Source organism: Canis aureus, chromosome 9 (assembly GCF_053574225.1).
Source record: "Canis aureus isolate CA01 chromosome 9, VMU_Caureus_v.1.0, whole genome shotgun sequence".
Classification (NCBI taxonomy): Eukaryota; Metazoa; Chordata; class Mammalia; order Carnivora; family Canidae; genus Canis; species Canis aureus.
Window position 1 is genome coordinate 58,129,101 of NC_135619.1, and position 144,179 is coordinate 58,273,279.

A 144,179-nucleotide genomic window follows, 5' to 3' on the forward strand; every position below is an offset into this window, starting at 1 on the left:
GAATTGTATATTCTGCATCTATTACAATGGCAGACACTTTGTAGTCACTCAAAAGACGTGTTAATAAATACTTCAGGCATGGATATGTTTATGAGATACATAGTAGGCTATAGTCACAAATTTTGTGTTGGACTAGATGTGAGGCATGAACATGAAGAAGAAAGTTTTAAGGATCTGCTTTATGGTTCTGGCATATTCAGTTAGCTAAATCATGGTACTATTCCGTAAGGAATGAACCTCTGTTTGAAACAAAGTATTTACAGGAAAAATACAAGTTCAGTTTTGGACTGGTTGAGGTTGAGCTCTTTAGAACACCTATGTGAAGACATCAAGCCCTGAATACCCTGAATAAAATCTGCACAGGTCCCATTCAAGATACTCAAATTCAAAAATTTAGGTTCAGTATGTCATTTTTATCTTATATTTTTTCTCTCCCATATCTTTTTCCTATACAACTTTTTTCTTGAGTCACAAATCTAAGAATATAGATTATCCTCTCTTCCACATATCCTGAAATAGGAGATTATACTTTCTCATTATAGAAGCCACATAAGATCATATTTTTAAAAATTTAGGAAGAGGTTAAATTTCCCACAAGTTCCCTGACAACACATATTGGAATCTACAATATTATTGTCAGAGAGAGATTTGACTTTTTTTTAAACTCAGAAATTAGATGGGGCAGATATGGGATAATTCAGAGTCAGAAACTTCTCAATCTATTGATATGAATATCACTGAGTGAAGTCAGTGCTGTGACAGGGACTGAAGTCCTCAGCTTCCTGGCCAGAGGGGTCCTGCAGGGGGATTGTGAATGAGTCAAGCAGTGGCAGCCTTGAGTATAATAAGCCAAGAGTCCTTCAAGCCCAACCAATGCCTCTCAAGCTATACCTCCCTCTTGCTCTCAGCTTCCTTTTAATTAAACACTAAACACAACAAAACAATACAAAGAAATGGTTTTACTGAGAAGGACTTGAGGCAACATTCCCTGAATGTCCAATAATAGTAGTTACACATTATAGGAAAAATATAATTTTGGTTAAAAGGATTTAAAATTGTAGAGTTAAATAGAGGTTGACTTCTCTAAGATCTTTCAGTATTTGATAATGTGCATTTTATGTCTCTAGAAAATTATCTAGCATTCAGATGATCCAAAGCCTTTCTGACAATGATTTTTTTTTTTTTTAACCAGGAAACATCTCAGAAAATGATTCTTGAGACCTACTGAGACATGCTGGCATGGATTGTTTTCTGATGGCTGTTATATTAGAAATTACATTTTTGAAAATAGATATGTCACTAAGAAAGACCCAGATTGTGGCAGGGAAAGAATCAAGATCTATTTCTCATTCTCATAAGTTTCAGTCACCATAGGTTAGAGAATTAAAAAGAATATTATATTCTGCAGCATCGGAGTTTTTTTGTTTTTTTTTTAAGATTTTATTTATTTATTCATGAGAGACACACACACACAAAGAAAGGCGGAGACACAGACAGAGGGAGAAGCAGGCTCCATGCAGGGAACCTGACGTGGGACTTGATCCCGATTCTCCAGGATCACACCCTGGGCCCAAGGCAGCTGACCACCGGGGCTGCCCCATCACAGAGCTTTTATGGGTCTGAGAACATCTGAATTTTGAGGATCTTCTTTTTCACTTAAATTTTATCCCATGTCCTCTTATTCACCTCTTTTTCTAACATTTAAACACTGCAGAGTGACTGCTTTTCTTGCTTAGTGAAGGAATTATTACTAATGGACTTCTTCAGTTCTCACAATTGAGATAGAAATCAAAGACTTTCTGTATTGTTTTTAAGCTTCAAACATGGCTTCTAAGATCAAGGTTCAAGTCTTGAGTTTCTATGTATAGCTAGAAGTTTAATGGCTTTGCTGAGGGCAAATTTTCTTTATTTCAATCAAGGTAGACTCTTGCCACCAAAGCCATACATTCAGAGGATAGATAAATAAATGATTATATATATATATTTATAATATATATAATTATCCCATATATATATATATATATATAATCACCTGCATGTTTGCACAACATGTTGGATGGCTAGGTCCAAAAGTGCATTTTAGAGACAGAAAGGATCTGGTTGCAGAAGAAAGGTGACGTCATAGGATTCTGAAGGATTCTGTTGTTGTTATAGTTACAACTTAACAGTGTAAGGATAACAGACTAAATATATCCATTATAAGAGTACTTGGTTTATTTTAGCCTGGGGAGGTTGAGGGTAGAGAAATACATTTTACACCACTTGTCACTTGTCACAAGAGGCATGTTTGCATTTATAATTGAAGAAAAAAATAAAGAAGGAATATTAATACATTTCCCTTTTTTAACCCAAATTATAAAATCCCTGAAATGTAGGTGTCTGATGGCGGCTTCTTAATTTTGTATTGCTAGATTTAAAGCAACTGACAGCTTTTCAAAATAAATTTTTTAAGTAAACCTGAACAAAGAGGATAATGGGGAAATACAGTGTCTTTTTTTTTTTTTAAAGGTGAAAGTTGTGTTATGATGGTGGCTGATGAGATGTGCAGCTTATGGAGCAGGTAAGCAGATATCATTGTTGCAATATTTTAAGAGCTACGATGATGGTTTATGTGCTGTAAATACTATAGCATATTAAAAATAGTCATTTTTTAGCATACTAAATCCTAAGTTAGTTGCTCTGTAGGAATTACCCTACTGAGAAAAAAAGAATCTTTGACAATTGATGTATGTATATCCAACCATACCACACAATGCTAAACAGAGACAGAAGTCTGGAAATAGGCAACATTCCACTTGAGTTTTCAGCTGATACTGATCAATACTTGCATGTGAGAAAATTACACCAGGCTGAGAAAAGAGCCACCTGGAAGTCTTAGCAGGAAAAAAATGCCTAGCTTTCACATAATTCCTGGAATACTATTAATTTCACCAGCTGGACTAGAAGACCTCATGATTCATGGGGCACTGGATAGAACCCACATATTCTTTTTGTCTCAGTCCTGGGGGAAAATAGTCTTAGAGTGATGATAACTCTAGTCCCTCTTAACAAACGTTAAGAGTAAGACCATCTTTTCTAGCCAGATCAAACTACTTCCATGTAACATAACTATACCTCAGAACAAAACTCAAGTATACTAATAAGAATTTTAAAAAATCTAGTTCCTAAGAGGATAAGATATAAAATGTGTAATATCCAATTAAAAGTAACAGAGGGGTGGTCCAAGATGGTGGTGTGGGAAATTCTAAAGTCAATTCATTCCATGAACACATCACATCTATAGCTACATATGAAAAATTAATTCCCTCTGAAAAATGACTTGAAAATGAGCTAAACAGCTCCTTCAAAACAAACAGAAAAAAAAAGAGCCACATTGAGATGGTAGGAGAGGCAGAGGTTCAGTCTCACTACAAAGACCACTCTGGCATGACAACCTACGATCAGTAAGGATCTCAAAAATCCACAGCTTCTCTCTGAGGAGCAAGGAGTCTGTGCTCCACATCATGCACCCCAACTCTTTGAGGCCTTCGATGAGAAATAAGTCCCAAAATGTCTGGTTTTAAAAAACAATGGAACTCACGTCTAGGCAAAACAAAGGGCTGCAGGGAACCTAGATACTTTTCCTTAAAGGAGCCTCGCACAAACTCACTCACCATGGGGGCCAATACAAAGATAGGACTTTGAAAAGCACCCATAGAGTACGTGGAGATACATCTGATAACCTCAAAGCATCTGCTGGAGGAACAGGGACCTGTTGAAACTCTAAGGATGCAGATGCTGGTAGACAACATTTTTGTGTTCTCCCTCAACCTTAATAGTACCAGCAAATGTACCCTGGTCTTGCACACTCCAATGACTCTGCTAAAGATGGCAAGTGTGCCCTAGCCCTGTGCTCTCCCACTATCTCTCTAAAGCAGCAGGCACATAAAGTCTACACAGAGGATGCTTCTTGATCACTGGCTCTGTGGCTAAGAGGACTTGCATTCATGGGTCCCAGGGGGACTGTAACAATCAGAGAGATAATTCTTGGCAGTCTACCACCCACTGGGCATGACACAGTAGACTGACACATATCCCAAGTCTTTCTGTGTAAAAGGACAATTAGTTTTTCCTGGAACTGTAACGTGGGAGGCAGACTTCAGATTTTCCACATAGCTAAAGATTAAAGAGTTGTTCTCTGGGATTGTAAGCTGGAAAATACCATCTTTGTGCTCTCCCTTAGCTTCAGTACAACTCACCAGTACCTCCCAGTAAACAGTTCATACATTTGTCTGAAGCCCCAACTATTGCTACTGCTGCTCAGGAGACATCTTCTGACCACCTGGTCTCAAGGCGAGCAGGGTTTTAAATTGCAGTTCCATGGGACTGCGTTTATTTGCATAATTTAAAAAGACTGCCTGAGAGTCTTGACTTCATATCACCCTGAAACTAGGTGCTGACTGAGACTCCTTTGGAATCCTGGCAATCTTGGCATACCCTCAATACCTGCAACCTATCAAAAAATCAACCTGCTTAAATAACAAAGGTACAAGAGACAACCATGAGCTAGGGCAGTTTATCTCCTACATAAGGTCACTCCTTCAGGACTCAGAGAAGTGATTATTTCATCTAACAGAAAGAAGCATACAGAGAGTCAAGCAAAATGAGAAAACAGTGGAATATATTCCAAATGAAAGAAAAAATATAAACTCTCAAGAAAAAAAAAATCTTAATGAACTAGAAATAAGTAATTTACCTAATAAATAGTTCAGAGTAATAGTCATAAACATGCTCACCAAACTTAAGAAAAGAAAGGATGAACACCATGAGAACATCAATAAAAAAGAAAATATAAGAAAATACCAAACAGAAGTCATGGAGCTGGAGAATACAATAACTGCGCCCAAAAATACATTAGAGTTGTTCAAATGCATATTAGATGAAACAGAAGAAAGGATCAGTGAGTTACAAGACAGGGCAGTGAAACTCACCCAACAGACCAGAAAAATTTAAAAATATATATTTTTTAAAGTGAAGATAGCTTAAGGATCTATTGGATAACATCAAGTAGAATGACATTCCTATTATAGGGGTCCCAGAAAGAGCAGAGAGAGAGAAAGTTAAAAATATATATATTTGAAGAAATAAAATATCACTAACCTGGAGAAGGAAACAGGCATCCAAAGCCAGGAATCCCAGAGAGTTTCAAATAAAGAACCCAAAAGATTCACATCAACACACATTATAATTAAAATGTCAAAAGTTAAAGATAGTACCTGAAAAACAAGAGAAGAATAAATTGTTATATACAGAAGAATCCTCATAAAACTATCTGCATATTTTTCTGTGAAAAAATTGTAAGCTATAAGGGAGTAGCTCAATACAGTCAAAGGACAGAAAATAAAGAAAAAACTCCCAACCAAGTTTATTCTATCCAGGCAGATTATCATTCACAACTGAACAGTGATGTAATTTTCCAGTTAAGAAAAAACTAAAGAAGGAGATCCCTGGGTGGCTCAGCGGTTTAGCACCTGCCTTCAGCCCAGGGCATGATCCTGGAGACTGGGGATCAAGTCCCACATCAGGCTCCCTGCATGGAGCCTGCTTCTCCCTCTGCCTGTGTCTCTGCCTCTCTGTGTGTGTTTCTCTCATGAATAAATAAATAAAATCTTTTAAAAAATAATACCAAAAAACTAAAGGAGTTCATCTTCTCTAAATTGGCCTTATGAGAAACATTAAAGTTTTACGATGAAAAGAAAGGGCATTAATTAATAACAAGAAATTATATAATAATATAAATCTCACCGATAAAAGTAAATGCACAGTAAAGGTAGATAAATTACTTATAAAGCTAATACAAAGGTTAAAAAACAAAAATAGTAAAAATAACTAATTGTAATAATCAATTAAGGAACACACAAAAAGAGGTCAACGGTGACATCAAAAACAATAAAACATAAGAGGAGATTAAAATGTAATTTTAGGGGTGCCTGGGTGGCTCAGTCAATTAAGTATCTGCCTTCAGCTCAGGTCATGATCTCCAAGTCCTGGGATCAAGCCCTGAATCAGGCTTCCTGCTTTCCTGCCTCTGCTCATGTTTTCTCTCACACTCTCTCACTTGCTCTCTCTCTCTCTCTCTCTCTCTCAAATAAAGAAATAAATCTAAAAAAAAAAAATAAATTAATTAAATAACTGCTTCGGAATTGGGATGCCCAGTTGCAAACTCGGACCTTCACCTTCATATGAGTTGAATATTTTTTTAAATGAATAAATCTTTGAATTTTATTTTTAGCAAATCAAAAATACTAGGTCTTATAATAATTACCAGTCCTGACAAGCAATAAAATTTATATCCCCATTTTCTAAAAAGAGTCACTGGCATCTCATAAATAGTATTCTAGACCAGGAAGTCAAGAGCATTTAACTTCTTCACAATTCTATTTTTAAGAATTGAATTTTAAATAAGGGTCTGCCAATATATTTACCATTGGATATTATCTGACTTTTTTTTCCCTTTTAGTAGAATTTTATTTTAATACAGAGTGGAAAAACAACAATGACAAAAAAAAAAAAAAAAGAAAGAAATCCTAATAGGTTAAAACAAGCCAACCACTCGACACAAATAAAACGTTCACAAAAGTCAACTGAATTAATCCAGAGCTAAAGCTGAATTGTGCAGATTTTTGAAGTCTCCAGTCATGTAACACAAACAAAAGTCAACTATTTACACACTAGGCAAGCCCTCTAAGGAATGTGCCCCAAGAAGCATTCACTTTTATTTCTTTGTATGACATCCTGAAGACTTGCACATTTTTTCAGATAATTTAACCTTTTTAATAGAACGTGATCTCTACCATGTGGTAACTGCTCATCCTAAAACTTGACATTTCCCCAGAGGAGCTTGCATTCTTCTTTAGAAGTTTCAATATAGATTAAAAGCTTTTATCAAATATCAATGTGGAGAGAGGTGACATGGGATGCAACACATATATAGTCAGGTTACCTCTCTGTAGATTTAGAGACTACCCCTTCATGGTATTTGCACCAGAGTTTAGTCCGTCCTGCCTTGTATTCAGTAGTATATAGTATATAGGTTTGAATCATCAGAACTTTGGCAAGACCTTATTTTTTCAGAATTATTAACAACTACCTCTAGGGGAAAGTCCATGTTACTGAGTCACGACAAATTTATTGTCATGAAGGAAAACAAGTATACCCAGCCAGCTTAAAAAAATGCCCCAACCACTGCTTCTCACTATAGAAAGACTAAAACTACATATGTTTATCATACAACAAATCCCATCTCTGTTCCCTGAAATTCCCCTAGTTTCATTCATTAGAAGGGGATTAGAAAAAAAAAAAGACTTATAAAGCACATTAGAGCAGAATTCAGCTTTCCTGTGAAACATTCAGTATCTTAAATATTATGTACATTTCTTTTTTTCTTCTAGTAAGTTAGACACTGGCTTCAGAGTTTGTGGAACTGGAGGAGAAAAAACCCCATTCAAAACTCTTCTAGAAATTGTCTTTTGGCAGAATAGCAGGTATGCAAGTTAAAAATAGGAGGGTTTTGTTGCTTTGGTTTTTTTCCAAAATTTAAATCATTTTTGTGCCCTTTCTACCTAAACTTCAGTCACCACTCCTGAGTGGAGATGGGCAAAGGCTCTGGCCCCTGCTCCTCCCGTTTCTCAGCAGCTGCTTTCTCTTATTGCTGCAGCCAAGCTTGAATAGATGTGTGTCAATGAGGACTTTCCCCAGATGGCCTTTATAGATAATCCCACAACACATTTTCTGTCTGTTCTAGTATGTGAGATCTAAAAAGGGAAAAACTGGCATTGTGTTAGAGCCAGAGGCCATCTGTGTCTGAGCCATCATCTCACTGGTTACTCCAACAAGGAGATTGAGCTGAGGAGGCCCTTGAGGTGGTACTATGAGCATCAGCATTGTGACACTTAAATTCCTTCTGTAGTTTACTGATCTGGTGAGTTTTTATTCTGTTTCCAGAAAGAGTTTTCACTTTCTTTGGTTTCAGTGTAGTCTTCAGACTGGGTCCTGCCCTTGCAGGACCACGTGGTCCTACCACGTGATTCCAGTTTTCTTTCTTTCCTTCTCTCTTTCTCTCTTTCCCTCTTTCTCTCTTTCTCTCTCTCTTTCTTTCTTTCTTTCTTTTTTTCTTTCTTTTTTTCTTTCTTTCTTTCTTTCTTTCTTTCTTTCTTTCTTTCTTTCTTTTCTTTCTTTCTTTCTTTCTTCTTTCTTTTTTTCTTTCTTTCTTTTCTTTCTCTTCTTTCTTTCTTCTTTCTTTCTTTCTTTCTTTCTTTCTTTCTTTCTTTCTTTCTTTCTTTCTTTCCCTTTCTTTTTTTCTTTCTATCCTGCTGACAATTTCTTCCATCTTTTCACAAGCAGGACATGGGCATTACAAGTGTCTCCTGAATGAATCTCATGCAACCCAAAACAGCTCTGGAAGTCCTTTTCATAGCATTTACTGTCAGTGAATCTAGAACTGGAAGACTTAGCTCTGCAAATACAGCAGCCCTCTATACTCCGGTACATCTTTGGCTTATGAAAACCAAACATCTTTTCTTCTGGGCAATAGTTTTCCACAGGAAGCCGTTCCATGCACAATAACATTCCCAAAGTGCACCGTGCATGCCAAACCAACCCCCCTTCTAATCACTCCCTTCTTCTCAACTGCCTTGTCTAGAAAGATTGTCTCCTGCATTTCTGCAGTAGCATGCTACCACTGGCCGGGAAGGCTGTAGATTCTGCTTTCCTATCTGACTCGTTTGTAGCAAAAAGGGGAGGAGGAGGTGGAGGGGGTAAGGAGGAGAAGGAGGAGAAAAGAAAACTTTATTCCAGCTAGATATTTTCTCCAATCCTTCAGTTTTCTTAAGGCACCAGAAGTCTGTTGAGATAAGACTCATGAAGTTATCACTACAATTTTGGTCATTTTAAGCTAACATTAAAATTATTAAAATGTTGGACTTCCCTTCATTAATGAGTAATTTATTGGCTGTATTTCAACCAAGCAAAGGTAAAAGAGATGACTTCTTTGTGTAAATACTTGTAGGATGCATTGGGGGAAATATTTTGTCATAACTAAATGGGTCTCCACTGACAGTTACACATTAAGATTTCATTCCACCATCAAGAACAACTAATAAGCATTTCTCTCATTTCTAATATAAATAGTCTGAGGAGTCCATATCTCTTCAGATGTCAGAGAAATAGTTTTAATTTTTTGTTAATTAGAGAGTGTGTGGTTTATTTGAATTTAGTTGCTCTTTGATGGAACAAGCACCATATTTTGACTTGGAATTAACATTTAGTCCTGTTGCCTAAATTTTTGCCCTAGAGGAATTTTTATAAGGATTTGGAAACTCTCAACTCCTCTCCAGGTGCCATAGGAATAAGTGCTTTTTTTAAGGAAGTGAAATAATGGCTCAGAAATCTACAAAAGACACTATTCAAAAGACTATTCAACTAATTAATCCTTTATTATATGACTAAAATAACAGTTAATAATTAGTTATTACCTATAATTGTTTTTAGCAAATCTTTAAATCGGTTACCTTTCCTTGAACTATTTCAAAGACCTGAACAGAACCAGAATTCCCCTGACCATTTTATCTACCCATCATCTTTGAGCAGGTGGACTAAGAGAGGACCATTCATCATTTAACCCTATAGATACAATCTCATCACTATCCTTCTTTTTTTTTTCTTTTTTTAGAAAAAAGAAGGATATATATATATATATATATATAACTGAAATCATATCATGCTTTCCCTCCTCATCTTTTGTAAATGATAAACAATATCTCACAGTAAAATAGATTAAGCCTTACGGTATCATGCTCTCCTAGTGACAGTATATCAAATCTGATTTCTCATAAATGAAGCAAACATTGCCAAAAGGAAAATACCTAAGGGCTATCACTATAGGCTGATGCAGCACTGCTCGAGGTCCCCTGGCATATTCCATCATCTGAAACAAAACTAATGATGTTTTAAATATTAAATGAGTTTACTTATGCCAGGCTTTCAGAATAGAACCTGACGTATAGAATACATGTCATATAATTCAATATCTTAGTTGCTGGTATTGGAAATCTTCACATTTGTGCATTATCCAAGGCAACATGAAAGAAAGAGGTCTTTGTCTTTCCGCCTTTTCAACAGTGCAGGATCAGTAAAATAATGTCACTGGTACAATATCAACACGAGTTCAAAAATGGCTGGTATGGATTATTTTTACCCCTAGCAGATTCAGAGCATTTTAAATTCTTATTAATTTGGGTAATATGCTTGCTTTGGAATTCATTTTATGAGTTTAATTTCCAACTTTATGGACTCTTCATTTTGTATTAGCTTCCTATATAATGCAGATAAATATATTTCATTTAGATTCAACCGGATTAAGATGATTTACAAACTAGGATTGTTTCCAATTCTCCAGGGCACCACTATATTAAACCTGGCCCATATTCAGTGATACAAACACTGTGTACTCCTGAGCTGTCCGTTTCTCCCCATTTAAAGAGAAAGCCTGGTGATTATAGATTCCCAACCTTTGTAGGCTCAGGTCTTTATGCAGACTTTAAAGGTAATCTTAATCTTATTAATTACATCCTAATTCTCTAGTCCAGTGTTGGATTGTCTGTTCTTTTCCTAACATTAAAAATAAATCCACTATGTAAAATATGTTTCCTTAATATTTATTTCAGTCCAGTGCCTGATTTCTTCAGTACAACAACTTTATCCTTCCTAGAGTTGAGTGAACTCTTTTTTTTCTTTTTAAGATTTTATTTATTTATTCATGAGAGACACAGAGAGAGGCAGAGACATAGGCAGAGGGAGAAGCTGGCTCCCTATTTAGGAGCCTGATGCGGTACTCCATCTCAGGACCCTGGGATCACAGCCTGAGCCAAAGGCAGATACCCAAACACTGAGCCACTCAGGTACCCCTGAACTTGTCTTATATACTCTCATTTTAACCTTCAGAAACTTCTCAAATTTATGAATGGATATTGTTCACAATAATTGAGTTTAACTGTAGAAGAGGTATAACAGTCAATGCTTGGCAAATAGGAAGTAGTAAGGAACTATTGGTTGTTAAAATTGCTAAGGATTGGGATTTGGGGATAGCCCCTTACTCTGGCATGGGCTGCTGTTACAGGTCCAGTTCTCACAAGCAGATACACTGGAGGGATCTTGTGTGTTGCTTCCCACTAGAAGAAGCAGACTTTGTGTAGGGGACCACATATTGGAAAAATCAAATATGTCAGCTAAAGATTTTTTTTTAATTAATATGATTATAAAGTCTTAAATTATATCTTTTATGCCCTCATTAAGCTATATAATCAGTATTTCCTGGATTCTCAGCTGCTACATTCACTTCTGTGGTTTGATTCCCTGGTTGTTAATCCTAACAATTTGCATTTGGCTAAAGGGAGTGTTAGTTTTATTTTATTGGCCAAAGAGTGTACCATGTTTATGCAAACCAAATTGTTCTAAGGTCCCTGACACAAGTGGTAAGAATAACAACGTTGCAATTGTAGCAATGTTTTCCTTACCTGAATATGAGTTTACTTTAGAACGAGGATTGTTGTAAGTAAGCTTCCTAGCTTGCAACTCATAAATATGTGGCTTTCCAGACTTCATAGAAAAAGAAAATTGAGTTAGTACTTCATAGGGTATGGATTGATGCTTCCTTCGCCCAGTATGACTTACAGAAGTCACATAGTCTGGAAGCTACCTTAGGCGGGAACAGGAGGGCCTAACATTTATCAATAAGCTGTAAAAGGCAAGGACTATAGCACTGAAAATCACAGAGCTGAAAGCTGAAGCAACAAATGTGTTCATGTTCACACATTTGGGAGAGTTACCCTGACTGTCCCGTATATAAACCCATGACTAGCTGCTAGCAGGACATATGTGTGCCACACCCCCAGTTAGTGCTCACCTCCCTGTGAGGATGGAGGGAAGCTCTGGCTAGAGCTCCTTATGTAGGTCTCTATGTGGATATCGCTAAGAGTAAGTCAGAGAGATCCACACAGGAAGCAGCTCAGTGTGTTCCCTGTGGTTGGATGCACCAGAATAAGGCAAGGCCTGGGGATTTTTTTCATTCTTATCAACAGAAGAAAAGGAAAAAAAATTCTGATTTGAGACTGTTCTGGCCTAGGAAAGTGTGGCTATGTGACGATGTATGGTATACAAAAATACTCTTAGACCTAATCAAATCATGTGTCTTTCTAAATTTTACTGATTGCTCCCTTCTTCAAACTCTTTCCAAATATCCTATCTATATTTCTTATGTGAGCACTTAAAAATGAGTCTTTATGAATCTCCTTCGTATTTTTTTCTTAGGGGTTGAGTCCAAAAGCTCCTTAGGGGTTCAGAAAAAAACATGGTTGCTACTCATTTCTTCCAATATTCAGTTGAACGCAAAGTTGGTGACTCATTTAGTTTTTGCAATAGTTTGAATTGTTTCCTCTGAAAGGCCTGGATTTTGGTTCCTCCTTCTTATTTTCCCGCAGTAAACTAGGGGCAATTTCTTCTTCATCAATCCTGTTTAATATCCTCTCACTGTTCCTAGGTCAAATGGAGAAGACAAATGCACCTACTTTAGATTTGTGTTTAAGAAATTAACATGCTATGACACAAGTCAGCTGTAGAAGCCAGGGATGAAATTTGAAAGGCTGAAGAGGTAGTGATGAGCAGCCAGGCTAGAAGTTTTTAGGTCAGTGAGGAGCAGTGTGGGAAAATGGATTTGTACTCTACTCCCGTTCTTCCTGTCAGCAATTATGCCATTTAGGGCAAGCATTAAAAATAAAGGAAACAATATAATACTTTGAAAAATCATAAATTGCAAACAAAAAGATAATACTGGCAAGGAGATACACAAATTACAGGAACACCATGTTACGGCTCCTAATTTTGTATCCAAGTAAACCACATTATTGCAGCATTATTTCTAAAGGCACAATTAGTATTCCCAAGTGTGGATAGCACTAAGAGATACTTTGTATATAAATTTTACCATTACAACATTCTCTCCCAACACAATATATCATCTAAAAGTCAGGCTTCATTCCATCTGCATATGATATAACTACTCAGAAATATATATGGTTATAGACAAAAATCCACATAGTTTCATGGTAACCAAGCAATTACAATGTATACATCTATAAGAAGGTTATTAAATTTGATGTGAGAAAACAAATTAGTCTAACTGTATATATATATACATATATATATATATGGCATTCATTTTTATTGTAGTATTAAGTCCACAAATATAAGTTGTATTTTACTTCTTAATGTAATTCTAACCAAAAAAAAAAAAAAAAGGAATTTGAAGCAACTGTGATGTATCTAGAGGAGTACTGAACATAAAAGGTAAAAACATAAAACTTAAAATACGGAGGTCCAGACTTGTCTATTTTTTTAAAGGTTTTATTTATTTATTCACTAGAGACACAGAGAGAGAGAGGCAGGGACCTAGAAAGAGGGAGAAACAGGCTCCTATGGGACCTGATCCCAGGACCCCAAGATCATGACCTGAGCCACAGACAGAAGCTCAACCACTGAGCCACCCAGGTGCCCTCCAGACTCAAGTTTTATTTCTGCAATTTATTCACAGTGTAATATAGAGAAAACCATTTAACTTTGTGAACCTGAGTATTTTCATCCATAAAAGAGAAGGAATATTTTGCAGTGTAAGGCAAGTGGCTACTCAGCACTTAGGAAGACTGATCTCGATGTTGTACAGATGGATGGACACAAAATCTAAAAGAACCATGACATTCCTCCTTCAAGCCCAGCATTCGGCAGATATACTGAGGACCTCCTGTGCTGAACACAAGCAGTAAAAGGGTGACTATGCCATACATCGTAGTACATATTTATTTTGATTTGTATAAAAATATATACACAAATACACAGACACAAACACTCACACACAGGTGAAACACCCCAAAATGTTAATAGTTGTTAACTGTAGATCATGATGTTAAATTCCTTGGTTAAGGTGTTTTCTATTTCTTAGATTATATATAGAATACATTTTTTAAGCCTTGGAGTCACACAGCAAAATCATTGTGATTTATTAATCACTTTATAGGACAATTTTGTTATTCAGAAATTTGCATGTTTCATTCAGAAATGAGCATGTTTGGGCTCATTTTATAACAGCAATTTCTAAGAAGACCCTTGCTTCCTTCCTTCCTTCCTTCCTTCCTTCCTTCCTTCCTTCCTTCCTTCGACAAGCAAGTCTTAATATCCCCATTTCCTCATCTCTAAAATTAAAATAATGAAAATACCTCTTAGGGTCACTTAAGCTTAGAATATGTAATTTTAGAAAGGTCTATGCAAGTGTTCTTGCATTTTCACTGTTACAATCTTTGGGAGAATGAGAATGACTTCACTGCTTCTAGGAGAAAAGGAGCAAAATATTTTAAGAAATGAGATTAGTATCCCCCACACCCATGCCTTCACCAGAAGTCTTAATCTTAGTTTACACAGCAGCAATGGCACACACCTGAGGGCAGAGATGACCCACTTTAAGGACAGGTTAACTCAATGTTAAGCAACTTCTATTGTTAAAAGCCAAATTTACTTGTATTAGCAAAATGTAAATAAATAATTTGGAACTCTAATTGGCTCAGATTTTCTGAAAGACAGTATGAAAAAAATTATACATAGATACATTCATCTTCTTAAAATCTTAAAATAACTGAACTTGGACCTAGTATTTTTTACTTCTAGGTAATTTCCACTAAGAAAATCATTAGTTGCTTGTGTAAAATTAACACATTTTACATTACTTATAATATTCAAAAAGTAACCACCTATACTGATGATTCTTAACAGGGTAATATTGGCATTTGTGGATACATTTTATTTATGTGCCTGGCTTGTGCATTGCAGGAGATTTAATACTGATTTCCTTCATCCATTAAATGTCAGAAATGCCCCCACACTAACCCCACAGAATGATACACACACAGTCATATATACACACATATACATATATATACACATATATACATACATACATTATATATACATATATATATTTAATACATATATAAAGAGAGATTTTATATATGTAAAATCTCCCAGGTGAATAACATTGCTGCTCTTTGAGATGTGGAAGTCTAAACATTTGCCAGAGAGCACTGGTTAAATAAATGTTGGTATATCCATTTATGAATCTTTGTGCTACGTTTTAAAAAATTATTCCTTGACTTGGGAGTAGAGTTTGCATTATAATTTATTATGCACACACAAGCACATATCTCCACATACACAAACATATTCAGTTTATATTTATATACCTCTAATACTCAGTGGCATACACAATCGGGGGCGGGGGAGGTATTTTTCTCATGTGTCAAAAGGTTTGTGGTTAGCAGTCCAGGTAGTTTTTCTTAACCAACAATATCCTATGATTTCTTTCTCAACATCACAAGATAATTTTTTTGAATCCTATGAATCATGTCCTTAACGCAGGGAAGAAAAAATGAGAATAGTAAAAGGTAAAGTGTCAAAGGGGTTTGCCTTTGTTAACATCCCATTGGTCAGAACTGAGGCCTATGTCTACCATAGCTTCAGGGAAGTCTCAGAAGTTGAATCCTTGTGAAGGACCCATTGCTCAAACAAAATTGTTATTTCATTATATCAGAAGAAAAGGATCCTTGAAGGCAGATAACCTACCATCATTCTTCCACTTAAAGAAACACACAAAGATGTTTCCTCTTATCATCAATTGTCTTTTTCTATCTTTTTCATTTTTTTTCATGATTATAAAGCATATTATGCATTGTAGTTCCTCCGTAATATCTATTCTTCCTCTCCCAATCGGGTACACAGAGCAAGGGTCTTGGACCAAAAGAAGTCATTTGCTTCATTAATAGGAAATTGAATTCAAGCAGGAAGAAAGATGGGAGAACATGGGAAAATCATGATCTTAAGAAAGAAAGCAGCCCATCTCAACTAATACTAAGAAGCAAGTACACTGGGGGTAGGAGTGAGAATTGAGAAGATGCTATGAAGGTGCGGGAACACTTCTCAGGCAAGAATCAATTGCTAACATCCAAGGTGGAGAAATACTGAAAGCCTCAAAAGGAAGAAAAAGCTGATAAGATGTCACCAAGTCCTTGGGCTTCCTATGCAACACCATTTCAATAGTCGGAGAGCTGGGTGCAAAAGCAAAGCCTGAGAGAGCAGTGTTGGGGAGGCTGATGACCTTGGACTTTCTGAAACACATTTCCTAATTATAATTTAATCTTGTTAGCCAAATTCAGTTCTCATTTGTTCCCCTTTTCCCCTCAAGAGGCTTCTTCATAAGCAGTACTTACAGAGATGTGAAGAGACAAATTTCTGTTTTGAGAATTTGGGGAAAGAAGAAAAATATTTGCCTTTGATAACTTCTTTTCAAAATCATCTCAGAGATATTTTCAGGCTTGGAAAGTACAAGCCAATGAATTAATGCATTTTAAGGAATTTTTTTTAAAAAATGCATGTCTTCCTGTCCTTTCAAAAAAGCCACAGTGTACATGAAGACTGAATGATAAGAAAATAAACTTAACCTCTTTGATTAAGCTCATTTGCAAAGAGCCTTAATTAAGCTCTTTACATTCTTATTCTTTTTTCCCCCACTAATCTCCAAAGAGGCAAAGAAAGGTTAAACCTATACAAAAGAATGGAAAATTATGAGAAATGGAGGTATTAAGCATATTGTTCTTGATTAGAAAGTCCTTTCGTAAAGGACTTCCTTTGGTTATTTACCCTTTCTTTTTGTTTTATTGGAGCAGCCATTTACCTTGTTCCTTCATGAACCAAACTCTTCAAAAGAGCCTTATAACGATCATTCTAGCAATTTGCCTTGTGAATTCCAGGATCATTTATTTCAGTCTAACATTGCTATTTCTTCCAGTGTATTTTTGAAATTGTGTTTCATATTTTTTGTTTTTAATTCAAGATGATCTAGGAATTCTTCCCCCTACTCTCTCTTTTCCTCCTTTACTCTCTCCTCTGGGAGTCACAGTTTCACATTCAGTAATATATTTATAGGACTCTTTTGATTGCAAGTGACAGGAAACCCAACCCAGACTAGCTTAACCAGATTCAAACACAGAACCTGTTCTTGTTATTTTGCCTCTGTTTCTCTCTGTGTTGGCATAATCCTCACTCAGGTTCTCTACCATTTCATAATGGTAAGAGAATGAATAACTCCAAGCTGACTTCCATTAGGATTTTAAGTCCATTGGGTAAGAAAACGTACCATTATTGTTCACTCTAGCTACCAAAATCATGGACCAATTGCTCAGTTGGGAATGCATAACAATAGTTTAGCAAGATCAAGGTCACATCTATACCTTTGCAATAGGGTGAGGTCAGCCTTTCCCAAAACAATGTGGTTCAAGTCCAGTAGTGGTAATAAAAGGTGATTTCAGATACTGGTATAAGGTAAAGGATCTATATTCTGACAAGATGAAAACAATCAGGAACATATACAGTGGAATTACTTAAAGTTCTAGTTTGAAGGACTAAGGAAGTCTCTTACATCTGTTTAGAGCAAGATTAGGTTACAAAATATTCTCCTGTCACTATCTATGGAACTTGAACTAGTGTTTATATCATAATAAATCAGGAACCTAACTGCATATATGGGAAAAGAAGAAATGGGGAATTCCACGCTTTCTCTAGTAGATCCTGGCAGTTTCACAGTGATTGCAGTCCCACAAATGGCAGAATTGACCATTTAGAGTCTGAATGTACACATAGCTTATATGTAAGCAATTGCCTTTCTACGTTCAAGTTCCTGTATATAGGCTGAATCTGATTGAAGACTTATATGAAGGCAACCTATGTTTCCCTCAGGAGACTTAAGAACTTTCATGGAATACTAGTGTCATTCTGTGCCACATACAGAAAATCTAGAAATACAAAATTTGTATTACGTTGTAGTGTTCCTCTGATATTCCTTTCTACCCTCCCTCAATTTTTCTTCTTAAACCTAAGTCATGTTTATTATAATGTGTTCTTCTGAAGGATGAAGTCAGACTTAGGAGCCAAGAGATCTTGGTTTTAGGACTGACTTGGATACTTGCTGTTTGGACAATTCTGGTCAAGGTCTCTTTCTCATCTTCTTGCTTATCTTCAAATGTAGCACTTTGGAGTAAATAGTCAAAAATCTTCCTTGAAAATTATGTGTTTATTCTAGATTTTATTAGAACCTATATCTTCCTCTTTACTATAAGTAAACTGATTAGAATTTTTCACCAAAATTTTATTTCATCATACAGTTCTAAAAATCAAACTTAATGCTTCTCTAGAAAGGAAAAATTAAAAAAAAAAAAAAACTATGGATTTAATTTATCTCGACTTGCTGTTTTTCCTTTCTGGTTATACTGGTACTCACTTCTTTTCTTCCTAGACACCTTTCATTTTTTTTCCTCCATATAGAGGACCCCAGCTTCCAACATGTGGCTACTGACCTGAGCCAGCTAAAAACTAATAGCTAAAATCCTGGATCTTTGCCCAGCTGGACCAGAGAAGCCGACACAATATGTTTCTGTCTTGGGAAAGGCTCTGGAAACAAAATTAATACAACTTAAAAAGATAAATTCTTTTTAAAATTCTTCAAGTTTGTTTCAAATCGCATAGTAAAATTTGTGGGACATAATATTAAAACTAGTAATTTATTTCATTCAAAAGAACAAGATGGAAATCACTAAGGCAGCTACAAATGCATAGGAAGAAACATCCACAACACTTGATCATTCCACCCTTTCAACACTTTAAAGCATAAATATTGTCAGTAAAGTTATCCAATTAAGAAACATACTTTTGACACCTAAAAACGAACAGAGTTGAGGACACATGCTTCCCAATTTTGAAACTTACTGTAAAATATAATCAAGACAGTGTGGTGCTAACATAAGGATAGATATATAGATCGATGGAACAGATTGGGGGGGGGTGTCCAGAAATAAATCCCTACATTTATAGTCTATTATTTTCAGCACTGATACCATAAGAATTAACTTGGAAAAATTTTTTTTTCAACAAATCGTGCTAAACAACATACAAAGGAATGGAGTTGGATGACTTCTTTACATTATATCCAAAAATTAACTCAGAATGGATCACAGACCTAAATGTAAGAGCTAAAACTAAAAACAAACAACAACAAAAAAAAACACTCTTAAAACTAAACAAACAAACAACATCCTAAAAAATATAGAAGTAGGAGCACCTGGCTGGCTCAACCAGTAAAGCATAAGACTCTTCATCTTGGGATTGTGCGTTCAAGCACCACATTGGGTATGGAGCCTATTTAAAAACATATATAGAAAGAAGTAAATCTTTGTGACATTGGTTTAGATAATATCCTCTATACACCAAAAGTACAAGAAACAAAAGAAAAATTAGATAATTTGGACTTCATCAAAACTGAAATCTTTTTTGTTGCAAATCATACCAAGAAAGTAAAAAGATAAACTAACAAAATGGGAGAAAATATTTGCAAATTATATAACTGGTAAAGAATTCGTATCTAGAATATATATAAACTACTCTTAAAATTCAATAATTAAGAGATATATAGCCCAATTAAACATTTGGCAAAGGATCTAAATAGTCATTCTCCAAAAAAGATACACAAATGGCCAGTAACCATATGAAAAGATGTTTAGTAGCATTAGCCAAGAGGGAAATGCAAGTTAAAACTATGAGATACCACTTCATATCCACTAGGAAAGTAATAATAAAAGAGATAGATAATGGCAATGTTGGAAATGATGTGGAGAAATTGGAACTCTCACACATTACTGGAAGGAATATAAAATGGTGGAGCTGCTTTAGAAAACAGTTGGCATTTCCTTAAAAAGTTAAACATAGAGTTACCATATGACCAAGCAATTTTACTCCCAAGTATATACTCAAGAGAAATATAAAACTTGTACATGAATGCTCATAGCAGCATTGTTCATAATAGCCAAAAAATGAAATAACCCAAATGTCCATTATCTGATTGATGAATAAATAAAATATATAAATACAATGAAATATTATTCATCCATAAAAAATAGTCAAGTACTGATATGCTACAACATAAGTTAACCTCAAAAACATTGTGCTTAAGTAAAACAAGCCAGGCACAAAGACCACATATGGTATGATTCCATGTATATGAAATGTCCGGAAAAGGCAAATACATGGAAACAGATAGTAGATTATTAATTCCCTCAGCTGGGAATAGGGGAGCAGAAGGGGAGAAGGTAGGGAGGTGATTGCTAATTTGAATGAGATCTCTCTTTGGGATGACAAAATGTTTCCAAAGTTAGATTTTGCTGATAGTTGCACAACTCCATGAAATACTAAAATTAATTGAATTCTACAAGTTTAGCAAGTGAAATATATAGTATATGAAATATATCTCAATAAAGCTGTTTAAAAAAAAGAATAAAAAAATAAAAATAAAATAAAAAAAGAATAAATGACTAAGGCAACCATCAACGCACAGAAAGACACAGACATGATTCATTTGAAACGTTTGAAACAATGAAATATTTTCAGAGAAGTTGTCGAACTAAGAATTATACATTCAATACTTGAAAGCTGGATAATAACTATTTTTTCACCTGTAGAATAGAAATTTAGCTTTTTTAAAATCATTTCTGTCATAAATTTAACAGAATGTTTTTAAAGCAGGAGAGACTTAATATACCTTGGTTATTTCCAACTTCTCTAACCTGTTGAATACTATGAGATTCAAAATACCTTGGTCATTTCCAACTTCTCTAACCTGTTGAATACTATGAGATTCAAAATGGACATATCTATAATCTACCTAATTATTAGACAGATGATGGATTACAGATAGGTCATTAGACCAAAATGATAATAAGAATACTTGTAAAATAAACTATTATTTTTGAGATATCTTTGAGTTCTGATTTTATTAACAAGTGGTATTTTGAATGTTTGTGGGGGGATATCTTTGTAGTCACATAGACTCATTTGTATCAGTCTAGAAATACAAGGATTTGTGTAAAATTTTGTGAAAAAAAATAGAATCCTGGCATCCATCTAACTAGCACATTTAAATAACCTTGTTGAGGAAAATAGTCTTTCTCCCGAATAAGTCAAGCATTTCTTTTGGCTTCTGATACATTTTTCAAGTCTGAGTTTTGCCACATGGCAAGAGGCCAGATGTAAGAATATTTACTTTTCTTTCACTATGTGTTGAAAACTGGTTGAACCCAGAATTAGAGGAATACACACAGCTGGTGGAAAAATGTTCACTGCCTCAATACATATGCAGCTCCTACAAATTTTTGAGGCACATTAATAACCTAGAAACTGCTGAGACCCTGGTTATGATGACAGAGATATCCTCTCTTCCCTGCCAAATTCATGCTCATAGCTTTTCTGGTGTATGATTCCATATGCTATAAATATAGATAAAAACCCCTACTCCCCTCCAGCTTAGCATTAATGGAAAGCAGGAGAGAGCACATTTGACTATTCATGAGCCACTATTTCAAAAGGAAGGCAACTGACATACCCAACCGGTTAGAAAATATAAAGTCTTTAATATTTCAAGCCAGAATAGATCACATTAACTACATATGAAGTATAAAGTCTGGGACTGAGAACCAGCTCTACTTGAAACAAACCAGTGAGTATTTCAGAGAACTTTCCCCCCTTAGTTGTGGAAGAGCAACTGGCATAATTTAACCAGTCTTTTGCTTTAATTTCTGTTCCTAGAACCTTGAACCTTGATGTCTCCCCTACACACACACACACACACACACACACACACACCTTTCCCCAGTTTTGCAGAGGATATGGTAGCGTCAGCACAGAAAACAGTGAAAGTCACTTACCAAATTTAATTCCTTTACTTGAATGTCCTGGAGCAGGAAGGATCAAGCTTTGCCTGTAACTTACCCTTTAAGAGGTAAATGTGGTCTAAACACAGCACGAAGATAGTCCCACCAGCAGAGGGCAGTGGCGTACTGCACACAAAACTTGGTTGGGGAATAGCTTCCAAAGGGCCTTGCAACCTGTGCTTAATAAAGAAGTGGGCAGGAGAGCAAAATAACTGGGTTTACAAGAGATTTATTTCAACTCCATGAGCTAGAAAGTTATACAGCTCCCTGAGAAAACTCCATCGGTGGAATTCACAGCAGGCCAAAGTGTGCCAGTGATCAAAGGCTACAGTGAAGCTCTAAATCATTGCTGCTCCATCCAGAGCCATTTTATCAGTGCTGCTAGCCTCTACCCACGTGGTGAAACCCCTGAAGATGAGCCTATGAGCTATTGTGATTTTAACAACACCAACAGGATTGACTTTGTGATCTCCGATTTGGAGAAGTGGGTAGTTTATAAATAAATCTGAATCAAGAAGCTATGGGCTCCCTCCAGGCAAAATTAAGAAGTGTGAGTTATTGTACCTGCTTTGCAATTAAACAACTGAATCTCTTAACCTCTCTGAAACTCAGTTTAGTAAAGAGTGAATTGAATTAGACAATTCTAAAGACAATTCCGGGTGTCATGTCTTTTGGCTAGAGAGTGTCCTTCAGCCTTCCTCTGAGCATCTCTGGTGAGAGATAGGATTGTGTATGCAAGATGTTCTGCACAGGCACTGTAAGCAGTACACAGTACACAGTGAAGTGTTAATGGTTTAGGATCATTCCATGTTGGGGGAAGGGTGGCTGAAAGTCCCTGGTGTTCCTCAGTGATTTAGATTGAAGAGATTCCTTCTCCTTATCCCATCACCTTCCTTTTCCTCCCCTAGTCAGTGTTGCTTCCATGTAACATGCCTGAAAACTGAATTCAGAGGTGCCTGCCTGACAACACTCCGGGCAAAGTTACTGCAAATGTATACATTTCATTAGGTATAAACTATGGTATTGATTTTTTAATCATTTAATAATTTCCAACATTTAAAAATTAGGATGGGGAGCCTGGGTGGCTCAGTTAAGTGTCTGCCTTCAGCTCAGGTCATGATCCCCAGGGTCCTGGAATGGAGCCCCTCACTGGGGCTCCCTGCTCATTCAGGAGTCTGTTTCTCTCTCTCCCTCTCCTTCTGTCTGCTTCTCCCTCTCCCTCTGGCTCCCACTCTCCCTGCTTGTGCTCTCTCTTTCTGTGTCAAATAAATAAATAAAAATCTTCAAAATAGATAAATATTTGGAAACTTCTCATAAGTATCCTGATTTCCAACTTCTTTTAGAAACCACCAAACAAACAAATATCAGCATTGGGAACTCATTCCCACATAGTGAAAAATTCTCAGAAATGAAAGCTACCCTTTAGATCTACCTCCGTGAATCTCCTAGATCTTCACATTATGGATTTCTCTCCCTTAAGTGATCGTTCCTGGCCACCATAGGCATTGGAGTGTGTGACCCTTGGAATTAACACCAATAGCAAAGTCGGTTAGGGGTTGTTGTTTGTGAGGAATTTTGCTCCTATTTTTCTCACCTTACTGACCAAGTTAAACTTTTCAAGTCTCCTACACACACACACACCTCTTTCTTTTTTTCTTTCTTTCTTTCTTTCTTTCTTTCTTTCTTTCTTTCTTTCTTTCTTTCTTTCTTTCTTTTCTTTCTTTCTTTCTTTCTTTCTTTCTCTTTCTTTCTTCCTTCCTTCCTTCCTTCCTTCCTTCCTTCCTTCCTTCCTTCCTTCTTTCTTTCTTTCTTTCTTTCTTTCTTTCTTTCTTTCTTTTTTTACTAGCTCGAACAAGAAGCTTTAGTTTATTTTCTCCACTTAATGACAACTGATAACAGAGATACTAGTTTTCAGGTTCAAGGTGTCACTATTCCTATCAACCAAAAGCACATAGCATCATCTCACTAGCATTGTAGTGATAAGTCCTTAAAATCTTGAGTTTTGGTGATTCCAAGGAAACACATATAATACAATAAGAACAATGGAATTTATGGAGGCCAAGAAACCCTGCACCTAGTCCCTTAAATCTTACCAGCAAGTCTAGCCATACAATGCATAAAATTACAAAGATATCCACCACTTACTGATTACCTATGATAAGCGAACCCTGTGCTAGGTAATTAAAATTCCATTTTATGAATGGAGAAACACAGCCTCTGGAAGGTGTATTGGTTTGCAAAGACATGAGAACTTGAGGTGTGAGAGGGAATCTAGACACCATTGGGTTCTTTCCACATGAGAAAATCAAACCCAAAGGTGCTAAGATTTTAGAGTGGATTCTGTATTGTATAGCCTCAGTGATCCAATTTGGAATATAGAAGTGGATTGCTTCCACTTGCCTGTACTATCCTGGGGCATTCTATTTTACTGAATCTTCTCTTGTTATTTACATTTCTGTCCATCTTTCCTAATGGAAGGTTAGAGCCTTGTGGGGCATGGCCTATATGTTATTTATCTTTGTAGCTTACCTCAATAATTCTCATGCAACTTGCACCATGATACTTGGTGATACTAAATCTTAGAGACTACACGAGGGCAGATATCCAAAGACTGTGGCAGACAGCTAAGTGGCTGTATGACAAATGCTGCAAAACCAAATGGAGCATCTGAAAAGGGCAAGGCAGGGGCACTAGGGATGACAGCTATACACACAGCTTCAGCTGAAACTCTCCAAGCACTTTTGGGGAAATGGAAAGAGAACAAAGTGACAACATTTGCAAATAAAATGCCCTGTGGGCATATTCTGTACATCCAAGCTGCCATTCCTGGTACAAAGCAGAGTCCATTAAGAGAGAAATCTCCACCAGTCACCCTTTCAAGCCTCATTGATTTTTATGCACAAAATAATGACATATGGGAGGATGATAAAGTGATGGAGCCTATAAGTAAGGATGAGAATAACAAAGCCACCAGAGGGGTTATAATTAGTGTAAGACTTTTAAAAACAAAATCAAGGTTCCATCCAAGTATGTGCTTCTCCTATTATGAACATATTGCCACCAACATCCTGTCTAAAAAAAGTAATAGTCTTGAATGACTTCAAGGACAATAATAGCAAGGTAAACTTAGCACAGAGAAGAGATATTAGCAATAGACTAAACAGTTATGTCTTCCTACATTTTACACATTCAAATCCTACCACCAGAGATGTTACCCAAGATGGTGACTTAGGAAGCTTCTGGATTTGCCTCCTCCTACAGATGCATTGACTATACAGCTACCCAGATCAATTTCCTTTGAAAGAAATCCAGGAACTAGATGGGTGACTCCTATGCATTGGGTTTTAAGAAAATGACCACATCATTAGCCTTAGGAAAGGCTAGGACACACTCTTGACATAAACTGAGCCTTGGGCACAGTGCCATACAATGGAGAGAGAGCCCTAATCCTCAGCACTTCCCTGAAGAGTGGAGTGTTGGATCACAATGCAGAGCCCCAGTGTTTAAAGCTGCCACCCAAGAAACAGGACCCCAAATCACCTAGATCTGACAGCCAATTGGAGCTTGTATTTATGAATCCCACAGGACTATAGCAAACAAAGGAGCAATTGTTATGCAGGCCTGGGTAGCACACCCAGCCACTATCCCCTCACCCAATCTATGCTGGTTTAGCACAGAGGAAGCAGAAAAATATGCCCATAACCTAAGTTTTTCCCCATCAGGATTTTGACTGCGTACTTTACTGGCTGCTCCTCTAGAGTCCAGCTTCTAATTAGTATGCATCTAGGAGCTGACTGGGATCATCCTAGAATCTGAAAGATCTAGATACTTCCCCTGCCTTCTCCCTCTGGCTCTCTCTAACTTATAAGTCTCCAGCTTTTCCCTAGAAGATGCACATCCAGGCATGTAGCACCCCGGCTGTTAAGGCTGCCCCCACCAGCCCCAGGGGACTGGCTCCCAAATCACAAAGCTCTGGGAGAGTAACCTATGGAATGGGAGAAAATAAAGGCAAATCATATATCTGATAAGGGATTAACATCCAAAATATGCAGGTGATTTACATAATGCAATAGCTAAACAAACAAAAGCCAACAAATAACCCAATTTTAAAAGTTGGCAAAGCATCTGATTAGATATTTCTCTAAGGAAGGCATACAGATGGCCAACAGATACATGAAAAGGTGCTTAATATCACTAATCATCAGGGAAATCCAAAGCAAAACCACAACGAGGTATTACTTCATACCTGTTAAGATATCTATTATCGAAAAGACAAGAGATAATAAACGTTGGCTACACTGTGGAGAAAAGGGAACCCATGTACCCTGTTGATGGGGATGTAAACTGGTACAACCACTATGGACAACAATGAGGTGGTTCCCCAAGAAATTAAAAATATAACTACCACACGATCCAGTTTTCTCACTTCTATTTGTCCAAAGCAAACAAAATTGTTATATTGAAGAGAGATCTTTTCTTCCATGTTCACTGAAGCATTATTCAAAATGATCAAAATGTGGAAACAACCTAAATGTCTGTTGATAGATATATGAGTAAGAAAATGTGATATATACTATATATTATATATAATATTTATATTTGTATTAATTCAGCCTTAAAAAATAAGGAAATCCTGCCATTTGCAACAACATGGATAAACATGCAAGACCTTATGCTAAGTGAAATAAGCCAGAGAAAGACAAATACTGCATGATATCACTTATATGTGGAATCTACTAAAAAATAAGTTGATAATACTGTTTTGTATAATTAGATTTATGAGGTAATGGGTGTGTTAATTAATACATGGGGAAATCCTTTTACAATGCATACTTATATCAAATCATCAGGTTGTACACTTTAAATATAGTAACATTCTATTAATTATACTTCAATAAAACTGGAAAAAAAGAAGGAAATCCTAACCCCCAATGTAATGGTACTAGGAGATGGGGCCTTTAGGAGAGTGGAGCCCTCATGAACAGACATCACAGTTCCTGACAGAGATCCCAGAGAGCCCTCTTGCTCTTTTCCACCATGTGAGGACACAACAAGAAGACTTGTCCATGAATCAGGAAGAAAGCCCTCAGCAGACACTTAATCTGCTAGCACCATGATCTAGGACTTCCACCTTAACATTCTGCTTGACACGCAGTGAGGGCTTTATGCAAATTATCCATGGATAATCTCAAATTCAAGAACCAGAAAGGACCTTTATTTTGCAGACTAGAATATTGACTACCTAAAACCACTAACATGACCCGGAAAGTTAGTGTCAGAGCTAGACTTCTGACATCAAATATAGTCTATCTGTCCTTCAATGGCAAACATATTGCATTTGTCAGAATGAGAGGTATGAAAATATAAAGAAAATAGACCTGAGGTACTCAACTACTTAAAACACTTTGCTTCCAGAAGAAAAGCGTGGCCATTTATTTTGAATACATTATAAATCCAACATAATTTTCCCCAGATTATCCCCAAACCAAAATTTTAAAGGCCTTACACTTCTTTTCTATTTCCTATTAAAGAGGGATTTTAGAGAAATGTCCAGCAGTGCAGACTCTAGAGTTAGGTTACAAATTACTTGACCTTGAGCAATTTATTAACCTTTCTGTGCCTTATTTCCTAAGCTATAAAATCATGATAATAATTACTACTTCATAAGGTTAGTGTAAAGATTAAAACACATATATATATACAATTTATATATAAATGTATGATTTATACGAATATAATTTATATAGTATTTTATACATAATTTGTATAGTTTATATATGCATTTATATTATATATAATTTACACATGTAACTTATAACAGTTATTACTGTATTAAATTCACATAACTATTATTGTATTAAGACATATTTTGCATATATATTTTTAAGAAGTTGCTATCCACAGTTCATCAGATTGATTTAGCTTCTAAAGATCTTTTAGGGCTCTGCTATTATACCAGTCATCATGATGAATCATCAAATAGCTTATTTCTGCCCATTCTTTTCTTTTTTTTTTCTGCCCATTATTTTCAATCACATTATGCATTTCTGTGGAAACGTGCACCACTCTGAGACAGAGAAATTCGCTCTATCATAAGAGCATACTGAATTTCCTCCGCGACGTGGGACTTGCCTTTACCTTAGATGATCAAAGTTTTACCTTAGATAATCAAAGTCACAGAGAACATTCCAGGGACTGAAACATGTGGCTTTAATAGGACAGAGAAGAATGGGTCTTTCCGGAGGTGTGAATATTTTTGGACATTCTAAAATTGCACTGGTGTCCAAGGAATGTTTTCGCTTTACTCTGCAAACATGGCAACACCTTTTCCCAATAAAGTTGCATTTCTGAGTGGCATTAAGGATGCCACAATAAGGCTATATTGGGAAGTGAGAAACAGAAGCTGAGTGCCCTAAAACTGGCCCCACTTCCTATCCTATGTTCCCCATTACCTGGCAGAGCCCTGAATGTCTGAGGCAGAGAGAGATGAAGGATCTCAAGGTGATGTCAGCCTATTAACCAGGAAAAGTCATGAGAGAATTAGACTCGATTGGTGAAAAGGAAAAAAAAAAAATTCTTAATGGGAATTTTGTTGAGTCCTTCCCTCTTTTCTGGAAATAGTAATTTTCCAGGACATATGGCTATGACTGATTTGACAGAAATACCAGGTGTGGCCACACTACCACATGGTAGATAGGAAGACAGGCTTCCCCCATTCTTCTTTACTACCCAGTCTCTCTGTCTCTGTCTCTGTCTCTCTCTCTCTCTCATATTCTGCTATCATAAGAAAAATGTTTTCAAGAGATGTGAAGAGACATGAGCATTAAAAAAAAAAAAAAAAAAAGACTAATTCCTTTCTGTCTCTGACCATAAGTAACTTTGCTGCTTCAGGCAACTCTCTGACACCATCCCCACCCTCTTGCACACATACACCACATACATCACACACACACACACACACACACACACACTCAGCTTCAGGGTTCTGTGTCAAGGGAGGAGGCTGGCTCTAGGTTTTCTTCCAGCTTGACATTCTGTGACCTTTATTAGTTCTAATAAAGTTGCTTCTCATCTGAAAGAATTTGTAAATGGATATTGTTGATCCGGAGAATAGATGAGTAATGTGCTGAAGACTATCAAGGAGAAAAAGATGATAGGAATGGATAGGATATTAAAAAATTCAATCACAACATCTTGGGGTTGACTTAAGGGTAGATTTATAAAATCTACATATGGGGGAGTTGAATAATGGCATATCCATTTGTTTTAAAATATTAATGCCCATTATCATGCAAGTGAATTACAGAGGTAAGAGAAAATTAATATTCATTATCCCTATCCAAATGTGAATAATGTTTGCACTACCATCTGTAAATGCATTTGTATGTCTAAACATTTACCTCTAGTGTGTGTGTATGGGCATATTTACATATATTTATAAGTGATATACATGAATCACTTATAAATCATGTGCATAATAAACATATAATAAAAATTATTTTTTTAACCTGAGAAATCCAATAGTAAAATGGGAAAATAGGGGATCCCTGGGTGGCTTAGTGGTTTAGCATTTGCCTTTGGCTCAGGACATGATCCTGGAGGCCCAGGATCGAGTCCCACATCAGGCTCCCTACATGGAGCCTGTTTTTTCCTCTGCCTGTGTCTCTGCCTTTCTCTCTCTCTCTCTCTCTCTCTCATGAATAAATAAATAAAATCTTTTTTTAAAAATGGGCAAATAACTTGTTTGGGCACTTCAAAAAAAGAAGTAAAGAAACACAATAAGCATATGAAGGTTGTTCAACCTCATTGCAACCAAGGAATGCCTAATAATAAAGTTACAAAAAGTCATAATTTCACACCTATCATATTATTGAAACTACAAAGTCTAACACTCTAGGTATTACTTAGAATATGGAGCAAAGGAGCTAAATGTCCGTTATGGAGAATGGGAATTCTTCTATACTGCAAATAAAGTGTAAATTGTTGAAACAATCTACTTCAATTGACAATACCCATAGCCTGTGATCCAACATGTCTACTTCTGGGTACACACCTTTGAGTATATTTTGCATGAGACATGTTCAGGGATATTAACATCTCTTTAAAATAGTCTGTCTGAAACCATTTGGTCCACAAAGTTGTTTTTTCTTGTTTGCTTCTTTTTATTCTATATGAATCAAAAGAACACTGTCTGGCTCTTTAACAAAGAAAGTTTGCTGACCCCCGGTAAAGACTAAGGGAAAGAATGAGAGACCCTGGATCCTGAGCAGCAAACAGAATATTAAAAATGGGTTTCCATTTTGCATGGTTTCCATGCAACCATGCCTACTTCAAGAATTCCCCAAAGGTTGCTACAGATGTATGTGACATTCTGCTTTAGCAGCATTTATCAGAACTATATCACTCAGGCTAAGTACACTGGCACCTCTGAAGTCAGGGCTTGTCTTCTAGGCTTTAGCACAGGATGTCCCCCACCTGAAGATCTGTGTCTGCCTTGAGGACAACCATTTAGTGGAAAACAAATCAAAACACTCTTGAAGTAGTTCAAAGATAATCAAGCCACTCTCAAGTGGCTCAAATATTTCCATTTTTAAGGAAAAAAGAATGGAATCTAAGAACACTGCTTTTTTACTGCAGCACGACTTGTTTAGCAAGACCCATTAATTTATTTTGTTCTTTGGTTTCAAGGACACATTACTTTAAAATACAGGTGGTTCTATGTTGATGAAATGTATTCAGATCCATTATCTCATGAGCTTCACAATCATTTGGCTTTGTCATGGATATTATCTCTTTGGGACGATTAGGATCCATTTCCTCTTCCTCTTAGTAAGGTTACTTCAATTTTTGTACTGAATTTCTTTTCTCACATTAAGCCAAGATGATTTTATTAACACCAGCACCATATGTCACTAAAAATCTTCATCCATGTGGCCCCACTTACTGATTCAGGCACTGGATTCATTTGGGCGCAAGGACTTCTTGTGTAGATTTTTCAAAGGACTCTGAGGAAAAAGCTTGTTTTCTCTTCTCCTGAACTACTGAAAAAAATGCTTTTCTGGGTTGGATATTGTCAAGCAGGAGGATCTAGCAACTAATCCCAAGTAAGGATTCCCACCCCATGAAGGATGGCAAAGATCATAACAATGTCAACCTCCAGATATAGGAGCTCACAGACCTCTACCCAATACTGTACATGGATTGGGAGTCACCAAAGAGGACTCAACACTTAGGAACAGGTTGGGACAACAGTTTACTCAGAGAGAAAAGAAGAGATGCAGCAAGATCAGTATCTGTAGTGTGTGGTGGTTTCTCATGGTCGATGGCTCCCTCCAGATAGTGAATGCAGCATGATAGACTATACCTACCCGTCTCTTACTACTGTGAAGACAGGACTCCCTGCAATTGAGGAAAGCAGAGCATGCAAATATAATGGTAGAACTGACCAGTTGCCATATGAATCACATACTTAAGGAATACAAAGAAGTTCATTGTATACCTAGAACTTCCTTCTAAGAAGGAAGCAGAATCAGAGGCCAAGAAAAAGTCTGACATCCCCTTATCAGTGAATATTTCAAGCCTAAGTTGCTCCTGGGCAAATCTGAAGAGGGAAGGCAGGTCCCACAATGTCTGCTTCCCCGGCAGATATGATTAAAGTAATGGAGAAAAGCAGGAGGGCATCATGTCTGGTATTGCATTTACTATGTTTGATCTTAGATTTCCCTACTGTGTCATTATCATGATGCTCATCGTTGTTATTGTCACCACTTTCTTTTCTTTCATTCCTTTTTTGAAAACTATGTTGGACCAAGATAGCAAAAGTTTGCTGAGAAAGAAGCCAAAACCAAGAAGAAGAGGCATGAAACAGAGTAAAATAATGTCCTCTTCCTATGATTTGAGTCATTGGCTAAAGCCCTGAATGTGGACTTTTCAATATTAAGAGTTAATAAATTCCTTTTGCGTGTAAGCCAATTTTTTTAAAGATTTTATTTATTTATTCTTGAGAGACACAGATAAAGAGAGAGAGAGAGAGAGAGAGAGAAAGAGAGGCAGAGACACAGGCAGAAGGAGAAGCAGGCTCCATGCAGAAAGCCCAACATGGGACTCAATCCCAGGACTCTGGGATCACGCTCTGAGCTGAAGGCATACTCTCAACCACTGAGCCACCCAGGCATCCCATGTGTAAGCCAGTTTAAGTTGAACTACTTGCAAATTTAATATCCCAAATTAGACAGACATTATATTTTCAAAATAAGGCTTAAAAACAAAAACCTGACTTCACTAGAAATAACCTGCCTAAGATAACAAAACTGCTAAACATCAGAGCCAGGATGTAAATTTGGGATTTTGGAGTTTGAATCCAAAGGTTTATTAACCTTCCTTTATAGCTGATTGCTTGGTTAGGCATTCTCGGAGTTCTTAAAAAAAAGTCAACTTGAAAATTGGTTATAACTCTGAGAGAAGTTTTTGTTTGTTTATTTTGCAAATACTTCTGCAAATGTTCATGAGCCATTTTCTATTATGTGATTAAAGAATTGTGCTAAAGATTATATGTTTCTCTCCACCTCTTCTCCACCAGGAACAGTTGAATGCAGAAACCAGATAAGGGTGTTTTTCTCCTTTTTCTTTTGTGAGAAAAGGAATGGGATTCGGAAACAGGTGGTTGTTCCCAACTTCAATAGCTAAAGTCTTAGACCTAATACAGGCCCCTCACAAGTCCTACAATCTCAGTCTCTGCACAACCAACATATACCAAAGGGAGCAGGGTTTCAGAGAGCAGGAAGTCTCCCCAGATGATTAGTATTTCACACAGGCTCTTCCTTCTTAGAAAGTAGTTATTTGTCTTTCTTTTACTCTTTCTCTATAGGTAGTAGCAGCGAGCTTCCAATTCAAAGGCAGAGGGATCTTTCACTTCAGACAGGAGCCTTCAAGCCACAGGACTGCCCTTCCTATACCACAGCCAAATTCTCCTAGGCAGGGCTGAAGACAAGCCTAATAGGGCAGAGATGTATTTTTCTTGCAGCTAGAATTATTTTCACTTAGAATTCAGCTAAAGCAAAGCCATCTATTATTGTCTGCTGGTTTTGAGTGCTAGCTGAAGGAGATGGATAGATAGCCCAAGTTCTAACAAAGAAGATTTTTAAGTCAGGCAATGTGGTTGTTTCGTCCCAAACCCTACCACCAAAGCTTTGGGCTAAATAGTGTTTGTCTTGGGTTCTAGTCCAGCCTGAGGCTTTTCAACAATAAAGTCTGATTCCCTACATTAGACTTATATCACAGTACTTATGACTTTTTGAATATTATATTTAGTTTTATTTTGCCAATCCACATTGTTTTTTAAGTTATAATTTGATTCACTCATTTTTAGTTCTTTTATATTTTATGGAGTTTTCACTAACATCTTATTATAAAAATGCTTAAATCTACAGAATTGACCATGAAGACCCATATACATACTTTCCACTTTCAACAATTTACATTCATTCTATTTGTATTATCATGTATCTATTCATCCATTTACCTTCCTAATAATATTAATATTAACTGATGAAATTTAAATTTCAGATATCACTAATCTATTCATGTAAATGCATAATCAGTATTTATAGTTTGTAGTTCATAGTTCATTTTTCCTGGTGTAAAATTTATATACAATGAAATACATAAGTTATATCATTGAGCTTTGACAGAAGCATACACCTGTGTAAACCAATTCCCTCTTGAAATCCAGAAAGTTTCCTTATATCCCTCTCCAGAAATTCCCACACCCATATCCTCAAAGGAAGCAATGGATTTGATTTATGTCAACATAGTTAAACCTATTCTAGAACTTTGTACAGATAGTATCATAACGAAGGACTCTTTTGCTTAAGAGTTATTTTATTTTATTTTATTTTTTTTATTTATTTTTAAGAGTTATTTTAATCAAAATAATATTCTTGAGATACATCTATGTTGTGTGGGTCAATAATTCATTTCTTTGCATTGCTGAGTAATGAGTTTTATTAAATGAATGTATTGCAATTTGTTTATCATTCTTATTGATAGAAACCTATTCTATTTATGTTTTGACTGTATTAATAAAGTTTATATGGATACTTCTATACAAGTATTTTGTGGAAATATATTCCCTCTTGGGCAGGTAAAGGCAGGGATGATAAATACATAAGAGTGAAATTGTTGGATCACAGGATTGAAATATATTTAGTTTTATAAGAAACAGCCAGACCTTTTTACAAAATGGTTTTTAACATTTCACACTCTCACCAAGAAGAGAGCATTCTGAATTCTGTAGATTCTTTTTTTTTTTTTTTTTAATTTTTATTTATTTATGATAGTCACAGAGAGAGAGAGAGAGGCAGAGACACAGGCAGAGGGAGAAGCAGGCTCCATGCACCGGGAGCCTGACGTGGGATTCGATCCTGGGTCTCCAGGATCGCGCCCTGGGCCAAAGGCAGGCGCTAAACCGCTGCGCCACCCAGGGATCCCTACATTTGTTGTTGTCCATCTTTTTAAACTTTAACTTTCTGGTAGGTAATTACTGGTATCTTGTGATTTTAATTTACATTTTCCTAGTGACTAATGCTATTGAGCACTTGTTCCTGGATTTACTCACCATTTATACATTTTCCTTGTTCAAGTTCCTGTCCATATCTTTTGTTCACTTTAATTTTTCTTTTTGATTTAATAAATATTTATTGATTGCCAATCGTGAGCATAACACTCTGCTGGACTCTAGGAAAACAATAGGATGCTAGTCAGTGTTCTTAAGAAAAACAAAATAAGATATATAGAGGTATATAGGAAGAGATTACCAAGGATAGGCTCATGCAATTATAGAAGCTGAGAAGCCCCATGATCTGCTTTCTGCAAATTGGAAGCCCAGGAAAGCCAGTGGTATAGTTCCAGTCCAAACCTGAGAACTAGAGGAGGCAATGGAGTAAGTCCCAATCTGAGTCTGAAGGCCCAAGAACTAGGGAATGGATGACATAAATTCTGGTTCAAGACCAAAAGCCCAGGAACCAGGAGCATCCATGTCCCAGGGCAAGAAAAGATGAATGTCTCGGCTCAGGCAGAAAGCAAACTCACCTTTCCTCCACCTTTTTGTTCTATGTGTGCCTGCTCGTAGAATGGATTGGACAATGCCTGCTCACGATGGTGAGGGCAATCTTCTTTATTCAGTACCAATTCAAACACAAACTCTTCCAGAAACACCCTCCCAGACACACCCAGAAAAAATATTGTACCAGCTATCTGGACATCTTTTAGCCTAGTGAAGTTGATACATAAAATTAACCATCGCAAATGGTAAAAACAAACAAACCATTATCCTTGCTCTCATAGCAGATGAGCTGATTGGATAATCAGAGAAATAAACAGAAAAATCACAGTTGAGTAATTACTGGGAGTGCATGCATCAGTGGGGCATGTGATTCTGTCTTGTTGGCAGGACACAGTGGAGGAAATTGGGATAATCTTTCACTGAATATGATTGGTTAGATTTGCCTATTACTGATGGACAGTGTGTTCACTTATTAGGGTGGCTGTAACAAATTACTATAGACTGGGTGGCTTCAAAGAGCATAAATTTATTCTTACACAGTTCTGGAAGCTTAAAGTCTGAAATGATGGTACTGGCAGGGCCAAGATTCCTATAAAGGCTGTAAGGGGAAAAGCTTCCTTGCCAATTTCTTGCTTCTGGTGGTTGTCAGGGAACCTCAGTAGTCCTTGGTTTGTAGGCACATCACTCCAACCTCAGTTTCTTTCATCACATGGCCTTCTTTCTTCTGTGTCTCCCCTGAGTCTTTATGTAAATCTCCTTCCTTTCTCTTACAAAGATACCAGTCATCAGATTGAGTGCCTACCCTAACCTCGGATGACCTCATTTTAACTACTTCTGCAAAGATGCTATTTTCAAATAAGGTCACATTCACAGATACCATGGATTTAAACATATCTTTTAAGGGGACATACTACAACCTGTAACAGAAACAATGGAAGTGTTAATTCATGGTAAATAGGGAGAGTTCTATTTTTATTATTTTTTTTAAGATTTTATTTATTTATTCATGAGAAGTAGAGAGAGAGAGAGAGAGAGAGAGAGAGGCAGAGACACAGGCAGAGGGAGAAGCAGGCGCCATGCAGGGAGCCCAACGTGGGACTCCATCCGGGGTCTCCAGGACCACACCCTGGGCTGAAGGTGGCACCAAACCGCCAAGCCACCCGGACTGCCTGAGAGTTTTAAATTAGGCACCTGGGATATCAAGCCCTCTTCCAACTTCTGTTTCTGTTTGAATTGAATAATTCAAAAAAATTCAAAAAAAATTTTTTAAAAAAGAAATTGAGTAATTCATTCCAACTATTTAGACTTCATATGCCTCATTTGAGAAAAGATTGACATTAGATTTGATCTTTCTAAGGTTCTTTCCAAACCTAGACTACAGAACATAATCTTATCTTCTGATGGCTCCTGCTTTCTTCTTATTACATTTGTGTCTCCTTCCTGTATAGTCCTCTATGGACCCTAAGCATATTGATATTATAGCACCTAATACTATCTTATAATTGCCAAAATGTAATAATGCAAGCTTTCTTTTACAAGAAAAACAGTGATGTCATTTTATTCTAGCTCATTGATGTTGCCTTTTATTTTGGATCAATTTCATTACCTCTCTCATTTTGTATATGAGAAATGTATTCTAGATTACTTGAATTCAGGAAATGCTCTTTGTTTACCCTACTTCTTGTGGTTTTATATCTTCCAGTTATCTCTCTGTGCCAGTTTTAACCCCCTGAGGTTAATATTCTGACTGCTCAAGTGAAGGGAATATCTAATCTCAACTGTCAACTCTCATCACACTTGGTTCTTTTATTTTGACAAGTGTGGTTTAGTTTGTATTTATAAAAATGCCTCCCAGTAACCTGTAAATGTACTGCAATATATTGCCCGAAAATAATGGCATCTGAGTAATATGAGCCAATGCAATTTCTGAAAATAATCTGATGTACATACTGGTCAGGAAGATTAATGCAGTTTGCCTAATAATGCAAAATTACATCACATATTTAAATTAGTCGTGAAAATACCCCTGTACTGTATTCCTGAAAGAAATAAGGAGAATAATTAGAAATTGAGGGAAGTGCTAAAGAGGAACTAAGCAAAGGGTTAAAGTAGGAATTACAGATGGATGAAATATTCAGAACAAGTGGTCACAAAAGATTTTGCTGAACAGGTGACACTGAAGTTGAGTCATGAAAGACGAGGAGGCTCTAGTCATGTGCAAAGTGCATGTGTGTGGGCTGTGTGTCTGTACTATGTGTGTATATATTCATGTACTTGTTGGAAGAGTGTTCCAGAGTGGGAACACAATATGCAAAGGCTTTGTGTCAGGAAAGAGCTTGGCATAATAATGATGTAATTAGACTAAGTGAGTAAAAGGGCACATTCTACAAAATGAGGTTTGCAATAAGCAAAAGCTAGATCATGTAGGATTTTTTATATTATGTGATAATTTGGATTTTCTTCTAAGTGTTCTGGGAAGCCAATGAAGGGTTCTCAAGTGAGACATCTGATTTGATTTTCTAGAGACATGATGGTGGGTTAAATTGGATCAAAGAGACATATGGAAAGCTATTAGGGTAGGTAGATTGAAAGATGATTTACAACACAAAATACCACAAATGTTCAAAAATCAAAGGTAAGGTACTTCTGAAAATGGAAATATAGATTGTGCTGTAGATAAAAGTACTGTTTGAAAATTTGTATAAGAAAGATTTGAACTCCTAAATCCCTTTCCTCATTAACCTCAGACTAGTAATTGAATGTCCTTCACCATCACAGAACATTAGGGATTTACTCTCTAAAGAGATTGGTTAACCTAAGAAATTATCAACTCAGGACCCCAGAGAAATGGGAGGAAACCATACTCATAAACGAAGATAATGTGAAAGTCTACATATGAAATAGTGACAGCCCTGAGTTTCTTTTACTCAGCTCCAAGAACGTGGCATCAAGGCTTACACTGTCCAGGAAGGAGTTGAAAAATTCTTCTGGGGAAACCAATAACTTCAACAGAAAGAACCTTCAGATAACTGACAATTGGAAGTCCCCAAGAAGAGTCCAGCCAAATAATCTTCACTGAACCAGCCCATGTATCTTCTTAAGAGAATTTTAGTGTATCAGTTTTAGATATGACAGACATTGAATGATTACCAAATATGTAAGGTAAATGTCAAATATTAAGTACTCAGAATAAAGTATGTCAAAGGCAGTAGAAAATCTATACAGACAGAAGAGAAAATAACATTTATTAAACAGGGATAGATTGTTATAGAAAATGCAAATATTCAGAAAGAATAAAGCTTGTGAAATAAAAGTAAAATAACAGACATAAAATTAAATACAAAAGTGGGAGTAGAAAACTTATGGAAGAAAGGAAAATATGGTAACTAGAAGAGATATAATTAACCATCTTCTCAGTCCAGAGACTGAGCATCTAAAAAATGTTGAGTCTGAAAAAAATTAAAAGAAAAAAGGAGATAATCACTAAGTAGCTTAAGAAAACTTCCCATGACTGAAATTCATGATGTTGTGAATAGAGAGGACTCATCAGTAAAGTGACCCAACGTCCTGGTTTGCCTAAAACCAGGGAGTCCTTAGGGTGAGGGACCTTAGTTTTAACCAATAATAGTGCCAGGCACACTGGAAAGAGTTGGTCACCCTATACACCAATTGCCAGTGTAATGGATTAAAAGACTCATCCCAAATCATATGCTATTATGAAGCTTATGGGACAACATGATGATCCTATGTAATCTCAGGAAAAGGAAAAGACTTGTATACAAAGGACACAGAATCATAAAAGTATCAAACTGCTCAATAGCACCACAGGAAGTTGGAAAATGAAACAAGGCTATCAAAAGTCTGGGGATAAATACTTTTCAACCAGAATTCTATACCTAAAGATGCTGTACAATGTGCAAGATCTCAAAAAACTTTCCTCATATGCACCATTTTCCAGAAATCTACTGGGGAATATACTTCACTAAGATAAAGGAGAAAATTAAGAAAGTGGAAATCACATCTAGAATGTACTAAAAATGGAAATGGTATCTAGATAATTGAGGATCTCACATATGGGAAAGGGGAAAAGAATTTCCAGGATGATGGCAAAGAAATATCTCAAGATGATGTCCTTTGAGCAACCATACTGAAAGAGAATGAGAATCTCTAGAAAGAAAACCACCAAGAAAAAAAAGTGCTTAAAATTAATGACAGGAAATTTTATTTATTACAGTACATTAAGAATGAGTCCAGAAAAAACAAAAGCAAATAAAAAATGTGACAAAAATATTTTAAAAATACACTGCATGAATCATTTATATTTACTTAGCCTTAATCATTAGAGAGGGGCATAGTGATTCAACTAACAATTATAGTATAACTTTATTAAGCAGAAAGGAAAAAAGCAATTCATGTGTGTAAATGTGTGGGAGTGATGTAAGAAATTATTGTAGTAGCATCTTCAACAGGAAGTTGATTATTCTAAAACAAAAAATGTCAAGCAAAAATATTTTAAACATATTTAGAAATTAGGAGAAAAATACTAGGCTATGGCTTGGGGAAAGGTAGTTTGAAAAGAGTTGAAAGACATTGTTTCTAGAAAAATGGGAATTGGGAAAGGGGAAAGGTAATGCAAGAGTCTACTATTATATGTAAAACTTATAAAATTATATAACATGTGTCATTTTGGTAACAGTAACAATTCAGAAAAATCTGCGGGAGAGAAGGACAATCAAGAAAGAGTGGTGGTGAGTATGCCTGCTGAGTCGAGTCAGATGAGGACTAAGAACTGCCCATTGAAGTTGGCAACAAAGAGGTCATTGGACACCTTGACATTGCCAGAGTCACTGGAGAAGTGCAGGCAAAGCCAAACTGTACTGGATTGATGAGGAGTTGCAAAATATGGGCAAGAAAGTGAACTTCACAAGGCCTAAAACTAAAGATTCAATATCCAAGGTGTCTTGGCAATGAGTAGCTACAAATCCACTCTGTTAAGACCGGTTTCAGCAGGATTCAGGATAGAAAGAGATGACATATTTTAAAATGTTGGTTAAGAAGGATTTTTTGAAGGCAATATTAACACAAATGTGAAGAGGTTAAGAAAAACTGACGGAGGATGGTGACACAGCATGGGGTTAGAGAGAGAAGGAAGCCATGGCCACCCATAGGCCTAAAAGAGCAAAGGGAGGGAGTGACTACTAAAGTCCAGCAAGATCTGTGGCTTAGCAACGTGCTTCCCATCTGAGGCCATCGTCCTTTGTAGCACTGCCCCCCCTGCAGCTTTGCCGAGGGGAAGTTTAGGGAATATAACCCCCTGTATCTCTCTTTATCTCCATTCAATCTCCCACCCACACCTGCCATGATGATGCTCAATCAGAAGCCAAAGGCAAAGCAGCCTGGGTGGTGCCAGCCACAGATAGATAATGTCCCTGGGAACAACTTAGGTCAGTAGAATTTGAAATGTATGTTTGAAAAAGCAAATAGAAACAACCCAGCACAAAACCTTGAACTTAAAGGAGCTACTATCTTGATGCATTTTTTTTCTAAATTTTCTCATTTTTAGTTGCCTTTATCATATCCTTCTTTATAGCATCTAATTATAACTTTGGTTTTCTAATTTTTTGGAAAAATAATTTTTCCACTAATTTTTTCACTAATGATAAATGGTGGACTCTTTGGTGTATGTTTACTTCATGATTATTTTGCTTCCTGTCCTGCCACAAACTGCCTGATTTTCAGTTTCCCACTTCAACTTCTGAAGAAGAATCTCTTAGGACCAGATGTTTACTGTTTAGATAGAGATTTATCAGCCTTCAAAGCCTGTCCTTCAAAAAATACTGAAGGGTATCGAGATTGCCCCAGAAAGCACTGTGGAGGAGATGATTCAGAATTGGCATTTATAAGACTATAAATTTACATTTGTAAAGAGCTTTCATATGCATCAAGTCTTCAATGTGAAAGAGACACGTGAAAACACATATATTTAGATGGCTTGTCTAAAGTCACTTAGCAAAATTACAGCAGTACCAGGACAGCTAGGAAATCAAGTTCTGCTTAGCAAAATTTACAGTTATACAGCTTAGAGGAGTAAATTTGGAAAATTATTGTGTTATAGTATGCGAAGACAGGGCTACACATACAGAGATAAATACATATGGAGATAATTCCTATTTACACAGAAATGATGGTCTGTGATGAGAAGAATGGAACCTATCTGAAATAATCCAGAAGAAAAGAGGAAAAGTAGCAGAAACATATGATTTAATGAAATTAGGGAATTTAAGAATTTTTTTTTTTAGTTTTTAAATTAAATTAAATTAATTTATTTATTTATTTATTCATGAGAGACAGAGAGAGAGAGAGAGAGAGAGACAGAGACAGAGACATAGGCAGAGGGAGAAGCAGGCTTCTTGCAGGGAGCCAGATGCAGGACTCCATCCCCAGACTCCGGGATCACGCCCTGAGCCAGAGGCAGATGCTCAACAGCTGAGCCACCCAGGTGTCCCAGGAATTTAAGATTTTAAATGGCATATAGTAAAATATATTTTTAAAGATAAGTCTCTTATCTCTATTCCTTGTAAGTATTAGAGAAATTTGGGCCAAATTTGGACAAATAACTTGAGGGTACAGTATAAAGTTGAAGCCATTAAGAAATCGTATGCCTTTGTGATTAATGTCCCCCAGCACATGCTCAGCCTTATCAGTACAAAAGCCAATTGGTGCAGAGTGAGTGAAGAAAGATGGCAGTGATGTAGTTTAGGAGGGAATGGGAAACAGCAAAAGGGGAAGATCCAGAACTGTTCAATTCCTGTGCGTGGAGATGATAGGCCAAGTGCAAAATGAAAAGATTAGAACTGAGGGTCCCATGTGGCTCACGAAAGGGGCATTGTGTGCTAAGACTGGGAGTTAAAAAATAAGAAGGCTGAACTGAAGGCAACGGGGCAGCAAAGACAGTGAGGGAGAAGAAAAACACACAGGGCATTGTGAGACTGAAAAAACTCAGATGACGTGTGCTTTAAAAATAATAATTCTAGAAAATTGTATGTATATTCTGTATACAGAGCTCAGTCCTATGCCTGGATTTAAAAGGTAATAATGAGTTAGGGACCAATGGGCTAGGCTGGGCTAGGTAGGGGGCCATGGAAGCAGGCTCACAAAAATCCCCAAAATGCAGAGGTGTATGGAAACCAGAGATAAGGGAACAAGCCAGAGCACCCTGCTCTAGGTGTGGGCAGGGAGGGCATCTTTTTTATGGCAGTCATCTGTGACCAATAAAAAGTCATCAGACTCTAAAAAGGAATTAAGCCATTAGAGATGTTATCACTAATCCTTACTCAATGGTGATGTCAATAGATATTGTTAAAAAGGATTTAGGTTCCCTGATTAGGCTCTCAATAAAAGACTAACCCTACAAGCCCTCAGTGGCAACACTGTCAGGACCCCTCTCACTCCTGAGAGCTTTCTCTGTATCTTTACTGCTTAATAAACTTCTATCCCTTTACTCACTCTCCTGTGTCTGCGAGATTCATTCTTCGACTCCATGAGATAAGAGCCAAGCTCTCCCGTATCAATAACTAACCTTAGCAATGTAAGGTATTGCACTAGATTTTTTTTTTTAATTATTCTATGTTTACTGTAACTAATGCGAGAACTAAAATGAGTGACTTCTGTCTTAAGTGTTCCACTGGAGGTGAAAATGAGATAGGGTAATTCTTTCCTCCTCCTTCCTCTTCTCCTTTCCTTTCCCCTTCCTCTTCTTCCTCTTGTTCTCCTTTTCCTTCTCTATCTTCTCTTTCTGGCAAACCAGTTCATCATGATAGGATTGTAAGTGGCATACTGTGAAGGAATCACTCATCTTGAGTCATTGCCTGACTGAAAAAAAAAAAAAAAAATGCTCAGTCAGTCGTCTTTTGCTCACCCCACACATTTCATATAATAAAGCCAATCAGTGGGAAGCCTGGGTGGCTCAGAGGTTGAGCATCTGCCTTCGTGTCAGTGCATGATCCCAGGGTCCTGGGATTGGGTCCCACATTGGGCTCCCTGCATGGAGCCTGCTTCTCCCTTTGCCTATGTCTCAGCCTCTCTCTGTCTCTCAAGAATAAATAAATAAAAATCTTTAAAAAATAAAAAAATAAAACTAATCATTATTTGAAATGAGACATCTGTGGACTGAAAGCAATTGAGGAAATAGCTATCAAGAGAATAAATTTATATATCCCCAAACCAGTGGTTAGACTCCAGGTAGACCGGGAGAGTAGCTGTCATGTGGGCTTAGAAAGTACTGTAACCAGACGCTTCTGTGGTCTGATCACAGATATATTTATCTAGAATCAGAATCAGTAGAAATGGAAAAGTGAAAGATTCAAATAAATCTCTATATAATTACCCCTTGGAGTTCATCATTCCCTCATATCCCAATTGTTCCCCTTACTATACTTTTAGAAGCTGAATTTCAATTGAGAAACAATGAATTGTGCCAGCAATAGAAACAACTTTCTTTTTCTTTGTTCCAAATAAACTTTGTGGGCCAGGTTTAAGGTATTATGGGGAAAAAAAAAAAAAAAAATATATATATATATATATATGTAGTTCTATATTCTGGTAATTTAACATGCGAATATAATGAAAGCCAAAGGCTTTTACTATAGTCCACATGAGCATCCCTAACTGGTTATTTAAGCCAAACAAACAGATCACTTAATTTGACCTTGGTTTCCTCATCTATTAAAAGGGTAGCTATAAATCTCTTAATATTTTGATATTTTATTAATTCCATTTAAGCATAGGGCATTTCTGAGTTGTTGAAGGCAGGGAAAATTATGAAGATTATGAATATACATTCATTTGTATTCTCCAAAACAACCCAGATCCCTGGTGGGTCCTTAAATTAAAAGCATTCACATAGTCCCTACTTAGTTGCTTACTTGTATTTGACTTAAAACTTGGCTATCGGGGCATCTGGGTGGTTCAGTGGTTGAGCATCTGCCTTTGCCTCAGGTCATGATCCCGCGGTCCTGGGATCCAGTCCTGCATCAGGCTCCTAAAAAGGGAGCCCGCTTCTCCCTCTCCCTGTGTCTCTGCCTCTCTCTCTGTCTCTCATGAATAAACAAACAAACAAACAAACATACCTTATAAACATACCTTTATAAGATACTATAAAAATACCATTATAAAAAAACTTGGCTATTAAGGCAAGAAAGTGCATGTCTCAGGATAGTATTTTTTAGTGCCTTACTCTTTTTCCATGCAAATTAATGTGTTTAGATTCTTAACTTGTAAATTTAACATACATTTTAAGACATTTTAAAAATCAAAGCAAAGGATTAAGAAGGGTTATCTAGTGAGATGGACATTACTAAGCAAGAAAAATGATGGGCAATGAAATGATAAACCTATTTGGTCTCCCCTTAAGGCCCTCTCCTATCAGCTGATTTACAAGTTATTCTAAGATTCTAAAGATGTAGGGAATTCTTTTTTCCCCTACGAAGGGGATTGTTTGCTACCAGTGGTACTTCTCAGAGCACATCCATCCTGTTTCTGAGAAACACTATTTTTTTGTTTGTTTTATTCTCCCCTCTGGGATCCTATTGCATGAGAGGAAAAGCAGACCTGGTGGGAAATAATAGCAGGCATTTTATGGGCTGTAATTGATGAAAGAGTGAAATGCATTAACTAATTGAGAACAGAAAATTGGAGCCCAGGATCCCATTAGAAATCTCTTCTACTTCCTAGATCTTTTTAAAGATTTCCAAAATACTTTTGGTTGGCCCCCTCACTATTTCCCATCTGTTTTGTTTTTTTTACTAGCTTCCCATATACCCTGAAACAATGAATTTGAGCATAAAATCAAGCAGATAATGTTTTTTTCAGATAGATTAGAAAGAATGAAGGGAATGCCTTCTTAATTAGGTAATCATCCATCACCTCACACGACCAAGGATTTACCATTAACTACTTCCAATACAAGTGCAGGGTGGAAAATGAAGCAAAATGCCAGTTTCCCTGCAGCAGAAATGTTTGCTCTGAGAAAATATTTACAGCTTTCAATCTACCCTGGAACAGTCAGTCATTGTACTTCAGGTAAGAGTAGGAATATCGATACCAGTACAAAACTTTATAGTTTACAAAATATTTTGCATGCTTTATTGTAGTCAAACTTCGTGCTGACCCTACAAAATAGCTGCTATCCATCCATTGTGAAGATAAAGGAATTGTGACAGGAAGACTGAGAAGTGTCAGTTGGTTCACAAGTTCCTTGGGAGCTCACCAGATGTAACCTGAAACTAGCCCCTGAACATAGAAGACAGGGAGAGACCCAAGAAAGAGGCAAGCCACTCCAGATTGGTAGGTGGCAGGCTTAATGGGGAAGGGAACTTACGTACAAAGTTTGTCTTGGGTCATTGAAAGACAAGTAGATCTCCACACCTGCCCACCAAATCTTAAAAGTTTATATAGAGGCCTTCACTAGATTTAATCATATGTACTGTCTAGATAGTCTTAACCACATCACTATCTCAAAGCCATGTCCTCAGGGCAGCTTCTGGGAATGGAGAAGGCAAGCAGAATGCACATTCCAAAGACAGGGAAGGGTGTGAGGAGCCTCAGATTGCCTAGGTCACATCTTTGCTGTGGCTTCCCTCAACATTTGTCAAGTTTGCACTACCAGAAGCATGAAAACCCAGCCAAGTTCTCCATCACAGAGGAAGATGATGTTTTGGCTCTCAGACTCTGGGGAGAAGAAAGACATGTTCTTCAGAGTTAAAAAACATGCCTAAGGCAACCATACTTGTTGCCTTCTCTCAGAGGGTATGTTTTATTAGTGTATATTTTAGTGTATATTTAATATGTATTTATTTAGTGTATTTTTTATTAATTGGCATTTCAGTCTTGTTTCTATTTTGTTTCCAAGGGTTACTCCCAATTCCTTGGAGCCTCATTACTTGAAGTTTCAACCAGGAGAGTTGGCACCACTTAGATGTCCTTGGTTTGTAAAAAATGTTTAGCCCAAATTGGGAAAGAGTGCTGTCTAGCTAGTAATTTTAATGTTAAGGGGAAGTTGGATGTAAGGAGATCTGTGCCACATTCTGAGTGTTAAGCCTAAATAAACAAGAACATTGTGGAGAGAGGACTGAGTCTAATTAGAGCTCACCTCTAACACCTTGAATATGTTGACTTTATATACGGGACTTAACTTCTCTAGTCTTAGTGTCTTCACTTAGGAAAATATGGAATACGTACCCTGCAGAATACCAATTCCTCCATTAAACTCAACTCATCTTGTACTTTCCTTCATAAAACCTTTTCTGAGTACTGCTGCCAAATCATAGTGACCACTCCCTCTTTGTATCACCAACATGCCACTCACATATGTATAATACTAATGAAGAATAATAGTCTTAAGACAGTCGGCAGGGCCAAGGGGCCCCTGCCCTAAGAGAAAACCTCCTTAAAAGGATTTTACACCACCCTGGAAGGAGCCTTCCACCCTTTCCCACATGGACAACTCTGTGATAGGTAGATGAATGTGTGGACAAAACCCTGGTTGGGTGACAAGTGCATGGAAGGTTAATCAGATTAAAGCAGCCCACCAACAAGCCCTTAAAAACCCTAGACTTAGAAACTAAATTAGCAACTCTCTCTTTGGTCCCTCCCTCTTTGGGAACTCTGTACTACTATCACTCAACAAACGTTGCTTTGCTGCCCACCACTCTTCATCTGGTCTACCTCTTAATTCGTCGAAGAGGCTTGACCAAGAACCACAGGCACCGAAGGAAAAGAAATCCTGCAACAATAAATTCATAGGAGCTGATATTTATCACCATAGACAGCATGGTTACTATCCTCCTTAAGGAAACTGATTCAGAAAAGTCAAGTGACTTGCCCAACACTATTAAACTCGTGTGCAGGGGCAACACTTAAACTCAACACTGGCTGATCCCAAAGCCCCTCCTCTTAATCCCATGAATTATGTACATGTCTAGACTGAGATTTCCTACATACCTTTTAAATAATATTTATTAGCCCAAAACTCTAACTCACTGCTTGCTGATTATATTTTTTTAAAAGTTAGATCAATAAATTGTCTCAAAATTGTAGAAAAACTATATAATCTGAAAGTACCTAATGAAGTACTTAATAAAGGACATACTTGATGAAATAGATCTGAACATATTTATCACAAGCATGAAACAGATGGAGGGTATTGATGTTTTATTAGCCCTCAGAAGAGGGCGGAGATATCTTAGAAAAGAGATGGCTTTTCCCTTTCCTACAATATAGCATCATTGCAGTGGGGACAGAGTCCCAAAATCCTACCTAATTTTAACTGCATGGGCAGCCAATCTTCAAATCAGGAATCAATCACATGTGACTAATTACTCATATGATCTGTATCATTTAACCTCAAGTTAGTCCTTAAGCTCTCTATACTTGCTTCACTTTTGAGAAGAGCCAGTAAGCTAGATCTTTTCAGAGGCAGTGGTTCTCAAACAACACTGCATGTTCGAATGATCTCATAGGCTTTGAAAAAATCCTGATGCCTAGGCAGTACCCCATAACAAATAAATCAAACCTTCAGAGGATAGAATCCAGGTATTGGTATTTTTTAAAACTCCTGGGGCAATTTCAATATGCAGCCAAATTTGAGAACTAGTGTCCTAAAGTCTCCTTAAACCTAATAGTTTTAGTGTAAGCCCTGACAGATGTGTTTTCTTTTATTGTAATGCAAGTGCCTAACTTAAGCTTTGATTGTCAAGGTGTCCATTTCAAAAAGGCTTCCACTTCAAAGATGGCTATCTCAAATAAACACATTGCCAGCCACGGACTAGATAAAGAGCTAGCCAAACCCCCTCCACACCAGGCTCCTTTGTTTTAGAAATCTTGGCTGATTTTGGCAACTGTCTCTGGGCTTCCTGTTTTTCCTCTTCCCATGATCTAAATTTCTGCTGTTATGTTTTGAATTCACCAATAAAGAGTGAGCCTCTAAAATCCTAGGCCTCTGCCTTCTACCCAAATTAAAACAATTGCAGGCCCAAGCTTTCTCTCTCTTTCTCTACCCATGACCTCATTGTGTGGCAGCAGGTGTACCATGTGCTTTCCAGGATTGGTGAATAATAAAACCATTCCCCCCCCCCTTTTTTTTTTCAAATTTTCCCGATGTTTATTGCTAAGGATATTTGGCAATCATAATAAGAACCACAAGGTCCAGTCGAACTACAGCATTGGTTATTGATAGGCTGAGATGAGCACAAAACAAGGTGCATGTGTATCAGTTCAAATGGGGAAAGTTGGTAGAGTACCATAATCATCCATATTTTTTTGGTGATTCCGGTGATGAAAGATTTAATAAATATATGATGAAATAAGAACAAGTATGCATGGAAATTTCTGACCCCTTACAACTAAAACTTACAAGGAAGTTAGTTAGGAGGCTAGATTGCCACACACCATGGGATGACTTTCAAGCAGTATGGCCCAATGGAGAGAGAGAGCAGAACTAGATTTGAATTCTGATTCTGCAACTTACTGGTTTTGTTCTTGTGCTCTCAAAAGTGCACAAAGAAAGAAAAATAGAGAGAAAATCAGAGTGCTTCTGGGTTTTAAGTGCTGCCTGCAATAGAGTTGCATGCCATGGAGGCTTGTAGAGGAATCACTCAGGGAAGGCTTCAAGGTGGAAGAAATGGTAGAGCTGGATCCTGAAGGGTAAGTGGTATTTATTAATCCAGGGCAGAAACAGAGAAAAGATCACCTTGACATAGGGAGTAACAGATGTTCTCACTTAGAGGTGCCAAGAGCATGGTATGTTCAGTTGGGAATAGAATTTGGGGTGTGTTAAAGTGAGAGAGAGAGCATTGCAAGTGGAAATAAATGAAGCTGATGAGGGAAGCAAGAGTCACATCATGAAGGGCCTTGCATATGACACTGACCAGCTTTGAATCAATGGGGAACCTAGTCAGAATTTTCTGAAAACTTACAAGCAAAAACATGACCTGATAAGATATGCATGTCAGGAAGGCTCTTTTGACATCAGTGTAGGAAATGAATCAGAGGCAGGGACCCCTGCTGGAACAACAGTACAAGGAAAGGACAATAGTGATCCAGAACAAGGAAGTGGCGATGGACTTGTGAAATATTTAGATAAGAATCAACAGGTCTTAGATTAATTGGCAGAAGGGCCTGATGGAGAGAGAGAGAAGTCAAAAATGTAGAAACCAGGTAGATTGCAGTAATGATAGGAATACAGGAGGAGGAAGGAGCTTTGGGATATATATAACAAATTAACTTTTGATGTTAAATCTTTGAGCTATATACTATGTAGAAATGTCTAGATTTCAGCTGATCTGATTTAGGAGTTATTGGCATATTTGTGGAATTTGAACCCTAGAACTAGGAGCTTCACCAGGGAAGTTAGAATGAGAGAGGACCGAAGAGGCCTCCTGTGGCATGGCAACACTTAAGGAGCCAGAAAAGAAGGTGAAGCTGTAAGGAAGAACAAAGAACAACTAGAAGCTCAAGGGAAGAACTCACATGAGGGATTATCATGGATATACTCCTGTTTGCTTAATTCCAAAAACAGAGTGGAAGCTACAGATCTCAAAAAGCCGTTGAGAAGAATAAATGAATGAGGTAGTTTACAACTCAGAAGGTTGTAAAGGTTCTTACATCTGTCATCACAGATTTTTCATTTAATGTCTGGCCCTGTACTCCCTCAACTTTTTTCAAAATAGAATATAGGCAATAAAAATGAAGTTCAGGCTTTGTGTTTAGCAGCCTGCCGTGTGGCTTCAAATATTATGGCACTAACAGCCTAAGCTGAGGCTAAAAAGTCATCCCAGATCCTGTCAGTCGTTAATGGCTATACATCTGTGTATCTGCCTAGGGAGCTGGTCATTAGGAAGATCATGATTTAACTTGTAAAATGGAACAAATTAAATCTGGACACCATCCATAGGTTCATATTCCCAGTCCCTTTTCTGCCTTCCAGTGCAGTTTATTTCTTGTTCCTGGAATACTAATCAGGTTTTTTGTTTTTGGGTTTTTTTTTTTTTTTCCAATTCTACTTTCTCTTGTGGCTGGTGATCATGTGGCCATCACTAAGGATAGAAGATTTTCAAAGTATCAGTTTCGTTTTTTGGTCTCATCTAAGAGTACCCTGAAGCACTTAGAACTGTTACAGTAGGAAAAAAAAAAAAAGATGGTGAAAGACTAAAAGATAGTTGTCATATTCAGATATTCTTTCCACTCCAGGCAAGCCCTGATGTCTAGTACCCTTGTATAGACATCCTATATCTTGTCAGGGGCACCAGGTCTGATAATTCAGCAAGGCATGACAAATAGTAGGCATTATCACAGTTTGTGCATTATCGATGCTCTGAGAGGTAACAAGAATAAGATCCACTTAGTTTGTGAAAAGAATTCAGACTCCTGATTATGCAATAGTCATTTCAGTTTTTCATATGAAGGGTTCAAATATCCTTTTATGATTCATAATTTAGCAATTGATCCTTGCTCCATTATGCCCTTTCTCTCTCTCTCTTTCTCTCCCTCTACTCTCTTCCCCTCCTCTCTCCTCTTCCTGGATATCATATATCTATATCTATATTTATATCTATATCTATCTATCTATGTGTATATATCTTCCATCATTCATAACATTTGTTTTTACCTAAAATTTATTGAATAGTTTCTTGCACATGGAATTTGTCTTTCCTTATCTCCCTATCACACCTTGCATTCTGGCCTTTGTCTTCATAACAAAACTGTTCTCTTTGAGAGCATTATTACCTCTGAATTCTCAAGTTCCATGGGCCCGAGTCATTGTCTTTCTGGACCTGTATTGTGCCTTGGCCAATGTCCACCATTCCCTCTCTGCTATGACTTCTCTTACATCTCATAACACCACTTGGATCCCTGATTATTTCTGAGCATCCTTTCCTCTCCTAATTTAGACAAGCAATCCACTCTGTTCTATTATCAGCTTAGTACTTTTCCTCCTGCTCCAGAGTTCTAATCTCTCAAATTGCAGCAATTATTAACAATAATATATAAAATCCCAAGTCTAAATACTACTGAGACATTTACCCTAGAATTTAGATCTCTATCATGCTATCTATAAGACGTATGCACTTTATGAGAAAACAGTCACACATCTTCACATTGTCAAATATGGCTTTATCCTTAAGTGTGTTGGGTTTGATAGTTCATTGAATACTCCTCATTCCGCCTCACCAGCTGCACTGTGTTATTCAACTGTTGATGATCTACTTTATCTACTGCTTTTAATATCAGGAAATGTCTCTTAAAAATTAGTGATCAAGATGTTTTAGGGGCACCTAGGTGGCTCAGTCAATTGAACATCCAACTCTTGCTTTCAAATCAGGTCATGATCTCAGAATTCTGAGATTAAGTCCATCATCTGGCTCCATATTCAGCACAGAGTCTGCTTGATATTCTCTCTATCCCTCTCCTTTTACCCTTCCACCATGGCTCTGTCTCTCTCAAATAAATAAATAGTCTTTAAAGATATTTCGAAGAGAGCTTTGCCCCTTCCTTTTCATGACTCATTAGTTTCTTTCATACACTGAAGTTGCTTAATGTTAAATCTTTCCAAAAATATTTAAGTCACCATTTTATTACTCTTTCACCATGAGTTTCCTCTGTGGTTGTAGCTCATCAATGCCTTTCTTCACTTCCTAATATGGTGACATTATAGTCCCTATTAGCATACTGGCATTCCTAAAGGCAAAATGGTATGGAATGGAAGAACATGGAATTGGAAATAGTCAACTTTGAATTTCAATCTGGATATGCCACTGCCAGAGACTTGACAAGTGATAAATTGCTTAAATTGCTTAAATTGAGGATATAAATAGTGCCCATGTGAGGATGTCACAAAGAACATACGAGACATGTTTATAAAATATTTAATAGCATTCATGGATGGAAATATGATAATTACTGATTTTTTTCTTTTTGTTGTTATTATTATATTTCAGGTCAGTTCCATGTCCTAGGTACTCCAAGTAGATTTTTACTGATTCATTATACTTTTGTATTGTCCTTGTTTAAGAATTATGTGTGTATGTGTATGTGTGTAGAGAAGTTGGGGGTATCATGGTAAGATGGTGTCCTTTATCTGTGCAACAAGTAGAAGTTAATGCCAGGATTGGGGCTAAGTGTGATCTTTTTCATTTTCCTTGTTCTAACAATGAGCAGATACCTGCATTGAAAGTCTTGTCATTATGTTTCCACATCACCAAATACCCTGGATAACAGGTTAAATAGAGGGAGATATGTATTACTATCTGTCAAAATGTTTGTGGAAATATAAACTGGAATCTAATTACTTGTATCTTGCCCCTCTTTGGCTTCAAACAGGTGTTAAATGTTAGAAAGTCTTCTTTTCTCTATATGTAAGGTTCTGAGCAGATATACCAACATGAAACAAAATGTGAATGAACCATTATTGGCAAAGAGACCAGAGCTACAGACATAAAAGTTATATGTCTCCAGGACTTAGGCTTACTTTTCAGTCAGAATATAAAATATTTAGGTTATAAATTTTAACAACGATAATTTATGGGCCATGTTTTCTGGGTGACTAGACTAGACACTTAAAGAAGAAGAATGATTTGGGAGCTGTGCTGCTCTATAAGCTCTCTGCTTGTGATACCATATGACAAAATAAAATTCTTTGTCAAAAGTAACAAATCCTCAGAACATGTCAACAACTCTAACACTGGATTTTCCTGATTCGCTGTAGAGGAGTGAAGTCCTTTTGACAACCTCATTATTCTATAGACTTGCCTTTTATTTTCAAGGTACTGCAAAGTTATTTTTTTATTATTGAGCAGTAAAATATAGAAATAAGTTAAATATGTGGAAATAAGTTCAATGTCTTCCCAGATGTGTTCTATTCCAGAGTGAACATAGTTTGTAGCTAAATCCTCTCACTACACATGAGCAAAAGCATCCCCAGCCATTTGACATAGCTTTTCTGTCTTCTTCCTTGCCTGTCTTCTGTCTTTTCTGACATAGCTTTCTTGACTACTGAAGTTGTGAATTCATTTTTCATCTTCCACTCTGTTCTTTGTTCGCTTCATTTAATAACTTACTTGCTCTACTCAGTTGGTCTTTTGTGTGAAAGAAAATGTGTAGTGTGGTGTTTTGCAATGTTTTACACTGGCATGACATTTACAGACAACACTAGTGGTTTATACCTGAAAGAGCTAAAATAATTGCATTTTTTTTCCTGAGCATGGTCTTTGGCAGTGAATTGATCAAAATTTAAACCTTAACTCTACCAGTGGTCAAAACCAGGGAACTAGTAAGTTGCATAGTCTCTCTAAGTCTGAAATCCCTGAACAGTCAGGTGAATAATTTATGTGTATTTCCGGGATCATTTTAATAATTAAGTTAGATAATTTTTTTTTTAAGTTAGATAATTATTATAAAATACTTAGCACAGAAACTTGGTAAAATATGCTCTAAATAAATGGATAATATTATTGAATCATATAGCTCTAATTCACTAAAATATATTTTGATTTTATTTAAAAAGAAGAAAGCACATTGGGAGACATTAACATCACCCTGATATCAGAATAGTGTCAGAGGAATAGCACAGAGCCAGTGATCAGATTATCTGGGTTCTACTTATGATTTTACCACTTACACATTTGATGACATTATTTACTTAAACTCTTTGTCTATAACATTGTAACAGCAATGTTAAATTCCCTAAAGAGTCTGAAAAATATAGAAACAAAGTGCTCAACTGTTTTTCTTCTACTCCAGAGAGGTACATCTACAGGCTGATGATCTACGCAGTAGGCCCCACATAGACAAACTACTAAGAATTCTCAACGTGGGCATCAGCAAGAACTCTTCAAAAGAAACTTAACTATACTCTTCTCATAAATAAATCCATCACAAATATCCCTCTCATCTGATAGCAACTGATCATTTAAGATCTTCTCAAGTCAGAGATTTATTTCTTTGTTCTGAACACCTATCACACTGTATAGCTGGTTATAGGAACTTCATAGACATTTCCAATTAATGAATAAATGAATAACTATTACTATCCTGCTAACTTGACAGGGACCTTCTAGATTTCTCTCTTTCTCTCTCTCTCACTCTCTCCACCCACTCACTCACTCACTCACTCACTCAATCCTTTCTGGTCCTTTGAGTGAAGTAAGTGAGGTTCTATGTAATAACAACAGACCATTGTTCTAGACCTCACTCTGTCCCGAATTAACTTAAGAATTGAGGCAAGTAACTTAACCTGTCTAGACTTCATGGAAAAATAAAAGAGGCTGTTTTAGCTCCCAAATGATGTCATAGTTAATATTTCTTGGCAAGAGTTCGAAGTTTACCCTGTGGTTCAAGAACAAAGTTAGGTGACCAACTTAGATGTCAATCTCTTAACCTCAGTGTGCCAAGTTCTAAACTTCTGAGATAATTAGTCCCACTAAAGCAGGGACTTTTGACAGTGCATGTCAAAAGTCAATAAAAATTATCCATTCTTCTGGCTTCAGTTCTGTTTTCTACATACAATTCTAAGTTCTTTTCAGAGTTGCTTTCATTCTTTTCATTGAAATAAACAATAGGAGCAGACAAAATAATGAGTGCTTTCCTCTACAAACTCGTCTCTGCTATTTGTTTGGGGATCGTGGAATTTTTTTACTATCTATTCTTCTGAAAGTTGAGTGTAGAACATGAAAGGTTGAGGTTTTATAGAAAAATCATCTGCCCTTGTCTGAGAAATCTGTGCATCATAGTGCTTTTCAACCAGCAGTAATGAGCCAATCAGTCTCTTGCTCCTCAGAGCCTTCCTTGTGTTATTAAAAAAGAGTAGTTTGTTATAAATGAAAGTAAAGGCTTAACAATAGAACATGCAATTAAAATAAAAAGATTCCCAGAATCCCAAAATGACCAAATTAATTTTTTAAAAAAGATGAAAGGGCCACAGAGCAAAGATAGTGACTTCGATAGTTTGGGATTAAGGCCTTATGAAGAAGAAAAAAAAATAACTATGTTGAAATCTTTAAGACTATATGAAAATTTATTAATTATTATATTATTTTCATTTAAGAAAGGCCAAGAAATATCTCTCAACCATATTATTAAGTTGACTTCCAGCTATAAGTTTTCATTTAAAGTTTCCAAGTTAGGAAGAAAAAAAATGGATCAAAAAAAAAAAATTGTTCATGGCTTTCTTCTTTTACAGCACTATTAAGAATGAGAGAAGAATTTTTTTCCCCATTTCTGATCATCCTTTTCACTCGGCTCTACAATCTATGCATGTCTATGTGACAATTTGTATTTGTAAGAGATAGTGCCATTATTCTCTGAGATAAACCTATCTGGTAAACACAGAGTATAGAAATATAGGGTTTAAGATAATGAAATGCCACAATATTGTGAAATAATTGGAACTATTTGCAGTATCTCTAATAATGGAAATAATATAGAACTAGCAGATATTCCACACACAAAATTTCACTTAAATGGATATTCTCCTAACATACCTAATTTTTTAAAAGAATATGTTAAAAATAGATAATAATCATTTATTTTTTTCCTGAGGAAGGGGAAAATAATTATTATTAGTTCATGATTTTGTTTCATGTTAAATTTGGCATTATGCTAATATTGCCTTAAAGAAATAGCAAATTTAACCAGATAAATTATTTTAAAAGATAGTTATTGTAAATAATTTTAAAAATCATAATCATTGCCTTGAATATTTTGCTTAAAGAGATCATGATATGCCTGTAACTAGAAGTAAAATTTTCCTTTAAAATAAAATATTTACCCAATGTTTCTAAAAGTGAATCACAAAACCCTAGTAACGCCTTTTACAATTGTCTGTGTTCTGGTTGTAATTTCATCTTGTAAGTTTTTGACATACAATCTAATGTTTTAGGAGAACATAATCCTCTAATCACTAGACAATTTCTTTTTTAGTCAATAAATATATACTAATTTGTAGAAGAAATAGTTTAATGGTCATAATATTAAAAAGATTAAAAACAAACAAATAAGATAAAAGTAATATTTTATAATGTCATTCAGATTCTAACCAGTAGAACAGGAAAGTAAGAAGAAATGATTTTTAGATTCTAAAGAGATAAAAGGATTTTGTTTTGTTTTGTTTTGTTTTTACTTCAAGATCCTTCACTTTAACTCAAGAGTGTTTTGTGAAGTATTTAATACTATTGTGATAGTCAGTATTCATTTTAGATTACAGATATCTAACCACACAAATAGGCAAATAATTTAATTTAATTTAATATTAATTATTAAAATAATTTAGTTTCAAACTTAAAAATAATTATTAATAGGGGCACCTTAGTAGCTCAGTCAGTTAAGTGATTGACTGTTGATTTTGTCTCAGGTCATGATCTCAGGGTTGTAAGATTGAGCCCCTTGGTGGCTCCCCATCCCACTCTCTCTCTCTCCCTCTCCCCCTCTCCCTACCCTTCTCCCCTCTTGTGCTTATTCTCTCTCTCTCTGTCTCTGAAATAAATAAGCCTTTTTTTAAAAAAATCATTAATATACACACCTATAACCAAATCTGGATATCTCAATTTAGGATATTTTGAAATATAAAACGTGTTTTCTCAGAAATAATCATTCACATAAAAATGCACTAAAGGAAAGATGCCAAAGAAATATAGAGTCTGAGGACTTAAATCATCATGAACCGAATCTGTGTGAACATGGAAAACTTAAATGTCCCCGAGGGGCCTCAAAATGCTAAATAAAATATTCTAGCTTCATTCTTGCATCTTATAACTCTAATAGTCAAGTCAATTGCATCTATATAAAATTAACCTGCACAATATTTTCATATTCACTCTGCAATTAAAAGAATAATCAAATCTCACCTTTAGCTGTAGTCTTCAGGGTTGTTCTTATATCACATAAATCATCTTAATAGGAACTAAACACAAGCTGTCATACAGATGATGTTTTATTAATGTCATGACAACATGAAATCAGATGAAATTAAAATAATCAAATAGCTATCTGTTGCCAAATTAGTTTCTTAATATTTTAAGTTCAGTATCAATTTATTTTGGCCATTTTCTCTGATTTTATTGGGTATTACTTGACTCTTACAGTATGGAGCTTATAGTAAGGTATGGACTATTGCTCTCAACTTTTGAAATGATAAGGCATCCATGTTTTGAAATCTAGCATGGAAATAGCTCTTTTTACATCATTTTTTCATGGAATAAAAGACTCTTGTGTTTATATTATAATGAAGAAATTAGTTTGAACCCGATGTGATGATAATGATGATAATGATGGTTGTGATAGTGTAACTAATGATAGTTTTTACCAGTTGATTCCTCCTATATATTGGTGCTGTGAAGTACATTTGAAATAAAAAATTTCTGATCATTAAAATAACCTTGCAAGGTAGAATTTTTCCTCCATGTTATGAATGAGGAAACTAACACTGAGAGATAATAAATGAATTCTCCAAGACAGGCAACAAGAGAAAAATATTTGGCTCCAAAGCCAGCCTTTAACTATGCCACGAATCAGTCAGATAGAAAACATGAGATAGCTAAAATAGTCAAGAGAAATAAAACTGGATTTAGATGAAGTTATCAATTTACTCAATGGCATTTGTTTGAACAGTGTTGAGCTCAGTAATAAAGCAAAAAACAAATCAATGACATATAAAGGCAAGAAAACCATCACAGGATAATTTTGCTTATTTACGGAAAATTTGAAACATGACCAAGATAAAAGTACTTAAAAAGGTATTTCCTAAGCATCAGCTATTTAAATAATATCCTATCTGTAATGATGCCAAAGTTTTGAGGACATTTTTCCAACCAGATTATTACTAAAACTAGAGGTATACATGAAAGCCATTAAATAATACAGAAATATTTTACAGATATGGAACAAAGTGTTGGATTCCTCTTGTAAGCTTTACATGAACTCTTGGAGAAAAAAAGATGTTCCAGTTCACTGCAGATGTTCTCAGTTGAAATAATACTCTCATGAAACATTGTTTCAGCTGTTTAACTGATATAACATAAAACCTGAGAGGAAATTAAATGTACTTGCTTTGCAGAATTTAAAAACTAAAAAAAAAAAAAAAAAAATTAAATCTATATGTGCTGTTGGTCATGTGCTTTGAAATTATTCATTCTATCCCAAAAGAGATATAACCTTTGAGCTGGAAAATGCTACTTATTACTGATTAGTTTGTTTTTTTCACCTTGTCATATTTACACATACAAGTTGAGGAAAATATTGATCATAGAGGTATGCTAACCTTCAGTGACATTTACTTAAATACTCATTACATGTCTCTCTACTGTTAGGACAAGCAGATTCACAAAATGTCCCCTATATTGAGGAGAGTATAGCCTCAGTGTGAAAAGCAAATATTCCATAGCAAGACTGCCTAAGTACCAGCTGGAAATCACTTCCTCCACTAATACTATGACCTTGGGCAAAGTATTTCATCACTCTGTGCCTCAGTTCTCTTCTGTGAAATGAAAATATTTTAATTATTTCCTTATAGGTCTGCTGTGAGGATTAAATGAATTGTATAAATAAAGTGCTTCGAACAGTGCTTGAAACAGAAGTCTATTACTATTATGATCATCATGCTGGGTCTCATGACCTTTGACATACATTCCTGAATTGTGAAAATCCTGAGTAACACTGAATCCTTGTGAGTCTCAATCAATGTCTAACCTATAGAGTGATTACAGAATGGCTGAAGTTATCTCAGAGTGAACAAAATGAGGAGGGCAATTGTTAGAATTGGCTGAATGAAAATAACAGGTGAAGAAGACAAAATTTTCAATAGAGGCTGAGTTATGGTCCTTTTCCAAAAGAGGAAGAGAGAATTACTGTCAGTAGTCATTTGCCCAAGGGTTCCCATGAAGAATAAAAGCAGGAAGATCAGAGGAATATATTATACAGCACAGCTGTTCTTCACCAAACAAGTAGAGGGTGTAGATCTTAACAATAGCATAATTCTGAGACTCAAAGCATAGGAACTGTTAGAAAGGCTGCATATTTTTATTCATTTATTTTTATTTTAAAATACAATTGATGACGAAGATGATGATGTTTATAGTAACTGATGCTCAAGGTGCAAATATAGTGTAAAGTGTCCAAAATGGTATTTGAAAAAGTAAAGGGCACCTGGGTGGCTCAATGGTTGAGCATCTGCCTTTGGCTCAGTTTGTGATGATCCTGGGGTCTTGGAATCGAGTTCTGCATCAGGCTCCACAGGGAGCCTGCTTCTCTCTCTGTGTATCTCTGCCTCTCTCTCTGTGTCTCTCATGAATAAATAAATAAAATCTTTAAAATAAATAAATAAATAAATAAATAAATAAATAAATAAATAAGTAAAAGTTTTCCGTGGTGCTGCAGACTCTATGCAATGTTACTCAAGTAACCAGTATCAAGAATGTAACCACAAAGTTTTGTAGTGGAGTGTATATATGCTTAGATGTTTACCAGATGATACTAGTATTATGTTATCTCTGCTTCATTTCTGATGAGTTGCTCACAAAATAGAGACCAAGATGTTAAACTTAATGTTGTAGAATCCCAAAGATCACAGTACATATATGAACTATATTACAGAACACAGAAGAATAGGATATGACTTTTAAACCCCATAATTCACCTGAAGAATGCACAAAGATGGAGAAAGTGGAAAGAATGTCAGGATATTAGAAAAGAGATTATTTTGGCAATGATGAACACATAAATGAGAGAATCACCTAGGGGGCCCTGAGGGTCTGATAAAATTAAGATTTTCTAAGACTCCAGGTGACTCCAGTAATAAACATTGCAGGACATCACATGATGCTCAGGACTTAAGGAAGAACCACATTTAACCACCTCCCAGGCCCATTGTGCTTTATAGCTCATTCCATTTCATCTATCCTTTCCCAACCTCCTTAGTGAATCTGGAAAAGAACAGACAGCTAAAAATAAGGAAACAAGTAAGCAGAGTGAAAGACAGATCCAGTAGGACCCAATCTTCCCTCTCCATTGCGGGCTTCCAGATTGAAGAAGGTCCTAAATGGGGGAGAGGAGAAAAGATTAACACAGAAATAATCAATATCTTTGAGTGTTTAAAAGTCATTGTCCACATGTCTGCATTACCTACCAAGGAGTGGAGAAGGTACAGATTTTTTTTAAAGAATTTATTTATTTATTTATTTATTTATTTATTTATTTATTTAGGAAAGAGAGAGTGAGCAAGCAGGGGAAGTGGCAGAAGGAGAAGGAGAGGGAGAGAAAGAATCTTAAGCAGACTTTATGCTGAGTGTGGAGACAGAAACAGGGCTCAATGTCATGACCCTGAGATCATGGTCTGAGCTAAAATCAAAAGTCAGATATTTGACAAGCTGAGGCACCCAGACACCCCAAGGTACAGATTTTCAGAGTACTCAAAAAAAGAGCTGGAGAGTATAACCACTTCAAAATACATTTTTAAAGGGAGAGTTGGAAATATATATTAAAAAATCTATTTATAACACAAATTGGATCATAACACATGCAATCCCATGCATCTTCTTCTGCAACCTATTTATTTCTAAGGAATATCTTTTTACATCAGTATATATAGATAACTTTATAATTTCTTTCAGAGGATAGAAGCAAATGGAATCTTTCCTAACTCATTCTATGAGGGAAGCTCTAATACCCCAATATCCAAACTAGACAAGGACATTAAAAGAAAAAAAGAAAAAAAAATACTACAGACCAACATTTCTCATGTACATAGATGCAAAAATCCTCAGTAAAATGTTAGCAAATTGAATCAAACAATGTATAAAACAATTGTATACAAAAGCCATGTGGGGGGATCCCTGGGTGGCGCAGTGGTTTAGCGCCTGCCTTTGGCCCAGGGCGCAATCCTGGAGACTCAGGATCGAATCCCACGTTGGGCTCCGGGAGACTCAGGATCGAATCCCACGTCGGGCTCCTGGCATGGAGCCTGCTTGGAGCCTGCTTCTCCCTCTGCCTATGTCTCTGCCTCTCTCTCTCTCTCTCTCTGTGTGTGACTATCATAAATAAATAAATAAAAATTAAAAAAAATTTATAAAAAAAAAAACAAAAAAAAACCAAAAAAAACAAAAGCCATGTGGGATTTACCATAGATATGTGAGGCCGGTTCAACATTTAAAAATCAATTAATGTAATCCATCAATAACACAGAAAAATTGTCAAAATCCAGTGCTTATAAGCACTGTTTTTTTCAAACTTTCAGTAAACCAAGAATAGAGGATAACATCCTCAATTTGATAAAGAATATCTACAAATAACCCACAGCTAACATTATACTTAATGAAAGAAACCAAAACCTTCCCCACTAATCAGGTACAAGGCAAAGGTCTCCCCTCTCACCGCTCCTTTTCAACATCATACTGGCACTTCTAGCTAATGCAAGAAGACAAGAAGAGGAAATAAAAGTATGTGGATCGGGAATGAAGTAATAAAACTTTTTATTTATAGATGACATGGTTATCTACGTAGAAAATCTGAAAGAATCAACAAATATATGGAACTACAAGCTGTTATAGCAGGTTGCAGTTTACAAAGTTAATATACAAAAGTCAATTGCTTTCTATATACTAACAACGAACAAACGAAATTTGAAATTAAATACACAATACCATTTACATTAGCACCTCCTAGAAATGAAAAATTCAAGTATAAATCTAACAAAATATGTACAATACCTATGTGAGGAAAACTATAAAACTGTGATAAGTGAAATCAAAGAAAAAGTAAATGGAGAGATATTTAATGTTCATAGATAGGAAGATTCAATATTGTCAAGATGTTGGTTATTCCCAACTTGATTTATAGATTCAACACAATCCCAATAAAAATCCCAAGAAATCAAGCAAATTATTTCATGAATTTGACAATCCATTTCTAAAGGTTATATGGAGGAACAAAAGACTCAGGATAACCAACGCATTACGTAAGGAAGAGAACAAAGTCACAGGACTAATGCTACTCAAAATCATGGCTTTATAAAGTGTTAGTAATCAGAATAGTAGAATATTGGTGAAATAATAGAGCAATGGAATAGAATATAGCTCCAGTAACAGATCCATGCAGATATAGTCAATTGACAAATAGTCCCTTAACAAAGGAATATAGGTAATACAATGGGTCAAAGATACTCTTTTCAACAAATAGTGCTAGAACAATTTGATAGCCACACACGTACATACATATATATGTACATACATACAGACACAGATATTATATCCTTCCCCCAAATTAACTCAAAATGAGTCATAGACCTAATTGTGAAATGCAAAATTATAAAATTGCCAGGGGATAACTTAGGAAAGACCTAGATGACCTTGAGTGCAGCGATGACTTTTTGGGTACAACACTAACACCACAATCCAGGAAAGAAATAACTGATAAACTAGGCTTCATTAAAATTAAAAGTTTCTGCTCTGTCAAAGATACTTTCAAAAGAATATGAAGACAAACACAGACTGGGAGGAAATGTTTCAAAAAGACGCATCTGATAAAGAACTGTTATCCAAAAAATACAAAGACCTCTTAAAACCCAATAGTAAGAAAACAAACAATCCAATAAAAGAATGGATCAAAGGCATTAACAGATACCTCAACAAGAAAATGGATAGATGGCAAATAAGCTCAGGAAAAGATGCTCAACAGGATATCTCATCAGGAAAATGCCAGTTAAAACATCAAGACGGCACAACAGACCTAATAAAATGGTCAAAATCTGGAACACTGACAATACCAGATGCTAGTGTGTATGTGGAACAACAGGAATTCTCATTCATTGCTAAAGGCGATGGAAAAGTGTACGGCCGATCTGAAAGAGAGTTTGGCAGTTTCTTATAAAAACTAAATATACTTGAGGGGCACCTGGGTGGCTCAGTGGTTGAGCATCTGCCTTTGGCTCATGGCTTGATCCAGGGGTTCTGGGATTGAGTCTAGCATCAGGCTCCCCACAGGGAGCCTGCTTCTCCCTCTGCATATGTGTCTGCATCTCTCTCTGTATCTCTCATGAATAAATAAATAAATAAATAAATAAATAAAATCCTAAAAAAAAAAGCAATTAAATATAAGCTAAATATACCAAATACTCCACTCACTCTCCTTGGTATTTTTTCAAGAATTGAAAACATACCTAAGCGAAGTCCAGGACAAGGATGTTTATAGCCGCTTTATTTACATTTGCCAAAACTTAGAAGCAACCAAAATGTTCTTCAGTAGGTAAATGTCTAAATAAACTGTGTTACATCCAAGAATACTGTCCAGTGCTAAAAGAAATTTCCTATCAAGTCATGAAAAGCCATGGAGGAAGCTTAAGTGCACATTACTACGTGAAATAAACTGATTTGAAAAGGCTACACACTATGTGATTCGACCTATATGATATTCTGGAGGCAAAACTATAGAGATTGTAAAAAGATCAGTTGTTGCCAGGGGTTATAGAAGTAGAGGAACAAAAAGATGGAGCACAGGGCATTTTTAGGGCATTGAAAATACTCTCTATGATACTCTAGTGATTGATATATGTCAATATACATTTGTCCAATCCACAGAATGCACGACACCAAGACTGAACCCTAAGGTGAACTATAGACTATGGACGATTATGATGTGCCAATGTAGATTCATCAGTTGCAACAGATGTACCACCCCAGTAGTGGATGTTGATAATTGGGAGAAGCTACACGAGTGTGGGGGCAAGAGATATGTGGAGAAATTTCTACACCTTCTCAATTTTGCCATGGGCCTAAAATTCTCTAAAAAATTAATGCCTTAATACAAAAAGGAAGAATGCCCCCTTGAAACTAGCACTCAGATTAAGAAACAGAATGTTACCAGAACCCACAAGCTTTCCTCATGCTCCTTTCCATTAAATAATTCAAAGGTGGCTATTATCTTGACCTCTAATATTACCTATTTTGTCCTTCAGAGAAGTTGAACGACATTGCACATACTGTTTTGTCTGGTTTCTTTCTCACAACATTGTATTTGTGAAGTACATTCATATTTTTGTGTGTAGTTGTAGATCAGTTTTATGCTGCCTTGTATTCTACAATGTGAATATATCACATTTTAATGATTTTGCTTATGGGCATTTGTGTTTGCACTTGTACAAATATCGTGGCTCTAAATATTCTAGTAGATGCCACTTGAGGTGCATTTTATTTCAGCCTTTAAAATTAGGTAGGTGTCTTTGGTGAAAAGAAGGAAAATGTTGTATTTGAAAATATTATGTCTAATTAATGGATACTTAAAATAGCAGCCTTATGATGGCATATTTGAATATCATTTACATCTTTGGCCTTAAACTCTTGAAAATTGTAATCTTACAATAAATGAATAAAATAATTAACATAGTAAGAATAAAATAACTCTAGGAAAAGGAAAAGATAATATCTACTCTTCAAATAACAAGCACATGTGCCAAAGTAATACAAAGAAGCTGATAACACTGGTCTTAAATTATGACTTCATCAAGTTTAGTTCTTTAAAATTAAACAAATTAATGTAAATTATCTGTGCTCAGTTTCCCTATTTGTAAAATGGGAGTAATAGTAGTACCTGCCCAGTAGGGTTATGTGGAATTCAAATAAGTTAATACATATTAAGTGCTTGGAACAGTACCTGGCATGCAGTACCAATAAATATTTATTTTATAGTACTGAATAAAGGCTCTACCTCAGGAAAGCATCCTAAAGTTGTAAATAGCATAAGGTAATGTATCCAGGAACTGTGAAACAATAATTCCTTATAGTAGAATAAAGCTTAATAGTTTAAACACTCTTACACTTCCCTCAGTTGTTCCAAAGAGGATTTTTTAATTCTCATTTTAAAGAGAATATTGTGTCTCAAGGAATTTATTTACTTATAAGTTGACTTTTTACCCTGAGATTAAAAAAAAAAAAAAAAAAGTGAGCTCCACTACGGAAATGCATGCAACACCAAAAGAGAAAGGTAGATAAAGAAATCAAGACAAATAGAATAAACAATAGCAGTACTGTAAGATAAAGTAAAAGGTAAAATTAGCTTATGAAATAGACACCACATTAGTGCAGTTACTAGAATTGAAACAAAAATTTAATTCAGAGCACCTTAGTCGCCAAATCCAAGAAAAAAGCGTAATTTGTTTTAAGATTGACCATGCATGCACTTAAGAACACAGAGTCACACACACATTCTCCAGTTCACGTGCTCACACATTCTCACTCACTTTTACACATCCATATATATTCTCATTTACACATATATATTCTCATTACACCATCACAGACCCAGACACATGCACACACATACACTGCCAGTTGCTGCTCAGGAAATGCACATTTTTTTTTTTTTTTTGTATTGAGGGCTCAAAAAAATGTCTCCCTTTTATAGGAGGAACACAGTAAAATAAAGTGGCCTCCATCCCTTGAATTATCCATGCAATACATGGAATACTTTTTCAAGTCACAGACATAACACGCACCCCACTGGAGTGAAATCAACTCTGAAGGAACGATAGTCTGTCACAGACACATCCGTCAGCTCTGGAATGCTCTGGCTGGATGCAGCAACAACTTTGCCAGCAAACCTTCAGTCATGACCACCAATGTTTCACAGCGCCAGTGGAGGGATTGCAGTCCCTTACCCAGGAGACATCTACTTGTAAGAAGTGTAACTCCCTGATGTTGAATAAAATGAACTCCTTGATGTGATGTGTCCCACTCTGTCAAGTTGCTGGTTATAAAACAATTAAATGTCAGAGGAGTTCTTGTATAGGCTCTGGAAGTGGGGTGATGGAGCCCCATATCCATTTCCACCTCTTCCTAGATGAGAGACCATTCAACTGCCTCCAACTTATTTCCTCATCTGCAAAATAATAGTATTAATATCCATTTGACAGAGATGTTATGTGGATTAAGTGAGATCATTGATGTCTATTAGCCAAACATAGTGACTAGTTCATAATAAGTACTCAATGTCAACAGTTATCAATTTTATTATTTGCAAAAAAGAAATCAATCAGAGAAAAAAATCTTGAGGTAGTCTTCCTGGTGATTATCAGCTTCACTGTTTTTTAGCATTTGTTTCAAATTCATGGTAAAACTCAATACCATCTGCCTAGAAGAGAACACACTGTTCTCTGCATATAGGGCTTATGCATTTCACTCAGAAACAATGCATTTTTTTAAATGGTGATCTAAACACATTTGTGTTTTATGGAACTCAAGTGCCTGCTGCCCCTGCTTCTTAAGATTAAGGTATAAGGTCTGTCTCAGCAAATATACCTCATGTTGAATAAAATAACTATTTTTGACATGAATTAATTGACTTTATAATACTTTCATTACAATTAATTTCTTAATCAATATACTCTTACTTGTACTTAATCAATATACTCTTCAAATAATTTGATACTTTCTTAAAGACCTTCCTCAGGGGGTAATAAAGTATATTACCAAACTGTTAGTTGGTAAATAAGGTTAAAGCTATCTGTTTTTCTGTGACTGTGTATGTGTTTAATGTGAGAACACATGGAGCTTCAGAAATGCAGATTTACTTTGAACAAAGAAGAGACTGCCAAAGAAAATAGACAAAACGGCTACTAAAAATTTGAGCCCAGAACTGTAGGGGATAATCAAATTAGCCTTTAAAATTAGGAAAAATTGCATCCATAGCAAACTAAGAATAAATTATTACAAAATTACCATGGGTAAATAGACACCCATTTTTAGATAGATTTGTTTAACTTTTTAGGTCACATAGCTGAGAAGTTCCAAACCTGTGACTGCAGTATGGATCTTCTAAATCATAACTGAATTATTTTTTTTATTTAAGTGGTTTTCAAGTTTTTAAGTAAATAGACACCCTTTTGGGATCAAATTGTTACTAAAAAACCCAAAATATAAAACAAACTCTGAGCTACTTTGGTTGAGGGCTGGGGCCCTGATTCCTGACTCTTCATCTCTTCAATACCATCTAGAAGCCTCTGATAAATTTTAACAAAGCCCTAGGTTTAAGATTAACACTACTTGAAAATGCTGTTGTGTGCTCTACATATAAAGAGCAAACATTTATTTCTAATTTCTATTCATTAATTTTGCTTGACAAAATCCTTAAGTTACAGTATCATATTTTGTGCTCATAAGAAACATCATAAGTAAATATTATGTCATTTATACAAAAATAACCTACATTGAGGTAAATTATGTGTTTTCCTCATAACCACACAACTAATTAGTAAGCAGCAAAGCAAAATAAAGACCCAGATCAATGACACTATGACACCACAATCATAGATCTATTTTTTTTGTCCTGGGATTAATTCCAGTATAACTATCAAGGCAAAAACTAGTTTCTTAAACCAAAGATTTCTTCAAAGATCATATAAGTACCACTAATTCTCTTTCATTCTTTTGAGTGTAAATTCTAAAGATTTCCTTTTTGGCTGCACATATAATTCTTCCCTCCTATAAACTCAACTGTTATAATCCCTCTTATGGAAACTTCTCAACTTTGTTCCACTTTTCTATCACCTTCTTACACTGCAGTGAGGAGCATTGGTGTCTTTCAAGAACAATACAAAAGGCATCAAGCATAAGCTTTAAACTGGGGAGTAGAGTTATCCATGACAGAAGCAAAAAACAAACTTTCAGATTAATGTTAGTTATAATTTTTTAGCTAATTCCAGATTGAAATTAATGAGATGCTGGAGTATTCTACTAAAAAGCACTTACTATTATAGAGGCCCAAGGTTGGTAGGGGAGGGGCAATTGGACTTTAAGAAAAAAGGGCAGTGGATTAGGGTTATTATTACACTTTGGGGAAGAGAGGGTAAATGGTTACCTACTTTACAGATATTCTTTTCTACTTTTTATTTTTTCTTTTTTAGTTCCATTTTGGTAATATCGATATTCGATATATCTTCTACTTGGGGCAGTTCTCAAGGTTTGGACATGTGCCAGAGCTTCTGTGAGAGCTCTTTCTTCCACATACTCAGATGCTTTCTTATGTAGAGAGAGTAGTTCTATAGACAGACAGACAGAAAGAGAAAAAGAAAAAGAAAAAGGAAAAGAAAGGAAAATAATTCTCTAGGGAAAAAATTAATTAAATGGAAATAGAGCTTGCAAGACTTTTTTATATAAATTTTTTAGAGAGACATGCAAAATAGTGGGGCTTCCAAGCTCCTGGGGAAGAAGCAGCCTGATCCCACTGGAAAGCCCTGCATTGATGGGCTGGGCCTAACCATGGCAGGGTATCCTGAACTTCTTAGACTCCAGTTCCATGTCTGAAGAACAACGTGCTAACTGTTCTGGCTCAAATCCAAAGGAGAGAGTGCTAATAAGAAGAAGTCACTATGTGCTAAAATTATAGTGAAAAATCCTGATTTTGTTTGGTTTCCATTTCAAAAGCGGTTAAAACACTTAAGATACATAATGCAGAACTGAAATTGTATTTCTATGGTATTATTGAAGGATTAGAGATATCTGAGTTTTACCTAAAATGCAATAGAGATGCTGAAAAGCACATAATAAAATTAAGAAGAAAATTGTAACATAAAACAAAATGAGGAGGTACTAAGAATAATCCTGGGGAGTAATTATGGGAAGTGATGTCAACTTAATATGAGTCTTTCTTCAGTGTGGCTAGGGCATTCATGACAAGTCTAAAGAGAGATATTTTAACTCACTTAATCCAGAAGTATTATTTATGTGCCAATTTTTCATAGAGAAGTTCTCTGGAAATTGCTTTTTTTCACTTTCTAAAACAAGGATGAAAAAAATAAAAATTAAAAAATAAAACAAGGATGATCAAAACCACAGTCCATGAACCAAATCTTGTCCTTCACCTATTTCTGTGAATAGAGTTTTACTGGAACAGAATTACATTCATTCATTTATATATTGCCTATGGCTGCTTGCCTAGTACAATGACAGAGTTGAGTTCCCTCAAAGATCTCATGATTTCCAAAACCTAAAATATTTACTATACGGTTCTTTAAGAAAAGTTTTGCCAGTATCTGTTCTGAAATATATCGTATACATGTCTCTAAACACAGCTAATATTTAATTAATAGCACAAGCGCCATTTTTGCATATCAGAATAGGAATTAGCAAAGTATGTGATAAAAGTGTAAAATGATATCTAGTTTATTATGTTAAGGGATTAAATATTAGAGTCATGGATTTTCACCTTTCAACTAGTTAGGCAATGTAAATTCCTTATGTCTTTAATTATATGAACAGAGACTACAAATGTCCCCAATTATTTTATTTCTCTTGTAAACACAAATAAGATAGAACCTCCTGGAGACAGGCATCCTATATTAATTACCCATTCTTTGTTAATTCTTTCATTCAGCTATTATTCTTTTGAGCATCTACCATCTGCCAAGCAGTTTTCTTGATGTTAGGGATGGAAAAGTGAATCAAAAGGGAAAAAAAATTCTGCCTTTAACTAGTTCCCCTTTATTGTGTAGCCCAGGGTGTGCCACAGTGGCTACTGAATAAATGATGCTAGTTTGGTGAATTACTGAATGAATCACTGAGTGATATTAGGGCCTCAAAAGAGACAGCTTATTGGGAGAAGGGGGGAAAACCTCGTGGAGAATTATCATAATAAGGACTATCTCTAGACCATCTTGAGGCTTTTGAAAATTATGAGAAATCTAACATCTTTGTATGTTTTCCCACAAGAAAAGATAATATGCTTGTGAGGTATCTGTTAACTTAGGGAGAAATTCTGTATATCAAATGTACTTAATATATTGGGATTAGAATTCTCTGAAACACACACATATACGCAGAATTTTAAGAACTGATACTATTGGTACTAGCAATACATGAATCTGAATTTAGGAGAAAAGTTTGCTCATTTACCTCAAAAAACTGTCCGGTTGAAGTTGCTGGAATTTTTAAATATGTCTTTCCAATGTGACTACTCCTACTTATCTTGATGCATTCTTTATGACATGTTTACATGTGTGTAAAACAAAATTAAATGCAGCTAAAGAGCAAAGTGCAACTGTCACAGCTCTACTTCTGCCTAAACATTCAAATTAGCACCGTTACTACACACCTCTTCTAATTATTTTGCTTGGATGGCTTGAATGTTAATTTACAACGCTATGTCAAAGTGGTTATTTGCTTTTCAGGTCCTTGTAAAGATCTCCAAATAAAAATTTCCTTTAAACTCAAGCTCTGGATATAAGGCCCACTAATATGCATCACATTTAAAAAGTTATTTTTCATGGGCTGGGAATCATTTTGGGGGGCAAAAAAAAAGACTACTTACCTCTCACTTTGAAGAAAGTGGATTGAGTTTCTGAACAACTACACATTGTTAAAACTTTGGCTTTTGCCCTATTTTCCAAATGATGTTTATCCCTGTGGCCATTATAAAGGATTGCTTTGCCATTTTAATAATCAGATCCGCAAATTTCCACTTAGCATCAAATCCAAACAATTCAATCTTAAGATGATTGACATCCCTGCTGGTGCATCAACAGCTATTAAACCAGATGTTTTACCTCTTCCCCTGCCAAGAGTGAGCATCTTTTTATGATCAATTGTCAAGGCAAACCTGTCAATCGGGACATCACTGATGTTTACATGGGAAAGCAGAAGTCATTCAATGGCAGTCATGCTATACCATCCATCTAGATTGTTACCAGTTGGCAATTAGATGTTTTTCTCAAGACGCAAATCAGTTGGAGCTCTCCCTGAAAATATTTGCTAATGTCAAAAGTGCCTTCTGACCTTAAACAAATATAATCTTCCAAATGCAATCAAAATGAAGCTCTTGTTTATGTGAGGGAGTAACTTGTGCACCAAGTTGCTGGTGACTCTGAAAGTTTCCTTAATCTTCTCTTAAATTTAGAAGCCCCAACAAGTTTCCTTTCTAAAAAAGCATTCTTCCTTCTCTGATAGATTAGGGGGCAGAAAATGGGAAACACAGCTGCATAGCTAAAGATCTTTCCAAGCAGCCTATCTGCACTCCCCTTTCCAGCATAAAATAACTCACGGTTTAATGAACGCAAGAAGATGACATTTTAACATGGCATGGAATTATACTGGAAAGATCAACAAGAGAACTTTACCTCCTACTTTTAAAACAAACTGAAAATATGCTAGCCTTCTTCAAAGACTGTTGGCAAACAGTAAAGGTGGAGAGTTATTCCGTTGGGAGGAGATTTCATAGCTATCCGAAGGGGTCTTTGGAAGATATTTAATTGAAACCTTATTCTGAAATAAAATACAAATACAATAGTAAGAAATGATTAATTTTGGAATTTTTTTAGGGATAGTAATAGGATTTTCAATTTCAACAGTCATATTTCATTTCATTCCAGGTATCTCAAAATCCAAACAATTTCCTCTTGGAGGGTATACTATGTGTATGTAGAGAGGTTGTAAAAACATTTGAGGAAGTACAAGAAAAAAGGGAAATTGATCGATATTTTTGAGACGACACTGAATGGAAATCCTTAAATACTAGAAAATAATCCCTTTGAAGTTCAAGAAATGCTAAGCTCAGAAACAGTGACTGCCATGTGTATGTTACTTCATTAACACATTCATTCAATTATCAAGAATCAGTAGTGGCTGAACACATCTGTCAATTTTTGGTTGCATTAATGTAAGAAATACAAGACTGTACTCAGTTCTGAGATAAATTGAAGATGAGTAAGTTTATCTCTCTGGCAACGTTTCTCACTGAGATAGAGTCTGGGAAAAGATGAACCGAAGTTTGACACAAAATGATAACTCTTGCTTACCCTGTATACTTAGAGTAGCAGAGTAATAAAATATAGCAACCTGAAAGCTTTGTGATATTAATTTTCTTGGTCTTTACCTTTTACAGAGCCCTGTACTCTCCCTCACCTTTTCACTTTTTTTTCTTCTTCTTCTCCTTGTGGCCGATTGGCCAAAATCTTCCCCTAAAATTAAATTAAATCCAGATAAGAAAGTAGCTTGGGGCGCCTGGGTGGCGCCCTCAGTTAAGCTTGAGACTCTTGGTTTCTGCTCAGGTCATGATCTCCTGGGCATGAGATCGAGTTCCACGTCTGGCTCCATGCTCATTGCTGCTCACTCACTCTCTCACAGAATAAATAAATAAAATATCTTTAAAAAGTACCTTGACAAAACATATCAACCTACATGCTCTGATTAATGACATGAAAAGTTTTAAAGGTTCTCTGGGCATCCAGAATTCACATGTGAAGGGGTTCATGTAAATCCTTACAAGGGACACAGCTAGTAAAGTTTAGTGGAAGTGTGGATAAACTGAGTTTTACTAGTAGCCAAGCATAAACTGTGTCCAAATGAGAAGCAACCTCTGCAGGGAGTTTCAATGCAAGTGTATAAGTATTCTCTGTGTCTACCAGTGCATTTCCCTTAGCGAGGCACATCTCCCAGTGAAAAAGGTTGCAGCACGTGTGGCCTCCAGAGCAGCCTGACCTACAGGGTTAGAAAGAGAACATTTGCCAGCGCCCAGAACATTCACTCTCTGTCTTTAAAAGGTACTGCTCCTTCTTGGGATAATTCTCCTTCCGTACCGGTAAGTGCTGTTGAATTTGGTTTTACTTTAGGTGTAGCCTTAGAGGTGCTTGTACTGTAAGGGTTAGAGGAGTTATCAGGAATATAATGAGGGGTTTACGTGATAGTTTAGAAGGATTGTGACACTTAATGAACCTCTTCAAAACTGTGGGAAAGAAGTCCCTGTGGCTACTGGGAAAGAAGACGTAAATCTGGGCTGCACTGGTCGTGTTCCTGAGACCGTTTGCTATAGAGAACATTTTCTTAACCTCAGTTTTCTGGAAAATGACAATGGGCACTGTTGTTCGCTGGACCTAGCAAGGCCTCTTGTTCTATGTCACCTGCTCCATAGTGGTATTCCATCCCTGTGAATTGTGGCAATGAAAGGGGGAGAGCGCACGGTGAAGGAAGACAAGCTTTTGTGATAAAATATGAATATATCATCCTCTTAAAAAATTAAAACTTGGTCATGAGTTGGGATGATTTTCTTTAATCCTTGGATGTGTCCCTGAACCCAGAAATGCTGAAATAGGGAAAGTGGCAGATGAGTGAATCAGAAGGTAAGATGCCCAGCACTAAGAGGCCATGTTAGCAGAATTCATACCAATAGTTTATTTTTCTAAATTTTATTTATTTATTAATGAGAGACCCTGAGAGAGAGAGGTGGAGACACAGGCAGAGAAAGAAGCAGGCTCCATGCAGGGAGCCCAATGTGAGAATCAATCCTGGGACTCCAGGATCACACTCTGGGCCCAAGGCAGGAGCCCAACTGCTGAACCACCCAAGCGTCCTCATACCAGTAGTTTAGGACAGAGAGGAAGTTGGAGCCCAAGTTAGTAAACTGGTTAGGCAAAGAGCATGAACATCTTGAAACAGGCTCTGTTTTGTTGTTTTGTTTTTTTGGTTTGGTTTGGTTTATAAACACTTCTACATCTTTTACTATTGCTGGTAGTCTTCATGTGGGCTAGAATAATGTCCTGTGACTAGACATGCTTTACTTTTGTTGTTGGCTAGTCCAGAAAAACAAAACAAAACAAAACAAAACAAAACAAAACAAAACAAAACAAAACAAAAAATATGTTTGAGGTTACAAATAATCTCACCCAGGAGTCCTTTCCTGGTAATTCCTAGTGGGGAGCATTTCGTGACAGGGGGTTATTTACATTTTGTCATCAGCAGCATGATCCTTAATAACTTGGTCTCAATTCATTTCCAGTCTAGAAACTAAGGATTTAATTTTGTGAGTGCTAACCATGCCATACTTAGGGACTAATTTTGAATTACAAATACCTCTATGGATTTTCTAAGTTTGAAATATCTTTTAGTGAGCAAGTGATAATTTCTCCATTGGGTTCTTTGTCTATGTGCAGCTCAGTGAGTCCAAAATACTTTTGTAGTAGAAAAAAAAAAACAAGAAAACAAATGAAAACAGACAAAAGTAATCATGCCTTCAGCATAAATTAAAAAGAAAGAACACCTAAACTTAAAAATTACTGAAATAAAAAAAAAGGAAATTCTAGGGATCTAATGTACAGCATGGTGACAATGGTTACCAATACTATATCATATGATTGAAATTACTAAGAAGTTAAATCTTCAATGTTCTCATCACACACACGAGGTAACTATGTGAGGTCAAGGATGCATTAACTATGCTTATTGTGGTCATCATTTTGTAGTATATACATATACAAAATCATGACATTGAAGCTTTAGATTTATACAATGTTATTTGTCAACTATATATCTCAATAAGGCAGGGAAAAAAACTCACTGAAAAAAACTCAAGCAACACAACGCAGCAGGTATTTGTAGTTATAATCTCCCATCCAAGTACTAACCAGGCCCGACCCTGCTTAGCTTCCGAGATCAGACGAGATCGGGCGCATTCAGGGTGGTATGGCCGTAGACTGTAGTTATAATCTAAGAAAACTTTCCAGAACTCATGATAGATATGAACTTTCATATTGTAAATTCCACTGGATACTTTGGGAAGCCAATCCAGAACAATCAATTCTGAGAAATATTATAATTGATCTATTGACTTCAGGGTTAAAGAATCTATTCAATATTAAAGAACCTCAAATTAAATGGCAATGAAATAACTTTTATACTGTCAGATTGGAAAAATTAGTCTGATAGCATAAGGCTTGCCAAATGTGTGATTGTGAGTATATAAATTTGTACGATGTTGGAGGGTATTGTGTCCATCTTCATTCAAATTAAATTCTACATATATTTCATTCAGTAATTGCAATATGAGTAATTGCATAATAAATTTTCAAACTCCTCTATATAAAAAAGTCACTGAAGTCTTCTGAAGAAGAAAATAAAAATAAATAAAAATAAAAACTACCCACACACAGAAAACTAAGAATAATAAAACATAGAGCACTATTTAAAAGAATGTGATAGATGCTATGTAGTTACATAGGAAGATTTTTAAGACATATTGCTAATTCAAATTAATAACAAAAGTATTAAATAGTATCTAAAGAACATATGTGTATGTGTATCTGTGTGTGTGTTTAAAATAAATGGAAAATTTCTGCAAGGATATCCAAGAAACAAATGTTTCTGGATTTAGAGAGAAAATCTATTCTTGTATACACTTTAATTTCATTTGCTTGTATAAGGTGTATGCAGTATCTTTATGATAATAATAGTTCAATCAGTAAAAAACTAGAATCACTGACACTGTGCAATGGGAGGAGAATTAAGAGAGAAGTCTAAGAAATTATTCGAAGTTTTTGGGACAAGTAAAAGTTTTGAGGACTCAACTGTGAAAACTTTTGAATATAAAAAAATACAGCTAAGTCAGCCCCTCTTCTGCAAAAGTTTGATCTTCTCCACTCACATCTAAGCAAATGGTTCTCTGAGCATGGAATTATGGAGTTCTGGTGTTGAAAGAGATCTATGGGATCATGTAATAGGACTTCTCATTTTATAGATGAGGGAAGTAGATGTACAGTAGTCCCTCCTTACCCACAGTTTCACATTTGTGGTTTCAATTACCTGCTGTCTGTTGCAGTTAGAAAGCAGATGACACGTCTTTTGAGTCATGGTTAGAAGGTCAATAGTAGCTTAACACTACGTCACAGTGTCTACATTATTCCCTTCACTTCATCTCATCACATAGGCATTATATCATCTCACATCATCACAAGAAGGATGACGATAACACAATAAGGTACTGTGAGAGAGACATTTATTACAGTATGTCGTTATATTTGTTCGATTTTATTATTAATGGTTGTTGTTTATCTTTTACTGTACCTAACTTATTTATTTTTATTTTTTAAAGATTTTATTTGGGACACCTGGGTGGTTTGGCGGTTGAGTGTCTGCCTTTAGCTCAGGGCATGATTCCGTGATTCCAGGATCCAGGATCCAGGATCGAGTCCCGCATCAGGCTCCGTGAAAGGAGCCTGCTTCTCCCTCAGCCTATGTCTCTGCCTCTCTCTGTGTCTCTCATGAATAAATAAATAAAATCTTTATTTACTTTGTTTACTATTTTTACTGAGTCATGAGAGACACAGAGAGAGGCAGAGACATAGGCTGAGGGAGAAGCAGGCTCCCCATGGGGAACCTGATGTGGGACTTGATCCCAAGATCACGACTTGAGCCAAAGGCAGATGCTCAACCACTGAGCCATCCAGCGTCTCTACTGTACCTAATTTATAAATTAAATTTTATTATAGGTATGCATTTAAAAGAAAAAAAAAAACACATGGACATAGTGTTGGGTACTGCCTCATTTCAGGCATCCTCTGGTGGTCTTGGAACATATCCCCTGCAGATAAGTGGAGAAAGAGGGGATTACTGTACTTTGCAGATGATGAGTGCTGACTGCTTCAGTTTGGGTGGGTGGAAAGGCCGACAATTCAAGCCATTTCTATCAGAATTCCCTCACAACACAAGATCAGTTGAGCAAATTGACAAATGCAGGACAGATGTCCTAGACTCATCTGTGGCCTCCTGAGTCACAGTGGGATGAGAGTTTTTCCTGCTAGGAGGTAAAGGTATAATGATTCTCCTGGGGTAGAATTCAATATAATAGAAAATAAAAATCAATAATAAGACATCCACTGTCACCTGAACAGAGTTAACGATGGTTATGCTATGAACTTACTTTCGAACAGAGTAGAAGTCTGTAATGGAGCCATGATCCGATTTTTATTTGTTTGTTTGCTTTTATTTTTTTGGTTTTGCTTGCACTGATGTGTAGAGCAGCACAGCATTAAGCTAAGGCTTGAGTGGCCTAGCATCATCTTTTAAAAAGTTATTATGTGAGTTACTGGATTGGGGGCATGTATAACATTTAAAAGTAGCTAGAAATTTTTAAAAAGTAAACTCATTTTTCTTTTTTAAATTGTTTCTGTAAGAGTCACATAAGAATGCTGCTAGCTTTGCTCATGTGGCTCCTTTTAGTTTTGCAATTTCTGGGTAAAATAGTAACATCTAACACATCTATAGCCCCTATTACATGTCAGACACTCTCCAAAGACTTTGTAAGTATTAAAACCATTTACCCTTCCAACAACCTTACGAGGAAGGTACCTGCTATGGTTCCCGCTTTACAAATGAAAAAAACTGAGGCAAAAATGCTTAACCTACCTGATGAAGGTCATACAGCTGAGAAACAGCAGGCGGACCGTAATACCCATAGTCACTGCTCCAAGGTGCCTCTTTGGAAAGCAGCACAAGGCCTAGTCCTGAAAGTGTTCATGTGTCTCACACAACAGAGAAGGCAAGGTAAAATGCAGGGGGAAAAAAACAAAAACAAAAACATAATACCAAAGTGGAAATTCAGTAATGTACCATCTCGGCTTTGAGGTCTCCCCATGTTTTTCTGCGTTAAGAGAGCACATCATCTGAGAGCATCATCCATAGCTCTGTCCCACGCACTTTTGTAAAATATGCAGACATTTTCACAAGGCTCCGCATCAGCACGAATAATAGATGCTTACTGCATCACTTTGTATTTTGTGGCCACCTTCAACCTCACCTGTTGGTGGATCCCCATCCTCCCTCCCATGTCCACCCATCTCCCTGACTACTTACGCCCCTTTGTCCAAGGCTCCTGTGCCCGCTTTTCTGCATGAACGCAGCCTGGCATTTCCAGTTCACTAGTTCTCTGCCACCTATCCACGACTGCCTTTTGGAGCCAGTGCCCCAGCTTCTAAAATCATTCCTCTCCTCCGTTCCTTTGTTAGATTGGAGAGAGGTCTGATTGATGGGCTGGTAAATTCAATACATGACTCTCTGAAAAGTGTTTTGTTGCTGCTATTGTTTATTTTAAGGAAGACGCCCTGCTGATCTCTAATGCTTGTACTTAAAGCAAAATGCAGGATGACAAAGAAGGAAAGGTTTGGGTAAGATTTCTGGAAACAGGCAGTGTGGGCAGCCCTCTATGTATAAGTGTGGTCCGATTCAGAGGGCAGGCCCCACGGAGTTCTGGGATTTTTGAGGCTGCCTTTCCAGGGCTAAAAATCAAATAAGCAATCACTATTAGACCCGACTTTCTACTCGGCCTCTACTGCTGTGCTTGGTGCTTGGTATTGCAAAAGTTAGCTCCACAGAGCTGGCTGCATTTTTCTGAATATGCAAGGCATTTAGTTCTTAGGTCATTCTTAAAAATAAAATAAAAAACTAAACTAAACTAAACTAAACTAAACTAACAAATAAAATAAAATAAAATAAAATAAAATAAAATAAAATAAAATAAAATAAAATAAAATAAATCAAACAAAAGCCACAAAAGCTTTTGTGGATGCTGTCCCTCTGCCTGGAATAGCCATCTCCCCAGGAGAAGGGAGATGATTCCCTTCTCCTGCCCAAATCCGTCTCCCCTCTTATGCTGAGTGGTGCTCTTGGCAAGCTGCAGTTCCAATACTAAGTCATCCTTTGTGGCAATTTAAAATGTGTTTCCATGTGCTCCTGTCATATGCTCATGTCCTATATGTCCCTGTAGGAACTAGACTGTACCTCTGGATCACAAATGGTCAAGGGATCATCTCTGTATGTAGTCTTTCCAAATACATAGGGTGCAGTTGTTTTTTGTTTTGTTTTGTTTTTTAAGATTTTATTTGTGTATTGATGAGGGACACACTGAGAGAGAGAGGTGAGACATAGGTGGAGGGAGAGGCAGGTTCCCCGCGGGGATCCCGATGCAAGACTCCATCCCAGGACCCTGGGATCAGAGCCTGAGCCAAAGGCAGATGTTCAACCACTGAGCCACCCAGTGCCCCCATAGGGTGCAATTTTTACCTTGATTATTCTTTCACATTTTTTTTTGCCTTTTATTTATCATTCTCAAAAAATAATAGGTATTATTTCTCTCAAGCTCTATGAACACTGAACTCTCCCTTAGTATGTCTATGTGATGTAGTTTGAAGTGGTGGGGTTCAGAGCCAACACCCAAGAAAGAATTCTTGAGACGTTTTTGGTACCAAAGGGTGTTTTTATTATAGCATGGGGACAGGACCCGTGGGCAGAAAAGCTGCAGTGGAATGGTGAGGAGTGACTGATTATATAAGATTTTCTATCCTGTGGAGGGGAGGGGGATATTAGGGCTCCAGGAAATTGAGCCTATAGGTTTCTGGAGATTGCTTTTTTTCTTCTGAATCATTAAGACAGTTGCAAACTGATGAAGACTCCTGTCCTGCATGACTGTGATCCTCTATCAGCCGTTTGTTTTTCCCTTTCCTTTATTTTTTGGGCAGCCAGGAGTGCCTGAGGAATGTCACACATATCCCACCTTGGGGCGTGGGGGTTGCGAGGGCATAGCTTGTTTTTGCCCTCAGCTTTCCTTTTGCTCCCTCATCATTTGTTTAAAAAATAAATAAAGGGGGATTTAAAAAGAATTGGGTTTTTTTTAGTGCATTATATGAGGGAGGGAGGCTGGGAAAGAAAAAGATGTCCAAATTGCCTAGACAAAAATGAACTCAAGTCTGTAATTCAGACTTGAGCTTGCTACAGAATGCAAGCTCCTTATGAACTGCTACAAAATATATTTTTTATTATTGAAGATGAAATAAATGAAAGAAATATATTTCGAAAATAATGCGTATTTCAATTTCATTCTATTTGGTACTTAATAAGTTTACTATGACCCAGTTACTATATGAGGTATGGAGAATACAGAGCTGAATACAAAGTTCATAACAGCAATTAGAAAGAAAAGAACAATGGATCTGATTTAATATGCTGTCTTAAGACGTAAATTATCAGAGATCAAAATTAACCTGTAATGGAGGCTGACTCGAATGTCACTTCAAACGCTTTAAAGACTCAATTTTTTTCTGCTCATGTTTACAAACTTCCACGACTGTCTTCTGAGTTCTAATATCTGTATCTCTGTGAGTCTCTTTACAGGCCTGGCTAATTGCAGATACTTGAAGTGGGACACACCCTCAAAGATATTCGGGGTAGATACAAGAGTAAAAGGGAATGTGAGGCAGTGAGAGAAAAGACTGAATAAAGAATCTGTGCCTGGGACACCTGGGTGGCTCAGTCAGTTAAGTATCTGCCTTCAGCTCTGGTCATGATCTCCTGGTTTTGGGATTGGGCCCCACATGGTCGAGCTCCCTGCTCAGCTGGGAGTCTGCTTCTCCCTCTGCCTCTGCCTCTCCCCCTGCTCATGCTCTCTCTCTCTCTCTCTCTCTCTCTGTATCTCTCTGTCTCAAATGAATAAATAAAATATTAAAAAAAAAAAGAAAAAAAGAATCTGTGTCCTGATTAGGGCTTTTAATGAGACTCCATTAATGCAGATACACAAATCAATCTAAAATATGGCCACTGTATGCTTCCTGTCAGTTAATTATCAGTCATCTTCAGGGCATCAGAATAAGGAGGGAAGGGGATCAGGTAAGGGGAAAGTGACAAGTGTGACAAAAAGGAAGGAAGGAACATCCCTCTAATGAAGCAGGTACTTGTAAAATATTCCTTCACCTTAGAGCTCAGTATGTTCTGTGGAGCCAACATCTCTAAATCTTCATTCTTCCACATTATCATTAGGAAAACCTTCTCAGAAATTTATTTATTTATTTTTTTTGGCAGCCTTGGTGTTAAATTTTTTCCCTATACTTTGATGCAAATAGATAAGCCTACCTGGAGCCTATTTGTTCAGGTGGTTTGGAACAAATCCTGTATGATATGTTCCTCCATAGAGACATGGCTGAATGTTACGTCATTCTCTCCTCCATTCCCTGGATTTTTTGAAGTCACTCAAGCAGCAGCTGTAGTCTCTGTTAGAGCGTGCAAGAGCCACTTCTCCTCCAGGTGTTGCTCCCCAGTTGTACTAATGTTTTCCTTCCACATCCTGTGTATATTGGTAAGCCCTTGCCAAGTATAACATTCTCCTTTCATGTAGAAAATAATCTTCAAGCCGAGCATCCATCTGAGAATGACCTAAGAACTTCTAGAACATATAACTCGGCCAGAGTGAACATATTCTCTTAGGAAGCAATGTTTATAAATATTCTTACCTGTAGACTTTCAGATGCTTCATTTTATTAGTGAAAAAAAAGTCATTTACCAAGGGGGAGGGGAATACATGAAAAGGAGAGAGTTTGGTAATCAGAGAGATGTGTTGACATAACTGAGATTCTGGCAATTTTTCAAGAAGATAAATTCCTTTATTGGAACAAAAAATATGTTGTTATTAGAACTAAGTAGAAGGTCAAAGTCCAATCGCAGGAATAAGCAAAAAATTTTTTTTGAATTAATGGATCTTGGTCTCTAGGTAAGAAGTACTCCAGCCTGCTCAGATTTTATTTATTAGAGTTTAAATTCCCCTGGATTAGGAGAAGATTAATTTCAGAGCCTGAGTTGGCTTTTGACCTATGTATGGGACACAAGTGGCCACAGCTGTGGGGAATGGAGGGCTAGTATGGCAGGGATCGTAGTCCTTTGTGTAAAATAAAGATAATCCACACGTGCTGTGGCCATCACACTCTCTCAGGTACTCTGGAAATGATTATCGTCAAAGTCCTCCAAATATCCATCCTGGAATTAGATCTGCAGAATCTAAGAGCTGATTTTAGCTTATTGGAGTGGCAAGGCATAAACTACTCTGGGTAACAAATGAGGATGACTTCACCAAGGGAAGGGACACCAAATGTAACATTAATCGATAAAGCAGACATTTTTTACAAATTCTATTAACGCAATGCTTTGGATGTGGTATACCTTTTTATTATTTGAATGAAATCCTGAGCCTGCCATGTCTCTCTATAGCATAAAATTCATTTCTTGGTTTCTGTTGTTGTTAGAAACAAAAAAATAACAGAAAAGAAGAATTTAAAGGAGACCAAGTTATTATATTTCTTCAATTCAAATATATTAAATAACATTTCTAGTTTCTCTTGGTTGCTTTTGTGCCATGGGCAGCTTTTACCACTGCCAGATTTTGAAATTCTTTGAGCAACCCTTCAGAAATTATGATACCCATAAATGGTAGGAATCATTTTTCAAAAAAATGAAAATTTTGTTAAATGTTAAGACACTAATGTGAATGCTTAAGTGAATCCAACCCTATCATTGAATGTTAATAAGAATGTTTTCATAAATATTTCAGATCAGTTATTCCATGAGAATCCTGACCAAATGTTGGCATGAAAAGTAATTGGTCATATCATACTTAGTATAATCACAGGTAGAGTTCACTTAGTTACTTAAAATATAAAATAAAGCATCAACATAACATAAAAGAGGAAAGTTTTAATTGTATCCTTCCCACGCCCCCAACAGAGTTTAATTGAGTAACCTCTATATACCAGATCATATTATTACTTGGTGTCTAGTTTTTAAATACCTTCTTAATGACATTAGAATAAATTCCAGTTTTCTTACTATTCCCTCCAACTTCTAACCTGAACACATACATTTCTCTTACTCATGATTCCCACCAAACATCTCTCCCCTCTGTTATTATAAATCCCCAGAGTCAGTTTTGCACTTACTGTTGCATCTCTTGACAACATGCCTTCCCTCCCCACCTCTGCCTCCAAACTCCACTGTTAAGGTGATTGGTTCTTTTTCATACTGTACATCTGAACTCAAATATCACTTCCTCAGACTGACATTTTTGAGGGCCTTTAGTTTGTCTTGTTCATAACTTCTGCCATTAACTGATTTTTTTTCCTGTTATTTTTTTACCTATATATATTTTTAATCTTTTTTTCACTTTGATGAGGAAGAATTTGCAGATTTTGTGCATACTGTATTCTGAATATCCATAATAGTGCCTATTGCAAAAATAGATTTTTCAATACATAAGTTTTGTGTATTCTCTAGGTGAAAGATTTAACAGTTTGGCCTTAACAGTGTGTATGATCACTAATAAATAACATACATTCACAAAGACATAGCCAAAATATATTGTTTTGTTATCTTTCTACAACATCATCCAGTCTTGCCATATGAGTACATGGTTTCATATATATGATCATATCTCTAGCATTATTGTTAAGTTAATTTCTCCATATGTCAAAATAGTAGAAAATCATATAGCTCATGTATATTGCAAAGAAAGAAAATATTTAGGTTTGGAACTTTTTAAGAAAGTTATAATAGATTTATAATGTCTCATTATTCCTAGCAAGCAAATATGCCTTCATTCTTGCTTTTTGGTTGTTTCATAATCAGACAATGCTGACATTACAAAAATAGTGACTTTTTGGTCAGGTGTTTTTACTTTATTATCTTAAAGTTGGAGATACATTTAATATGGGTCAGTACAATGTTTATATCATGAAATAATGAGTATTATCCTTCCATTGTTGGATAAATGAACATTATGTTTTATTTTTTATTTTTTATTTATGATAGACATAGAGAGAGAGGCAGAGGCACAGGTGGAGGGAGAAGCAGGCTGCATGCTGGGAGCCCGACGTGGGACTCTATCCTGGACTCTAGGCTCGCGCCCTGGGCCAAAGGCAGGTGCTAAACTGCTGAGCCACCCAGGGATCCCTAAACATTATATTTTAGATGTGAATTTCAATATTATTCTGAGAGGAGAATAAAAAGATTGGAGAATATAATAAAAATATCACTGCATTATAGCCATGAAGTTTATAAAGTTAATGGTTAAAGTTGTATTTGCAGGTAAGCAAATATCCAGGTAATAAGTAAAACTTTATTAGCTGTTCAGATATTTTGATGTAAAACCAAATAGATATGTTTCTAAAACTTGTCATATTTTCCCACCCTTAGAAATCTCACCCTTAGAAATGAGACTTTAGCATTTTCTCTTCAAAATAAAATTCCAAATGAAATGCTTAAACCATTTTTGAAACTTTTATTTTTATACTTTTTAAAATCCTATTGTGCCCATATTTTCCCCTTATTACTCTATTATTCCATCTATATATTCTTTAAAAAAATATTTTATTTATTTATTCATGAAAAACACACACAGACTGAGAGAGAGAGGCAGAGACATAGGCAGAGGGAGAAGCAGGTTCCGTGCAAGGAGCTGGATGTGGGACTCGATCCCGGGACCCCAGGATCATGACCTGAGCCCAAGGCAGACCTCAACCATTGAGCCACCCAGGGGTCCCCGTTCAGTAAATCTTTCATGAATTGAAGGTTTATATGACTTGAATTTCATAAGCATTGCAAAACAGGTTAAATTTTGAGAATCAGCTGTAGAGAAATGAACAGTGTTAGTTGACAAATGCAATTGATACCAGTAAATACCATTCCTCCTATAAGTAAAGCACTTATCTAAATTTTTACTGATGTCAATAAGAGAAAAAAATACCAGAAATTTAAACCAATACCATATTAACAAGAGAATTGAACATTTCATTTGATCTAATTTTACATTGTAACATATTTAAATATAACACTACTAAATTAACACCCCATGCCTTACTAACTTATGAAACAGATTTCAAATCAGATGAAGCAATTCTTTTTCAGAACAAAGTTTCTGCTACTTACTTTTCATTTTGTTAGTTAAATTGTATGTGATATAAGCAAGAAAGCATTTTTTCCCCTCTTTAGACATCGGATTACCAAAGCACTAAAAAGACTGATCTCCTCCCTTAGTCTAAAGTAAGAGATTAAAGCCAACATCAAATATCTCACACAAGAAATGATTGAAGGAAATCTCATATCTAAAATTTATAAGTCTTCAAGGATTCATATCAAATCTTAGATGTGGGAGAGGGCACACATGGTTCCAAAAAGTTCATTTAGATTCAGGGTTAAAGAATTACTAAAATTTGTCAGAGTATTTTGTCAAGATGACTTGACAGGATACTGTGATGAACAGGAACAGACCTAAATCCTGAATATCCTATGATAGTAGGGGAAAAATATCAAATGTGAGAAGTCAGGGATAAGGGCCTTAATCGTGATTCCAGAAATTATGATTATAGATTTATTAAACCTAACAAATAAAAAAAAAACTTAATAATTACCATTGCCTAGATAGTTATATTGGACATGTATTTTATATGTACCAGAGGATGATGTGCTTGATTAATAGGTCAATGAATTCACTGAATATCGAAAAAGTTGAACTAGTCATCTGGTCAAATGCATTGGTGATTTGTAAAATTGGCAATCGTAGGGTTCTTTCAGTTTCGAGAATAGGCATAATCTATACTGTTCTCCAATATGTAATCTATTATATACCTTTAGGTATGAACCAGATATTTATAAAAAATGAGACAAATGAAATTCTTACATTATAAGGTCCCAAAGTAGTTCCAAAGTCCCAAATGAATAAGGTCATACTTTTCAATATATTTACTTTGTTCAAGATATTAAACTAAATGATGTAGCTATCATGCGACCTGATTGAGCCTCCATTGTACTTTGTAAACTAGATGATTGTGGTAGACAGATACTGCTGGTTGTCAACCCTATAGCCATCTCTTTCTCCTTTTAACCTTGCCAGCAGAGCCTACTTTGGACCATAATGGCTGAGAATAATAGACTCTTTCCCAGGCTGCCTTGAGACTAGGGATGAACATATAATCTCATTTAATGGAATTGTGTGGGCATGATTCTCCTTCTGATTAAAAAAAAGGGGGGGGATGGCCAATAAGATAGTGCAACCCATTGTTCCCAGTTTTTCTGTGAGAATGAGATGCCTACACTGTTACAGCCATCTTCTGATTCAAACAGTTGACTCTGACAGCACAAGGAGGATGGAGAGCCCGAAGATAGGAGGAGTCAGGGCACTCAGTGATGAAAATAGATCTGAGCACAGAAAGAACTCTGAGGCTCTTCCCTTTAGATTTCTTGTTATGTAAAAACTGTGGGAGATAGCTTTAAGAATGCCATGCGTTTGCATAAGTGGGTTACAAAGGCATAGGGTGGTGGAAAACTGCCTTGGAGATGGAAAATTATCTCCCAGGGCGAAAACACCCAAGTTTAGCAAGAGTCAAAACAAAATCAGTATGATTTGATCTATAACTAGAATATATGCCTCACCAGTTCTGATGTCACGGATTGTAATCCCTGAGAAATTATTGTCACTTACTTGTTGAATGAAACTGCACTTCTGTTAATGATAGCTGATTCCAACACGTACTTCTAATTCTGTCACAAACCCTGAGTGAATAAAAGTACTGGCAAAGCTCTGCTCTGGGCTCTTGTCCGTCCCTGACATCAGCCTCCCTCGTGATAATTTCTGCTTTTGCTCCCTTGCTGGGACAAGGGAGAATGTTTCAGGCTTGTACAGCTTGCAACAAAAACAAACAAACAACACACACACACACACACACACACACACACATACACACACACTTGCTAGAGCCTCCTTTAGTTAGTTAGCATTTGGTCACTTGCAGCAGAAAGCATCCTGGTTGACATGGTAGGAGACAAGTAAGCCTCAGATCATTTTTGGCTTAATCATTTGTTTATCACTAAATCTGCCATATAACAATTTGTAAACTGAAGGTGTATGTTGTGTTACTTTCATACATTTGTATATTGTAATATAGTTGCCTTTGTAATGCTATTGATCACATTACATACTTATAGCACATATGATTGTGTTCAATAAATTGTACATTGTCTCTATGGCTGTTTTAGCACTGATGACAAGTTTGTCCTCTTTTATGAATTTATTTATTTTTTTTGAGAGAGAGAGAGAGAGAGAGCCAGTGGGGAGGGGCAGAAGAATGGGAAAGGAGAGAGCTCATGTGAAGTAGGCTTTATACCCAGCATGGTGCCTAAGGCATGGCTTGATCTCAAGACCTGAGATCATGACCTGAGCTGAAATCCAGAGTCAGAGACTCACCTGACTGAGCCACCCAGGTGCTCCAGGAGTCTGTACTCTCAAACACCATCAATCATATACTCCCAACCCATCTTCTAGTAACCACTGTTTTAGTCTTGGGTTTTTTTTGGATTTGGATAGGTTTTTTGCATGTTTGATGTTTTTAGATTTACACATATAAATCATATCATGCAGTACTTGTCTTTCTCTATCTGGCTTATCTTGCTTAGCATAATGTGTTCAAGGTCCATTCATGTTGTCGATTTTTTATATGTAGTAAGTGGCTGTTAACACTCAGACTTGGGTTATCCTACACGTCTGTGTAGAGAATTTCTCATTCTTTGGCGTTTAATGTTTATAAGGGTTATAAGGGTTATTATTAAAAAGGGGAAGCTCTTTTTTCATTAGTTAGATTTCTTTCAAATGCTACATTGACCAAATGGTTCAGGATGTTTGGATTTCCCAGAGAAATAATGAGTATAGTAAAGAATTTTCACTGAAGTATTGAGGATGAGCACCCAGCTTATTTTTGTTCACCTTACAATATGATAATAAACCTTTGCTATCTGAAGCAGCTGGACTTCCAAAATAACACACGTTTCTACCTTCTGTTCATATTTCTTTCAGAAAATGAAAGAAAAATACTCTATTTGAGTGAAGAACAAGATAATTTGATTTGGATATTGATTCTCATTTTTTCAGTACCTAAGCATTTTCCCCCCATACTCAGAAGGTTTTTTTTTTTTTTTGAGGCATGCTTATACAATTTGTAAAGTTTAGTCCTCTACCTCAGCATGTGTAGTGTATAGAAAAAAATGAAAACAAGAATTTTTTTGGAAAATAAATGTGTATGGATTCAAACAGAGATTTGTATAAAATTACCATAAATGGCATTTGTATCAAATAATATTTTTCATAATTCAAATGTGTCCTATTTAAAAGTTTTAAGTTTGAAAGGATGAGTGATTTTTACAATCAACTTTGCATTTCATAGGACTTTCATCTGTATATTGCAAAATGCTTACTAGTTCTTTTCGCAAAACACCTCTGAATGAGTCTCAATAATCATGGTCTTATTACTCCACTAAAATTTCCTTCTACTATATCACAGATAATCACTGCTGTGGCAGAAAAGCCAGAGAAGCATAAATACCCAAGGGGAAAGAATTTAGAAGGAAGATATTTGTTAACAGGATGAAACTGAATAAGGGCAAATGAAGTATAAACAGTTGATTATTAGAAAAAACTTCAATAGGTTCCCAATCAAGAGATAGGAACTATTTCCTTTGGGAATAAATCAGACTGATTTATTAAATTCAAAATGTTCCAAACTAGTTTGTCTGAGAAAACAGGTAGTACAGTTTGTTATAGTCCGTTGCAATTTAAAATGGATTACCATATGCATTTTATCATTTGATCATTACAATTTTCCTGTAAGGTATATAAGCTAAGGATTATTATTTCATTATTTTACAGGTTATGAAACTGAGACACACAAAAAGAATACTTGTCTAGTGCCATAGGCAGTAATTGGCAGATTTTGGTCTAAACTCTAGAATTTTATTCTACTATTTTTACAAATGTCACTGTTAGTATTCTGAATAACTGAGCTTGAATAGAACATAGAGTTTTCTGCAGTTTCCTATTTTAGGTTGTTAAGCAACAGAGGTTTTTCTTTGAATATCTCAGGGTTTTTGCATTTTTATTATTACAGAAGAATACAGAGGGTTAAGAATCAAGTTGCCCTCCCTAAAATGAAAAATAGTAAAGACAACTAATAAGAGATAAAACACTATTATAAATGGAAATATTTTATACCTTGGTCTGAGTGATGATTATACAGGATATACAGATGTAAAAAAATTATCAAGCGGTAAGTTTAACAGTACACTTTACTATGTAAGATTTATCTTGATAAGAAGGTAAAAATAACTGTGTGTGTTTATATATATTCACATCTATAATCTCATGCGTACACGTAGAACTCTTCTGTACATAAAATTAATGTTGCAATGGCAATTTTGTTCAATCCTTACTTTGTTACATAGACACAAGAACACCTATTTTTTTTTATTGTACACATGATGAACTGTTCATGAAGAATATAAAACCCATTGTTAGTCATGAGTGAAATGGTCAATTTACATAATTAAAACTTTTGGGGGAATTGTTTTACATTCTCCATTTCTAATGCCTAGAAGACCAATGCCTAGAAGACAATAAATATGCACTTGTTATCAAGTGAAACAAACTTCAAAATTATAAGATGACAAATATAGTTTGATAAATCTTGCAAACTCCATTTCTTTCTCTCTTCATATCTGAACTACATCTTAACTTGGTGTGATTCTTGACTGCTCAGAGTCACTAGACTTTCCTTGGCCAACCCCCTCTTCATGTCTAGAGATTCCCCTGATTCGAACTCAGTTCATTCCAACAAAGCATGTGCTCACTATCTTGGATCTTATCTATGAAGTGACCTCACTCAGCTATAAGGGGGAGATGGATAAGGCATGTGTGTGCAAGTGTGGGAGAGAGGAGGAGGAGCCATAAGTTGATGACAAGTGAGGTGATAGACCCTATACTGGACACTGGATACTTTACATATCTTCATAAATTCTTACAGCACTGCAAGAAAAGACTTGATACCAGGGTAACTAAATACTATGCCAAAGTATTTCCATTTGAAATAAAGTTGAGAAGAAAAATCTGGTTTTTCTCACTCTATCGTTATTTTGTTTTTCTTCTTATCCATATTTTACATGAATTATAAGAATGATAAGGCCACAATAGGGCTTTCTAGATAGATAGACAGATGTCATATATTCATATATATATATATGAAGAACACATATTATTTATATACACTGGAATGTTTAGTGTTCCACAGTTAGTTGAAAACATCATCAGGATAAAATGTGGATTTTTCAATCACTATTAGAATATGATTTTTTTGTATGAAGTATTAGGTGGTGAATGTCCATCTAATAATGCATCATCTCTCCCAAAAGCTAGTAACAACTTTTTTTTTAAGATTCTTATAAAGAAAAAAAGACTGCAATTTCAAGTAAAAAGTCCTTAATGATGCTGTAATCCCACCCCCTCTTATGTGTATCAAAGCCCTTTTTTCACTGTATTTTGGTTACGCATATTTTCTCACTTCTCATACTAGATTTGGAGCTTTGAAACCAAAAGCACTATTTTTTGTCTCTGTTTTTATGTTTTATTTTCATTTTCTGTTTGTTTGTTTTTTCTAATCCTAGCTGGGCTTGGCATATACTAGGTACTTAGTACTGTTTGATGAATGAATGAAGAATGAATTGTCCGCTGGATGGGCAGTGACATTTTGGTCACCTTGATAGTCGGTGAGGAAATTATTATTTTGTAACCCAGGAAAGCCTTTTAGGCTACTTTGAAAATATGTCTTATATGACAGCCTACTTAAACCATAGGTAAAAAATGGCAGCCAGGGTAGAAATAAGTCTGTCATTCCCACAATGGCTATGAGTCATTAAGAGGTAGGTATGATTTACTCCAAAGGAGGGAGATACAGTACTTTCACTGGATATCATTCCAAAAAAGAATGTTGATGAAACAGCTCAGAATATTGGCCAACACAGACATGCTAGTTTTAATCAAACTGTGTGATCAATCATTTGGGAAAGATTATTAGGTTCTGCTCTAATTCATTTTACATGATAATATATCATATAGTTTCCTTATCTCAAGTAGGGGAAGCGATCATCTATTGCTTCTACTTTGCTTGTAAATGGTCTAATCTCCCCTTCTCTTCAATGATCAGTGCTAAGTGTGTCCTCCACGGATGTCTGGCCAATTAAGATCAGATGCACAACTAAAGTGAATTTCTTCCAAATAGTGTGTTTGCTGCATGGAGGATGCTGTCCAAGCTTGAGGTTATGGATGCAGATGCAGGAAATTGTCAAAGGGAGAAGACTGATTTCATTAGCTAGAAGTGGCTGAAACTATTAGTAAGGTCGTAAGTCTGATTAAAAATTCATATTGCATATTGGTTAGATTTAATTATCAAAGGCAGTTTGTCAAATTACTGGAAAATTTTATCAAATGCCATCATCATCATCTGAAATGACACTGGAAAACTATGAAATGTTTGCTGTCTGCATCCCTGAAGGTAGATGCCTGGCTTTTGTGGTCACCAGGGGAAATACTAATATACAGTATTCTTCATGGGAGAAGAAGAAAAATTGATTATTTGATACATGAAATTAAATGATTGGGCAGAGTAACTATTTTGCTTTTGTTTTGGTTAAGTAGAGCACTCAAAAGACAAGACCAAACAAACAAAAACTCTGTGTATCACTGCACTTCACATTGCTAAGACAGGAAAACCATGAAAGCCCACACCCATCCACTGCAATAGCAAAAGCACAAAGATTGTCATCGAATTCTCTTTTCCAGAAGGAGATGAAGGGCAGCTCAGCTACGTTCAAGATCTCTTTATACCCTTCTGACGGCCAGAGACGTCTGGTTGCCTCCTCCTGGTCCTGGCGTTGATTGGATATTAACACTCAGAAAACTTTGGCAGCCTTAAAATTTGCTCCTTATTCTCATCTGTAAACTGCTCCCAAGATGACTCTAAATCCACAGCCTTTGGCTGTGTTGTGTTGATAAGAAAAAGTGCCACTAACCTAGTGGAATAAGAAGGGACCTTCTTTCACTCTCCCTTCTTAGAAGAACAATCCGTGCCTGGATAAAATAAATTTTCTCTTTGGTCTGAGCACTGAAAGTGTGAGAGGGTCAACCTCTTCATTCAGGTTGTCATACATGGTTTCCTTGGGCCCCTAAATCTACCATTAGGAAAAGCTGGAAGAGTCTTTCTGTTTTGTTTTATTTGTAACTTTCTAAGAAATGTTTTTTTGCAGAATGACTTAAAATAATATTTTGAATTGTGAATTATATAACAGTTTCTCTGTATCTGCCTTTATGCTTATGATGTAGTAATAGTTTGATTTTCATTTCCCATGATGTTTTCATGAGATATTTCCAAATCTTCATGAGTAATTAGTAAAAATCCTTGGTCTGGTAAGGCTTTTTTTTTTTCTGTCCTAAATACTTCCCCCTTTTCCCTCCTCCTCCATGTACTTCTCCTTTTCTACTCTATCTCCTTCTGCCCTTCCTCCTCTCCCTCTTCCTCCACCTCCTTCTCCTTTCCTCTTCTCCCCCTTCCTCCTCTTTCTTCTACTTCATTTTCTTCTTTTTTTCCTCTTTCTCTTCTTTCTCCTTTTCTTCTTCTTCATCTTCTTTCTAATTTAACTAACTGTTCTTTTATACAGATGTGTGTGTATATGTGCCTCATATATTGGTTTCTTGCCCTAGTTGTTTTTATAACTATTTGTGGATTATCTCTATCTGTATCTATTTAAGGCCGATGATCTCTTTTCTCCAAAATTTTAAAATTAAGTTGAAAGGAGAAACAATATAGATATTGTATCCGTTGTGGAGCCAAGAACATCAACACTGAATGGCACAGTTGAGCAAAGGAATAAAGGTAGGAAAGTAGATGTTATTATGTTTTAGAGTGTGTGATTGTGGGATAGAGATACACTGGCCATATGGAAATGTAGGCTGAAGAAAGATGGGGCAAACTTTGCATGTCTAGTTAAGTGAATTCAAATATTTCTACAGGTTGAGGCACCTGGGTGGCTCAGTCACTTAAGCATCTGACTCTTGGTTTTGATTCTCAAGTCATGATCTCAGGGTTAGGGATTGAACCTTGCATCAGGCTCCATACTCAGCATAGAGTTTGCTTGGGATTCTCTCCCTCTTCCTATGTCCCTCCCCCAGCTTGTGTACTCTGTCTCTCTCTTTTACATGCATGTACAAACACACACAAATAAATAAATAAATCCTTTAAAAAACCCAACTATTTCTTCAGGCTATGCAGCACCATGTAAATCTTTGATAAATAGAAGACCTTGACTCACATATTTGTTTGAAAAAGGATTGAAATCTGATGATAATCAGATTCTACATGTTTGTCTCCATATCTTTAAGTTGAAGTGCCTGGGAGACGAAGGGTCTGCAGGTGACAAGAGATACAAATTAGAGCAGATGTTAGTTACAGATTGGAAGCAGAGACTTTAGAGGAAGCCCAATTAATGGGCAATTACATAAATTTATGCAAATACCAGTGAAGGTCTTAACCATCAAAAATAATGTTTGGCATCTAACAATGAATGTTGAGAGAGAATACATGGTCTGCCTGGGGCTGACATAACAAAATACCACAAACTGGGAGGGTTATACAATAGGCATTTATCTTCTCACAGATCTAGAAGCTCCAGAGTCAAAGATCATGGTGCAGCCCAATTCAGAGTCTTCTGAGGCCTCTTCTCCTGGCTTGCAGATGGCCCCTTTCTGGCCATGTCCTCACAAGGCAGAGCAAGGAAGCAAACAGCCTAGTGTCTCTTCTTACAAGGACACTGATCATAGTGGATCAGGGCTCCATCCCTATGATCTTATCTAACTTCAAGTATCTCCTTAAAGGCTTCATCCTCTCAAAGGATCACGTTGAGTGTTAGGGCTTCAGCATAAATTTTGGGAGGAAATAATTCAGTTCATAGCAGAGGGAAGAAACCTAATTGTGGTGCTTTCTCTCTTTAGACCTCTTCTATGTCACGAAGTTGAAATGTTATATCATATGTAATGTTTTAGCAATGTGTTCTAATCTTATAGGCTCTAGAAGGAACTCTAATATTTCAAAAGTTGTGTTTAACACTGGAAATAATCTTGGGCAGCACTAAAATAGGTGTTACTATGTACGGGAAATAAATAGGGAAAAGTTTCAAGAAGACAGGCAAAAGACAGTCCTCATCTATGCAAAATTTCGCAGTCGTAACTGAATAATTATTGACAGTCCCAACTAGCCTCATCTAGAAGCTCCTCATGGTCTCCAGATCTCAGGTGAAAAGAACAAGTGGCCTTCTAGCTCTGTTGTGCAGGGCAATTACATGGTACTTCTAATTCCCATAGTATACTAGCTCTACATAGGGGAAGCCTGGAAGTCAGCACAGAGATTCTATGGATTTAAAACCTCAATTAGGAGAGTCTTGTACGTCATGTGGGAAAGTTCAAGGGAAGGATTTAAAATCTTTGGCTCCTACCTTTAAGACCAAAGTGATCTGGCAAGAAATTGTGTCTGGTCTGAGAACCCACAGTATGGAGTTCTGAGCCTCATACTTAATAGTATCTTCCTCCTATACCTTATTAGCTGAGGACAGTGGGCATGCTCAGGGAAGAGACATGCAAGCACCTGGTGGTATGGTTTTGAAGCATGTTCTCAAAGCTAAGTTCTTGTCTCCACCTCAGATATCTCCGGCTGAAAGTAAATGGCAGTTGGACAGTTTCCTTCTAGGTTTAGTGCAGTGTTTATGGTATGAGCTATTCAAAATGCAAACAGAATCCCATACCCTTTCAACACATGATTTTATATCTGATCTTATATATAAATAACAAGTAATGTGACAATTTTTTCAACTAATACTCTCTTGTCATTCCATGTGACCTGCATTTTTAAAGCCTTCTAACACTTTCATTATCCTTAGAATTTTCATAATTTAAAGGTGTGATATTATGCAGTAGGCAGAGCTGTTTATCTCGTGCTTCCTACCTACCCCCTTCTTCTATTTCTAGGGAGCTAAACTGGTTTCAGCTGCTAATAGGCAATGGAATTAGAAGCAGTTGTGGGAAAATGAGACACTTTTGGATTGAATTTGATCTTGAATGCCAAGTCTCTACCAAGTGAGCATTTAGCTCCAGCACCCTGATTCTCCTACGTTAAAATGCAAGTTGCTAGAAGAGCTGATTTATACTAATCTCACCAAATTGATCAATTCTTATTATTTAATACAGAATTCATAGTACAGTGAATGTAAGCATGACTTAATTGTCATTTTCCTCCTATTGTTTATTGGGCTAGGATTGCATAATTGGGAGGAGAAAAATCATTGGAAGAGCATCCACTGATTTGGGGATTATTAGCTTGAATCATGTACAGAAGATATGCATGCAGTACATTACATGTGTATTTTACAACAATTTTTCTTTCAAATATTATTAGGTAGAGTTTCTTATATTTAGAAATCTTATAACAGAGAGTATTTAAAGTAAATATAAGGTCGGTGTTCCAGGGTATGTGTCCACTGTTCCTAATAGCAAACAAATCATTTGGTTGGAACCTGGCCATTTCACCAGTACATCTTGTTTCAATATCGAAGGATTTTATCTCAATCCTGGTAATGTCCTCCCCATCTTGATGGGCTCTGCCTTGTTTTGTTGAATTATTTGGGATAAAATATTAATTGAAAGTGAAAGATGAAGAGGCAAAGTAGCGAGTATTTATAGTTCTGTTGGGGGATTTTGTTATAAAGAGGAAATGAGAAAGTAGTTAGTAGCCGGAGGGGATGTAGGATCAAGTGAGGTTATGCTTTACTTTGAATGTTTGTTTTGCTCTGCTTTTTAGTTTTGTATTTGCTTTTTATTCTTGAAGATGGACTATTCTACAGCAAGTTGTTATGACCCAAACTCCAATGTAACTGAGAGAAAAATCCAGACTGTCACTGGAGGAGAGTGGTTAGCAACTGCTCCACAGTCAAACAATTATACTCCATTTCCTTGGTTGGCTATTCCCTACATACTAAGTGGATCCAGTTACAGATCCCAATATAGAAATCTGCATTTCATTTCAACAAACTGCATTTCTGCCTCAGTTTTATATGTAAGATTAAGTCATAAGATCAATGAACTTAAAGATCTCTCACTGAATTTGTCCTGTTTATGATCATCATTGGTCATGTGACCTTGCTTGTGACTGAGTTCGCTAAACTTCAGACATTATAATGAAGAACAGAGGAAAAAGCCTTGGGCAGGGACTCAGACACGGCCTTGCTTCTTGGATATGCTTCTTGACATGGTGCTAGATGCTACATATACATTGCTTTACAATCCTCATAGAAACCACATGAGATTGTCAGTGTCCCCACTTTGCTTATCAGGAGACTGAGGTCCAGAAATGTTGAAGAATTTGCTAACTACTTGCAAGTACTTATTTTGCAATTAGAACCCAGGTCTCCCTATTTCCTCCAAGGGCTGGCCTTGGCTCTATTTAGCTCACTAATATATAAACTTTTGCAGTGCAAGGGGAGGGCGCAGAATTGGGGTTAGTCACAGAATAGAGCAAAGCATCTGCTGAACAACAGCAGATAAAGGACAGTTAACTGCTGACATCTAACTTTTTCCCCCACTAACAATTAACTTCTTAATAAAATTCTAGAGTCTACCTGATGGCCTATAGAACCAATATTAGCATTTTCCAGAATCCTAAATCATAACCGGCTATCTAAAATAATTACCAACATTTTTTAGTTGGATGCTATTGAGGTCCTCAGGGCCCTCAATATCTGTAAAGTGTTAGAAACATCACTCTTTCAGAAATGTTAGGCTCATTTGTAACATTCAGTTCTCTAAAATTCATCACTGAAAGACTCAAGAAGAAAGAACTAAAAATATATGGCAATATACACATAGCAAGCCATCTGCCAATGCAGACTCTTTGGAAATATAGCAACTTCACTCCTGGTGTCCTCTTTTTTTAGAACAGTAATAATCTTGGAGTCCATTTTCCCTTAACGTCTTAGAGGTAGAACAAAAATCTCACAGTAAAATGCTTCAGTTCAGTACAGTAAAGTCAGTAGAGCTCAGACTATGTGTGAATGGGGGGACAATTTATTGATTAATACAATATCATTGCTTTCCTTTTTGTTCTCCATTGCCATGGTGCCAATCGCCTTTTAATTTCTATGATATTCGTAAGAAGTATTTGCAAAAGCTTCCTTAACATTTTACTTCTGACGGATGCAATGTGATCATATACAGTTGGGTCCAAATTATCTCCATTATGGAAGAAATCTATGGATTACAGAAAGACTCTTTTTTCTTTAGGATAAACCGTGGAAAACTTTCAAGGAGTCTGGATTTTTTTCTTGTAAACAATTTCAGCTTTCATTTATCTGCCTGCCAACAGCCCAGGCTCTTTCGGTGAATTGAATGAAAGTTTACTCTTCAAAATTAACTCTTTGGAGCTATGGTTTATTAACTCACTGCCAAGATATAATCAATAGTCAACAAATTTAAGTTTGTTGTCTAGCTTTACATCATGCATGCTTGGAACCAAAGATTCTTAGAGGGCAATGCATCTAAAGAATTATCATGTCCAATCATTTCAATCTGTGAATGGGGGATAGGGCTCTGCAAATCCTGGGGGAAAGAAGCTGCAATATGTTTTGTTCTAAATCACAAAGCAGGGAAATAGCAGAGCTCAGACTAGAACCACTTTCCACTCTAGTACTGAATTCACTCCTCTGTAGCACTCCTTAACAGCCATGACTGGTTTACAGATGGAAAGCAGACAGTGTAGTTGAAAATACAAACATTTGAAATGTTTAGGAATAAATAATGCTATCAAGTGAGGCTTTTGTTTTGTTTTCTGCTCTTCCTTAGAGAAAAAGCCCAAACTCCACTGTTTTGTATTTAATCCATTTGATAACTTTATTATGAGAATGTCAGTTTCTGTCTATGAATTGTCTCACCAAAGGCCCCTTATTTAGGATGGCATTTCAATGGCTTATTTGTAGGTTACTTGTGATTATGTCCCCAGAGTAAGCTAAGTATGTATGTTATTGTAAATTCACTCAACGAAGGGATGCTGGGAAGAGAAAATTGTAGTAAATTCTGTCATTATGTCTTACACCTGAGTTTGTCCCTTTTTGATTTCTTGGGAGCCAGATAAGACCTAGGAAGCCAGAGTTCTGACACCATGCCTGACATATGAAAGTCATATCCCACAGGGAGAAATGAGGCTATAAGGAGGGAAGCCAGGCTCTCATTCTCTCTGCTTCACTCTTCTTGAGTGTCCATGGTCTGCTTGCTTTCCTTCAGCTTCTTGAGAACTTCCTAATTTTTCCAGTTCATAAAATAGACCTCTCCTTTCTCTGAATTCCTACATCCCTTCAGGAGCGTTAAGCTTTAATTTAACCAAGTTTTATATTAATGCTAAGGAAATAGTCTTAGCTATTAGAAAAATATTTATGTATAAATTATGATAAATTTAAGAAAATCTTAAAAAGGACAAAAATATACCAAATGCCCCATCCTCAGGGAATGTTCATGTACATTCTTGTATAATCATTCAGTAGAATTTGCATGACTATTTAAAAAAATTGTGAAGATTGTAATAACATAGAAAAATGTTTGTTATATACAGTGAAAAAAACAGGGCACACAATTTTATATATCGGTATGGTAATTATGGAATGAAAAACCTTTACATAAAATGCTAGGAAGATTTACAAAAATATATCTGCAGTATTTCTACATTGGTAGTAATATTTTGGACGATTTAAAAGTATCTCCTACTTTCATATATTCCTCAAATTCTATTTAATTTATTCATTTAACAAATATTTAGAGAGTACAAAATATGTGTCAGGTTCCCTGCTAAGTGTTGAGATAGGCAAAGGGAGTTAGCTGTTTGCAAGGACTAATGAAAAACAATTCAAAAGCAACCAGAGCACGATGAATGAAGTTCAGGGATGAAGTAAGCCAGATTTTGCAAGAATAAGAAAGGGTGCCCAAAATTTGGAAGGCAAGGTCAGGAGAAGAGTACTGACTAGGATACCTTCAGCTGCAAATAATAGAAACCATGATGGAAAATGTTTTTAAAAATAAGAAATAAGGTGCCTGGGTGGCTCAATCAGTGGAGTGGCTGCCTCTTGATTTTGGCTCAGGCCATGGTTTCAGTGTTGTGAGATGAGCTCCACGATGGGCTCAATACTGGGCATGGGGCCTGCTTGGGATTCTCTCTCTCCCTCTCCCTCTGTCCCTCACCCCTATTCACACATACACGCGTGCACACACACTCTCTCTCTCTCTCTCTCTCTCTATCTCTTTCTCCTTCTCTAAAAAAAATAAATGACTCTTTTAAAAAAAATAAGAAATATGTTGGTTTATGTGGGTTTAATTGTGTCCCTGAAAAATAAATGTTGAAGTCCTAAGTCCTGTATCTATGAACCTTCTTTGGAAACAGGATTTTTGCAGATGTAACCAAGTTAAACAAATTAAGATGAGATCATGGCCAGATGAGGATGGGCCCTAAATCCAATAATTGATGTCCTTATAAAGAGGGAAAGATTTGGAGACAAGACCCCCCCGGAGATACACATGAGGTAAAGAAGTCTGCATGAAAATGGCAGCAGAGACTGGAGGGTTACAGCAACAAGCCAGTGAACATCAAGGATGCAGGCAGTCACTGGAAGCAAGAGAGGCAAGGAACAGATTGTCCCATAAAGCCCTCAGAAGGAATCAACCTGGCTGACACCTTGATTTGGGACTTCTGGCCTCTTGAACTGGGAAATTCACTCTTTCTGTTGTATTAAGCCACACAGTGTGTGGTAATTTGTTACAGCAGCCCTGGGAAACTAATACAGAGCCTATAATTGCAAGTCCAAAGTACAGGTAGAGTTCAGGGTTAGCTTAACTCGATGGATGCTTTTCCATTTCTTTCTTCCACACTCAGTTATTTGTTCCCCTTCTGGGTGACAGCATTATCCTCATGCGGGGGTAAATGACTGTGGCAGCTTGTAGCTTTGTGCCTACAATGAACATGGAGAGGAAGAAAGAAGTATCTATTTCAATGCTTATTTCTTTAAAAGGAAGAAAAAAAATTCTCGGATATCTTTCACAAATTTCACATTGTTTTCATTAGCCCCAATTAAGTAATATGCCTGCCTCTAAAACAATATCCTTGGCTAAGAGAATACTGTGAATAATCCACTTAAGCCTAGCTTCCCACATCATTCACTGGAAAGACAGATAGTATGGCTGTTTTAAGATCAGGCCACGTCAGGAGCTTGGAGGGGTCTTCCAGGGAGGCATGTGGGTCCTGTAGGATCAAGGTGGACATTTGAACAAAAGCAATGCTTCACCAGATTTGAGTCTGGGGAAGAAGGTAAGAGGGATGGATGCTGGGGAGGCCACAAAATATTCCATTCTTCAGGTGAGGTCAGTTCTAGCTGAGATGGGAAAATGATTAAGATTAAAATGCCAAAGAGGAAACAGCAAGTGGGAGGCTTATGGAGGCCTAGAGGAATACACCTAGAAGGAACAATAGGGTGCCATGTGAAAACTGTGGAATGCAGCAGGTTGGGGATGACAGATGGTGAGAATGGCCTTGCAGACCCCTGAAGACATTCAGACTTCATGGTAAGAGCTATGAGAATGTTTTTGAGGAGAATTATGTAGGCAGGTGATACTTTTTAGATCCATGTTCTCAATAGAACATTCTGGTTTCAATATGATGAAAGTATTTTAGAATTTAAATCTAGAAATTATCATATTGAGGGAGGAAGGTTGTTGCAGTAACTAAAAGAAGAGAGAATCATGGTCTAGTTTAGAGTGTTGGTACTCAAGATGGAAAGAAGGGGAGGAATTTGGATCTATATAGCATGAGCTGCAAACTACGAAATATTTAAATTCTGTGTGTAGACACAGGCACACATACAAATCAGTAAAAATCGATTGCCTTACATGATCAAAAGTTGTTTTGTATTATCTTCAAGCTGTTTCATTTTGTATGGAAGTTGAAAAATCAAAACAGGGGCTGGGTTATTCACTATTTTTTCATCTTCTCACTGTTACCACCTACCCCTACTCTTAAGAGTCTAAGATAGGGATGGGCATATTTTGACTTACCAAAATGCTAACTAATTAGAAGAATACATCCTAATTCCTTAAATAAGGCTTTTATCCTATTCTTCATATTTGCTACTGTCCCATCAATAGCCCCAAATGCTGCATGATAGACAACCTTAGGTATACAAACCACCTGGGGATTGGCTATTTTAGAGTTTGTTTGGACCAGCTTAGAAATGCTTAGACACTCGCACACACACACAAAAAAATGCTTAGATGCTCGGCACCATTAGGAAGTATAACCCACCCTCCACCTCCCACCATATCTTCACCTATTAAATAACAATCCTTTTGTTGCTGTTATTGCTTTAATTCCTCTCCATATCTTCATGTTCTGTTGTCTATTCAGACAGTGTGTTCAATCCAAGCTTCATCACCCTAGGGGAGGGATGAGGCAAGAATAGAAACCAGAGGAGCACATAATCCTTTGGCTTTATTTCTAAAGCCTAACTGGTTAAGAAAACTGAGAGTCATGTTTCCATCGATGAGGTACAAGGAAGAAAGAATGAGATTCTTAGACATAGAGAGAGGCCCTTGATGATACAGGAAAGGAGAAGGATTTCTACCAACTGGAAACGTCTTCCCCGGGGACAGTGAGGGAGAAGGAGGGAAAGAAATGGAGAGGGAGAGCAGGAGGCTGGTAGAGCTCTGTGGGTTTCAAATGAAAAAAAAAACTGGCATTAAACACCTTGCTTCTTAGAAACACCACCAGGCACATGTCAAGACTCTGAAAAGGAACAAAGGTGGTATAAATCTAGGGAAATAGAATCATAGGCCATCTCACAGAAATTCTTGGACCTTCAGTGGGTAAAGAAGCAGCCGAACTCCCTGGATTTGAGGCCATGTTGATGGGCCCAATGACATTTCCAATCCATTTGTGTGAATGAGAACTCAGGGAGCTTCCCTTACTCCTTGATCCTATACCTTGGCATAGCATGGGACTCTGAAACTGCAAAAAACCTGATTGGGAGGAAAACTGGGAAAGGCTAAGTTAATTTTTAGTCTGCTAGTGGAATAAGACAGAAATTGTATTATTTCCACACCTGAACTTGTGGCCTGAAATTCATAGCCACGTGCCATTTTAAAGAACTGTATTATTGACTATTCCAAGTCCAGTGCCATTGTCAGGAATCATACCTTATCTTTCACTTAGTTTGTATTATTTTGTAGGTAACAGATAAATTATGGCTTAGGCAAACAAGTTTTCTGTTTCTTTTGTTTATTTGTTTATTTTTCCTGAAGTGATAAGAGGTAGACATTGACTGGTGTTGATTTCAGACATACAGTGATGTCATCTGGAGCTTTCTGCCATGCTTACCCTGTTGATGACACTCTCTTGCCATGTCATTATCACAACTTCAGTCATCATGTTCATGTTTAAAGTAAGTATAAGAGGGAAGATAGGTTCCACCTACATCTGAATGTTTTTATTAGAAAAGAGAAAGTTTTTCCAAGAAGTTCCAGTTCATCTCATTGGACATCTAATGGTCTGCCTTGCTGTGAGGGATGGTGGGGCTGAGTAGATTGCTATAATGAATAAAATCAGGTTATATTAGTAAGGAATCTGATGGAATGCTTATGGGTTGTCATGGACAGTGTTTCCAACTCACAAATGGAGAAGTAAGAAAAGGGGGAAAAAAGCTTTTCCTTTTTTTTTTTTTTCTTCTTTTTTGGAGAAAAGCCTTTCCTAATTGTTTCCTATTACTCATCAACAATCACTCTTACTCACAAGCCCAGAGTTTACTTGGACACTTTTAGGACAGGATGAGAAAGTGAATAATCTCACATGGTTGTGTGTTAATGATGGATTTTACATCCGTCATTTGATCCTTTTTCCACTGCCATCTCTGTTTATCAAACACTGATTAGTATCAGAGCTGTAAGCCTCTTCTAAAAAGAAAGAAAGAAAGAAAATCTTGGCTCTTTTTCTGTTCATTTTCTATTTATACTCTTAGAATTAAAATAAACTTCAGTCAGAAGTAGAAGCCATATTTTGTCAGGGTGGGTGAATTTTGATAATGTTGGACAAATCCTACATTGTGAATGTACACTTTAGTGCTGATTGTGAAGCCCAAAGGCATCTCCGCATAAATCCCTCCATAGTCATTCCCATATGTGAGGAGAGGGAGGGAGATGGCAGGGCTTGGGGACAGTCCTGTGGATGACTTATTTAGCGCCGTCTCATTGATGATTGAGCCAAACTAGGATCTATCACACCTTGACCAAAATGACTTACAAAAGTGCAAAGCACAGGCAAGGAGGAGGAAAGAGAAAAGGGATGGTGTGCCTTTACAGAGTTCCTCTCCGTAAGCCATCTAAGAGCAGTGATGGATGTCAGCCCTAAAGTTAAAACTGAGAAAACATAAGTCTATATATTTTACTCCTCTGGGAAAAGGACAGAGGAGGCCAGTAAAATCTATGGCACACCTTGGCTTACTTTGGCATTTACTTTCAAGCCTGAGGCCACATTTGTCTGATGAATATCAGGGCCTTCCTTGGAAATGTAGACCATGCAATCACGGCCTAAATTTGTTATATCACTTTTCATTTATTTTTGCACTGATTAGCCTCTATTCAGATTCAAACCATAATTTAAAGATGTTCTCACTCTAGGTTTTGTGTGTGGGTGGAAGGGTGTGTGTGTGTGTGTCATTTGTCCTAGAATAAATTCTTCCAGTTGCATTCATGCATATACTAATTCTTTTAATCAATCACCCAATATTTATGTGATATCCACTTACATGCTCGGTGCTGCAGATAGTGCGACTCACAAGACACAGGAGGGTTCCTGACCTTCTGAACTGGTATGGCTCTTTGTGGAACACAGCCTGGCACCATGCAAAACTGTGACACCACATCTCCTTCCCACTCATAGGTTTAGTTCTGCATCCAACTTCATTCTTCTCCCCCAGTCTGCATCCTGCACTTATAGCCAAGTGTGCAGAAGACCTATCTTCATCGGATTCTGAATAAGCAAGGAAAGAAGAGGTCAATGGCCTTGTAACCATAACTTGATTTTAAGCTTTTTGGGCAGTGATAGCATAGTCTCTAGCTTCCTGGAGCCCTAGAATCCCTCCATGTGGCTTCTGTTTCAAAAATGTAGATGCTGGGAAGTAAACTCATTCTGTAGCACTTTGGCATTTGTTGCATTGTTCTGTGTCTACTTCCTCCATTTTAAAACTCATTTATTTAACAAATATTTATATGTTTACTGGGGAACACAGAGCAGTATAAATGCTTTGCCCTACAGGACATGTTGCAGTTTTCAACTACAATTATTAGAGTAATTTTGAAGACAGAATTCTCATTAGAATGGTAGGAGTGGAAGAGAGATTGCAGGGGTTTCAAAGGAGAGTAAAAAGAGGAGTGAGGAATGGAGCCATTAGGGAGAGCCCAGTCATTCAACGGGAAAGACCAGACCTCAGTGTTCTAATGAGTTCTGAGCTACATTCTTCTCATCGCTTCTCTTCAACAGATCTGATCCTGAAGGCAATTTCCACTGAGCTCTGTGCCTCACCTCTTCCCTGACCCCTGCCTTTAGTGATTGCCTAAAATCTTGCCTAAAATCTGCCTGTCTCCTAAAAGAAAGAAAAATAAGCTCCTTTCACTAGCTCTCCTCTGTTTTTATTTGGTCCTTGCTCAAAACACCATGATTCTGTACCAAGAAAATGGGAATCTGAACACCGGCTTATATGTCATTTCAACTTGGTCATTCTCAAGCCTCTGCCTTCACTGATATTTAATTGCCAACAAGAAGAATGCATTCAAGAAAGCAGGCTTTCCAGAGCTTTTGTCCACCTGCTTCAGATCTCTTGAGTCACCTGGTGCTCCCTTAAAGAATTCCAAGTCTCAGCTAAATGTGTTTAAAATAGTTAGACAAGAGAACAAACTGAGCGGTTTACAGCATGTTTATGTCACAATATAATTCTCTTACTTGGAAAATGAAAGGCATTGCAATATTGTTTTAAGTTAATACTTCATGTTAATCCAAAAATAGCAATGGTCAAAATTTGTTTTTCTATAGCTGAAATGGCCTCAGGAGATTATCTAATTTAGCTGTCACCTGTAGGCGATGGGTAATTCTCACATTTTACAGAAATACAACCAAGGCAGTCAAGGTTAAATGTTTTTGCAGACGGCCACAACAGGGGTTTCTAGCGAATGAACGTTTTTGGACACTTTTTCCTTTCTTTCTTCATCATTCTAACTTTCTCCTGGAATAACTCATGTTATGACCTCAGACTGACTTCTCTCTTATGCCTCTCATGAGCTATGTAGCCTTCCATACCCCGCTTAAAAATGTGTTAGCTTAAATTTCCTTGTTTTGTAAAATGCAGAAAACAGCTATTTTGAAGGGTTGCTGTTAAGGATTGGAGACTACCCGTGTAAGGCCCTTTTGAAAAAGATGCCCCCAATATGATCGTCATTTTCGTGTCATTTAATACACAGTATTTACTCAGTACTTTGTCTACAAAACAACATCAGACACTAGGGAGATAAGATGGATAAAAGAAGCAGCCACGTGTAAGAGGAATTCATATCATCGTCTCATGGAGGGGGAAAGCAATATATAATTGCAATGCAATACAGGGTGAAAACTTCTTTAAGAGATGTCCTGAATCCACCTGAGATGCACAAACCCAGCATGTCTTATCTTCTACTTCAATAACTGCAGTGACATCTAGATAGGGAGCAGGGACCCTTTAAGAATTGTGTGTGTTTCCATGTGCGGTAATGGAGAGACTCACTTCATTTTTGGATTCATCTAGGTCAACAGCTTTTCAGGGGTTCCCACTTCGTCCCAGACAGAAAAGTCTCGGTTGGAATGAATGGCCCCTACTTCCATTTCTTTTAGTTCAACAACATAGCCGGTTAATGACTTGTGACAAATAGTTATTTACACCCTTAGATTTTACCAAGGTCGCCCAAACCAGGGCATTCATTTGAGTCCATTGTGCTAAGAGGAGGCTGCTTTGCCTCTGGTAATGTATTTCTATAATCTCCTGACCTTAATCTCACTGGATATCCAGAGAGATTCAGGCAAAAACCCACAAGTCCTCCAACTGCTTGTTTGCCCTCTGGTTCTGGGTCCCTCTACCCGAGTGACTGGCACCCCTGGACTGTCCTTTTTGATCACCTGCAGGTTGCACTGGCATTTCAGCTTCAGACCATCAAACTTTAAAGCATCGTGAGGACTCTGAGCCAACCCTGGAAAAGTGTGCCTTTTCTGGTCCAGCACCTGTCTGTTTGCTCAGCTCCATAAACGGCTGACTTATAAGAGCTACTCACACAGTGTGTGAGTAATCCAATTATTGAAGCTTAGCTGGGGGAGGGGGGGGAGGCTTATCCCAAACAAAACAGTGCACATTGGTTTTCCAAAGAAAGGGGGGCAGGCAAAGGGAGAAGGCAAGTCAAAAACTTTGGAGCTACCAGAGCAGCAATGTGGAGTGAGTGATTAAATTCTTTTTGTCTTTTCAATCAGAGCTTTCACATAAAGAGTAAAGAGCATCTCTACTTGCTGCAAATCTGGGTGTCTTGACAGACGGATTTAATTCGACCTCGCTTTCTGCCTGATGTGGAGTGACACGCAATACAGGCTGGTCTGGCATATCAGATGGATGAAATTGCATGTGGGGCTTTTTGGCTTCCACCTCCTCCCTCTTCTCTGATCTTAGGCAAGAATGGAGGTGCAAGGTACTGCATCTGGGCCCTAGGAATGAAGGTGACACTTTCTCTCTGGAGGCAACTTCTACAAGCACAGAGTGGAATGGAATTGACAGGTGACATTACTGTTCAGCGAGGCTCTGCAAGCTCAGAATAGTGGTAAAGAGCACGGGTTCTTTTTTTTTTTTTTTTAAGATTTATTTATTTATTCATGAGAGACACAGAGAGAAAGAGAGGTAGAGACACAGGCAGAGGGAGAAGCAGGCTTCCTGCAGGGAGCTCGATGTGGGACTCCATCCAGGCACTCCAGCATCACAACCCGAGGCAAAGGCAGACGCTCAACCACTGAGCCACCCAGGCACCCCGAGAGCACAGGTTCTGAATTGGATTATGCCACCTTCCCGTGACACAGTGTTTAGAAAATATCATACCTGCTAGCCTTAGTTTCATCATCCCTAAAATGGGGCAAATATGAGTTTATACCTCACAGGGTTGTAGTGAAAATAATCCCTACCGGCAAATTATCTGATGCAGATTATGGACTACTTTAGTGCTAGCAACAGTGAAATATGGTATAATTTAATAAAGATAATAACACCAAGAGTGTGCACCATTTCATGGTTTCTAGAGCAAAATAATTCAAGCACTTCAGTGACAGTATCCTATAGATTAAGTCCATCTGATGAAAGCTGTAGCTTCGACCTCTAAAAAGCCTCAGATTGAGTTGCTTTATTTAATATAAATGAGATTAGCATTTTGTAGGAAACTCTGTGGGGCCTTTAACTATTAGCCTATGAAGAATCAGAAGTCTCTAGAAACCAGGCACGTGGGCAGCTGCTGTGAAAGCCGAGTTAGAGATCCAGTTGGAGGTCTGCTTGAGCACAGGCACAACTGATTGCTCAGTGAGTAGGCTCCTGGGGAGAGAAAGGAGAGGAAGGGGAGATGCTGAGCTGCTTCATTCTCTCCTGCCTATTCATCCACAGTGCCACTAGCTCTTAAATGTCACAACACACATCTGTAGAGAAGGGTTGATACCATAGCAAAGGAGAGTAAGATAAAGTCTAGAAAAAAAGAAAAATAGAATGCAACATGAAACTCTGGCCATTGTGTTCCTTTAAATCCAGAGGGAACAAACAACTTTGGGAAACAAATACATTTTTCTGCCTCCTAATGTTTCTGCTTTCTTAAATTGGTATCATAAAGGACTAATGAGTTGAGCAAACTAAATAGAAAACAACAGACGTAAAAATTTGTATGAAAATTGTGTGAGAATTGTATGAAAAATGTGATATGTGAGATGCATGCTTTAATGGGTGTGTGTACCTGAGCATGTAACTCAGATGTCTCCGCCTCCTCTGGTCTTCTGGGGTCATTATTTCCTGTGATTTCTGTATTCTGTACACCCTGGACATTCAGACCCTGCTCCGATGGGCGTGCATGTTTGCAGCAGCTGGCCCCATGGGTTTCTGTCCTTAATTGTTGGGAAGCCTCCAGTGGCTTCTGCTTTCCTTCCTCCCCACACCACTGCCTTCCCCCACTGGCTGCCTCTGCTCCCTGCTTTTGCACAACGCATGCTAACACACGGTTGGTTCATGAAACAGATTTTTACTGAGACTTATAAGCAATCCAAAAAAGGTAACAGTCTCAAAAATCCCCATCCTGAAGTAACTGGTTTTTCCTTTTTTTTTTTTTTTTTTTTTTTTAAGATTGATTTATTTATTGAGAGAGAGAGCCAGGGGTTTTGGGGAGACAGAAGGAGAGGAGAGTCCCCACTGAGCATATAGCCAAAGGAGGGCTCAATCTCAGGACCCCGAGATCATGACCTGAGCTGAAATCAAGAATCAGAGGCCTAACTGAGCCTCCCAGGCGCCCCCCTCAGTCTTGTCTAATATGACAAACTCATACTGTCGTTTGTTCTGTTTAGCCTTCTACTTGCCAATAAGTTATTGGAAATTCTTTCCAGTTGTCTAATTGGATCCTTCTTTTATCTTTCTTCTCCTCCCATTTCTTCCTGCATCAACATCACTGTCTCCACCTCTATTTCTTTCTTTTTTTTTAATTTTATTTATTCATTCATGAGAGACGGAGAGAGAGGCAGAGACACAGGTAGAGGGAGAAGCAGGCTCCATGCAGGGGGCCCGACGTGGGACTCGATCCCAGGATGCCAGGATCACGCCCCAGGGCCAAAGGCAGGCACTAAGCCGCTGAGCCACCGGTGCTGCCCTCCACCTCCATTTCTAAAAAAAAATATAATCCTTGTTTTTCATTATTAGTGTATTTTAGCTTACTTCTTCTACCACGCTCCAGAACAACAGTGTATATTTTAAGACTTGCTAAAGTACTACGCAAAACAATAAGCTCATCTATCCTGGGTTTCAAACAGTCTCCTACTTTTTTTTTTTTTTTTTTTTTTTTTAAGATATACTGTGGTTCTCATTTCTAAGAAAGCATCCTTCCTATCTGAGCAAATCCCAGAGACAATATGTGGATGTGGAAAGATTTCTTTCATTTACAAGAATGCAATATATGTGTCTATGATAATAGCAACCACTAACACTTGTAGAGAGCTTGCAGTATGCCAGGCATTGGGCCAAATGCTTTATTTTCCTCAATTAGTAAATCCTTGCAAAAAGCTTTGGAGGGAAATGTGATTATATTTCCCATCTCACATTTGAGGAAATGGAGACTTGGAGAAGGTAAATAATAGACTAAAGGTGGTGGTGATTAAATTGGGAACGAAGCCCAGCTGATCTGACTTGAGAACTCTCATTCTCACTACTACCTGTGTGTGGCTCTAGTGCTCATGCAAACCATGGGAGAGTGAGTGGGCCATTTCAGAGCAATCTCTGCCGGTTCATGATGGACTCAGCCTTGCCTGAACCCTAATTATTTGCTCCTTGTTTTCTGACTTTGGTACAGTAGGGTGTTTGTTGCAAAGAGAACCAAAAAAGAGTCATAGGTTCAATAAACACATGACGATTTGAAAAACATATGCAAAATGTCCTTGACATTCAAAAACTCTACAGAAATGCTTGCCACAGGCTCATTGTATTATTATTATTACTACTATTATTTTATATACTTGTTTACATCCATGTGTGACTACAAACAACCAGCCTGTCCAATTCCCTGTCTCTCCGATGCTTTGCTGTTAAATTTTAAAAATTGCCATTCATTTTATGTAAAAGATTTTCAAACTAATTTATGAAGAGAAAGTTATTTAGCCATGGTTTCCTTAGATTCAATATCATCTTTAATTGTATCACGCACTCAATAAAGGGCACAGTTTATATTGGTCCCTGTGGTAAGACTGGCACCGGGGAAGTATCTGGCTCTCAATTACTCATATTTTTAGTAACTGGCCCATGGAAACCTCGGCACAAGTGCAAGTGTGCAATCAGGCTTTGGGCTTATTTGAAGCTAGTTCCTACATGCTAGAGTCTTGGATTTCCCCTGCAGACTTCACTTTCTGGGATGAATTTCTAAGCAGACTCATTATCAAACATCTGCCAGGGTCACTTTGAGTGTGATGTGGGTATTAGCAATAAGTTAGCAATGAAAAATCAAAGACAGATGCCCCCTTTTTTATTTTAAAGGAAAATGGATTTTTTGTTTTCCTTAAAAACTAAGATCATAGCACTTAGTTTTATTTCTTTTTAATCAATGTATCCCTTCCTACCGCTGGGAAGCAGAGACTAGACCCCAAAACTCAACCCCAATAGGAAAAGGCATTTCAAGAATATATCTATGAAATACATTACCCCATGTCTCTAAGGGCCACATGTCCTAACTGCCAATCTTTCTCATTATATTCATAAATGTATTTACCAGATGATACACCTAATAGAAGCACTACAGTGTCAGGTTTTGGGACTCCCAGCATTGGCGTATCACTTTTGGTAGCTGGAACTACAGAGTGGCCCAGAGAGGATGGCAAAGCACCTTCACCAGCTGTGACATAAAAAACCTAACTGGTACCCAGGAGCCAAACAGGAGGACAAGAAGGGAACAGCCAAGGTTATCTATTTAGCAATATTTTTCCATCACTGTGTACATTAGCTGCTACTGAGCAAAACTTCACTAAGTGGTACAATTAATAAATTTAATAAAACAATGATTAAATGAACAAATAATTGAATAAAATGAAAGGCAATTCGATGCTTAATTCAACTTTCCACTTTCAAACTGCAACCTTCCCTTCTATAATTTCTTCTACCTTTTGCTTCCCTTCCAAACGAATCTTACGGTTCATATAAAGCAGACAAAGCAACACACACACACACACACCTGGATTAATCAGACAAAGAGCATGCTGGGATTTGTCCAGTAGTATTCATGCCCTAAGTAATGACCTCGGCTTTGCCCCAAAGCACTTAATACAGCAACTGCCATCATTATTCAGTCTTACATAAACCAACCCAGGTAAAGAACTAACTATCATGTATTATCTCAGCTGCTAATCTCAAAATCTCTACTTGCCCCTGGCTAAAGGCAGGAATATGACTCCTGCAAGAGCTATTCTTTGCTAAAGATAATACTAAGAATAATGAAAGTAAAGGTTTGAACACAGAGGACGTGGTCCTTGCTCCTCTGGCTTTCACATATGCCATCATAAGTAAGAAATGCACACACAGGTCATTCTCCCTATTACAATTATTCGCAGCCAAAGGGTTATAAGAGGGAACAATGTTCTTTAATGGGATTTTCTAGAAGTGCTCAAAGACATAGAGCTGTGTGAGTAACTTGTTTCAGAGGACTGCAGAATAGTTAGAAATGGCAAGTATCTGCTCAAGGTTTTTTTATACTTCTCTTTGGAAGTGCCTTAGGGTTTTTAGAATTTTCAAATGTTTAAGTAGAGAAACATATATTTATGCATTAGAAAGTATAAACACATGTACATAATACATATGAATAGTAGGTTATATGGATATATAGTATATAAGTAATATATACACATACATGTATACATATAAAATAAATAGAAGATAAAGTGCATATATATGTATATCTTTCTTTACATTTACACATATAAAATGTTTTTAGTACTTTAGCAAGTTCTAGCCTCTTTTGTAAATTTTGTAAATGAGGGTAAATTTCCTTCACTGTATTAATTGTGGTAACTATACCTTTTATCTATTGGCACCCTCCATTTTTTAGAAGTTGGTGTTATGCCACTTTGCTTTTACAAAAGACCTGCATCATAACCTGTTTTCGCTAATCAAAAGAGAATCCAGAGAGGATTTTTGATCTTACGAGAAAACACAAAAACCAAAAGTAGTTTTAAGCTTTGTTTTACAGTGAGCTGTGATAGAGGCAGCGCGCACCCCCAGCAGCAAGAGTGGCACCATCAGGCTCCTTCTGGGAACTACATCAGCATCTCAGCAGCAAGCTGCCAGAGCTTTGAAGTGTGTCTGTGAGCATCTGTGCTTTATCTTGATTTATTTTGTGCATGAGTTAGCAAGATGTGTCCTAAGGTATCAGAAAAATCTAAAAGAGGCTATTTTTGGGATCTGGGAATGTTCAAAATTTTTTCCATGTAAATTAATGGTAATGTCTTCTTTGCTTTACATCGTGTCTGTTTACGAAAGTTTTCATAGGTACATTCTACTTTTGGATAGCACGAGAAACCTATTATCATTCTTTATCATTCTTTTCTACCAATGATATTTCTTTTCACCACTTGATTTTTTCCCCATGTCTTGTGTTCTAGTCAAGAGGTCAGTCATGGTACCCAATGTCCCATGGCTACACAGATGTGATAAATGAGCTAGGACCAGCCAGCCAATGTAACCCATCCCCTAAACTGCTCAGAATGAGACCCAGCATGCACCTCTGATCTGGGCAGGCCAGTCAGACTCCTCACTTGGAATTTCCAGTCTGAGATTTGAATAGTCATTGTGTTCTCTACCTGTGGAAAGATGGTATGAAGCATATTGCTTCAGAGGAAGAAAAAGACAGAGTCATATGATCCATTCCTTTTCCTGAATATTTGGGTTACATTTGACCTGAAAATAGCTACACATCTATAAAGGAATTATAGCAACTGAAGACACTGAGGATAGTCTCTTCGTACTAGTTGAGTAACAAGACGGAAAGTTCTATGGTCTTGGAGGTGAATATGAAAATGTCTTCTTTATTCATTTTTTAAAGATTTTGTTTATTTATTCATGAGAGACAGAGAGATGCAGAGACATAGGCAGAGGGAGAAGTAGGCTTCTTGGGGGAGCCTGATGCTGGACTCGATCCCAGGACCGTGGGATCACGACCTGAGCCCAAGCCAGATGCTCAACCACTGAGCCACCCAAGTGCCCTTGAAAATGTCTTCTTTATTGAGAAAATAGCATAATAAGCCTGTTTGGGGTGAGTCAACTTACACTTAGATTTCTGAGTGAGGACAATTACAATGCACAAATGAGAAGAACATGCAGGATGTGGGGCATTCAGGGAAGGATGGAGGATACTAAGAGAATAATAGAGGAAGTAGGGAGGAAGAAAATGTAGAGAAAACTCCAGTGAGCACAAGGAGGGTGATTTCACATATGGCTTATCCTGCCCTGCTCTCCCTCAAAGACACAGTACTGTCCCTAAAACCAGGGGAGTTTTGAAGTGTGTATAATTTTGTATAACGTGATGAAATGGGTGATACCTTCACTACAGGGATGAGAGAGACAGCAAATGTAGCATAGGTTGTTGCTGATCCTTGACCATAAAATCATAAGTCTTGGAAAGGAAATAAAGAATATTTGGGAAGAGATTTGGGTTTTTATACATTATGGAAGTAATTCCTAACTGATTATATAGAAATTGCCAAAAGTTGAGTAGGTACCAGTTGACATAAGGGTTAAAGTTGTAAACTGAATGGATAATATTTGAATACTGGGAAATGAATAGGGCAAGCATATTCCTCATTTTACGGAACATCATTTTCCACAGGTCCGTTTCTAATATTGTGCTACAGGTATTAGGTCCGTTGAAAACTCTCATGCATAATGATGGTGTAGAGCCCAATAGTATCTATAACATTTTAACTTTAAATGCCTTTGGGGATGTTACTAACATGATAAGCTGAATTCTGGACAAGAAATTCAGATTGCATAGTGTTTAACCAAATGTCCGTGTTCTGCTCCCTAACCCTGGTGAAGATTTGGGGCTGTTTTTCCTGAACTCCTCATGCACACCTTCCACTCTCCCCTCAAAGCGCCCAGTTAGTCAACACTGAGCAGGGAAGGGCAAACCTAGGTTATACCACTGTCAAAATGCCAGGCCAGTAGAATCTCCTCCTCCCTCCTCTTACTAAATGGATCCCGTGCACCACTATATCAACTTCCCAAAACATTTTAACTGGACTGAAGGATTTTGTTATATGGAAAAGCAACATTCTAAGAGGAGACTAAGCTTGGTGAGAGAAATTTCCTTTAATAAATCTGATTGCTCAGCTCCTACTAGCTCTGAAAAGCCCTAGAATCTTCTCTTTCTCTACTTTTGCTCATACTCTATAGGATCTTGAACTCCTCAGCACAGACGCCATGTCCACATATGCAATGAGAACTCATAATTTAGCTAAAGTCTACTTCTCCCAGGGGTTTTCCAGTTAATCCTTCCACCTCTGCAAATTTCCCTCTACTTTATCATTCCCATCAGCATTCAAAATGCAATAATATTCCCTTACTTAGTTTCCATGTCTTTTACTTGCTTTCCACTATTATTCTGCTCTCCTTTAGAGAAGAGCTTCATAAACGGCTTGTCTATATCAGCTGCTTCAATTGTTTCATCTGTCATTCCTGTCTTAGTTCACTCTGAACAGGTCTTTAATCGTCTCCCCTCCCCCAATCGCTCAAAGTACCAGGGGTTTCTATCCTATACAATCTCTTTAATTCTTGATTCTTTTCTTACTAAGCCTCTCCACACCATTAGACAAAGTTGAACATCCTTAATCTGTAATGGAGAGTATTAACAGTGGTTTGATCACACATATAATTCTGGCTATTGTCAAAGAATTGAGGATCCAATGAGGTAGCATATTTAAAAATAATTTTTAAATTATTAACCACTAGGTATGCATTAATTTATTCAGAGAAGAATACAAACTGGTTTACTGAAAAAAAAATCCGGTTTACTGAATTATTTTAAAATCTAGCAGAGCTGAGGAAATATAGATGACCATATGTCATCCCTTAATCTATGTAATCCCTTAATGAACTCTAATCTTTGGCATGAGATTGTACTTATTCTATTCTATTTTATTCTATTTTAAAAGGGGACTTGGGGATCCCTGGGTGGCTCAGCGATTTGGCGCCTGCGTTTGGCCCAGGGCGCGATCCTGGAGTCCGGGGATTGAGTCCCGCGTCCGGCTCCTGGCATGGAGCCTGCTTCTCCCTCTGCCTGTGTCTCTGCCTCTCTCTCTCTCTCTCTTTCTCTCTCTCTCTCTATCATGAATAAATAAATAAATAAATAAAATCTTTAAAAAAATAAAAGGAGACTTAATTTTATACAGTCTATAATTGTTTCTTTGCTTCACTCCCTTTCTGGAAAGCAGTCCTATAATATAAATCATAGAAGAAAATGAAGATGAAAATAGAAATGATCTAGCTCTTAGAAGTCTTTAGAAAGTGCATAGTTGCAATTTTATGTTTAGGTCTCCATTCCTATTCCAGTGGCCCCAACACTAATCTTCAAATTCCTACACTTTGAAAAATAAGAATGTTCCAGTCAAGAACAGTTTGCTCTTCTCAGTAGGTCAGTAAAGATTCAAAGTCTTAAAGCAAACTACTAGTGAGGTGGAACAACTATGACTCATAGATCTGCCCTTCCTCTGCCATCCAGGCTGCCCCTCCTAAGTGCCTAGATTTCAGAAAGTTTTGGGTATGATAAGTGATTATCGTAGTATATTGAATAAAAATAATTTTCAAAGTGGGTTCTGAACTAGACTTTTAAACTCCTCCTAATATAAACGTACTGCTTAAAGTGACCAATCCTTATAACAAATTCTTTCTAAGATCAAGTCTATAAGTTTAGATATTTTGGAATAAAAAGGCAGAGGTGGAAGAAAAGAGTATGTATAATCTCTTCTTCCACCACCGCTTCCAAGTAGGCCACTCTTAAGATTCATCTATTTTCTTCTTTTGAATAGACGCAACTGAGATTGAGTGTGATATTTATGGCCTCTTTAGATTGTGGCTTGGCTATTTGGGTCCCCTGTATTTGGTTCCCTTCCTTGTTGTCATGTGGAAAATTACTGAGTTAACTAAGTTTTAAATTATCAGTGGGAAAACCCACCTCTGACTGAGGTTTCAACCCTGTTTCCCACTTGTTTCCTGTTCCTGTTTGTATCTAACTGATCCCTAAAGATTTCTGCTGAATCAGAGAGCTATTAATTCATTGACTAAGTTGTTCCTAAGATCTAGTTGTGGAGGAATGTTATCTATAAATCATCATAGACTTAATTGATTTTTTTTAATTTGGAAAAACTAGTGTTCAACTAATATTTAAACACTAAATTTTTTTTTGGTCTAAAAATCTTTATTTTACCATAATTTTTGACTTTTATTTTGAGTTATAAGTGTAGATTCAAGTGCAATTGTAAGAAATAATACAGTCATCCCATTGTCATTCCAATACCTACTTTGCTCCCCTGGTAACATCCTGCAAAACTGTAATACAATATCACCACAAGGATATTGACATTAATAGAGCAATACAGAACATTTCCAACAAAACAAAAATCCCTCCCATTTCTTGCCAGCCTTCCACCCCTTCCTTAATTAAAGGCAACAACTAATTTGTGCTCTATTTCTATGATTTTGTCATTTCAAAAAAACTACATAAATGGAATCATATCAGCTTGTATCACTTTAGGAATTGGCTTTTGTCATTCTGCTTACTTTTCATAAAATGTTTTTCTGATCCAATCATGGTAACCAGGACAGAGTTATCTTTGATGGACAATATATTCTAAAACAAGTGTCCACAATATCTAGCCTGAGCCTAACTAATGGAGTTTTTCATTCTTTTCTAAAAGGAACAGTCAGAACAGTATTCTATAAGAAAATTTCCATTCACAGATATCTCATTATCCTTTTCATTATTCTGCCAGTGGTATTTTTAGGAAACCACCACACTTGAACAGTTCCTATTATGGTTGCTGTTGTTGCTTATAAGGGCTATCCAAGAGAAACAAACCTGGACAGCAGTAAAAGGTGGTAAAGGCAGATTTTATTTGGTGATAACTATTGCAGTTGAGAAGACAGTCCAGAGTATATGAGCTCAGCTTCACCAAAACGAAGGGCACAAGACTTTTTAAATGCTGGGGTGTGCTAAAGGAAAGGCACAGGGACACTGAGGGGGATTGGGTCTACGTGAGTCAGGCAGTCATCTGGGTTTGCTAATTGGTACTTATCCAAAGGAGGAACAGACGTCTCCTGTCTTTTGATGAAGGTAGTTGTTAAGTTAGAGCAATGTGCCCACTGAAGTTGGGTCCTTACTCCCCAACCAGAGCTATCTCCTGAATGTTTGCATTTCAGAGACTACCTCTAGGTCCTTGGGAAGACAGTGCTGGGTGGTAGGAGATCTGTATCAAAAGGACAGAAAGGGATTTATCAATGCAAGTCTTCTAAACAAATTTGCCTAAGAGGGCGTTCCAGGCCCTAGCCACCTATTACCAGGTTTTGGTTGGAACAAACTGCAAATTCACCCAGCAATGTTGAAATTTCTTAGGTAGAGATTTTAAGGGAAGTCTGAGGTCATTCTAGGAACCTGGCCTTATACTTCTAGAAGCCATGCTAAAGTTTGGTTAAGTCTCTTGGTTCAGAAATGTAGATGGAGTCATTTTGTGCTGCAAGTTTTTGCAGTTCTAAGGCCTACTCTGGGTCAGGTATAGGGTTTGTTAGAACATTGCATGTAATATTGCAAATCATTCCCCAACCCCAAGAGGGACTATTTGCAATCTCTTTCAATATCTAAGATAATTTAGATTTATAGAAAAAGCACGTGATAATTAACTGGTAGGCCTAGGATTTGAATCGTTTTATCTTTGAGGGCAGAATCTTCCTGAATCTCCAAAATGTAAAATCTATAAACTTGGTAATTTTTTTCAGATTATTCTTTGAAGAAAATTTTTTTGATGTGGTATTTTCTAAACTTCTAGTTACTTTTTATGTGTGTGTGTGTGCGTGTGTGTGTGTATGTGTGTGTGTTTTAATTTAACACCTTTTGTACCATCTCTCTTTTCAATTGAGTTAGATCTTTGGGTAAAGCAAAATGAAGGGAAAATGAAATCAGTCTTTTTTATTTTTTATTGTCTCTAATCTCCTTAACTTTATTTTCCATATGCATTCATAATTTTCTCTTTTTTGTTAGATTTGAAAATGTGGTGAATAGCAGAGGAAAGAAAAAAAATGAGAACATAATTGGATGGAAGCAATGAACTGCATTTTCAGAATTAGTCAAGATTAGGCAAAATGCTGGGGTTCTTAGTTCCAGCACTATTTACATTTTGAGTTGGGTCCATGTGATAACCAACAATATCTTCAGATATTTGCCAAATGTCATCTGGAAGGCAAAATAGTCCCAAGTGAGGATTACCTGGGATGAAAGGAAGAAGGAGGAGGAGGAGGAGGGGGAGGAGGAGGAGGAGGAGGAGGAGAAAAGGGAAGGAGAGGGAAGGGAAAGGGGAAGAGAAAGAAAGAAAAGAAAAGGAAAAGAAAAGAAAAGAAAAGAAAAGAAAAGAAAAGAAAAGAAAGAAAAGAAAAGAAAGAAAAAAGAAAAGAAAAGAAAAGGAAAAAGAAAAGAAAAGAAAAGAAAAGAAAAGAAAAGAAAGAAAGAAAAGAAAAGAAAAGAAAAGAAAAGAAAAGAAAAGAAAAGAAAAGAAAAGAAAAGAAAAGAAAAGAAAAGAAAAGAAAAGAAAAGAAAAAGAAAAGAACCTTGTGTTTTGGTTAGTAACGTCTTCTGAATTTCACCATAGCACTCTTGGATCCTGCCCTGTTTCAAACTCTGGCTAATATTCTCATAAACGAGATGGCCTGGCCCTAGGGAGACCCCCTTGCTTGGCCCAGGTACCAGTTCTTTAATGAATTCTTGCTCTGTTTGGCTCTTTGTCTCATACTTCAATTTCATTTGACTCATTGTTTTACATTGAAACACCAATATTTCTCATGACTAAAGTACCATACTGCCTCTCCAGAGTCCTTGACAGAAATCTTTTCATTTCACTCACTCAACCTGGGGCCGCACCACTTGCCCATCCACCATTGCATTCCCCTCCTTCTCTCCTGCCAAACACTCCTGATGCTGTGCCGTGTCTCTACCTGGCCTCTCATTCTTGTGTACCACTTCATAAATAAAATCCCTGGCAGATATGCTTCAAAAATGAAAGTGTAAGAGCTAAAATCGAAAAAGAGCTAATCCTGGCAAATGCAGGGACTGGCAAAAACAAATGACAGAATTGATTTACAGAGAGAAATGGGACAACTTAGCCTCGATGAGGAGACCAGACATTTCTGCAGAAAGAACTCTTGGACTGTACAATGCCACAACCAAGGAAGCCGAATTGAATAAAATTAAATTAAATTTTGGAAAGACTTCCCGTTAGTTAATTTCTGTTTCAGTCACTTTTCTCTTTCCCTTTTCATATGTTTGTACAGGCCCTTTCTCTATTATTAATTGCTTTTCTGGTTTTATTAGGTGCATTATATATGCTCTCTGGCAGTGGGGATATGTTAAATAGGTCCCTGATTGGTTCTCATTTCCCCGGGTAGGGTTGTATGAGCCACATATTAAACAGTGGCCAAATAGGTCCCTCAGTCTCAGTGCTCTAAGGATGGTGGGTAAACTAAAGACATCTTGATGTTTTTCGCCTATTTTGGTTTTGAATGAGAAGAAGGGGATAAATCTGTTCTAATTCAAAATTCAAAGTAAGAAGAAAGATGAGGAATTAAATCGACAACCTCAGGAATTAAATCAATAAATAAGGAAATCTCCAACATGCAGGCATTTTATTTTAAGGCTTCTTTTAATGTCTAGCCACACTTACCTGGTCACCATTCGCATATACATCAAGTACTTCCGGAAATTTATGTCATTTCATGGGAGCCACCTTCATGGCCAAGTCCCTCTTCATTTAAAGGGCACACAAATAATATATCATTTGTTTTGTACCTTTATCGGAAAAGTGCATGGAAATACTTAGCAATCCACATGTTTATTTCATTTTTCCCAGAAGGTCTTGTTCCATAACAAATTTAGAACAGAATAGCTTCTAGATACTTAATGCACTTGAACTAAAATATATTCCCAGAGGACTCACAGTGATTTGCAACAATTGTGTATTTTGCAAATAAACATTTTAATGCTTTAGAAAAAATTGTCCATTAGTGAGAAGAACCAATTGCAAACTAGGAATCTAAAATTGGGGGTATATTTCTTTCTGAGCTTTTATTGTTGGTTACGTTAGGCTATTAAGTACATTACTTATTTAGAAAAGGCCATTGCTCTTAATCTGATTAGGTTTCTAGAGAGCTTATCAGAATTTCTTCTTCCTAAAATAATTAGAAATCATTTAGTGATGTCACAAACTACTAGGTAACAGTCAATATACATACTGCCTGGAATATGTAAACTTTTTCCTGGTATTTCTTCGATCAACTTGGTGTTACCATTATTATGAGATAGTATTCTTGATTTTTGTTTATCCATATATATTGTTTATTAGGGGCAAAATAATTTATGTTTGGAAGGAGAACAATATTTCCACTACTGATGAAGAAGATAGGATGTGGTAGCACAATAGAATTTGTTAAGGTCAGAACAAAAATGTACCACCATATATTTGAATAAAATCAGTATGCTTTCAAGGAGAACCCACAGATTTGGGTTTTGGGGATAACTATGGAAGAGTTTTCCTATTTCAGAAACTAAATCATTGCTAATTAAAAAGCTCTTCAAAACCAACAATGGCAAGTCTACTGTATACAAAGTAGAGGATGTAGCTGTGACTTTACAACATAAAGAGAAGGAAAGATCCATGACCAAGGTGCAGGTTTAGAATGGAAAAATCTCAATAATTTATGATCACTGTCATTCATTGTAATTAAATGTAAACTCCTAACAGTGTAATACATTTTAATCTGCCATTTCTTCTTTTCAAAAAATTAGAAACTACAAATCTTTATTAGTAGGGATTAAGATAAAGTACAGTATGTTTATGCATTAGAATACTATATGCCATTTTTAGAATGGAGTAGACAAACATATTTGGACTTTGAAAGATGTCTAGATACATTATTATGTAAAAAAAACAAATTACAGAAGAGAATGTATAGTATAAACAATTCAGTAAAAATATCATCAGTGAGTATACAGATAATATATATTAGATAATACATATCTTGATAATATATTATTATATATAATATATATGATATAAAATGTAGAATATATTCATCTTGATATATATAATATAATATATTATATATTATATTATATATTATATATAAGCATTTTTTATTATATATAACATATATAATAGATCATATTATATATAATGTATGTATAATAGATAATATTAACTTTTCACTATAGTTATTTTTGTAACTATTATAAGTTGTGAAGATAGGAAGTATTAGTTTTTCCTTTATTCATTTCTGTATGTGAATTCTTTATAGTAAGCATGCAAATTCATAATATATTATTATATAATACATACAATTTATAATACAAAATACATAAAATTTCAACAGAGAAAATAGACTGGAAGGAAATATGCTAAAATGATTACAATAATTATTTCTAGTTGATGAAACTATGAAAGATTTTTAATGTTTCTTTAAAAATTTATTTATTTATCTTAGAGGGTGGGGGAGGGACGGGAAAGGGAGAGAGAATCTCAAGTAGACTCTACACAACATGTAGTTGACTTGGGCCTCAATCTCATACCTGAGCTGAAACCAAGAGTCTGATGCTTAAAAAAATTATTTATCTGTGACAAACCTTATTCCATGTGTATATGCCACACTTTTTTTAAAAAAAATTCAATTGATTTAAACTAAATCAAGAACAAAAACAGGGCTTTCTGGATGGCTAAGTCGGTTAAGCATCCTACTCTTGATATCAGCTCAGGTCACGATCTCAGGGTGGCGGGATCTAGCCCCACATCTGGATCCACACTCAGCAAAGTTTCTGCTTGAAAATTCTCTCCCTCTGCCCGTATGTCCACCTCTGCAAGTACACACAAACTCTCCCTCTCTCTCAAATAAAATATCTTTAAAAAAAAACGTTTTAGTTCACTCATTTTTTCCATCCTCCATCCCCCCATCTCTGGCAACTACAAATCTGTTTTCTATACCCATAAGTTAAATTCCATATATAAAACACACCATACAATATTTGTCTTTTTCTGGCTTATTTCACATAGCATAATACCCTGAAGGTCTATTCATGTTGTGGCAAATGGCAAGATTTCATACCTTTATGCCTGAATAATATTGTTGTGTGTGTATATATACATATACCACAATTTCTTTATCCATTCATCTATCACTTAGGTTATTTCCCTATTTTGGCTGTTGTAAATAATGCTTCAATGAACATGGAGGTGCTTATATCTTTTTGAGTTAAGGTTGTCATTTTCTTTGGATAAATACCGAGAAGCAAAGTTGCTAAGTCATATAGTATTACTATTTTAAATTTTTTGAGGAACCTTTTACTGTTTTCTTCCATTTTAAATGCCTACAGAGGGCAAATTTTTTCCTTGCCCTTAGATAAAAACAAGAAGCCCCCACCAAACCAGTCTATGGTTACTTTAAGTCTTAAAACACAATCTCAAGTAATAAAAAAATCCATTCTCAGAAGATAATTAAGATCCAAATTTGATTTAAAGTCAATGTGGCTTTTTTTTCTTTCCTAATTTAAATCTGGAAGGAATCTTGAAATTTGGCAGAAAGCAGCAGTTTACATTTTTTAATCCCTCCATCCCAGATTACTTACCTGTCTTTCTCTTTTCCCTCTATAGTTCTTCTGTTCCTTTCCATCAGTATCTAGATCAATGACAAGAGAAGAAGTAAGGGATCAAGGAAACTTCTCCAGTGGAGACTAGTGGGGATTGACTGGTTATCTCTGGGTTTGGCAGATACTTAAATCTGACTCACTTTTGTAGGCTCTTCAGAGTATGTCCCTATTCTTTAGAGGAATTACTCACTTGCTGTCCTTCTAAGGAACTAAATGTACCTCTACTTCTGCTGGCCCCTCCATTTTCATCACTAAGATTTAATGTCACCTCTGTGTTTTCCTGACTAAAGCCTACTGTTCTTCTAGAATGGCTTTTGAACAAGACCTAAAATGACTTATGGAAGTTTTCTCTCATTGTTGGCCTACAGTCGGTCCACTTTTGTGCTAATGTTGGAGAACATGTTATAATTAGCTCAACAATCTCTCCTTCACTGTCCTTGCAAAGTAGCTATCTAGGACTCTTAGATCCTCCAGTCTTTGTGTTCCTCAGACTTCAGGAGTGCACATAAAGCTGCATATGCTCTCCTGGAAGTCTCTTAATTTAGTTAAAGAGGGATTACCTCCAATGCTGCACTCCTTTTTGAATGGAAGAGACTCCTAATTCACCCACACATCTTTCTACATATAGTTTTTGAATAATTTCCTAGAAGTCTTCTACCTTGTTTTGGAATTTGGAGGTAGCAACCAGCCTCCCCCTTCTTGTGGGTAGAGCAGGACAGGAAGAGAGATTTCCAGCTTGGCTCATTTCAAATAAATCATTTAAAATCCTCTCTCAAATTTAAAGTCCCTTCATCAGCTATATCTTTGTTTTGAGGGAGGGGATCAAAGGTCCTCTAATATAGTTCATCAGCTATTCTAAATGTTTTTGTTGTTTTTTTAACATCTCCTTTGGAATATGCCTCACGTGTTTTAATACTTTTATCTGTATTCTGTTTCAAATATATTGTGATGTTATTTATATTTTTAGAATTGTGCTATGAAAAAATCTCCTATTCATGTGTATAAGCTATTATAGTAGCACACTTTCTTTTATTCACCGTTTGTTATGGTTGTCTGTCCTTTTACATGCTCTGGGAATTTTTTTCCTTACATGGGTTCCAACTCTCTTAATCTTCATCAAAATAATATCATGTCTCATTACCAAAACAAGTCATTTTCTTTTAAAGTCTTTTATTATTCTCTTTTCTTCATTAAAATACCATCAATCTCATCCCTAATGCTAAATCACTGTGAGTTGAAGGAAAAGATCACCCAAATTCTATATGTAAGTTACAAAATTAATTATAACTTTGTCAAGGAAAGATTGATATAAATTTGGATGAATATACAAAATGAAATGATATTGAAATGATATATGCAGTCTGTTGAGTAATATTTAAGACTGCTAATTTTCTGGGAGCACTCATTCTCTCAGTATTTAAATTTCAAGCAATGACACTTGAGATGAAGCATATTTTATCTTTATGGGTACTACCACTATATGATTACCACTTATATAGTACGTATACTTCAGACCTTTCTAATATTGCATGCTACTAAACTTGGCTGTTTTCTTTTTAATTTTTTGGACAGCTTTTGTGAATATATACATGAGTAAGGATGATTTTTCCACTTTGTTCTAAGATTTTGCTTTCAGGATAGAGAAGAAATATTTTGTTTCTTTTTTCCCTCACTTCCCTTTTCCATCTCTCCCTTCCCTCCTTTTTTCCTTCCAAGATACATTTGTTTTAAGTGAAAAGGAAGTTGGTATATAAATCTGTTTCCTTTAAATCATTCTCATTAGCAATGTATATCACATCTACCCAAAAGTTTGATATGATCAAGTGTCCACAGGTCACTTACTATAGGAAGTCACTGTTTGCAAGCCAGAGAAGGAACACCTAATACTAGCCATATTACTCAATTTCCTCCTTGTACAAAGAGAAAAGACATAGGAAAGAGTTTGTGCTCAAATACCTCAGACTGCTTAGTGCTTAGTTAAAAAAAAAAAAAGAAAGAGAGTAATTGGGAAGTGCTTTTAAGAGAAATTAGTTTCTCTTGTCAACTGTCATTGAGATGGATTACACTCAGCTGCACTGCAGAAGCAGCAATGAAATCCAACATATTTGCAGCTAAGACAATAGTGTGCATATTTTTAAATTGCACCAGGTAGGGCCTATTATTTAAGATTCGTTGCTACTGTCATTGTCACAACATCCTACATTATTCAAACCAAGCATCAATTCCATTAGTCAGTCTCTCCTTTGCTGTCAAAGATGCAAATACAGGTTTGTGTTGCTTAGAGTAAATGCATCATCTGAATGGAAATGTGTCAGGAAGTAGTAAATGATATAAGGTATGATTCGTAAAATAAAATCAAATAAATATATGAGGCCCTCTCTTTCCAAAAAAGGGGAAATTTCTTATTAAAAAAAAAAAGAGAGAGAGAAAAAAAACCCAGAAGATTATGAGTTCTTTGTTGTCAAGGGGAGAAAGATAATCATCTTTGTGTTTCTACCACCTAAAGAACAGAACAGAATGTCTGATACTTAACAGGTGATCAATATATATTTTTTGAACAAAATATTCGATGAATAAATGAATGAAAATCAAAGAATGCTTATTCAATAAATTAACAATACACTTAGGAAATAATTTGGCCTATTAACATTTCCCTGGGTGTTCAGAGAAATATGAAATAAACATACACCCCATCCCAAATTCCCAAACATTCTATAATGGGTCATATTTATGTCAACTTGTAAGCTTAGGAGTTGGCAATATTTCACTCTATGGAACAAGAGTGAAGTGCTGCCATAATTAACTGTATTCAAATAAGTGTTCTTGCATGTCTGCTACTTGCATGCTTTCATTAACACCTCTATCCAGGGCTCTAAAACACCAAGGGAAATTACATTTTTGGTCATTGAGAAATATGAGATCAAGACCCATTTCGTAAGTTAAGGATGAATACATTCTCCAGAGCCGATCCTGAAGCTACACATCAAAAATGGATACTGGTCAACTGCTCTAAAAGAATTTTTGGTTCCATGTCACAAAAGATATCCCATTAAAAAAATCAAAACTACCTGTTAAATTTAATCAGATTAATAAAATAGCCTATCTATTTTCTTTTTAAAAATTGAAATAAATACTATAAATATTTGTATTTACTCGATTGATCATATAATTCTTTCACACCATAATATTTATATAGTTAGAAAACAACCTGCTTACTTTAATTTACTACCACTGCTTATTATATGAATATTTTGCTAAGTATGTTGAAATGCGTATTAAAGCCTCAAGGAGTCCATAATAGCTTGAACTAAACTTGAAAAACAATTTGTTTATAATCCTAACGAACTAAAATCTTATTAAGTATTTACTATGTTTCAATGTGCCTCATTTTATTTTATCTTTCTTTCAACTCAATGAATTTGGTGTTAATATCCTTATTTCATAATTGAAGGAGACACTCAACAGTTTGGGTAGCTTGCCCATGTCCAAACAACTAGGAAACCTTCACTCCACCATATCTCCACTTAAACAGAATGAATTGAACATCATTGCCAACCTAGTTATCTCTTACAGACAAGGTTATTCTGAACCTTCTTTTTAAGGTCTCTAATCAAAGAAAAATACAAAAGATAATCAATATATACATAAACATGTAGAGTGTTGGGGGAGAATGTGTATTCTCTACTCCTAATAATTCCATTCGTATGAATAAAGCTCAATAGTGTAACATTCCTGGCCTTTCTTTCCCTACTTATGCTGGCTCAGGACAGGTACAGTCACTTATCTGATTGCTCCATGGGGAAGAGTAGATTTGGAAAAACAAAGTTTGCCATGGTAACTCCCTATTTCTCTTAGGAACAAGCTTCCTGTCAGAATGAGTTCTCCTCGATGTTGTTTCTTAATATCTTAAGTGCAACCTGGGCGAGCTTCACCTGTGGTCATGCCTGCCTAATCCTGTGTACACCTGCCTATATATAGGGGCTTTATATACTCTATGCATTTTGCTCTTGTACTAAGCTGTACCTGCCATCTTTGGCTTTATCAGAAATAACAGTGAAATTTGGTCAGCATTTAACACTTCGTTATTTTTCCTAATTTGTGTACCTTTGGGTTTTAAAAAAGAATGCTATTTATTAGGTCCTCTCTAACCCCTCAGAAACCCAACAAATAATAAGATAACAACCATGTAAATTTACCTACATATACACATCCATCTACAAATACACAAAATACACTGGAAATCGGAAAAAAAATTAAAACTTTATTAATAGCTGCTTTTAGATAGCGATCAAAAAGTCAGTGATAATAGGCCTAGTTTTACTGGTCTTGTCTTATCTTCAATTTTCAAACAAAGAGAAAGTATGAGTGATAGATTGGTCTCTATGAGTAGTATTGATACTTTTCTTTATACTTTTTGTATTTTCCAAATTATAACTCACACGTGTGGTGTTTTCATTGAAATTAAACTAAAAAAACTTTATAGAAGACCACTTTCATCATGTTTTATTTAAGCAGCAACCTGCTGTGTTATAAACCTGTGAAGAGAAAAATTGATGCCTGCTATTTTTTCTTTTTGAACATATGGGAAAACATACATTTAACTACAAATAACGTAAATATTGACACGAAAGTGCTTAGTCCTATGTCAAGGCATGAAATATTTAATTTTAATGTCCTAAATATTTTACATTAGCATCTGTTTTTGCAAGCATATGCTTATAAATTACACTGGCATTCTGAATAAAATATCTTCCTAAACAGCAAAAGTTAGGTAATCCACAGGGTTCAACTATATAAGTATTGTGTTTTTAATAGGGATGCCTCATATTTTTCTCAGTTGGTATTTTGATAGAGAGCTACTATATTTTAAGTTAACTTCACAGTAATAATATAGCACCTTTGGGATATACATGTCTGTAGAGCTAGGATTTCAACACCAGAATAATTTACAACAAAAAAATCACTTCTGACCCAATTCTGGTGTTTGCCTCTAAAGCAAGATCAGAATAAGAAAACAAAAATTTTAAATTGACTACATGTGAAATAACTTAATCATCAGATATGACCTAAGCTTGTTCTTTTCTTTTAGCTCATCCAGTTCTCTGTTTTGCTACTGCCAGCATTTCAACTTACCATGTATGCACTGTGTAAAATAGAAAGCGAGTTTTAGTTAACTCTAATTTTTACATACATGTTTTGGCATTTAAGCAATATATACTGGTCTAAAATAAATGTTTGGAGAGTAAGATTAATATGAATTTACAGTAAAAATGAATATGAGTCTTTCCCAGTTTATTTTATACATCATAGTAGTACAGAGAAATTCTTGAGTAACCAATAAAAGTATGAAGTTATCTTCTCCACTCAAAAATCCACTAATTTTTATCTTTATCATGTATTAAGAATAATATAAACAAAAACAAACAAAAACTAGGGTTTTGTAGAGATATGGCATGTGGGTGTGCATAAAATTACAAACACAAACTAGAGAAATATCTTCTAGTAGTTTAAGTCAATGGAAATGAATAAAGACACAATCAAGGGATTTTAAAAGATGTTCTTTAACTGAACTTTCTTTGTGGAATAGAGGGATTTTTCTATCAGCTCTTAAATGTTTGTAAGAGATCACTAGCTTGCCAAGAGTCAGTAATGGTTACCCCAGTTAAGCCCCCCACTGCAAGCTGCTATAGAGCTGGACAAATGTATTTAGAAACCATTTATAAAGTGGAGGGCCATGATCCTTAAAAGAAGAGAAATACATAAGATGAGCTCCATATTCACCTGAGATTCTGTCTGGAATTCACTTTCTAAGCAGAGACATTGGAGCCCAAAAAGAAATCAGGGTCTTGTCTGACAGAGGAAACTGAGATTCGAATTCAGGGATGCATAAGAAAATGGAATGAGCCTTACAGGATATCAGAGAGAAGAGATCTGCACAGAAAAGGGACTCTAGCAATCTTCAGAGGAGTCCCCTGGAAACTGACTGAATGTAATAAGCTCTTTGTGTACCAGGAGGGTACATGAATACAGATAGAAAGTGCACATGAATACAGATAGAAAGTGGCTTAATACAATATCAGTAAATTGAATCCAACAATAGAAAAATATAATGCATTAGAATCAAGTGGAATTTTCTCAGAAATTCACTAATCATTAGTGTAATTTGTGTACACATGATTAAATAAAGGAGAGAACCCTCAATAGATATACAAAAAGTACTTGACAAAATTCAATATCTTTTTGCAATAAAAATTTTTCAGCATAGTTGAAATACAGCAAACTGCTTTAATCTGATAAAGGGCGCCTACAAACAACTTGCAGTTGATATCATAGTTTATGGTGGAAGACTGAACACTTTACCCCTAAGATTTGAAATAAGGTGGGAATGTGTTAAAATGCTTTATCGAGCATTATATGGCAAATCCTATCCAAAGCAATAAAAAAGAATAAATACTAAGAGAAAGAGGAGGAAGAAGGGGAGGAGGAAGAGGATAAGGAGCATCCATATAAAACACTAGGAATCTAATATGAGGGGAACGGCACATCAATACATCATATGGTGCTTTACAATGATTAAAAACATGGATTATCCATCTACTATTCACAAGTACTACAGAAGTTATGTCAGTATCTCATCCAAACCTTTCTTCCGACAAGAAAGACCTGAGCCATGTAGGATGAAAAAAAGATGGACGGAGGGATAGGTAGATAGATAAAGGTCTATGGACATAGATATATGGATATATAAGTATATATAACTCTAGATAATCATAATTAAATATAATAAATAATGGTATACATACACATATCTATCTATCTGTCTGTTGGCTTGCAAACTGGCCCCCATACATGGAAGGCTAGGAGAGACTGAAGAGGCAGGCCACTCCAGATTGGTAGGTGGCAAGTTTAATGAACTTATATATCAGGCTTGTCTTGGGAGGGCACAAGGATGAATATATCTCCATACTGCCTGCCAGAATCTTAAAAGTTTACATAGAGACCTTTTTTTTTTTTTTTTTTTTTTAACATAGAGAGCTTAATGGTACTCAGTCATGTATTCAATCCAGACGGTCTCTCATAACACATTGCTCTCTTAAGGCTGCATCCTTGGCAACAGCCTGGCTAGGGGAATGGTGGGCAGAACATAAATTCCAAGGGCAGAGAGGGGGGTGAGAAGCCTCTAATCGTCTGGCTCTAGCTTGCAGGCCAACCAGCAGTCATGTCTTCTCAATGACCTCCTCCAACACTATCATCTATCTATGTATCTATCTATCTATGTATCTATCTATCTATGTATCTATCTCTAAATATAAAAAGGAAATGTTGCTACCATTGAGAATACTAAAAGTAATAACTATATCTCAGACTTGTAGGCTTCTTAAAAAATAAAATAAGAAGCAACGAAGAAAATTACCCTTGAGGAAATAACCATCTGGCTTTAAAAAGTGGGTATTTTGAGGAAAGGGGAAAGCACTCATTTAGAAGTGAAGTTTCTCATCTGCCTGTGGACAAAGACAATTCATTGTTCTTGTTATATATGCTGAATTAATAATAATTAATTGTCACAAGGAAGATTGCACACATAAAAGAAATGGATGGTGTGCATTAAAGATCTCCTCAATATGTTTGCAATATATATTGGGTTAACAGTCATCAGCCATCTCTGTGTTTTGAGTCATGCATAATCTAAATAAAAATGTGCCATAATTTCAAGTATCCTCACTAATTAATTAAATTAACTTTTGATACTTTCCACAAGGGTATGTACAAAGTGACAAATTATAGTATGATTGCATTAGTTTTAATGTTAATATAATGCAGAATAAAGATAATTTTGGAGTATGAGCAGGGAATTTAATATATGACAGAGGCATTATTGAACAACGTCTTAAGAGCTCTGTATTGAACCAGATTGTTTTGGCTCAAATACTAGTTTTGCTACTTAGTGGATATTTTCTTTTCTTTCTTTCTTTAACATTGATAAAATTAACTTATTAATGTCTTAGTTCCCTTAGTTATAGGTGAGTGATTATAGTCCCTCTATTTAATGGGGTTATTCTGATAATTCAATAAATTGATACATGGGAGGTCTTAATTAATATACAGTAAAATCACTTTTTGACCACAGGAAACTCTCTATAAGGATTCACTAGTATGTTTACATCCTCTCTTTCAGAAATCTGTTGTTCTTCTGTCTTTTCACTCTTAGAATTGGGCAGTGTTGAATAGCATTTTAAATCACATCACTATTACATTATTGTAATTATATTAGTTATAATTAGTGGATCACCTAATATATACAGGCTACTGTGATTGACTCTATTTTTCTATATTTATTCCTCACAACAGCCTTATAAAATCGGTATTATTCAAGTTTAATTAATGTGAGAAATGAGGTTCATAGAGTTTACTAAATATTACTTTCAGGAGCTGAGATTCAAACTCAGGTTTGTCTAAATTTCAAACCATTCGTCTTTCCACTAGGATTATTAATTTGTCACATTTTCACTCTCTTGTCCCTCTATCCTCAGAAATTCCCGGTTATCAAATAAAAAGTTACTGGTAACTCCTTGTGAATGAACAAGAAAACTGGAAATAAACGTTTTTTTTTTTTCTTGCTTTCTTATCTAGAGTATATAATATGCTGCCAGTAAGATGCTACTGATATACTAATTAGCAGCAAATGGTGTCTTTCTTATGGGTAGGTAGGTCACTCTTATAGGAATAAAGAGACTATATTAAATATAATATTGACTTGCCAATTAAAAGGAAGTCATCTATCTAAAAAAAACTTTGAAATCTTGATAAGATTTGAAGACAAAAGAAAACTGAATTATTGATACTTGGCCAGAGATCTAGTGAAAGGACCGAGTTCACATGTATTATTCTAATCAGCTACCTCTCTTCACTAGGTATCCTTCGGTAACCTCTTGAAATGGCCTGTTCTTTGCACAGATCCCTTTTCTGATAATTCAAAGAGGAAGGGTGACCTTTCCATTTACCCTCCCATGGAATTTCCCATTTTCCAATCATAATTGGTATGATTAAGCCATAAAGAGAAAAAAAGCATCTCTATCACGGGACTCCACACCAAACCATGGATGAATTATAGCTCTCCTTAACCTCAAGTAGAACTGACATTTTAAAAATCGAGCTTCTTAAGACACGTGCATAAATCTCTAATGTTGGAATTTCAGAGGAAATGTTTTTGAGCAAAAGTTTCCTCCTGGAGCCAATAAAAGTGCTACATTTGGTGAGAACAGTCATGATTCTTTTTAAAGATAACCTTGAGTTTCCAATGGGCAGTTTTTCATGTACAGTTGATGCTCACCTGCAATGCCATTACTTGCCATAAAACATCATCCACCTAGCCTTTTCCAGCCCTCTCCTGAAGTTCAATCTTGTAACATAAGGACAGAGACTCTCTACTGTTCTTATCATCAGTTCAAAATTTCATTCCTCAAACATATACTGCCTTCTCCACAAAGCAGCGAGTAGCCTCTCCCTAAAATGCTTCCTACCCTTCGTACTTCCTACAGCCTGGCACCACCTCCTGGTCCTTCTAGTCACAGATTTGACGCCACAGTCTGCTATGAGCTTTTCGAGAACTAGTAATTTTGTGCTTCCAGCATGTTCAAAATGTATTCCACTTAAAAAGTGGAATACTAAGTAGCTCTTCTGTACCAATTTCCAGAGACTAAAAAACCTTGGAGAATTTCTGTCAGATATTTTATCATCCATGATATATAGCTTGATTTCACAAACACAGGTGTGGCTGGACCTGCCAGTGGTTATTATGGAATATGTGAGACACAAGCTGGAGACACTCTACTGGGGGAAAAAAGATACAATATATAATTGGTTATACATTAATGCAAGTGAGGAATTATGGTAAATTAAGGTAATTGCTCACCCTGTAATCTGGGTCACTGCCCCTAGATGGCTATGTTCTCGTTCATGTACCTTATTTGGAATACTAGAACACCTCTTAAGACGGGCACACAACCTAATGAGAAACCACAAGTACCACTGTAAAATGGGGTTGATGAGAATTATACATCCTCACATCCTCAGATGGTAAATACACCATCAGCATCTGTGAGAAACCTGTCAAAACAACATGAATCCATTTGTAAAATGGAAAAGACATCATAGTTCTTTTTTGTGTGTGATGTAGTAATATTGCCACATTTCAAGAGAGAAACTAAAGTATCAAAGAAAAAACACAAGTAGAGGGAGGAAGGGCGAGATGGCAGAAGAGTAGGGTCCCCAAGTCACCTGTCCCCACCAACTTACCTAGATAACCTTCAAATTATCCTGAAAATCTACGAATTCGGCCTGAGATTTAAAGAGAGAACAGCTGGAATGCTACAGTGAGAAGAGTTCAGGGTTCTATCAAGGTAGGAAGACGGGAAAAAAAGAAATAAACAAAAGGCCTCCAAGGGGGAGGGGCCCCGCGAGGAGCCGGGCTGAGGCCGGGGCGAGTGTCCCCAGGACAGGAGAGCCCCGTCCCGGAGGAGCAGGAGCTGCACCAACCTTCCCAGGCGGAAAGAGGCTCGCAGGGATTTGGAGCAGGACCCAGGAGGGCGGGGATGCCCTCGGGATCCTGGGGACACTAACAGACACCTGCGCCCCGGGAGAGTGCGCCGAGCTCCCTAAGGGCTGCAGCGCGCACGGCGGGACCCGGAGCAGTTCGCAGGGGCGGGAGCAGCTCGTGGGGGGGCTCGGGCGGAGGAAGAGGCTCTGTGCGGAGGGGGCTGCGGGGTGGGAGCCGAATCCAACAGCGCAGGCCCTGGAGCACTGGGTGCCGGGACATAGCCTAGGATCCGGCCTCCCCCCAGGACAGGCAGAGGCCGGGAGGGCCCAGGACAGCGAGGACGCTCCTGCCCCGAGCTGAGCAAGTCAGCGCCTCGCCCCAGAGCCTCCAGGCCCTGCAGACAGAGAGCCCTGTAGTTACTGCGGGAGCTGACTCCAGGGCTGGGGAGCTGGCCGCTGCCACTGGGGTTGTTCCTCCTGGGGCCTCACGGGGTAAACAACCCCCACTGAGCCCTGCACCAGGCAGGGGGCAGAGCAGCTCCCCCAAGTGCTAACACCTGAAAATCAGCACAACAGGCCCCTCCCCCAGAAGACCAGCTAGACGGACAAGTTCCAGGGAAAGTCAAGGGCTTAAAGTATACAGAAACAGAAGATACTCCCCACTCCCCAGTGGTTTTTTTTTTTTTTTTTTTTGATTTCTGATTGCTTCCCTACCCCCTTTTTTTTCCTTTTCTTTCTTTTTCTTTCTCTTTTTCTTCTTTTTTTTCCTTTTTTTCTTCCTTTTTTCTTTTTTCTTTTTCCCTTTTCTTTCCTTCTTTCTCTCCTCTCTTTTTCTCCTTTTCCCAATACAACTTGTTTTTAGCCACTCTGCACTGAGCAAAATGACTAGAAGGAAAACCTCACCTCAAAAGAAAGAATCAGAAAAAGTCCTCTCTCCCACAGAGTTACAAAATCTGGATTACAATTCAATGTCAGAAAGCCAATTCAGAAGCACTATCATACAGCTACTGGTGCCTCTAGAAAAAAGCATAAAGGACTCAAGAGACTTCATGACTGCAGAATTTAGATCCAATCAGGCAGAAATTAAAAATCAATTGAATAAAAAAAAAATCAATTGAATGAGATGCAATCCAAACTAGAAGTCCTGACAATGAGGGTTAACGAGGTGGAAGAACGAGTGAGTGACATAGAAGACAAGTTGATGGCAAAGAGGGAAACTGAGGAAAAAAGAGACAAACAATTAAAAGACCATGAAGATAGATTAAGGGAAATAAATGACAGCGGGATCCCTGGGTGGCGCAGCGATTTGGCGCCTGCCTTTGGCCCAGGGGGCCATCCTGGAGACCTGGGATCGAATCCCACGTTGGGCTCCTGGTGCATGGAGCCTGCTTCTCCCTCTGCCTATGCCTCTGCCTCTCTCTCTCTCTCTCTGTGACTATCATAAATAAATAAAAATTAAAAAAATAAAAATAAAAAAATAAACGACAGCCTGAGGAAGAAAAACCTACATTTAATTGGGGTTCCTGAGGGCGCCGAAAGGGACAGAGGGCCAGAATATGTATTTGAACAAATTCTAGCTGAAAACTTTCCTAATCTGGGAAGGGAAACAGGCATTCAGATCCAGGAAATAGAGAGATTCCCCCCCCCCCCAAAATCAATAAAAACCATTCAACACCTGACATTTAATAATTAAGCTTGCAAATTCCAAAGATAAAGAAAAGATCCTTAAAGCAGCAAGGGACAAGAAATCCCTGACTTTTATGGGGAGGAGTATTAGGGTAACAGCAGACCTCTCCACAGAGACCTGGCAGGCCAGAAAGGGCTGGTAGGATATATTCAGGGTCCTAAATGAGAAGAACATGCAACCAAGAATACTTTATCCAGCAAGGGTCTCATTCAGAATGGAAGGAGAGATAAAGAGCTTCCAAGACAGGCAGGAACTGAAAGAATACGTGACCTCCAAACCAGCTCTGCAAGAAATTTTAAGGGGGACTCTTAAAATTCCCCTTTAAGAAGAAGTCCAGTGGAACAATCCACAAAAACAAGGACTGAATAGATATCATGGTGACACTAAACTCATATCTTTCAATAGTAACTCTGAACATGAACGGGCTTAATGACCCCATCAAAAGGCGCAGGGTTTCAGACTGGATAAAAAAGCTGGACCCATCTATTTGCTGTCTACAAGAGACTCATTTTAGACAGAAGGACACCTAAAGCCTGAAAATAAAAGGTTGGAGAACCATTTACCATTCGAATGGTCCTCAAAAGAAAGCAGGGGTAGCCATCCTTATATCAGATAAACTAAAATTTACCCCGAAGACTGTAGTGAGAGATGAAGAGGGACACTATATCATACTTAAAGGATCTATCCAACAAGAGGACTTAACAATCCTCAATATATATGCCCCGAATGTGGGAGCTGCCAAATATATCAATCAATTAATAACCAAAGTGAAGAAATACTTAGATAATAATATACTTATACTTGGTGACTTCAATCTAGCTCTTTCTATACTCGATAGGTCTTCTAAGCACAACATCTCCAAAGAAACGAGAGCTTTAAATGATACACTGGACCAGATGGATTTCACAGATATCTACAGAACTTTACATCCAAACTCAACTGAACACACATTCTTCTCAAGTGCACATGGAACTTTCTCCAGAATAGACCACATATTGGGTCACAAATCGGGTCTGAACCGATACCAAAAGATTGGGATCGTCCCCTGCATATTCTCAGACCGTAATGCCTTGAAATTAGAACTAAATCACAACAAGAAGTTTGGAAGGACCTCAAACACGTCGAGGTTAAGGACCATCCTGCTAAAAGATGAAAGGGTCAACCAGGAAATTAAGGAAGAATTAAAAAGATTCATGGAAACTAATGAGAATGAAGATACAACCATTCAAAATCTTTGGGATGCAGCAAAAGCAGTCCTAAGGGGGAAATACACCGCAATACGAACATCCATTCAAAAACTGGAAAGAACTCAAATACAAAAGCTAACCTTACACATAAAGGAGCTAGAGAAAAAACAGCAAATAGATCCTACACCCAGCAGAAGAAGAGAGTTAATAAAGATTTGAGCAGAACTCAGCAAAATCGAAACCAGAAGAACTGTGGAACAGATCAACAGAACCAGGAGTTGGTTCTTTGAAAGAATTAATAAGATAGATAAACCATTAGCCAGCCTTATTAAAACGAAGAGAGAGAAGACTCAAATTAATAAAATCATGAATGAGAAAGGAGAGATCACTACCAACACCAAGGAAATACAAACGATTTTAAAAACATATTATGAACAGCTATATGAAAAAAAATTAGGCAATCTAGAAGAAATGGACACATTCCTGGAAAGTCACAAACTACCAAAACTGGAACAGGAAGAAATAGAAAACCTGAACAGGCCAATAACCAGGGAGGAAATTGAAGCAGTCATCAAAAACCTCCCAAGACACAAGAGTCCAGGACCAGATGGGTTCCCCGGGGAATTCTATCAAACGTTTAAAGAAGAAACCATACCTATTCTACTAAAGCTGTTTGGAAAGATAGAAGGAGATGGAATACTTCCAAATTTGTTCTATGAGGCCAGCATCACCTTAATTCCAAAATCAGATAAAGACCCCACCAAAAAGGAGAATTACAGACCAATATCCCTGATAAACATGGATGCAAAAATTCTCAACAAGATACTAGCCAATAGGATCCAACAATACATTAAGAAAATTATTCACCATGACCAAGTAGGATTTATCCCCGGGACACAAGGCTGGTTCAACAATCGTAAAACAATCAATGTGATTCATCATATCAGCAAGAGAAAATCCAAGAACCATATGATCCTCTCATTAGATGCAGAGAAAGCATTTGACAAAATACAGCATCCATTCCTGATCAAAACTCTTCAGAGGGTAGGGATAGAGGGAACATTCCTCAACATCTTAAAAGCCATCTACAAATAGCCCACAACAAATATCATTCTCAATGAGGAAGCACTGGGAGCCTTTCCCCTAAGATCAGGAACAAGACAGGGATGTCCACTCTCACCACTGCTATTCAACATAGTACTGGAAGTCCTAGCCTCAGCAATCAGACAACAAAAAGACATTAAAGGCATTCAAATTGGCAAAGAAGAAGTCAAACTCTCCCTCTTCACCGATGACATGATACTCTACATAGAAAACCCAAAAGCCTCCACCCCAAGATTGCTAGAACTCATACAGCAATTTGGTAGCGTGGCAGATACAAAATCAATGCCCAGAAGTCAGTGGCATTTCTATACACTAACAATGAGACTGAAGAAAGAGAAATTAAGGAGTCAATCCCATTTACAATTGCACCCAAAAGCATAAGATACCTAGGAATAAACCTAACCAAAGAGGTAAAGGATCTATACCCTAAAAACTATAGAACACTTCTGAAAGAAATTGAGGAAAACACAAAGAGATGGAAAAATATTCCATGCTCGTGGATTGGCAGAATTAATATTGTGAAAATGTCAATGTTACCCAGGACAATTTACACGTTTAATGCAATCCCTATCAAAATACCATGGACTTTCTTCAGAGAGTTAGAACAAATTATTTTAAGATTTATGTGGAATAAGAAAAGACCCCGAAAAGCCAGGGGAATTTTAAAAAAGAAAACCATGTCTGGGGGCATCACAATGCCAGATTTCAGGTTGTACTACAAAGCTGTGGTCATCAAGACAGTGTGGTACTGGCACAAAAACAGAGACATAGCTCAATGGAACAGAATAGAGAATCCAGAAGTGGACCCTGAATTTTATGGTCAACTAATATTCGATAAAGGAGGAAAGACTATCCATTGAAAGAAAGACAGTCTCTTCAATAAATGGTGCTGGGAAAATTGGACATCCACATGCAGAAGAATGAAACTAGACCACTCTCTTTCACCATACACAAAGATAAACTCAAAATGGATGAAAGATCTAAATGTGAGACAAGATTCCATCAAAATCCTAGAGGACAACACAGGCAACACCCTTTTTGAACTCGGCCACAGTAACTTCTTGCAAGATACATCCACGAAGGCAAAAGAAACAAAAGCAAAAATGAACTATTGGGACTTCATCAAGATAAGAAGCTTTTGCACAGCAAAGGATACAGTCAACAAAACTAAAAGACAACCTACAGAATGGGAGAAGATATTTGCAAATGACATATCAGATAAAGGGCTAGTTTCCAAGATCTATAAAGAACTTATTAAACTCAACACCAAAGAAACAAACAGTCCAATCATGAAATGGGCAAAAGACATGAAGAGAAATCTCACAGAGGAAGACATAGACATGGCCAACATGCACATGAGAAAATGCTCTGCATCACTTGCCATCAGGGAAATACAATCAAAACCACAATGAGATACCACCTCATACCAGTGAAAATGGGGCAAATTAACAAGGCAGGAAACCACAAATGTTGGAGAGGATGCGGAGAAAAGGGAACCCTCCTACACTGTTGGTGAGAATGTGAACTGGTGCAGCCACTCTGGAAAACTGTGTGGAGGTTCCTCAAAGAGTTAAAAATAGACCTGCCCTATGTGCCAGCAATTGCACTGCTGGGGATTTACCCCAAAGATACAGATGCAATGAATCGCCGGGACTCCTGCACCCCGATGTTTATAGCAGCAATGTCCACAGTAGCCAAACTGTGGAAGGAGGCTCGGTGTCCATCGAAAGATGAATGGATAAAGAAGATGTGGTTTATGTATACAATGGAATATTACTCAGCCATTAGAAACGACAAATACCCACCAATTGCTTCAACGTGGATGGAACTGGAGGGTATTATGCTGAGTGAAGTAAGTCAATCGGAGAAGGACAAACATTATATGTTCTCATTCATTTGGGGAATATAAATAATAGTGAAAGGGAATAGAAGGGAAGGGAGAAGAAATGGGTAGGAAATATCAGAAAGGGAGACAGAACATAAAGACTCCTAACTCTGGGAAACGAACTAGGGGTGGTGGAAGGGGAGGAGGGCCGGGGGTGGGGGTGACTGGGTGACGGGCACTGAGGGGGGCACTTGACGGGATGAGCATTGGGTGTTATTCTGTATGTTGGTAAATTGAACACCAATAAAAAATAAATTTATTTAAAAAAATTAAAAAAGAAAAAAGAAAAGAAAAAAAAACACAAGTACTGAGAATAACTATGCAGAAGTCACTAAATTTACAGATTTTCAGGAAACAATTTGCCTCCATAATGTTTGCCTTTATTGAGTGAAAACAAAATAATTCCAAAAGAGAAAGCACAGGGATATACTTCCCTTTATTCCGGACTAGGGATCAGTATTCACATGACAAAGAAAAAAATGTGAGAATTTTTGTCCATCAAAAAGTGACAAAATCTAGGCTGTGAAGACCTAGATCTATATTGTCAGGTCCTAGGAAGTACAATAAATTTATGCGAGAGCTTCAGAAGATGTAAGGGCAATAGCATCAGGTGGCATGGATATCTTTTTACCGCAGGCTGCTTTACCAGGAGAGCCCTGAAGACCTCTACGTATGAAGCTAGCTGCATATAAACCCAGCACTTATTAATCGCAGCCAGGTATTCAATGACGGCAAGCTGCCTATAGCCGAGCAAATGCCAGTCATTTCAAACTCTACCTCTAAGGTCAACTGTACACCTTTAATTTTGACACAACATTGAGCCAAAATTCATACTAATACATTAATATAAAATTTTATTATCCCACCGCTCATTTAGAGCATCAGATTTTGATTCAGAATACTTAGAGGATAGTCAAGTGACCTCCCAGAAAAAAAAATTATTAAATAATAACATTTGCTAGGGGAGTACAATACCGAATCAAGAATTATCTTTTGGATCCATATCAATGCAAAGACCTGAAATCCTGGTCAATGACTGTGGATAAGCCTCCCTTTCACAAACAAGTCCCTTCCCCCTGCCCACATGCACACACTCCTCAAGACTTGTTATATCTAAAGTGGAATCCATGTCACATGAGAATGGGTCTAATAAAAATGTAATAATAATAGCGCATATTGAGTTTTTACTATGTTCAGGCACTGTTATATACCAGTTTTCCATTTTTAATTTTAGAATAGTGTTAGATTTATAGAAAAATTGCAAAGAAAGCACAAAGAATTTTCTTATACCTTGCATCTAGTTTCCTCTATTGTTTAGATCATATGTTAATATAATTTTTTCACAACTAATGAACCAATACCAATATATTACTATTAACTAAAGTCCATATTTCATTTACATTTCTTTAGTTTTTACCTAATAATCTATTTTTTTTTGTCTTAAGATACCATTCAGAGTACTATATTACATCTATTCATTCATCTATTCATTCAGCGTCTATGTGTCAGTTTTTTGTACTTGCCTTAATTTTGAGGACTTTGATGGTTTTGAGGAATACTGGTCAGGTATTTTGTAGAATTACCCTCCATTGGGATTGTCTGATGTTTTTTCCCACAAATAGACTGGGACTATGGGTTTTGGGGAGGAAGACCACAGAAGTAAAGTACCATACTCACCACATCATATTAAGGATAACACCATCTATATTAGTTATCACTGTTGATGTTAACCTTGATTACATTGCCACGGTGGGGTTTGTTAGATTTTCTCCACTGTAAATTTACTTATTTTTTCCTCTTTTCATATTGTAGTCTTTGGAAAGAAGTTACTATGTGCAGTTTATACTTAAAGGATGGGGAGTTATGCCCCACCTCCTCAAGGGGGTATAATATGCATTTTTCATGGGTTAGCACATTGAATTATCAAGATAAAAACTATGAGGTTGGTAATATTATCCCATTTTATGAATGAAGAAACCAAGGAATAGACAAGCTTAAATAAAAAACAATGTCCACATTCCATGTCTATGATCTTGGGAAACTTAGTTCCAGATCATTATGAGCTCAAAGTCAAATATGCCTATGATTAATTCAGACAAGTGAAGCCTAAGTGGTGACCTGATTATTAGAGTTAAGTGGCTGAAAGCTTACCAGGTAGAAGAAGCTATCTATTTGCACTGGATACTACAAAAAGATGAAACTGAGACAATGGGTGGAGTTTACAAAGACAAGCACTTCAACTCCAAATCAAAAGACCATATGTTGAAAAATGATGAGCAATAAAATTAGAGTTAATAAGATACTGGAGGCTAGTAGTTCTTGGATGACAGGTTATTTCAGAAAGGATAGAGTAGTAAGAAGAATGAAAACATATATCACTTAGAATGGTTCTTCCATTGTTATAAGTGTTTTAAATGCAATCACTCATATGCTAATCACAGTGACCCCCAAAGTCAGTAATGGCATTATCTCCATTCTATAAAGGTAAAACTGAGGCACAGAGAATCTAAATAAGTTGTTTGAGGCCACACGCATCATACATGGCAGAGTCGGGGTTCAAACAAAAGTAGTCTTAGATCCTTCATTCTTGGTTTTACTACTACAGGGTACCTTCTACATGGAAACACTTTCCAGCTGCTAGATCCTGTGGTGTCTTCTGCTTTATTAACCTTTAGTGAGAGAAGTGCTTTCTCCTTATCATTATACAATGTACTGCCTTTTATTAATGCATGTTAATTCTTATAATCTTGAATTATAATTTACTTGTATAAATGTGAAGGCAGACCAACCTCTTCAGTCTTATTTCAGGAAGTAAATCAGAAATCAAAGAGAAAGTCTTCAACTTAGAAAAGTGAACATATATCCATATCTATATATCTATATCTGTATCACCTATATATCCCTACAAGTGGGAAAATGGTATAAAGTGGGCTAAATAATGCATTATAATAGCCAACACATTTTTTTTTTTTCTAAATGTAATGAAAGTTTTGTTCCTGGAGATTTAAAGTCCTTATTTTTTTACTTGTGTTTTTGTAAAAAGTGCTAAGATTCATTCATTTGTTTAACAAAAAATTGTTTTTGAGCGAACAGAGATCAAGATAGCATCTGGGGTTTCCTTCCAGCTCCTTGGAGATAGGGATTTAAGAAAATGTAAAAAAAAAAAAAAAAAAGTTTAAAAATATCTCATTTTACCAGGCTGAGTCTACCCAATGCAGTAATGTCCCAATCTTGGCCAGAGGAAAAGAAGTAGGAGCTGGGGGCTGGGAGTTCGACTGAGCCCAAGAAAAAGCACTACCTTCCACTAATCAATGTCATCATTACACTCAGTTAAAAGGGTGAGAAATCCGAGTTTAAGGCAGAAGAGAAAAGGAGGAGTTATTTTGCGAACCTCTCTCAGCACTGTATTGTGGCCTGAGCAATGTAACAAGCAGAGAAGATAAATGAAATCCTGTGGTTCACCTTTTAGATTTCCGTACTGAAACATTAGTTCAGGTCTACAGAATTGATCTGGGCGATGCCTAGAAACAAGAAGCCTCCAGGAAGTGCTAGTAATGAAAGGGCTCTGTCTCTCATACACACACACACACAGAGTGTGGTTGCTGACAAAGTGGATCCATTGGCTTTCTCCTGATTGACACATGTGGTTAATTGAGTGTCACATTGTGTTCATGTTACCTCTGTTCTGAAGCACACAACAAGCGATCACCCCTGACAAGTGATAGCTTAAAGCAAGCATAAATAAAGCATTGCATTGATCTGGCAGGGGCTATAGGAAGAACCCACAGACCATTTGCCTGACAACTATTGCAAATCCTAAGAGCATTATAATCTTTTTTCCTCTCCCTTTCTTTGCCAATATGATTTAAGCACATGGCCATTTAGATTGATTTAGTGGTCACTAAGACGATGCTGCTTTTATCTAGAGCAGTATATGTAAGCCTTCACTGTCCTGCCCTGCTCCAGTGTCCCCTTGCCTATGCCTTTGCTTCATTAAAAGTTTGCTTTTCAAGAAGAAATGCTGGAAGTACTTATCCAAGGCTAATGGGTGGAGTCATACATGAGCTATCAATAGTCTTTTAAGGGGATCCGTACCAAGTGGGTTGGGAAGTGGGGAGGAGAGGATGATAGGAAGAAAGGAAGGAGCAGAGGTTTAATGTTGGTTAAATCCTATAAGCCAGACATTGTCCATCAAGTCCCATCTGACTCCTCCAAGCTGAGCTTTGTCATATTAATCATCTCTGTTACCACAGCAACTGAACAGCATATCAGTTTCATTAGAACTATCTTTTGCAAGTAGCATTCTAACACCAGATTGCATGCTTCTGAAAGCTATATCCTCATTGTCTCTTACTGGAGCTGTACAAAGCAGAGTAAACAGAGAGCTTTAATTAAGAATTTGGTCAAAGAACATGTGAGTGATGAAAAATCTTAAGAAGATGTATAATTTATTCATTTACATAAATCAGGGTTTCTCAGAAACTTTAGTCTTAGGACTTCTTTACACTCTTAAAAACTACTGAAGTGTCAATCACTCAAAAGCTGTCATTTAGGGATGCCTGGGTGGCTCCGTGGTTGAGCATCTGCTTTCAGTTTGGGGCGTGATCCCGGAGTCCAGGAATTGAGTCCCGCATCAGGCTCCCTCCGCCTATGTCTCTGCCTCTCTCTCTCTGTGTCTCTCGTGAATAAATAAATAAAATCTTTTTTAAAAAAGCTATCATTTTTATGAATTATGTTTATTAATATTTGCCATATTAAAATGATATGATATTTAAAAATATGTATTTAACCTATTTTTAAAAGAAGTAATAAACCTATTGCATGGTAATATAATACCATATTTTTATTAAAATATCTATAATATCTATAAGAAAACTAATTTGTGGAATGCCTGGGTGGCTCGGTGGTTGAGCGTCTGCCCTTTGGATCAGGTCATGATCCCAGGGTCCTTGGATGGAGTCCCACATCAGGCTCCCTGGAGGGAGCCTGCTTCTCCCTCTGCCTATGTCTCTGGCTCTCTCTCTCTCTGTGTCTCATGACTAAATTAAAAAAATCTTTAAAAAAGAAAACTAATTTGTTGGAAGAGTGGTATTATTTTTACATTTTTGTGAATCTCTAACAATTGGCTTAACGGAAAACAACTGGATTCTCATACTGGTTTCTGTAATCACTCTGTTGCAATATCACATGTAATGTGTAGCCTCTGAAATACTCCTTCATACACTTTTTTTTTTTTCCTTCATACACTTTTAAGAGAATGATAGTGAAAAAGACAAATGACTTTTTTAATTGGTTAATTTTTAGAGTTTTTATTTTTCATAATTGTAAAGTTTAAAACATTCTTATTTATCTTTACATAATTTTTAAATTATTTATTTATTTATTTATTTTTTATTGGGAGTCCAACATGGTCTTGACCTCAGGATTCTGGACCCAGACCTAAGCTGATATCAAGAGTCAGATGCTTAACCTGCTGAGCCACCTAGGCACCCCAAGGCAAGAGAATTTTACTATTAATATGGAAATAGTTTTGACATCGTGGAATCTCTGAAAGGGTCCA

The 144,179-nt window shown here is 36.8% G+C and overlaps 1 long non-coding RNA gene and 1 pseudogene across 5 annotated transcripts; one reads left to right on the forward strand and one right to left on the reverse strand.

Annotated features, from left to right (window-relative positions):
* The first annotated feature begins 2,195 nt into the window (after positions 1-2,195).
* On the forward strand, positions 2,196-117,817 carry LOC144320170 (uncharacterized). Of its 5 annotated transcripts, XR_013385731.1 has the most exons (8): positions 2,196-2,371; positions 2,509-2,560; positions 7,431-7,523; positions 45,102-45,294; positions 105,701-105,853; positions 106,040-106,337; positions 111,520-111,634; positions 117,577-117,817. It is a non-coding gene; the product is annotated as an uncharacterized LOC144320170 (long non-coding RNA). The 5 variants fall into 5 exon arrangements; XR_013385732.1 differs by lacking the exon at positions 111,520-111,634; XR_013385735.1 differs by lacking the exon at positions 7,431-7,523.
* On the reverse strand, positions 7,613-8,600 carry LOC144320169 (SIN3-HDAC complex-associated factor-like; annotated as a pseudogene).
* Positions 117,818-144,179: the final 26,362 nt, after the last annotated feature.